At 37.8% G+C, this 144,179-nt stretch overlaps 1 protein-coding gene across 1 annotated transcript; it reads left to right on the top strand.

Annotated features, from left to right (window-relative positions):
• Positions 1 to 32,860: 32,860 nt before the first annotated feature.
• On the top strand, positions 32,861 to 108,046 carry LOC149263414 (uncharacterized protein At4g15970-like). The gene is made up of 4 exons (XM_089426253.1): positions 32,861 to 33,439; positions 36,914 to 37,279; positions 106,586 to 107,067; positions 107,392 to 108,046. Exons 1-4 carry the CDS (start codon positions 33,167 to 33,169, stop codon positions 107,420 to 107,422), a joined length of 1,152 nt encoding a protein of 383 aa, XP_089282379.1. The 5' UTR covers positions 32,861 to 33,166; the 3' UTR covers positions 107,423 to 108,046.
• The last annotated feature ends 36,133 nt before the right edge of the window (positions 108,047 to 144,179 follow it).

Below are 144,179 nucleotides of genomic sequence, written 5' to 3'. Positions count from 1 at the left end.
TACAATGTACTGGTGCAGTCCTTTACCAGTACGCAGGCTGCAACCTGCAGAGAGATACAACCCTCTCTCTTTCTCCAGCTTCTCCTGGAAAAGAGCTACAACCCCCTTAGCTCTTACACTAGCCAAAATACTAGTACGTAGGTGCTGGCCTACAGAAGGCTACAACCTTCTCTTTCTTCCAGGGACCACGTTTCATAAATTTTCAGACTGGATCCATGAACATCAATCAAGAATTTATGCTTCAATCAATCACCTTTTCACCAATCAAAACTGAATAAAAAATAAACACTTCTCTGACAGTTGTACCCAGAACACAGTAATTGTAACCATACACTAATTCTAAACCCAGAACACTGCAACAATAAACAAAAGCAGCTAGAATATAAATCAAGAGATGTACGCTAATTCGCTGTTCAGAAACCTGAGTGTATACGCTTCTGTGTCAAAGCCAACCTGCGTATACGCTTCTTTCCCTTACCAAAACAGCGTGTATACGCGCTTTCGCTTCACTAAACCTGCGTACAGACCTATAATGGATAATTCACTCTTTCAAATATTCAGACAGTAATTAACCCAGATTTATAGATCAAACCTGCGCCATATAAAACAGATCAAAATCATACAAAGATACTATCATTCAAGCCTTAAGATTATGACCCATCAATAGAACTTATCCTTCTCTTTGCGCTAAGGTTCCTCCTTTATTCAAATCCAGATCTGCACCATAACCCTAATCTCCAATATTTCAGATCTAGCACTTATTAGATATTCAATTAATTCAGATGATCCTTTGCCAAATGATCTCCTTCCTCTTTTATAGTCTTAGGCCTTTCACAATACCACGGTCCAAAACCATAATAAAACAATACCATGGACCCAATACTTGGGATCAACACTTCTGACGAGATACCATGGTCCAAAACCATAGGTTCAAATACCGAGGACTAACTACCACGGACCAAAAGTAAGTTCTCCAACATATACGCGCTTTTCCTTGCGTGAAAGTGCGTGTATACGCATACGCGTCTTTGTAACGTCTAACCCGCGTGTATACGCGTCTTAGTCTAGATGAACCTGCGTATATGTCTTTTCTTTCATTCTGAAAGCCTGAACTAAGATCTGTTACCAAAGAGAGTTGCCATCAAGGACAACACCTGTGCCATAGCTCCAAAACTGTGCCATAATGCTAACAATCGTCCAAAGATTGTTAGCAGTATGAAGAGACCAGCTCATCTTTGCTGCAAGTGCCTTGGAAAAATAAGGCAGATCTTTTAACCCCCACCCCCCCCCATTTCTTTTGGAGGGCAATGTTCTTCCAGCTAACCCAGGAAAATATTTTACCTTCCTTATGCCCATTCCAAAGGTATCAGCTGCATATCTGTTGAATACGACTGAGGATTCCCCGTGGGATCCAGGCGAAGGACATCCAGTATACCGGGGTGGCTTCCACAACATATTTGATTAGGACAAGTCTCCCTGCTCTAGAGAGTAATCTGTGATTCCAACTTTTCAACCTCTTCTCTAGCTTGACCACTAATCAGATCCAGTTAGCAATCCTATAGCTGTTGGGTTTAATTCGGAACCCCAAATATTTGAGTCCCTCCGAGAGATTGTGGGGAGTGTACTGAAGTATAAATATGCTACTCTAGCTTCTTGAGGGGTAGCATGAGATAGGGTGATCGAGAATTTGGTTTGATTCGCGGTCATACCAGTGGATTTTTCAAAGAGGCTGAGAATCTCATGGAAGGTGGCCGAGTCCCTAACACTACCATCTAAGAATATCAAGACATCATCTACAAAGAGCAGGTGTGTGAGGTGGAAGAGATCAGACATTCTAAGGCCTTTAAGTCTGCCCTCCCTCTTTGCCGAGGCAATGAGCCTGCTGAGGCCCTCCATCACCAGAAGGAATAGAAGAGGAGACAGGGGGTAGCCTTGCCTCAGTCCTTGATCGGCATGAAAGAAATGAGATGCCAAGCCATTGATCAAGATGCTATAGGAGACTGTATTGATACAGCAGATGATCTAATTTATAAAATCAATAGGAAAGCCTAAGTGGATGAGAATCATCTTGATGAAGAGCCAACTTACACGGTCAAAAGCCTTGGCGAGGTCAATCTTGAGTATAATGCTTTTCAGAGCCTTTGATTTTATAGAGTGAATGGCTTCCTGGGCTGTGCCAATGGCTTCATGAATCTGCCTATTATGGAGGAAAGCAAACTGCTCAGGGGAGATATGATTGGATAGAATGGGTCGAAGTCGATTTGCTATAATCTTGGCAATGATTTTGTAGAGGGTGTTGCAGAGAGAGATAGGCTGAAAATCATTGAAGGAGTTCGAGGAGTCCGTTTTCGGGATAAGAGCTATGAAGGTGGTATTGATGGCCTCATACATTCTCCCTGATGTCCAACGCTCTTCTACTACACTGCGAAGGTCATTTCCAATGATGTCAAAGAGTGCTAGATAAAATTCAATAGGCCATCCATCCGACCTAGGGCTTTTGTCCTTTTGGAACCACTTGAGGGTTCCTTCTAGTTCTTCTCTAGTGATAGGAGCAGTGATCTCGTCAATTGAGTCCTGATCGATAAATCGGGGAAATTTCCCTGCTACACGGATGATCTTAGCCAGATTACAGCCAGGAGGTTCTTTGAATAGTTGTTGAAAGTGTGATATGCCCAGCTGTGAGAACTGGTGGAAAATATGAGCAGATCCTCCTTCAGGAGTGGGCAGATGCTAGATGGTGTTAGCAGCTTTTCTTCCTTTGGCATAGTTTTGGAAGTACTTAGTATTGTCAGCTCCTGCTTTGAGCCAAACAGCCTGACCCTTTAGCCTCGAGGTTTCCTCCCGTTCCTTTAAAATATTTGCTCTTTTGTTTTCCAGATCAATCAAATGGGATTTGTCTTCAACACTCATAAATCCCCTATTATTGTCATCGGTAAGGTCAGCCAGGTCAGCTTCCACAGATGAGAGAGTCTGGTTATCCTTCCTTTGTTTGTCTTTGGCCCACTTGATAGTGAGCTTCTTGAGCTGTAGAAGATTTTGGCAAAAACCTTCAGCCTTAGAATGATGTTGAGAGGGTGGGTTTTGTGCCCAATGATTCTTGACCATCTCAATATATTCGGGGTCCTGTAGCCAAACAGAGTTGAACTTGAAGGGTGCCCGAGGTTTGATTGGAGGACCAATAACTTCCAGGTAGATAGGAGAGTGGTCAGATATGCCTCCTGACCCTACCCATTGCCTATAATGGGTTAAGAGCTGCAACAACTGGTTCTTGATGACAAACCTGTCAAGTCTTCTGGCTAGGGCTGCCTCCCCAACTCTTCTATTCCTCTAAGTAGGTAGAGGCTTTATCATAGGAACATCAATGAGCTAGGCCTGATCGAGTAAGTTTTCCATAGTTTCTGAGAGAGAATCAACCTGGGCCGCTGAGCCCCAAGACTCGCTGAATCCAATAGAGAAGTTTAGATCCCCTCCTAGTATGAGGTTGTCAACAGAGGACAGGGATAGGTTAAGGAGGTGATTCCAGAAAGCCTCTCTTCCATGGCATGGCCCATAAACATTCATGACCCTGAGATCCATGCCCAAATCAGCAGAGAAGAAATCAATGCCCATATAACCCTTGCCCCCCAGATTGCCAAAGGTTTAATGGAGCGGGGATTATATCCAATAGCCAGACCTCCAGAACGTCCCGTGGCATCAAGTGCAGTGAAAATCCACCCAGGACAAATTGACTGAAGAATCTTGGAAACATGTTGTGCTTCGCCAAGGGTTTCTTGAAGGAGGATTAAGTCGACTGGATCCGCAGTGAAGAGTCTACAGAGGGCTAGTTTTTTGGGAGAACTAGCCAATCCCCTACAGTTGAAGGAAAGGAATTTCATGGGGGAACCATGTCTAGGGTTTGCTTTGCTCTAAGAACCCGATCAATTGATGATTGTCTACCCGAGATTACCTCTGCCCCAGCGCGAAGGATTGCGTGGGTGAGGTATGATTTGCGTCCTCTAGGTGGTTTAGCCAAGGATGTAGGTAGATTCAGACCCAAGCCTGTGTAAGGAAGAGGGTCCCTAGATGGTGTTCTCGATCAAAGGTTATAGGAGTGAGGGGGAGGAGGGGGGATGAGGGGGGAGTGGGGGAAATCACGGGGTGGGTGGTGGGAGGGGTGGTAGAATCGACCAAATGATGGGAGAGAGGGGAGCAGGAGATGGATGTTGGGGCGATGTTGGCATGAGAATGTGATGCAGAATGTATATGCTGAGCATTAGATGCATTAACATAAGATAGAGAAGGGGATGAGGGAAGAGGAGTACCCACTGATTGAGCCGCTTCTGCCACTGCCCGAGCTTGAGTCAGTGGAGGGGATGGAGGACCTGTAGAAGTACCAGCTTCATGTTGCACTGGCTTGGACGAAGTCACCTTGCGAGGAGGTTCTGGACCAGTCTCTCTATGCTTTCTGCTGATGCCAAGAGTACCTTTGTCATTGCCCGTTTCTTGCGTTGCTGCTGTCTCCTGGGATTTTACTACCATAGGGCATTCTTTGAATAGATTCCCAACCTTGTGGCATCAGTTACATCTAAATGGCACTCCTTCGTAATCAAAGCTTTGTACCCGAGTGAAGTTCCTCCATTGCAGAGTAATCCTTTCTTCCAATCCCTCCCGAGTGTCTAGGTGCACCAATATACGGGCTAATGAACGATTTTTGGATTGGACAATGGTTTTGTCATAGTCTAGGAACGTACCTAGGGTGTTGCCGATTTTGATAAACACCTCTTCTGACCAATACTGCAAAGGTAATCCTGGCAGCCTCACCCAGAGAGGCCCTACTCCGATCTACTCTCTCTCAGGGTCGAAGAGAGGGCTCCATCGTTTGAGTAAAACCGGCGCCATCTCAATATGCCAAAATCAGGCCAGAGCCATATTAGTGTATTCTTCGTGAGCAAATCGAAGCGCAAACCATCTGCGAGGAAGGGTTTGAACCTCCGGCAACTGTAGGAAAATTTGCCCCCAAATCTCCTTCACCCATTGCCCTAATCATTCCGCTGAGTAGGTTCTACCTCGAACCCTGCCCACCAGTACTTTGCTTGCGCTGTCGGCAATATCCCCCATAGTGAGGCCTTCACCGAATTTGATAGTATAATCTTTCCCTGATGCTCTGATACACTTGGATTTCTTTTTCCCTGTCCAAGGCGCAATAAGGTGGGCTTGCAGAGGGTCAATAAGATTGCTTGTCGCCGAGGAGGATTCCATCGCTCTAACCCTAACAACAAGGGTGTCGAAGCATCCCGGAGGGATCATGGATTCCTGTGGAATACCCCCAGCTCCTTGTAAGTTAGCAGCCTGCTACAAAGGTGTGGCTGAATCCAGAGCAGGTCGAGAGCTAGGGTTAGGGTTCTAAGCGTAGCAGAGATCAGCGAGGGGTGTGGGGTCAAAGAGCGGGGACGTGCAAGAGGCGAGGAGGTTGAGGGTTGTGGGTGACAAGGGCAGACAATCAAGGCCAGGAGAGTTGATGGAGAGGGATCCGATGTGGGGGGAGTTGTCCTTATGCCAAGGGAGGGAGACAACCGGCACTGTTTGCGAGCAGGATGGGGCAAATGTAACGGTGGCCGGCTTCTGAAAAGGGTTTTGGAAGATAACCTGATCGGGGAATGGATCCAGCGAATAGTCCACTGCATCGAGATCCATTCCCTCCATGTTTAATCGCTGAAAACGACAGGTGCAAGCTAGGACCGATGCCGGAGGCTGACTAGGGTGACTGCTACGGGTGCCTACGAAGGTTAAACAGGGTCAGCGACGGATGCTGAGCTAAGGCTGCAAAGCTCTATTACCATTTCACTTATTATTAATTATTTAAATAATATTATTATTATTGAAATATAAAAAAATATTTAAATAATATTTTTCTAATAATCTTAATCTTAATGATGTGATTAATTTTAAAAAACATTCTTATTTGTAATATTTCTCTTTAATTATTTATCTAATAATATCATTTTCACAACATTCTCCTTATCACACAATTTTCTTAAAAAATTGATACATACACATATATATATATGGATGTTATTAAATATATTGAAGATTTCAAAGTTAACCCTATAAATCGAAATTAACGAAATCGATGAGTCAACGTCGTAAAAGCGAAAGGCATATAATTTGGAATTTAATGAAATCAATGGGTTAACGTCATAAAAGTGAAAGGTATAGAATTAAAAAGTGAATGGATAGAATTTAAAAGTGAAAGGTACAGAACTAAAGGGTGAATGAATAGAATTTGGAGGAGAGGAGAAGAGCAGAAAATTGTTTATCAGTTTCCGCTGAAGACGAGGATGAAAGGATTATATTGATTGTTTCTTCTGAAGGCCAAGAATATAGTGATTGTTTTATTGTCGATTTCGCATTGTTGTAATGTTGATTATATTATTAGAAGTGGATGTACTAATATATAATTTGTTTTTCGGTTTTCAGAGCGTGAGTTTTTTTTTTAAATAGTTGGTAAAATAGTAATAAAATTGTTATTAAATTAGTAATGGGATAGTTATTATTAATTGTTATTTACTAATTTAAGTTGATTTATTTTTTTATTTAAGAAAAATTATGTTAATTGGAATTATTTAAGAGTAGTTTGCAAAAAAACAAGTTTTTACTCGGAGCTAAAATGCCAATAAATTTTAGACCATTAATCGGTTTCTTTATAATTAAAAAAATTAATTCTTAACAAAAACAAAATCAATTTTAAAACATATTCCAGTTTTTCTATTTATATTTATTCACCTGTTTTTAAACATTTTTCAACTTAATTTTTCCTTTATTTTTATTATTGGGATTATTTGTTTACCCCGAATTGTTGGAACGATCTTCAGACTCAGCGTTCAGTTTTACGCGACGAGAACATGTGCTGTGGATTCCATCTATCTGATATGCTTGACGGCCGTTCTTGATAATGAGTTCAATCTTATGGAAAGCTTCTTTTCTTTTTCTTTTTTTTTGGCTCATCAAGATGTTGGGTCTTTTAATACATAGGTGTGGTATGATTTTATTTCAGCTTTAATATTGACATAGTTTTTTATACATATATTTTATATTTTTAAACAAACAAAAAATTTGCTTCAAAATAGTAATTTTTCATTAATATAGAAAAATTACATGTAGTAGTGGCAGAGGAGTTGCCCGGAAAGTTATGGAAATTCTGGTCATATTTAGAGAAAATCCGGCAAGTATTTTTGTAAATCCAAGTTACAGTTGTTAAACTTCAAAATTTTAGGTGTCTTAGACGTTTTTGATGGTGCTTAATCCATTTCTGCCATCAAAAACACGATTCAAACACTGCCTCTACAAGATTTCTTGAAAAAATTTTGCCCGGATTCCGGCCACTTTTGACCGTCCGGGCAATTCCTCGATCTCGGTAGACGACTCCGATGTTTTGTATGGCATATGCAGTGTGTTTGGCCGTGGCCATCAAAAATATAAGTTTGTACATAATTTACCATGCAGAGTATACTGAAAAGTTCATAAAAAGGATATATACAATGTATAAAGTTCATAAAAAAGGATATATACAATGTATAAAACTAGTACTTATATAAATCACTGTTATATACTACAAAAATTAGGGCCTAGCGGCCCGCTGATAGGCCCTATCTATATAGGGACGAGGATAGTAATGGTAATGTTCATCTCCTTACTGCTCCTTAATTATCCATAGTCCTTTGGGATGTGTCGTGGCCTCCTTGGAAAGTTGGTCAACAACCAAATTGCACTCCCTGTTAATATGTTGACAAGAGATATAATTAAATTTTGCTTTTAAGTTCATGATTTCATCCAATATGTTCCTGAGAGAGCGCATATGACATGCAAATGTGTTGTTGAACCAATTGATGATGATTTTAGAATATCCAAATATCTGAATGTGATTGCACGCATGTGCGAGAGCAAAATGCAGGAGATGTCTAAGAGAGATCAATTCTACAAAATCATTTGTCCCCATCCTTAAACCCATCTGAATTTTGTAGAGATGATTTTCAGTTTTATGCAATATTATACACCCCCCCGCCCACAACCTTGTGCTTGTTCTGCTCCATCAAAAAAAGCCCAGGGTATATTGTGATCGATGATTTTAGGTGTTACGACGCGACCAACAGGGGTGTGATTCTCTTTCGTCATTTCATGGTATGCAAATACAATTTTGGCAATGGAAGACGGTCATCAAGCAATTTTATCTCCGAATATGATCCAATTCCTAGTGAGCTAAATAGTCCAACAAATAAGTAGTGGAAGGCAATGGACTTTTTGGTTCAAGGTCTCAGCTTTCCAATTATCTCAGGCTTCTAATACAGTGAGTCCATGCCATCTGTAGGTAATGGATAGTGTAGCATAGACCTACTCCCAAATGTGAAGCACCTTCGGGCATAACAGAAAAAGGTGCTCATTTGTTTCCTCTGCTTGATGATAGAGCACGCACCAAGAGGAATCAGAGAAGGATCGATTCATTAAATTGCCCCTTGTTGGTGTCTTGTTCCGTAAAACATTCCACATGAATAGTTTAGTATGCATGGGCGCTTTTGATTTCCATAGCTTGCTCCACCAATCCAATAGCTCAGGCAGCCTGTGGGCAACATGAATAATGGGATAACCGGCCTTGGGGGAATAAGTTCCATGTTCAGCAGGTGCCCGATGAGTTCATCAATGCCTTCCTTGATACAAACAAGTGATTTTGTCAGCGCAATAATATAGCCCTCCCAATCTTGCTGCCATTGAATAGGGATACCTAGGTACTCCGTTGTAGCCCATGCCTGTGTAAAAATGGTGTTATTTCCAGGATTAACAATATGGGCAATCATATTAATATCTCTGTGTTTGATAAATTGAACGAGGTCAGGAGGAAGTCGAAACATGTTGCCACATCCCGTCCAGGGATCGATGCCAATTCGTACCGATAAACCATTTTTAATTCTCCAGGTGAGTCCATTCCTAACGATGGGTATGGTATGTAGAATCACTCGCCAAACCATGGATGTCCTATTTCGCTGCCAGGTAGGCAAGTGAATCCAATCCATAATCTGATGTGACCAAATGTATTTGTAGTAGATCACTTCTATCCAAAGGCCATGGGAGATGAGGATAAGCCATCCCATCTTTGGAGCTAGTGCATGAGAAAAGAAGGATAGGTCTTTTAGTCCCCAGCCACCCCATTTCTTTGGAATTGCAATGAGTTTCCAGCCTACCTAGGCAAAAGGTTTTCCCTCCTTATAATCATTCCAAAGGAATCTGCAGCATAGTTTTTGTATCCGGGATAAAATTCCTTTCGAAATCCATGCCAGAGACATCCAACACATAGGTGTAGCCTCCAAGACTGTTTTAATAAGCATTAATGGACCTGCCCTGGAGAGGAATCCATGCCAGAGACATCCAATACATAGGTATAGCCTCCAAGACTGTTTTAATAAGCAAGGACCCACCCTGGAGAGGAATATGTGATTCTAGTTGAGTAATCGTTTTTCGATCTTGACCACAAGCCATATCCAGTTAGCAATCTTGTAGCAATGTGGCTTGATCCAGAACCCAAGACATTTGAGTCCATCATCCAGTTGATGGCTTTGGAAAGGAAATTTATGTTGTGTAACCCCAGCTTCCTGTGGATTGCAGGCTGATAGGGTGATAGTGGATTTTAGTCGATTAGGTTCCATACTTGTGGCCGAAGAGAAGAGCAGTGCTATGCCATAGAATGCAGTGTTGTCCCGAATGCCTCCATTGAGAAAGATGAGCACATCATCGATGAAGAGGAGGTGAGTGAGAATACAATGGTCTGATATTTTAGTCCTTGTAATCGTCCCTCTCGTTTGGCCGAGGCTATTAGTATGCTAAGTCCCTCCATGACTAGCAGAAAGAGGAGCGGGGAGAGGGGGCAACCTTGTCTGAGTCCACATTTTGCATGAAAGAAGTTGGAAGCAAATCCATTTATCAGGACACTGAAAGAGACAGTAGTGATGCAACACATAACCCAATTAATGAAGGGAGGAGGAAAGCCCATATGGGTGAGAAGCATTTTGAGATAGAGCCAGCTCACTCAATCAAATGCTTTGGATAGGTCAATTTTGAGAATGACACCTTTAAGATTTTTTGTTTTAATGGAGTGGAGGGCTTCCTGTGCAGTGTTGATAGCCTCATGAATTTGTCTATTATGGAGGAAAGAAAATTGTTCCAGAGAAATATGACATGATAGAATAGGCTTAAGTCTATTGGCAATAATTTTGGCTATGATCTTGTAAAGATAGTTGCAGAGAGAAATAGGTCTGAAATCATTGAAAGATGTAGGGGAGTCAAATTTGGGTATGAGGGTGATAAAGGTGGAGTTGATGGCCTTGTACATTCTCCCTGAAATCCTGCAGTCCTCCACCACCTTTAGAAGATCATGTCCAATAGTATCATAAAAGGCTAGATAAAACTCAATAGTCCATCCATCTGGCCCTGGACTTTTATCTTTTTTAAACCATTTTAGCGTGCTTTCCAATTCTCCCATCGTGACAGGATTTGTAAGCTCCTTTGCCTCTTCTAGATCGACAAACCGAGGGAAGAGACTAGCAATCCAGACTATTTCAGCAAGGGTGGCACCAGGGGGAGCCTTGAAAAGCTTCTAGAAATGTGAGTTGCCTAGGTGTGCTAGTTGATTAAAGGATGCTACAAGATGACCATCCTCAGATGGCATGTGCTAGATGGTGTTGGTGGCATTCCTTGCCTTTGCATAATTATGGAAAAACTCTGTATTCTCATCACCAGCCTGAAGCCAAATAGCCCGACTTCGAAGGCACCATGTTTCTTCTCAATCTTTAAGGATTTTGGATATCTGAGTCTCCAGGTCAATAAGATTTGATTTAGCCTCCACAGATGTAAATCCTCGCCCCTGCTTATCCAGGAGATAATCTAGATTGGACTCAATGGTAACGAGAGTCTGTTCGTCTTGATCTATTTTTCCTTTTTCCCATTTAATAAATGATCTCTTAATTTCTAGTAGGTTATGACAAAAACCCTCAGCATTGGTTCTCCCAAATGAAGGTGGATTAGAGCGCCAGAAATCCATGACTAGATTGATGTAACTGGGGTCCTTTAGCCAGGTGGAATTGAATTTGAAAGGAGCCCTAGGCTTTTGGAAAGGACTTGATAGCTCCATGAAGATGGGAGAGTGATCGGATATGCCACCAGATCCAACCCACTATCTATAATTTGAAAGAGTTCTCACCAAAGGTTCCTTGATAAGAAACCTATCCAAGCGCCTAGCCAAAGCAGCATCCCCAATTCTTTTGTTGCGCCATGTAGGCTGTGATTTGATCATATGAATATCAATCAAGTGGTGATGTTCAAGAATCTGTTCCACAGTGTTAGATAAGGGACCGACTTGTGCATTGCTTCCCAAAGATTCCCCATATCCAATGGAGAAATTCATATCCCCTCCCAAAATGATATTGTTAAAATTAACAAATGATAGATTGAGGAGGTGATTCCAAAATTCAGCTCTGTTTTGACAAGGGGCATATACATTGATAATCTTGAGATCCATGCCCAGTTCCGAGGAAAATATGTCCATACCTATGAAACCAGATCCTCCCCAAGAGGCCTTGAGATGGATAGTGTGAGGGTTTATACCCAAGGAAAGACTTCTGGATTGTCCAATGACATCCAGTGCATGGAAGGTCTAGCCTGACTCCAAGGATTGCAAAACAGGGATTATTAGGTCACCCAAACCAAGGGTTTCTTGAAGAAATATAATATCAACAAGCTCAGAATCAAATAATCGTTTAAGGGATAGTCTTTTGGGAGGGCTAGCTTGTCCTTTGCAGTTAAATGAGAGCCACTTCATGAGGATGGTCAAGGGAGGGTAGTCGGTGCACTAAGTACCCAATCAAGTGTGGATTTTCTGCCATGTGCCACTTCCACCCTAGCCTGCAAGATAGCTTTAGAAATGTGTGTTTTTCGTCCCCTCGTGGACTTGGAAGATTGAGGAGGGGAGGTCAAGCCAATCCCAAAATGTTGAGATGCTTGGGAACGAAGATTGTAAGAATGAGAGTGACCTGAGATGTTCGAGGGATCCAAAGGAAGGGGTGAGTGAACCAAACCAGGGATAGTAGGGGGAGTAGTCGAGATAGCCAAATGGTGAAAGTCCAGGGGGCAGGTAATAGCAGCAGAAGTAATGTCTGGAATAGATGCAAATGCAGAATGAAAATGTTGAACAGAGCAATTAAAAGAACAATCATAAACAAAACAAGTGGATGGAGGAATACTCAATGAGCGAGCCGCTGCAGTTGCAGCCCTAGATCTCATCATAGGCGAGGAGGGAGGATGGGGGGAGGCCGAAGTTGGCAGCTGAGTCGATCCGCCCACCGTCGCCAGAGGTACATTGGACCGAGGAGTCTATCCAGTAGCTGAAGTGGGTGCAGTAGGAGCAGCATCCTTTGCTTCCTTGGTAGGAATGGCAACTGAGCAAACCAGAGGAAATTCCTTGTAAAGATGCCCAACCTTATGACACCTTCAGCATCTAAACGACACTCCTTCATAATCCAATATTTGTATGTGGGTGAAGTTCTTCCACTGTAGAGTAATTTTCTCTTCCAACCCTTCTTTGGTATCTAGATATACCAGAATACGTGTCATATACCGATTGCCAAAACTAATATATGTTTTGTCATAATCCAGATAGGATCCAAGTGCATTGCTGATGCGGATGAAAATGTCTTCAGACAAAAAATGGAGGGGTAATCCTGGCAACCTGACCCATAGTGGTCCAGCACCAATTTGTTCATGTTTTGGATCGAATAATGGGCTCCAGCACTTAAGCAGTATCGGGGCCATCTCGATATGAAATTTCTTGGAGAGTGCCCAAGTGGTGTACTCCTCCCTCTAGAAGTAGAGCGCAAATCATCCTCGTGCCAACGTATGAACATCTAGGATTTCCTTGAAAATGTTCCCCGTATTTCCTTGACCTAGAGGCGAAGGCGCTCGACAGAATATGCATGACCTCTGACTCGGCCCACTAAAACTCTGCTCGTCGTGTCAACTACTTCCCCCATTTGAACCCCTTCACCAAATTTTAAGGTTAGGTCCTTGCTAGTAGCCTTAAAACACTTCAACTTTTTCTTACCAGTACGCGGTGCGGTCAGGTGGTCCTATGAGGGGTCCTGTGTGCCCTGATGATCGTATTGAGGTTGTGAGGAGTTATTATGGTCTTTAATCCCTGGTGTATCAAAGCAACCCAAATGGGAGGTGGTGGAAACTAGCTCAGATGCAGGGGGGCATGCGGGGTGGATGACGGATGGGAAGGGCCTGCCGCAGCAGCAAACCCTACAAATGAGGGGAAATCAAATGGAATCTGGTGAGGCGAAACACCTGAAGGCAACAGGTCAAAAGGGGGAGAGGGCGACGTGCAAGAGGTAAGTAGGTGGAGGGTAGTCGGAGACAAGGGTGGGCAATCAAGTCCTCAGGAGTCGATATAGAGGGCAGCAAACAGAAGACAAGATGAGGAAGGACCAGAGTCTGAACGGGAGGGTGGGATAACAGAAAATTACGAGAAAGGCAGAAATTGAACCTCAGCAGTTGTAGCCTCTGGCGGAGCCTTAGGGCACTTCCAGATAGGGTCATAGGGGTTATGGTCAATAGAATAGTCCACCTTGTATGCTTCCATATCCGACTTCCTGCAGGCAATCCCAGTAACAACGAAGGGTGTTTCGTTGACTGCAAATCCGAAGAGCTAAAGTCGACTGTGACGGTGAGAATGACAGCGCGGCTGCGAGAATAACATTCGAGGAAAGTGATGCTGCAGGCGATGAGGAGGAAACCCTAACTGTGCTCCCAAAGCTGAAAAGGCTCGAGCTCTCGTCTGCCCATTTTTTCTAGAATCGACTTTAAGCAAAATTAAAAATATATTCTCAAGAAATTAATTGAAAAAAAATAAATTTATTTTTACAATTTTTTTTTTGCAATTGGTTCTTCTGACATAAATTAGTGAATGCACATGGTAAAATTCCCTTTAGTGAATGCTTCATGTTTCATTTGTATAATGTTTTAAAAAAATGTTGGCATTGAATGGCATCTAAACCTTAACAAAAATCGGATTTAAAGTATAGTACATTTTGTTATAAATATGGTTTACAACAAATATTGTTATTTCTAGAACATTAATGCATATGTTTCTCTACTACATAAAGTTCCTCTTTTACTAAGAGCATTTCTCAATAGTGCTTTACATTCCAAATTCTAGCGATTACTATTTGCAATTCATAATTATATAGATATGTAACAAGCATATTAATTATATAGATTTGTAACAAGTATATAATTGTGTTTGAGTTTTAAGTTTTATTAATATAATCATAATTACAATTATATATATATATATATATATATATATATATATATATATCTCTTAGAAAATTAAATAACAGAGTAATGGAAACGCATAAAACAAGACAAACACAGATATATGTGGTTCATTCAATTTGGACTACATTCACAAAGAAATAGTTAGTCTTTAATTTTATATTATCTAGCAAAATGAAGAGATACAACTTACAACAAATATATTGCAATTTCCTCTTCGCTCTCACACAATCTCCTCTCTCTTTCTCGCTCAGAATAATCATATACAACGGCAATACAATTCCCTCATATAAACAAAGGGTTGCCTTCTAGGACAAAAAACCCTAAATTAACATAACTTCTAAGGTCAGATCATATGCCTAATGAGCGACCTAGATTGACTACGAAATTACAATATTTTACAAGGAAATTTTTCATTTATTTTTAGTTTTGGGGGCACGATAGCCCCCGGAGCCCCAACCGGGTGGGATAGGCCTCTCGGATCCCCGCGGGGGAGACAAGCCCCCCTGACACCCCCCACGTGGAGGGGTGTACAGTTTTCCTGGGGTATACATCAAGCTAAAACAAGACCTTTAAATTAGGAAGATAATCAATCTCCACACCCAACATAAAAGTGGTAAAATTATTTGATTTTCTTAAAGTAAAGTAGTAAAAGATTTTTTATGTGGAAACCTAAATTCCTATATTTGCCTTCTCACTTGCCTGAGAAATTCAACAATAATTATGATACCAAAGATAAAAATTAGAATGTCACGCACCAAATCAAATGTAGTAGATTTTAAATTTAATATTTTTCCTTCTTTAGATAGTTGTAATTCAAATTCCTCCTCCCATGGTTTAAAGAGAAACTTTAACTTATTAGTAGTGACTTCAATTAAGGGAAAGATTATGCTACAAAAAGTACAAAGTTTTTGAACCATATCCTAATAGAGTGAGAACACAATTGATAATTTGTATAGGTTATTTTAATAAGATAATATTATTTTGTCTTCTTTTATGAAAACAATAAAGTGGGCATAACGAATTAGATAAAAAAAAAACTTGGGAAAAATAACATTTTGAATAATGAGGGCCTCTATACCCTTCACAAGGCACAAACAAGTAAGATGCTTTAATTTTAAAACAATCAAATTCATTATTTCAATGTCAACAATCAAAATTGATAAAGATAAGCAAGATGTACTATCATTTTGAAAAATTAATGAAATTACCTTATTGTTAGTAATCAAAGAACATAGTCTAAATTATACCTTATAGATATCATTAGATATTAGTCAGCTTAATGTATTTACGGTCAGACAGAAGTCCCTTTCAATACATTCAAATAGTTTTTGTTTGCCTGCTTTTTTTTTGTTTTTTGCATTGCAGACATCGCATTAATGCACAAAAATAGGTAAAGCAACCAATACAAGGCCTTCACTACAATGACGATGAAGGATTTATGTTATTATATGTCTACTTATGCTTATTGCTTTCCTCAAATTTTAATTTGACATTAGCCAAATTAAAACTTAAAAGTTTACACACTCTTGTTTGGGTATCTAGTTTATGCAAGCATTATCTATATCATATAGGTCCTCAACTTTGTTTTTCCTACTGTAATTGATTACAACTAGACAAAGGCATGGATTATGTTAATTTCAAATAGGTATTTAGCAGATTTTTTTCTAATGTTTTTGTGATTTCACGGCTCTAGCTTCATCAACAAGGATAACCACATAATTGGTACTAATAAGCATTGACATATATAATTCCAACAATGGGATCTCTAGAATACTCATTATATGTGCATTTAGTCATATTAAATTTGATGATTCATTATATTTCTCAAAATTCCTTGATAGGGACTAAAATTTCATGCAACACTTGTTACTTGTAATGTTTCATCATAATGGAATCACTTTTCATCAACTATTTCATCTCATATTTTCATTGTGTATGTTATTTTCACATAAAGGAAGAAGTAGATAAAACTTGAACTCGAACTTGAGGTCATTCTCTTGTAACTACACAAGAAAGATAAAGTCATGTACTATACACCAATGACTTGGTTCCACTATAGTTATTCCCCACTCAAAGATTTTAACCTCAAACTTAAATGATAATTGATGACTTCCCAATGAAAACCTGTAGAAATCCTTAGACTTGTGTAGGCCATTGTCACCATATTAATCTTCTCGATGCCATTCAAATAAAGTGGACAATATTAAAATAACTATTGTGTAAATTGTTATAAGTGAACGTTCATCTTGGACAATCTACTCTTCATTAGGTTTAATGCTTGTATCCTCTTGTAAATCACCTATATATAGAGATTCACCATTATGCACAATAAGAGATTCATCGAAGAGAGGAAGATATTCTTGAAATAGAAGATGGAAAATGTTTCTATCATGTTCTAAACTCTATTCACAAGGAGATTGATCATAGATAAGAGGACAATCCATATCTACAATGATATATTCCTCTTCCTCACATGTTAAATCTTACTCCCTTTGCACCAATGATAAATTTAAGTGTTGATGTCGTAGTTGTTGCACAATGTGGAAAATTTATTTCTACAAACACTCATATAATATGCATATGTTTTTGTTACTCATATATTTCTTGGAATATCCTTCTATGATAATCCATATTATCTAGGCTATTATCTTACTCTTATGCACATTTAAACTTTCATACAACATCTTCAAGTCTTTAGCAATACTTTTTCAAGTTTAAATAATCATAACTTCTTCATTACAAGTCCAAAAATAAACATATAATATACCATTTTAAAGCTAAGAAGATGTGCTCTTTGATGAGGAAATCAAACCTTAGAAGTTCTTTTGATAACTTGATCATTAAAAAAAAAAAACAAAAAACAAAACAAAACAAAGAAAGATTTGAGTCATCATTGTAACAAAAATATCCAAAGAAACTAGTTGATATTCAATCTTTAATATCTTAGTTGTTTGATGTTCTATTTGAGTGGATTTCTTTATTTTTATTTTTATGTTTTTGTTAGTAGAATTTAGATCTATAATGTGTTTCTAAACATTCTACATTTTTTTTTTAATCATTATAAGTGTCACTAGGGAAGAATTGACTAGCTTTGTTAGCAACTTTAAGTGTTCCAATGCTCATAATAGAAGCACTCCTATAAGTAGGAATAAATCGAATAAACAACAAAAAAAGATAAATCTAGGTTGGGGTCACCTACACACTAAAGGGTTGGATTGCACTAGCATGTCCTAAAATATGGAAGAAGAAAAAAAAAAAATACTTAAATGAGTAGTATGCTTTGATTTACAATGGATTGGATTATTACAAGTGAGAGGGCAAATACCTTAAATACAACTCTCATAATAACATATCTCCACTAACATAGAGGTCAACCACTAATGCATATAACTAATCCTAACCACTAGCTTAGTGGTGATTCATGAATATGAATAATTTCAGCTAACTTAGCGATGGAGAATGAATGTATAATTAAACAAAAGAGCTCATGTATAAAATATGTTGCATACAAGTACATTTCCCTCCCCCTTAATAAATCTTTATCCACAAATCTATCTCTAATTATATTACAAATCACTTATTCTTTGCTTTCATGATTAAAATAGGTTTCATTATGTGGCAATTATACAAAAATGACCTTTATTTAAAATATTGAGTCATTACTGGCCAATGCAACCCAATGACTAATAGATACAATAAGTATATGCATTACATCCACAAGTCTTATTGTCATTTATTGTGTTAGAGACACAACATACCACATTCAAAAAATCCATGATAAAGCGCAAGAAGCTTTGTGGAAAATTCAATAGAAGCATAAGGTTAGGCATGCTCAACATTGCATATGTCACTAATTTGTCATGTGAGAAAACGTTTGGATTTATTTTTAGAAACAATATTTCAAGTTGAAGGGTAGAAAGCTCACTTGACTTGGATATGGTCCCTACTATCATTGCATAGATTGGAGAGTACACATTAAAATTGGATCCACCAACTTGCACATGAACTCATCTAGTGTTTATGGTGGATCCTTTAAAGCTATAGGAGACACTAATGTTGGATGATGAAAAAGAAGAGTTTACCACACAAATTCCTAGAAAATTTGTTATAAAAGTTCATAGAAAGTTGAAATAAGAAATGGTTTTGAAGTTTAAAGAGAAAACAAGTAGGTATGTAACCTTGGAACTTTTTGATATTAAGTTTAAAGGAAAAATTCTATAGGCCAAAAAAGTAGTATAGCTTAGATTAGATAAGGAAGGGGTTTCCCAAAGAGAAAGTTGAAATAAGAAATGATTTTGAAGTGCAAAAAGTGAACAACTAGGTAGCTAACCGTGAAACTTATGATATTAAGGAAAATTTCCTTAGGCCCAAATAGTAGTATACATTATATTAGACTAAAAATAGGTTTCCCATATCGAGTGTATTAGTTGAGGACCAATAACTCTCTAACATGGGGATTTCAATCTTGGATGACCAAAAAGATTGACTAAGTCTGTGATTATTGGAGTTGCACTAAATAGAAGTTCAGTTACCAAGGTTTGTCTAAACATGGGCATGAATATTTGGTTGCCACATAGAAAAAGTGTGGAATAATGTAACAACATTACAATATAATACAAATTGCAATGATTTACATTCAAAATAGTGGTAGGTAATGTTTTGTTACAAATGAACTGAACCTGTCATAGTGACTTGTTTGTGTTACATTGAATTTGGTCATGCTAAACTTTGTTGCATAACCTTCGACATTGAATTTTGCATAGACACACAAATAAACAATATGGATATGTTTGCATGATTTTATATCTCAAATGACCAGTGCGTAAAAAATGTCGTAGTTACAACAAACCATCTTCCACCTTTGTGTTTTCTTCTTCCCAATTTATTTATTTCATTACTATTATTTATTTATTTATTTATATAATAGGGAATATGAACAAACCAAAATGCTTAACCTGAAGACTTAGCTAGATCATTGATACACCTCATAACATTGTATTATGTGTTGGTTAGATAATTAATTATTAATGCTTCATTTCATACTCCAAGTGTAGAATTGATTTTTTAATAAGATTTTAGAGTTGATTTCCCACCTACACAAAATGTCTATAAAATGAATGCTTGGTTGTTTTTTTTAACTTACTAAATTTATTTGTGTTATAAGTTTAAAGATTTTCATTTGACAAGATGTTTATCAATACATTTAACATGACATCCATCAAAAAGGGATTCTAAAATGCATCCAATATAAAGGGGTTCCTTTGCCCAAAGGATAGTGACAAAACTATAAGGAATAAAAATAATCACAACTAATTAAAACTAGAAATGACATATACAGTAGCCATGATAGAAATGATAAGGAGTCTCACCATGTAAGACATTACTTAGGGTTCTCGTAGGTTCAACTTCATAATATTACGGAGGAAACATTAATGAAGTTTATTGCTAGATAGAAATTCTAGAGTTCTTGCATCTCCAAATTCATCTTAGATCTAAGAGATCAATAAATGGATAAGTATGATGAAGTTTGTAACAACCGAGTCTTTAATTCCTCATTGATATTGTAAATTTAATATGTTAATGTTGCATGTGATGACAAGTAAAATATGAAATGGTTACATACACGAAATAATTGTAATTATATTTAATGTAAAATGCTAAACAACTTATGAACAAGGTGGAGCATTGATATAAAGTATGAGAAGCCATGCGAGGGCATTAGAAAAGGAGAATAATGGTAAATCTTTGCCTCTTGAAATGTCCCATGCCAACACTTATTTTTTATCTAAATATTAAAGATCCAATTTCCTAAAAAAAATAGTTAATATGGGTGGAGGGGGTGGGGATTAATAGATGAACTACCAAATCCCATAATTAAGGGAGGTAGTTGGGATTTGTACCCAATAATCACACCAAGGTCTAGACAAAGTACCCATCCATAAGTTTCTGATATTGACCCATGAATCTTTGGCAGGAAGAGAGAGAAGTGCTCTCACATCTATAGAGTAGGGGATGCTCACAGATGGGTCCAAGGACCAATTTGGATGAAAACGTGTGCCAAAAATGTTTTTGTTTGATAGCTAAACCATGAAGGAACATCTAACCCTTTTTTTGGTTGAGAAAATTGAGCACATGTGCCCAAATCCTAAGTTGCAAGGAAGAGTTGCATTTTTGGGTGCTTGGTGGGAAGAGTATAGAGGCATTGAGAGAGGAGGTCATCAAGGGATGATTGGAACGATGAACCACCTATAGTTTGAGTAAGCTCTTGGCTCAAAAGGGTTGATGGAAAATCAATTGATTTCTTTGAGTATGAAGGAGAGTGGCTTTCATGAACCCATTTTTATTAACTAAGAGAGAGATATTCCCCTCATGGCTTCATGGTCTAGCTCAAGGGTGGATAACTACAAAGGATAGAGTAGACAACTAAGCTTATGGTTGGATAGAAAGTGACTCACCGTTCATTAGTTGCAGGCAACCATTTATCTAAATTAATTAAGTACCTTTTATGGTTTGTAATTTGAGATGTAAATGATGTTAAGTGAAATGGAAATAATGTTCTAGTTGCATAATATCTATGTGTTTCCTATTGAGGTTTGAATGTTTTCTTGATGATGCATGTGCATGGTTTTATGCATAGATTTTGTGGATTTAATAAGCATAGGACTCAATAAATTTATAATATTTGGTTCTTTAATGACATAGTTGTAATGTGTTATGCTCTTAACCTACAAGACGATACTAGAATACCAAATATGCGAAGAAATATACCCCAAACATAGAACAATGAGCAATAACAACAAATATTTTATTATTCAGAAAACAATGTTCACTTGCCTCTTCGAGGGGGCAACCTCCAATAGAGCTGAGCTCGATTACAAAATAAGACACGATGCTCCTCGCAGGGAGTCTCTATCCTTTATATAGGATTCATACATGCAATACCATGGGGCAATACCATGGTTCTTATTAATACTATCTATCTAATACCATGGCCCATTTGCAACTAACTGTGGTCCCATCATTAAATGCGGGTTAACCACTTACAATTATTAATATGGGCTTTATTGACTCTTTACTTAACTATAACTATGACTCGATCCTATTACATAAATAAGGGGGTTAGGGTGGGACCCTAACATAATGGACGTCTTGAAAGAAATTTCATGTTTGGAGGAATAGGGGAAGACTATCCCTCGACCTCTTCAATAGCCATATTGGTTAGCTTGAAAGAGAAGATTCATAAGAGGTCTTAAATCTAGAGGGCTATGTTGCAACAACCATGACAAGATAGTCCTTAATATGTCACTCAAGGACAGATAACTTAGATAAGTTATAAATTTGAATATGAGAAGTAGGGCTAGTCTATAAGTGACAACTTGGTAAGAGTAGTCTTCATAGAACATTTGACATAAATGATTGAAAATTCCACTAATGAACTTGTGAATCGGTGGAATTTGTTACAAGGATATAATGTGATTTTTTAGAGACCTTTACATTAATGTTATTGATGACATATCTAGACTAACACTTCACTCCCTTAGTGACAATTCTTCGGAATTCAATTACTAGGTCTATGTTTCCTTGAATAGTCAATCAAGCGCTTAAACTACAACTCTAACTCTATTAAAGAATAACCAACAACCAAGCAATATGGCCAAGAAATTAAACCACAATGCGACCAACCATTAAATCAAATTAACAAACAACCAATCACTATGCCCTGGTGCTTACCAGAACCTCTGGCCACTAGAAGTTTTAACTAATTGTAACTTTATTTTGTCCTGGTGTGATAGAAATCAATAGACTATAATACTTTTGTTACTCCATACATTAAGTAATGACATCAGATACAGGGACACCAGAGAATTGGATAAATGTCTTGGTAGACAGATTGTTGATTGATGGCCAATTTCACATTATACCTCAGCTTGTTAGTTAATGGAAGAAAACATTGGACTTTAGAATTTTGGTGTTTTGCACATTTTGCCTTTGTTTCAATATATTAAAACTTTGTGTTTGGAACCTCTCGACACTAGAGGATTACCCTGATATAGGAACAATAATTTAAAACCTTTCTATCAAAAGGCTTAGGTCTGGTATAGGAACCACTCCTTGGAACCTCAAGTGGTTAACACCGTCAATCTGCAAGTTTCTCTATTTATGAAAGGAAACCAATCAAAATCGATCATTGGTGTGATTACAAATATTCAATGGAATAAAATGGAACTGAAACAATCACACATAAACACAATTTGATTAATCAACACAAAAATACACACTTTGAAACTTATTCATTATTTGGAATAGAAGAATGAGTGATTACAAATAGAGCATTTGAATTTGCACAATCACCCTCTCTTTGGTCTCACTCAGACCTCTTCACACACTTTGATCTCTCAGTGATCTCTTCCTCTCGGTTCTGATCTTGTTTCAATCTCTCTATAACATATATAAAAATATATTTTTGTACTAGGAAATCTTAACAAACTCCTACTCTCCCTAATTTATCTAATAATTCCCTTAACTTAGCTAATTTGTTCCATTACATGACAAATTGAATGACACTCATCCAACCTCCTAACTGTCTAGATACCTTATAGAAATATTACAACTTAGAAACTACTAAATGTTCCAATTTAAAAGAAATTTTGAGGAAACTAGCTTCCTCTAGTAAACCTTTTGACCTATGAAGGATCATGAATTTCACCTATAAGATGCTTCTGCATCAATTATTGGTTATTGATATTATCCTTGTTGGAATAGCTATGTGGTTTGAGCAACTTAAATCTATCCATGATTTGGAATAAGAAGACTTGGAAGCCTTCCATGTGATGTGTCCCTAGAAGGATATGGTGAATGCCCTGGTTGGGATAGCCATGGAGCATAAATCATAATCAAATTGGGAAATTTAAGAGTCTTTTAGGCACTTATGTATATGGAAAATATCATTTGTGCTTATTTTGAGGTAATTGGTTATGGTAACTTTCATGCAAGCACAAGTGTGTAACATGACGTTTAAATGTCTCTGAACATTTTGGATGGTTTATCTTGCATCCTCTTTCATTGACATATATTCTTAAGTTATATTGGGTTGTCTTAAGGCTTGATGAGAATGTTGAGAAAGGTTAATTATATTATGGGTTATGTTGATTACGTAACCTAAATGCCAAAATTATTATTTTTCGAGGGTTGAACATAGAAAGGTCTCTCAAATTTAAATCTAAAAGCATGTTAAGATATTCTCCCTCTTCCATTTAAAAGCATGTTAAGATATTCTCCCTTTTTTAATGGAAATCTTGCCCTTTTTCCCTTATAATTTTAGTAAGCTAAAATTATTTATTGCAAAAAAAAAGATAATACGTTCATACTTAAATTTCTTGTTTTTACCATATAAAAATTAGTGTGAAATCTACCCTCATGAGTTAAATTTTAATTTCTCTTTTTGGAAATAACAATTACTTACTTCAGGGAAGAAAATATATTCATTTATTATTTTGAGACACTGAGATAAGTCTTTATCCCTTGAAAATGATAGTAAGTTGTTCGAAGGAGTCCTTGTGGACTTATCCATGTGTGAGTTTTTCCACACACGCAACACAATAAGTATGGTCGGTGCAATTTGTACAAAGCAGAAATGGGGGTGCAATATAGTTAATGCGGGACTGCTCATGCTGGTTACATTAATCCTTTTGAAGTCTTCCCTCTCACCAGCACAAGTCCGCATCACTGGAAAATTGTGTCAGTGTAAGTCACTCGAGGGTAAGTAATGCAAGGGAATAAGCGTTGAAAAAACCCTCTGCACACCCGCATAAGGTGGATATTAAATATTTTAAATTTTGGAAGTAGATTCAAATAATAATTGGTATCGAAAAGTGGTTATGTTTTTTCATTTGGAAGTAGACAATAAATGATAACTATGGGGATGAAGAGCCAAGAAGTCAAATTAATATTTATCTTTCTTTAAATTTTGGTCTAATTATTTAGTTTAGAGTGGAGATTAAGTAATAAAATAATAAAATGTGGGGAAGAAATGTGAAAGGTTTTTTTAAGTAAATAAATAAAAGAAAATTATTTAGGAAGAAGGTAAGAAATGTTATGGTATGGTTAGGTAGTTCTAGTATTAATAAGACATATTTTTGAGGTGACATGTGGTATTGCTTTTCATTTCATTTTTTATTTGTCATATGTACAAATATATTGATGAGGCATTGGTGTAAAAAGTTTCTAAGAGCTATATCTTGGTGCCTTAGACTTAGAATGAGATAAAAGTTATATCGTAAAAAAACTCTCCCCACCTCCTTACAATGACCTAGGGTTTGGGTGTGTTACATAGTAGTACTAGAGTTGATTGACAAGCTAGAGGAGATGAAAATACGGTACCCACTATGCTTAATAAGACATTAAGGGACTAAGTATGTTACACAATTTTAGACTTTTCATAAGACACTTCAGAGGAAAGGTCAATTTTTGTAAAGGATATCCATCTAGCTCTTCAATTGAATAATAATTGAAGTTCTTAGGCATTTAAAGTATGGGAGGGAGACCCACTAATCCTTAGGAAGGATGATAGTTGAGGGGAAGAAAAAAACCAAAGGAACAAGTTGGAGATATGTATAGATGTAGAAAGGGATCATCTAGGGAATATGAAGGTTCCAACCTAATACGTGAGGAGTTGAGAATTTTGTTGACCCATCACAAAGTCAGCCTCTCTCCTCATACATAGATAAGCTAGTGGTAAGTAATCAAACAACATTTATTTAAGAAGACCTAGAATTTGTAAACTTCCTTAATTGTTTCAACCAACATCCTAGAAGCAATGAAACATTTTAGGTCTACAACTATGAAATCTTGTTAAATAAGGAGATTTCTTCACCTCCTCCCAGCCTAATCAAAGTAGTGCCTGCAAAAGGGAATGCAATTGGAACTCAAGTAAGGTGAAGAAAGAAGTGCATTAAAAGGAAAAAGCAAAGTTAACTTAGTGCTTGATGGAGACATTTGCATGAATAAGGTTATGGATATTGTTCTAAAAGCTTTCATAGGGAGATATTTTGAAAGACATATTTTAAAATATAGTTTGAGGGGATGAATGGAGGACACATGGGAGGAACAACTAAGATAACTTTTGTAGTTTCATTTACTAGTGAGAGGGTCAATGGATTTCCCCTTTAATGCCATTAAAGATGCATATGAAGTTCATTGTAAACACACACACACAAACATGTATGTATATGCTTATATACATGTGTGTGTACATATACATATGTATACACATACATACATACATATATGTATGTATCTTTATATGTATGTAAATTCAAAACATTATAGAGGAGTTGGTGATGAAGTCTATGATTGGATAAAAATTATAAGGTTCCTGCAATTCCAAAGTCATCTTAGACTTAAGTATTCAAGATATGAAGATGTATGATGAAGTATTAGAATTTTCATAACACTCTTTGGAAGAAAGTTTAATTCCATATAGGACATCCATCTAGCTCTTCAACTAAATAATAATTAAGGTTCTCAAGCATTCAAAGTACAAGAATACCTATTAATCCTTAGGAAGGATGATAGCTCAATGGAAAAGCAAGGTTAAAGGAATCAATTGGAGACAAGTATAGATTTGAAAAGGGATCATTTGGAAAAGATGAAGGTTTCAATCCAATAAGCAGGATTTGAGAATTCTATTGACTTATTGCAAACTCATTCTTTCTCTTGGATGATCTCTTTTGAAATCTATACTTGCTGCCAACTTGTAACTTCCTTTAACCTTGTTTTTATAGAAAACCTAACAAGTATGGGAAAAAGGATTAGAGATGGTTGTTATCTAAAGTGGATAAGAGAACTAACTTTGGTGCAACATATGGTTATCTAGGGGTGGAATGTCAGTTTTAGTATAATTTGTGTTTGATGCTATCCATACTCATTTGCATACATTAGAATACATCCCAAAAGGTATTTTAGGGTAGATTATGAGGGTAAGTTGATCAAACTTAAATAGGAACGCAACAAACTACAGATATAACCATAAATACAAAAATGCAGTAGAAATAACACTTCATTTCATTAATATCAGAATATTGAAATATGCTTACAAATAGAATGGAAATAGCTCGGGCGATGGTAGCTTATCTCTGAGAAGAGATGTGGAGGCTACATGCCTCTGAACTGTGTTACAATGAGGCTCCAAGGTCTATTTATTATTGAGAAACAATGGAAAACCCTAAACATCCAGAAACCTAACCCTAGGAGATGAAGCGCCAAAACTATGAGCCCTGTTTGGGTAAATTGATACATCAATTTCTTGGGGTTGTAACTTTGCATACGATCTTCGTTTGGCTATCATAATAACTCGTTTCAAAGACCTCGAAGGGCAGGTCGAAAAAAACTAGCAAACTCATTTGAGACTTTTTTGGTCTGTCTGTTTTCCCTAAAACAACGTTTAGGGCCTCAAAACGACTTTGGAAGTTTAGGACCCGAAAAACTACCAAAAATACTAAACTGTGCTATAATTAATGAAACTGAAAAATTGAAAGAGACAATGTTGGGGGTCCAAGTGGAATAAGAGGGTGGCCACCATATCCACATGGACCATAAGTTCTATATTTTTATGGTTTGGGAATAGAGATAAATATGGGATCCCCTTAGTCAAGTGGCAACCCTATTAAAGCTATAGTGCAAGGGGGATTGGGACCTTAAACATATTTTTCATTTCAGAAAAGCAATTGCCATTAAAATAATGTGGAGACTTATGTCAAAATAGGGGCTTTTGAACCAAAGTTTGGTCCAAAAATATATAGAGCATATTTCAATAGAGGATTGGATTTGAAGCCCTACTAAGTTCATTCACAATGCCTATCATTTGGAAAGCAATGGTTCAAGCCTTCTATTTATAGGAAATTAGCTCACATAAAAGATAGAAAAAGGTGACATGGTAAGGATTGGTATAGACCCATGGGTGGGCCATGGAAATGACTTCAAACTCTTATAATTAGTGGTCAATATATGACATGGGGAAGGTATTTTCAATTTGGGACAAGCTAACTCCTTTAAAACTTCTTCAATTTGACATAAAGATTAGAGTAAGGCAAATCATATAGGGTTGAATGGCCGAGATGAGATTAAGTGGAAAGCTTATCACAGTGAGTCATGCTAACATTAAGGAATTATAAGATTAGTTAGTCTAGTTAAAAAAAGCCAACATTAGGAATTTATACTTTGATACTAGTTACAAAGCAATGTATAATTCTCACAATTCTAAAGAAGTTCGATGGCAGTGGAAATTATACGATGTCCATTAAAAGAATGCATCTTTATGTGGTTGGAAGTAAAGAACAATGTATTAACATGCGACAATATTCAGAAAATGTGTATGGCTAGGACAAGTAAGTGCATTTCCTATAAAAGTTAGGAGGAAAATATAAACCAATTACTCGTCTTTTGCCCTTATGCTAGAAATGTGAGTGTAATGGAATCTATTATAGACAAATAAGGATATATAATAAGGAAGCATGATGGATGAATTTTAAGGAATTGGATACAAAAAAGCATAACTTAAAAATTTCTTAAAGGACTTCCACTAATTACTTCTAGGGATATAGGGCTAGCCTAAAACATAGGATTATTTGAAGACAATAACCTTTCACCCTTTTAATGTGATACTCAAGTAAAGTTAATATTTACCAGCTTTAAAAATGGTTCCAAATAGAGTAAAGATTGTTGATTTATTCCCAACCAAATTATCAAAACAAGGGTATGGGGCTATTTTGATGAAGCTAGTTAAGATACCTTTAAGAAGATTGCAACAAGTGAAATATTTTACTTAAAAAAGCCATGCAATATTATATTTAACACATGTTTGGAGCAATGATTAAATAATTATGCATAGATTCTTACACTCTATTTTTTATGAAATTGGAAACTCAAAAGGAAATGTTAGATTTGCAGGTTTTAGATACTTAATGATTGTGACTAATTAGATGATAGGGAAAAAACATAATGAAAAATTTGTTATTAAACCAAATTTACAATGAAATCAAAATATCCTTAATTGTTTTTGAATCAATATGCTTTGCTGTCTACATATAATTCAATAGGGATGTAGATAAACTATCCAAAAAAGGACTACAAATGGTTGATGGATCAGGTGCATGTATCAAAAAGTAAGATGGTGTTAATTCTTAAGAACACTCCAACATTTACAAGTAAAAACAACACAATTAACCAATCTTTAGAAGAATATCAAGCTTTGATAGAATGAAGGATATATTACTTCTTCATCTATTTATGCATACAAGATCTATTGATATACATCTTAACATACTTTTCACAATTAGTATAACTAGATAGGAAATAGGAACTTTGTATACATTGAACAATTTTTATTGTTTTTGTGTAGATATGTAATGAATAATGCCTCTTAATTTTTTTTTGGTTAAAAACAATATAAATTAAAAAAAAGAGAAATAAGTTTAAAGGCCCTTTCCATGCACACATAAGAACATAATGTTTTGGTTCTCTCACTGAATGCCTTATGCATGTGCTAAATGCATATATTTTTTTCATTTCAAAAGAATGCATATATTTTTTTGTATTCTTTTATATGGGAAATGAGTTTAAAGGTTGTGTAAAAATTATATTAATTATGATAATTTGTGTCACTATTTTACTAATTCCATCAACGTAGTCCAAATTTTGATGGATAGGCATTGAAGTTATCATGAGTATGTCTTTATCCCAATCAAGCATGCCTAAATATAGGGGAATGACAAAACTCTCCATCTAATGGAACCTTTTATCTTAAGTCGACACTACATTTAGTTTTATGTCATTTTGCACCAAGAAAATGGAGTTTGAAAGAAAGAAAGAAAGAAAGAAATACATTATTTTTAACATCCACGAGGCTAAAGATAGCCTATGGGACATATTGCTTCTTCATCTGCTTGATGTATTCAACCCTTTTTCTGTGAAGCTTCAAGATAAATGCTCCCAGCTTCTTGACAAACCCCTCGCTAAATAGATTATCCCAAGAGCTATCTGTCAGCATATCTGCATAACTTTCCCTGTTGTCTTTGAAGGCCTCACATTCTAAAATGAAATGTTTTTCTGTTTCCACTTTTCCGAAAGAACAAAAAATGCATACTCTTTCCTCCCACACTTCCTTTGGCCTTTTCCAGCGCCCTGTTTCACAACGGAGAGACATTCGTTTTGGACTAAGAAAAGAGAGGCATTTATATGGTTTGGAGTGGGAAAGATCTCTATTCATGCGACATGTGTAATTCTAATAAAATAAAATGACAATATTAGCGTTTGGTATTTAATTTGAAAAATAAAAATAAAAATAAAAATTAAACTAACATAAATCCATTTTAATATTGAATTTTCAAGTGACAACAAGTTTACACTTGGGTATTCTTTGGCTATAATAAATTATGCTCTAAATAGAAGAAAAATATTGTTGGCTATAATAAAAAAAATGAATATGCTTTAAAGTAATTAGAAGTAAAAAATGTAAGATATTTAAACTTCATACTTTTCAAAAATATTTCAACAAGAGATTTAAATAAGCTATTTGAAGATCTATGTTAATTAATTTATGTTGAAATCAACTTCATATATATCTATATATAGGAATTTTTTTATTAAAATAAAATATTTTAATGTTGTATATGAGAAAATATTCAATGTGAGTTATCAATAAAATATTTTACTATGAATTAATATTGACATATATATTAATAATAAGAAAACCATTTTAATTTGGGTTGATAAAAGATTATGTATGTATCGTGAAAAAAATAAATTTTTATGGTTAAAACATTTATTTGGTTTTATGATGATGATGATGATGGTTAACGTCCATTGAGACCAAATTGGTCTATCGGACCTATAATTTTCTTTCTTAGTTTTTAATTGTCTGGCTCCTCGTCTTTCTTGGCAAGATTGGTGCTGTAGCTTTCTTTTTGTTTTGTACGGTCTTCCAATTTTCTTTATCTTGCATCTCCTTCATCTCTTCTGATTCTTGGGACATTGGTGTCTTAGCTTCGCGATCTAATGTGTTCGTCCTTTTGAAGATAGTTGGAGAAGAAGTTTGGTCTATGAGATCTGCTTCGCTGTTAAATGAAGATTTATTTTGCGCAATATTCGAACCCTCATAACTGCTTGAGGGGTTGTCGAGTTTACTCTTTTGTTGTTGGGCGGTGCTTTCCCCCTGCTTGTCTTGAGAGTTGTTTCTTTCTTGCTCGATTTCTTGTGATTCAGAGTTTTCTCGAGAGTATTCTTCTTTGATGACAGTGTAGTGTTCCTTTTGTGCTCCTTCCCACCATGTAGATCTGTGGTGATTTTTTCTAGTAGAATTTTTCTGGGAGGCTTTTGGGCAATTTTTCGCTAGGTGGCCTGTCTCAAAGCAGGATCGACATCTGAAGAGGACACTTTCATAATCGAGTTTCTGGTTCCACACATAGTCTTTACTTGTTAGGTGTATTTCAGCTGGGAATCCGACGCTGAAGTCCATTTCCACACAGATGCGTGCATAGGTGGTTCTGGCATATTCCTCTGTTTCTGGGCACCTACAGTAAAATTTCCCAATTGCATTTCCAATGGCTTCTAGCGAAGAGAAATTCCAGAGATGCAAAGGTAGGTTTGGCAATCTTACCCAAACTGGTGCTGAAGTTATGACTGTTGTTGAGGGATCGAATGATGGGTTCCATGGCCTCATGAATAGGCCTGATTTTTCCCAAAACCAAGGGCCGGAATCTATAATACATTGTCTGCTTTCAGGGTTTTCAAAATCTACTATAAAGAAACCCCTAGCACAGGGGTAGATATTAATTGCATCAGGAATTAGAGGCTTCCATACCTCAGATATCCAACTGTGGAGAGCTGTCAACCGCGGCCAAAAACCATTGAATCGACAGATTAAGGCACTTTCAGAGAACTTCAAAGCCTCATCGAGTGAGGCCTGCACCACCTGGACAGTGGGAGCTGGGGCTTCGCTGACGATATGTGTAGGAGCTTGCCCCCCAGAGGTAGATGGAACTGAGCCAACAACTATTTTGGCAAAGCTGGGAGCCATTTGGAAAATGTTCTCCTGCTGAGTATAAAAGATTGCTGAAGAGAAGCCACAAAAGATTGCCTAAAAGAAGTGAAGCGCTGCAGATCTATAAACCACAGTAAAAAAAAAGAAAGTCCAATTTCTAGATTCCCGCCCAGAGCCGTATTCTAGTTCTCCGTAGATCTTTGCAGTAAAGAGCTGCAGATCTCACCATGCGCAGGCAGTATCTGAAGAGACGACCTCTCAGTACTATAAACGAAAAAAAGAGCAGCAGATCTCACCATGCGCAGGCGGTATCTGAAGAGACGGCCTCTCCGCAGCGGTCTGAATTGAATCTACACAGTGAGCCGCAGATCTCACCATTCTGCGAGAAGCCGCAGTAAGAGCCGTATATACAAAATGGCCGTAAGAAGCCGCAGTAAGAGCCGCAAAAATGCCAAACACTTCTGCGCAGTAAGAGCCACAGTGATGGCCGTAAGAAGCCGCAGTAAGAGCCGTAGATAAGTTTCCACAGATAAGTGCCACAGAAGAACACCTCGTGATCACTACCGCAGAAATGCCAAACACTTATGCGCAGTAAGAGCCGCAGTGATGGCCGTAAGAAGCCATCACTGCGTAGTAAGAGCCGTATATATAGCATTCAAAAATACAATTTATATAATGAAAAATTACATGTATTTTGCATTTGAAGAAGTATGCACATGAAGAAATTTGATCCCTCTCTGCTCATGTTAGATCCGTAATTAACATGGATCTATACTGATGGTTAAGAACATATGTTTCATCTTAAAAGATCATATGTTCAAATTCAAAATAAATAAAACATAAATGTATGGAGGGAAGTCTCATACACCAATTACTTAATTTATTTACCAACTTCTACAAGGGTTAATTTTCTACGCTTTCTCACAAAACAATATTAGCCCAATTTCCATTTTTCTAAAAATGTTTTGTCCAAATTTTATAAAATAATATTATTTTACCTTAAAAATATTTCAAAAATTACATTAAAATTTTTTAGATAGGCGTTTTGAACCAACAAGTGTGGTTCATGGTCAGGACAAGTTGAAGAACTAGTCCATGACTGTAGGATAAATAATTTTACAAAAATATGAAGGCCAATTTTTTTATACTTTAACATAAATTTCCATACTTTTACCCATCTTAATTATAAATAATAATACCCTATATAATATTTTATAACTATAAATCTCCTTAACCTGTAAATTTTTTACATTGCCATTAGGGTTAAAATAAATGTTCCCATTGGCCCTGGGGTAAATTAAATGCTTTAAAGAGATTTAATGAATTTAATCGAGTGCTTTAGTATAACAAATTGGAATATTTTCTTGATTACGTTCCGCAAGTTGGAAAACCTATATCCCACTCAGATTAATTTAATGTTCTCAAAGATTCATTCATTACAATGTGTATATGATACGTGTACTCTTTATAAACCAAATCAAATTTGAACTACAAGCACGGGATTACACAGCCCCGTGCTCTAAGCTTTAAGACCCTAATGCTGCTATATCTCTCAGCCAGTCTGTGTTTACATCATAGCATCCTTGACTTAGTCACACCAGCTTTTTGTTGTCTATTCTTAGTTGTCACACGTTTCGAAAGAGAAAACAACGTACTATGACTGTAATTCCAAAGAAAATGTTTCCAAGGCTTTGAATGGGCTAAAATCAGGTATAGAATAAGACAGATGAAACATAAAAGCAATAAAAGGTTGAGTATTAAAAGAGCTTTATGGCTCAAATGATGCAGCATGATTCAAGCTTGATGAAGAAATCCGGGAGAATGTCTAGACGTGGCAGTGGCAAGGGCGAAGGAGGTGACACAATACCTGTTGTTCTCAGAACAAGAGAGGCTATTGTGATCTTGCTCTGTGTGGTAATCATAGCAGTGCCATGTGTGATTCTTTCTAGGAGTGCTAGGCCTATAGATCTGCTAGGACGCTCTGCTGTCAATTGGAGGAGGTTCAGCTACAACTTCCGAACCGGAGCTGGGGACTATAATCTGGTAAGTTTCTGACTCCAGCCTCTCTGCATTTGTTGGAACTGAAAATGGTTGCATTTGAAAATAAAATGCAATGCAAGTCATGGTATGTTAAAGCCTCATTTGACTGAAACAGCGGTATATTCATAACCAATTGCTGGCAAATGAATCCCAGTAGTGGTCTGACCTTGTCAAATAGCCCAACTGTGTATTGGGAATCCGTGAAACTCAAAATCACAGGTTGGGGGTAGCAAACCCACTCTATGAGATTTCTGAAATGTGTACCAAGATGGAAATCTGAACATATGGTAGCCGAATAGAAATCTGAGACTGCTCATGCCACACCCTCTTTGATCTTCTGCAGATATAATTGGGAAATCGTGCGCATGTCATGTGTATGTGGATTGAATTTCTGAGTATCTTTTTCGCAAAATGTCTTTTGCAAACTATAAGACCAAAAGTTCTTTGTCAAGCTGCGACAACGTGAATGCCTCCAATTTAACAGTTGGCTGAACAGTCTCTCTCATTATGCGTTCCTAGTTATAAATATATGTCTGGTACACGTGTTATGTAATCGCAGAATCCATGCCAATTTGACTAGTGAGAACTTATTGGCAAATGTCTCTCGCAAACAGTTACACCAAAGCCTCTTTGTTGTTTTTTGAGCATCATTTGAAATGTATGCACCGTTGAACACACAATGTGCAATTTTGCACTGGTTTTTTTGCAAATGCTTCCTGCAAACTATTATATCAGAGCTATTTTATGAATTACTGTGTACTGGGGACTGCTTTCCTGGGAGTGCATGGTCAGTGGTTGGTAAATACTAAAACACCTCAGACAAACTTCCTGGCCACTCTTCAACCCCACTTTGGAGTTTTTGGGAACGGTTTTTAATCTGTCTGCCATAGACTCATCGAAGTATCGCAGTATGAATCACCAGCTAGGACTTGAAAGTGTACAACTCGGACTTACAAGCCCTACCCAGATTGGTGCCTTGGCTCTCAACTGGGTGAAATTGACGCAGCCCAGTAAAACCTCAATCCCAGTCAGACAAACTCAGGTATGTCAAGTTTGATTCAAGTGCTTCTGAGTCAGAACAAGCCCTACCCAGATTGGAGCCTAAATTGGGTGAAATTGACACAGCCCAGACCTTACCCCCAGTGAATCATACTCAGGTAAGTCAAGTTTGACTCAAGTACTTGTGAGTCAGTTCTGGCTCACAAGTAACTCGCAAGTTTTTTATGCCCAGAAAGCTTGACTTGTGCAACCCTGAACCAAAAAACCCACTGGGCATATGTTACTGTTATTTGATGCCTGTTTCTGGACTAATTGTTTGGTTTAAAGATGGGGGAGTTGGTACAAGAAAAGGGTGGGACTGAGGGAGTAGTTTGCATATCTGGGATTGAAGGAGGTGTTTGCATGCTTGAAGAAGAGCATCACTATTAATGAGTCTTACTCTGTACTATTCTGTGGATGTTATCCACGTTGCAAATTCGGTCATTTGTAAGTTTCTTGCTTCAGAAAGTTTATTGATTTATGGAACATATATTGTTCTCCGTCATCTTGTTTATTGCAAATAAAGAATGAACAATGGATGGGAATAATCATCTTTCTTGAGATACCTACGCCTTCATCCTAGAAAGCCAAGTTCACTGCATGAAGAATGGAGGACCTGGACTGATTTCCTTATGGAATGTATATTGGTCTCCATCATCTCTTTTGTTACAATGTATTTGAAATAGGAATAAGTGTCTTTCTCGATATACCTGCCTCGTCAAACTAGAAAACCAAGTTCACTCCATGAAGAATTGAGGATCTGGACTGATTGACTTATGGAATTTATATTGGTCTCCATCATCTCTTTCCTTACAATGTAATTGAAATGGGATCAAGCTTCTTTCTTGAGAGGTCTGCATCTTCATTCTAGAAAGCCAAGTTCACTGAATGAAGAATGGAGGACCCGAACTGATTGATTACACATAAATCCAACCGGATGGAATCAGATCACTGCCATGACCATTTTTCAGATGAATTCCATACAAGGACAATTTAATGGTTACACTGAGGAAAGGCCTTGTGTATCTTGATTGATCTGATTTCTCACAACCATTGTCATCACAGCATAAGGAAGGCCTCAGTATGTGACATGCATGGAGAAGCCTATGTCCAGTCACCGAACTGTATTCTGCACATAATATTTTGTTTCTTCACATTCAAGCATCAAAACAATTTCATGAAAATGAACAATGCTTGCAGTATGTAGCCAGTTTTTGTTTAACTTTTGAAGAATCTCAGTTTAAATTAGAAATGTAATAACTTTGAAGGTCTATCGTGTCCTTGTCTTCTCAAGAGTTTCGGTTTTCACAGCTTCTTATTTTCTTTACATGCCACCATATCAGGGAACTCATTACTAATTCTTCCCAGACAAATTGTTAGTAATAACTCCTTTTAAAAGGAAGAAGGCATGGGATTTTTTTGACTGAAAATGTGTATTTTTTAATTATTTGTCTAGCTTTTGCTGAGTCTGGGTCGTACTCTCACTCTCTGACCTCGATGAGTTTGGCTACTATGATTGAACTGAATTTTGGTGGTCCTTCTGTTAAATTGTTATTGTTGAATCAGACTTGGTGTTTTCACTTATTGAAATAGTTAAATTGTCTATTGAAGGAGTGCCAACTTTTCACTCTTTCTAGTTTCTTCATTTCAAATTAAAAATGCTAATAAACCTATTAACCATTAGAACAACAATTTAGTCCCAGGACCAAACAAGTGAGCTTGCATTGCTCGGTGAATTGAATATGGAATCTGGACGTGTATCATGACAGAATATTGGCAAATGTCATTGCCTTATAGGAACTCTACTGTTTAGATTTATTGAAAATTAAAGTACCTAGGAGTTTTTGCCTCAGGAAGTGTATTCACTGTTTAAATTTCTTGAAAATTGAAGTACTTGGGAGTTTGTGCTTCGGGAAATGCAAATATTGAAATGGTCTTCGTTGAAATGTTTGCAGGTGATTCTTTTAGTCATAGAGAACTGTGTTTTTTGGCTAATAAAACAAAAAATGCATTTTTTTCCCTGTTGGTTAGACCCTTGGAGTTTTGAACTGATGGCCTTCACATAGAAGTACCTTAACAGTATGCTCCATCACCAACTATTCTACGACCTGTGGGCAACAAGAAATGCAATTTCTCTTTAGGCATTGAAGCAGTTCTTTGATGACTGAATTATAGCAGATATCTTTAGCAAAATGATTTTGGTGCCAACAATTCATCAGAACTATCTATATTTATCTGCTGCAATAGTTAGTTATGCGAATGACTCTACAGGAGTATTGAAACATGTGAATATTCAATAGAGCAATGTTATGTGCAGTAAAGTGTGTTAATATTTGTTCAATCTGAAATTTTAATCATGGCATGTAATTTTCGAAATGAGAAGAAGCATGTAATAGAAATAAAGAAATAGAATTATTAATGCTTGGTATCATACTGCAGAGCAATGAAGATGCAGAGCTGGCAAGGATTTTAAGAAAAGCTTCTATGCCAGATAATACAGTCATAATAACCACCTTGAATCGTGCATGGGCAACTCCAAACTCAATGATCGATCTTTTCCTTGAGAGCTTTCGCAGTGGTGAGAGAATAAGTAGTTTTGTGAAGCATTTGGTAATTGTGGCATTAGATCAAAAGGCATATGATCAATGCCTGTCCATTCATGTTCACTGCCTTATGCTGAAAACTGAAGGAGTTGATTTTTCTGGAGAAAAGTTTTTCATGACTGATGACTATTTGAAGATGATGTGGAGGAGAATCAATTTTCTGCAGACTGTTCTTGAGATGGGTTATAATTTTGTTTTTACGGTACATCTCTTACTTTGTCAGTTTTACTCTACGCCTTTCCATTATAATATACTGTCTGCATTTCTAATTCCCTGGTTTGGTAAATCTCTCTCTCTCTCTCTCACACACACATACACACACTTATATGGTGAAAGAAATTTTTATTATATATATAAACTCACAGATGTTGAGACATTTTTGGCTAATCTTCACTTGTGGGCACGTGCCACACTGCCGGCCCACATTGTTGGTAGTTGAGGCTCTTAATTAGCCGACCTATAAGTACTAGCGGGTAGTTACATCATTATTACTCTTTATTATACTTTTTTGTAATTTAGGGTAAGGCCAGCCTAATCTTCTCCTTGGGGCTAGTGCCTTAACCCTAGTAGGATGTGGCATAAATACACCAGATCCCTCATTTGTACAATCTTCACATTCAAGTGTGTTTATTCATTCTTTTGCCAAAGGACACCTACACTAGTTTGCTCTACTTATGTTGCACTCTCTTGAAGTCTTTTGTGGTGTTGCTATTTCTTGTTTATTGGATTAGGGTTTGTTGGAGAGCTTGCTGTAGATCCTCTATCTTATGATTCTAACACCAAAGACTGAGAATTATCTTATGATTCTAACACCAAAGACTGAGAATTACCAGTACAGCATATATAGGACCATTATTACATACACGCTTGTCCATGTTGAAAATTAGCGAGAAAAGTGATTCCTTGATTTGTGCCTTAATTCAAAGAGTCAAAGTCGAGTTCCTTTTTGTGCATGGCCGAGTTCCTAAAATTTAGGAGTTTCCCTAAAAATTAGGAATGCATGACGCAGTTAACTGATGCATTGAAATTGAAAGTCAAGTTCCTGATTTTCTAGTGTGAGTTAAATTGGTAACTGAAAGCTTAAGTGGAGTTAGCCTCCTAAATTTTAGGAGGATCTAGTTGATTAGTTATGTTGACTTTTATTAACTAGAAATGCTCCAGTTCAATTCCTTAATTAGAAATTCACTAATTTTAACCATTCGAATTGCCTTTAAAAGAAGGAACGAAGGCACAAGTTTAATCATTGTTTTGGTGAGCACAAGTTGGTGAGACCAAGCAATAGTAAGCACAAGTTTGTGCGTGGAGCTTGTGAGAAAAGAGTGTGCATATATTGGTAGAGGGCAGCAGAGATCAACAGCCTTGCAAGGGTTTCAAGCTTAGAACAAGCAGGAAAGACAAGTGTGTCTTTCAGATTGAAACAATTATTTTGTACGAGATCTATTTGTCACTTTCTCTATCAAAAAAATTCTCATCAAGCAGAGGGCTTTCCCAATTGGGTTCCCTAGTAAAAAATAATTGTCTTGAATTGTGTGATTGTGTTTTATTTCTGTTCCTATTCCGCTGCATCTAGTAGAGACATTTGGTGTTTATGTGAGAAGAAATTTTATTTCAGATTGCTCATATTAGCAGATCTGAATTTCGTGGAAATTCTACATGGTATCAGAGCAGTTGGAATAGATTTAATGGTCATCATAAGTGCATCTCTCATAAGGAGGAGGTTTGATCTCAGGTTGGTGATTCTGCTTCCAAGTTTTATGTTGATTGAATGCTAGGTGATGAGGGCTGTTCAGAGTATTGAACAACAATTCTGTAGCAGCCTATGTACAGTGTGTTGGAGGCCTGTTAGTGGCTGTCTAGTTGCCCTAAGTGTTGTGGACAAGTGGCAGACTTGTCACAACAAGTGGGTTGTATTTTGATACCCTAAGGATTGACTTTTGGAGCAGCCAAGAGCAGTCAAGTGGGTTGGTTTTGCTGCCCTAGTTCACTGGTTTGGTGTTTGACAAATCAAAGATAAGAGGGCTCATTGCAGAAGTTGTAGATCAGTCAAGGAGTGACTGTATGTGGGAAGATCTGAAAGCCCTAAGAAGAGTGACAGTAGCAGCTAATATGTCACAAAGATAGGGCAGATCTGGAAGGTTGAGCACTGTTCACAAACGTAGTTTTGAACAGTGACTTTCTTATGCAGTATGCAACAACTTGAAGGCCTCAACTAGAGTATGCATGAAGGGGCCCATGGACTATTATGAGGCAGATTGATGGAGCCCTAGTTCACGGCAGATCCAGAAGACCCGATGTGCAGACTTCTTAATGGAGCTAGAAGGCTGCTAGTGGGCAGATCAGTGAGCCAAAGTTCAGTGACACAAAAGGAGCTGTGATCATTGATAGTGGCAGATTATGGATTCACAGAACATGGTGGGAAAGAATATGTCTTCAGAATAGGTTCTGCAGAAAAAAGCGGGGAAGCCTTCTAGTTCAGAGGGAGCAGCTGCAACATCGGAGAACTTGGTAGAGTTGAAGACAGATCTAGGTGGACGAGGTTCTTCCAGGAACACCTTCCTCACTAAGAGGGAGTGTTGAAAATTAGCGAGAAAAGTGATTCATTGATTTGTGCCTTAATTCAAGGAGTCAAAGGCGAGTTCCTTTTTGTGCATGGTCGAGTTCCTAAAATTTAGGAGTTTCCCTAAAAATCAGGAGTGCACGAGGCAGTTAACTGATGTGTTGAAATTGAAAGTCAAGTTCTTCATTTTCTAGTGTGAGTTAAATTGGGAACTGAAAGCTTAAGTCGAGTTAGCCTTTTAAATTTTAGGAGGATTCAATTAACTAGTTCTGTTGACTTTTGTTAACTAGAAAATCTCCAGTTCAATTCCTTAATTAGAAATTCACTAATTTTAACCATTCAAATTGCCTTTAAAAGAAGGAACGAAGACACAAGTTTAATCATTGTTTTGGTGAGACCAAGCAATAGGAAACATAAGTTTGTGTGTGGAGCTTATGAGAAGAAGAGTGTGAAAGAGAAGCTTGTGCACAGATTGGTAGAGGGCAGCAGCGATCAGCAGTCTTTCAAGGGTTTCAAGCTTAGAACAAGCAGGAAAGACAAGTGTGTCTTTCAGATTGAAACAATTATTTTGTAAGAGATCTATCGGTCAGTTTTTCTATCAATAAAATTCTTATCAAGCAGAGGGCTTTCGCAATTGGGTTCCCTAGTAAAAAGTTACTGTCTTGAATTGTGTGACTGTGTTTTATTTCTGTTCCTATTCTGCTGCATCTAGTAGAATTTTTTTGTGTTTATGTGAGAAGAAATTTTATTTCAGATTGCTCATATTAGCAGATCAGAATTTTGTGGGAATTCTACATTCTGCCCTTCTGACTCAAATCATAAACCATATTATCAACATAACTGTAACTACCAACATATCTTATCATAATTGTCCAAAATAGGGTTTAAACTTTAACTTACCCTTTTGAATTGAACACTTAGAACCAGCAGACCATGACATATAGACATTTATTTATTAAAAAACTAGACATATTTATTTATATCCAAAACTACAGAAAACCAAGTTCTCAAATGGGACTGGACCAGACACAGACCACATAATGAAATTATAAACTACCGGGACAGTTTGTTATGCTGATGTTCACGTGCCTGAAGGGTGCTTCTTCTTTGCTGGACCTTAGGGAATTTCTTCTGCAATATATACGGGAGGTTCCTGCCTGCCACATTGTTAAATAAGCATTCCTGACATTTCCTAATGGTCTGCTTAAGAGGATTGTCCTTCTGATGGTCTTTATTAGTAATCTTTACCGAAAGACCATTTTCTTTAGCAGAGAGATCATTTTCTCTTTAACTTTCTCATGTTTGCAAGTGTTCCTTTGATTTGAGTCCGTCAGTCTCCTTCTGAATTTATAGATTACATTGTAGACCTTATCCATGGCAGGTCACATTTTCTCGGGCATTTGAGAACCAGTGGCGGAGGAGCTAGCATAATATACCTGCTGCAGGTCACATTTTCTCGGGCGTTTGAGAACCAGGGCCAGAGGAGCTAGCATAATATACCTGCTGTTCAATGAAGGGTCAAAACCACTCCTTTGACTCAAAAGAGTCAGCAAATTTGACTTCAGATGCCACTGTTGCTCTCCTGTGAGGTCCTACCCTTCTACCAGATTTGGCCATACTTGTGCAGGACTGAGAGGAAGATAGTGAGAAGAAGAAACATAAACTGTGCAGTGTGGTGGTATTCCCCTTTCAACCAGTGTAAGAATCTACAACAATTAATGAGAAATGAGTGCTATGAAAGGTGGCAGGCTTATCTGCCTGTCTGTGCTTGTACATCCATGTGATTCTGGTGCCAACCCAATCTCTCAAAATTGGCACTCTATAACGTCTACGCCAGTAACCAAGAGTAAGAGATGAGGGAGAGGGGTGAGTGGGAACACATGCCCCTAGGTGCTCAGGGAGTTCACTCTTCTGCTCTTCATTCCCTATCAAGGTGGGGAAGGGGAGCTACTAGAGACATAAAGTTTAAACACACTGCCTTTTGATGATATTTCTAGGCTTTCCATCTAGACTGCCATTTGATTGGATGATCTCCGAACCTGAACAAATCTGTATCTCTCAACGAATTTTATTGCATCTTTACACCATAGCAAATTGCTTTCTAGCTCAGTTTATTTTTCATTTAAGAGATTGATTATAAGCTTTGAATCACCATCAAAAAACGACTTTTTGACATCATATGCCCAGAATCCCTGCCTCACATTTTGCCTTGTTATTAGCATCACTACCTAGGAATTGGTGGTATAGTCTCGTTACATGGTCACAATGATCTCTTATTACTCTTCCTGATCCTACTATTCCACGGTTTCTTTTTGAGGCACTATCAAAGTCACCCCTAAACCATCCCTTAATGGGTATATATATACTTGTTTGTCTTCCGTGACTGTCTTTCTCTGTCCTTTATGGAAATTACCTATTGCCTCTAGCTTACAAAGTTTCACTAACTCATGTTCAGACTCAGGAAGGATACCTTCTTTTAACTTTCTTGATTTTGCTTGCTTTGTTTGTATTACAGCTCATATAATTTTGTTCAAAATTTTCTTCAAAACACTTGCTGTTCCTGTCTTTCCATGGAAAGTACATAATGAAAAGTTGAAAACCAGGATTAGATTCCACCTTTCTTTTAAGGATCTCGGATTTTCAGGGAGCTTCTCCATTCTGTAAAATGTCACTGTACCATCTCCCCCTTTGGCAAGCACTGTCTACCAATTTTGCTTCACAAGTTCCAGAATTGATATTCCGATTCACACTTAGGGAAGATATAAATATAATTGCAGCGTTCCAGCTCTTTCAAGCACCCACTGCATCTTGAGGGACCCTTTACTTCTCTCTGTCTCAGGGCTTCTTCTGATGGGACTTTTTCCTTAAAGGATCAGGCATGGAAATATGACCATTTGGGCCCAAATTTCATTTATCTTTCTCTGGATTCTCTGGAATTTTCTGGACTAATTTTCTGCTTTGTTGCTTCTTTAAATATCTGTGGTATTCTCATTAGGTTCCTTCTTCTCGAGTACTTGCCTCCCCTGCAAAAAGGGTATGGTCCATGAATTGGTTGTGTAATAGGGTTTGGACTGGAAGATGGTTTTTTATCAGACCCTAATCTCTACCTTTATTTGAGATTCTGAACAAGCATGGAGATAAAGGTCATTTCTGTTTTAGACCTCTGGTTATTGTAAGAATTTAGATGGGCCTCCATTGACTAGGACAGAAAGAGGCTGTAGAGAAGCATTCTTCCATAAAAAGTGAAAATTCAGGACTGTCTTCTTTGGAGATAGGAGCCATTAAGTATGAGGATATTCCCAAACATGTCTTCTAGTCTCAAATTATTCAAATGGCCAAGTTCTGTTAAAACTTAAAAGGTCTTTAAAAATATATTTGCTTCTTTGCAGTATTCTATTTGTGTCTGCCCTTAAATTACTCTGTTTTTAGTTGTTGGGATTTTGGAAGTCTGTTCTGGGCTATCTAGCTCGGAGAGACTATGAAACAAACTGGTATTTGTTTCCCCTTCCTTAAGCCATTCCTTAAGCCATTGTATTCTTGCTTTTTGCCTCCAAAAATATCTAATAATCTCCTTTATATAAACCTCATCTAGTTTAACTGATAATTCATTTTTCTTTATCCACAATGTCTCAATTACATTCTTCTTCCTCAAGTTCTTGGAGACTATACATTTCTTTTCACACCTTATCGTTTTTACTGAAAATGTTCTAAAAGACATTTTTGCTCTGATCATTTTATTTCCCTTCAGATTTTGCAGTCTTTTGTGCAGGATGAATATTTTGATCCAGATCGGGGAAGTTCCACATTCCAGCATTCTTGAATATCTATTTTCTTGGTGAGGGTGGTCACGCTATATGTCCTCAAATCTGAAAGAGGTGTTACCTCTGGAAATACTGGGGCTCACTGACCTATGATTGGAATGGGCTCCCTTCATTATGAAGGATTATAATTCAAACAGTTTATCAGTCCAATCTTCGCTAATTAGAAATCTGTTCAATAGTTCCTTTACAAAAGCCTTTCCTTTCCTTCTGATGCTCAATGTGAAGTTGCCATTCTTTGGCTACACATCAACCAGTTCTTTTTGATAAACTCAGCAAGTATAGAATCGTTTTTCCCTACAAAACCCCCTTTCTTCTCATGGGCTCCTGTAATAAGGTTCAACTTCAAACACCTGCCAAGATCCTAGGGAGATTTCAGAGGCCTTCCCTCTCTCTTGCAAGACAGTTCCAGCATAAAGGCTTAAGGATTGCTAGCTTTGGACCATAGATATTTGCTATGTACATTGTAGACAGAGAGATTCCTACTCTTGAGAAAACCAAAGTTCGGAATGAAACCTGCCTTAAGTAATATTTTAATTTCAACAACGTTAGGGTTAACCCATAAAATGTCAATTAACAATAAAATGTGCTCAAGTGAGATGCATGTAAGTTATTTGCTCTTGAAATCTTGATAGCAATGCTTCCATAAATGAGGAAATACCCAAAATAAAATTTGCACCAGTGACTTCAAAGTAAAAAAATGGCAGCTTAATGTGAGCAAGTGAATTAAAGTGATGCAAGTAAGTTGCTTGCAAAATAAATTGTTTCAAGTAGACAATAAAAATATAATGCTCCAAGGAAATATCAACAATATTTAAAATAACAATGTAGCAAAAGTTGACAAAAATGAAGCATGTACTCAAGTAGTCATGAAACAATTTACCAAGCATAATGGAAATGAATTAATGAACTAAATCAAAGCTTGCCAAGAATGTAAAGTGCTTGCATGTAAAGAAAGATTTGCTCAAGTAAAGCGTTAACTTGTAGCTCAAAGCAACAATGAAATGAAGGATGCAAAGCTCAAGTAAAAATGTAGCAAACTTAATTTAGTAAAAAATGGAGTTTTGAGGTTGTGTTAATTTCCAAAATTTACCATGTGTGAACAAGTATTAGCAAATGGAAAGTGCATGCAAAATAAACTAAATTGTGAAAGTTGAATGCAAATCAATCCACCCACAAGAATCCTCTTTCTAAATGAGGAGGTGGGATACCAAGGGATGAATCCCAAGCTCCCTCAAGCCCAAGAAGATTATTTTATTAGAGGTATTACAATGAGGAGAAGGCCTTAAAAGGCTGCCCACACGATGAAAGAGAAACTTTACAAAATTGGAACTATATGAGCTAGATTCTCCTTGTACAATGTGAAAATTTGGCAACCAAAGTAGCTAAAGAGACCTCCTCAAAATTTGAAAATTTCAAGGGGAAAATCAGCCTTAAGAGGCCCACGACCTAGCTTTATGTGCAACTCTCAAATGAACTTGACCTTTTTAAAATGCAGCCCCAAATGTGTGCTAAGGTCCTACAAGCAATTTGTTATATGTTTCAAGTGAAAATTCCTTCAAGCTGCTACAACATGAGTTAGCAAACACTTGAAACCAAAGGCTGCAAAAACAAGTCAAATATTAGTGGAGAATTAGTTGAGAAAATGTGATATATATACAAGATCATATTTACAAGAGCCAAGTTAAAGAGTATTAGTAAACTCTCCTCTTTGCATAGCCATTATCAAGCTCTTGAAATAGGAAATGAAAGCATTTGGAGCACAACGTTTAATAAAAGTAATTTAATTTTAAAAGTACTTGGATTGTGTACAAGCTATGTCCCGAAACCTCTGCAAAACCACTATGTAAGATAAGACTATGAAGGCTCAAAGAACAAATGAGAGCTTCCTCTCACGCTTGATTTTTTGATGCCAACAAGATGTTCCCTCTACAAAACTTCAATCAAGAATTAGTTCCATATAGATTTAAAAATAAACAATGATAAGAAACTCTAGAGATTTATTTGAAACCAACTAGAGCATTCTATACCTAGAGAATATTTCTAAATCAAATGTTAATGCAAGATAGCTCTACATTAAGAAATCTACAAGAGCATATGGAAACAAATTAGATTAAAGCATGAGTAAAAGGAATTATACTAATGATCAATAATTCATCACACTCCAAAAGGAAGAACACCTCATGAATGAAACCCCAAAGTCTATTGATATTTCTGAAATTGTACAAGGCAACAACGTTTCCACAAGCATAATAGCTAATAACAGTGATACATGTGTGAGAGACCATAACTCTATTACATAGAAGATTGGGAGCCAATCCCAAGGCAAATGGTGACAATCCCAAGACAAATAACTCTACTTTCTCCATTGAAGGAGCTCGAATTAGATGAGGGGACATGTGGGAGAGTGAAGTGGAGTGGTAGAAGACCACTATCCACCTCACTCAAGTAAACGCTAATCCAATCTCAAGTCAACTCGTGATATCTCCTTGAAGCTCGAGTTAACTTCCTCAAATTGTGGATCTTGTCATTGGAACTCGTTGTCTTCTCCACAGAAAAACCGATTTGTTTGATTTGTGGTTTATGTGGAGTCCACATTACTTGGTACACAACCTTGACCTTTAGATGAATTTCCACGTCATTTCCACATCATTTGAGCATGTGTGGATATTTATTTTTCTCCATTTATTTAATTGTTGGGTTAATTTATTGCCACATTTTCCACAAAACTTATGAAAAGTGGGTTTTGAGGGTTTAGAACTTCAAAGTGTGTCAAAGTAGAAAGTTGAGGGTGAGAGGTGTAATTTTGAGCACACATACCCCATACAACTTCTCTAGACATCACTTATTACATTTTACATTCAGATTTTATTCAAATTTCCGCCCTGTGGGAATTTAAAAAAATTTAAAGTTTGACCTATACACCTAATCAAATTCCACGAAATATTACGAGTGATCTAGTATGGTAATATCAATGACTCTGGACACTAGGACTCACCCACGGCCTCACCATCAAGCCACACTCCGACTTTGGGGTTATGGTTGGAGGAAAAAACTCAATTAATTATTAAGTCCCCGTAAGCACGTAATAATTAACCAAGCGAAAAAAACTTCCTAGAGTAAACTCACTTGATGACAAGGTCCCAAGTTACCTAGGCCTATGACATGACTCAACTCATCATACTAGCATCACTTTACATCATCCCCGTAAGGCGTGGAATTTGAGTACAACATGAGAAGAAAAAATAGAGTTAAAAAACTTTGATGATATAGTGAACTCTGATGGTACATGAAGCCTCTGACACATCCTTGGGCATGGAGTTTTCAAAAAAATTTCAGGTACACTTTAGTGGTCAATATGGCCTAGCAACTTGGATGGGATTAAGAGGTAAGCATGATTATCAAGCACACTTTGATTAGATTCCTTAAGAATTTAAGTTAGAGACCGGTGCCTTAGGATATTTATTACTTGCACAATTATGATTAAATTTCCAAGTTACCAAATGAACAATTGTTGCAATATGCAATCTCTATCCTATATGAAGTATAGGACCTAAAGCTATGTGAGATGCAAGCTCTTGGTTACTTTCAATTTTATGCCTAATCTAAGTGATTCCGTCTCCTCAATTCTTTGGAACTAGTCTCGAACGCTAAGTTGCATGAAACGTCGAAACGTTTGGAAGTTTCTGAAACGGGTATGGTTGGAAACGCGACCCCCCAAAAATGGAAACGTCATATATCTATATATATATATGTATGTATGTAATTTTTAATTTTAGATATCATTTTTGGGATTCAACTGCGTTAAGTAAGTCATTCAAACGTATGACCATTTCCATGAGAGGTAGTCGTAACTGACTAATTTCTCATGATTTTTGAATAGTTCACTTAGCACTCATTGCATCGGGTGATGCTCACAGGGGTGAAGAAGTGGGATTGAAACTAGCGAAATGTGGAGAACGAATCACATAGCATCAATCATCACTTCCGGGGCTTGCACCCGGTAACCAGGACTTCCCAGGAGGTCACCCATCCCAGAACTCCTCTGGCTCAAGCGCGCTTAACTGTGGAGTTTTTCCCACAATCAAGCCCACTTAGCTTGCTACCCCATTTGCAAAACCTTAGCAAGTATTGTGCCTCATGAACCATTCAAGTAGAGATCCCTTGACTCTTTTTTGAATTTAAGTATGGGGGATTACGCAGTGCATTATATTAGATATCATTTTTGGGATTCAACTGCGTTAAGTAAGTCATTCAAACGTATGACCATTTCCATGAGAGGTAGTCGTAACTGACTAATTTCTCATGATTTTTGAATAGTTCACTTAGCACTCATTGCATCGGGTGATGCTCACAGGGGTGAAGAAGTGGGATTGAAACTAGCGAAATGTGGAGAACGAATCACATAGCATCAATCATCACTTCCGGGGCTTGCACCCGGTAACCAGGACTTCCCAGGAGGTCACCCATCCCAGAACTCCTCTGGCTCAAGCGCGCTTAACTGTGGAGTTTTTCCCACAATCAAGCCCACTTAGCTTGCTACCCCATTTGCAAAACCTTAGCAAGTATTGTGCCTCATGAACCATTCAAGTAGAGATCCCTTGACTCTTTTTTGAATTTAAGTATGGGGGATTACGCAGTGCATTATATTAGATATCATTTTTGGGATTCAACTGCGTTAAGTAAGTCATTCAAACGTATGACCATTTCCATGAGAGGTAGTCGTAACTGACTAATTTCTCATGATTTTTGAATAGTTCACTTAGCACTCATTGCATCGGGTGATGCTCACAGGGGTGAAGAAGTGGGATTGAAACTAGCGAAATGTGGAGAACGAATCACATAGCATCAATCATCACTTCCGGGGCTTGCACCCGGTAACCAGGACTTCCCAGGAGGTCACCCATCCCAGAACTCCTCTGGCTCAAGCGCGCTTAACTGTGGAGTTTTTCCACAATCAAGCCCACTTAGCTTGCTACCCCATTTGCAAAACCTTAGCAAGTATTGTGCCTCATGAACCATTCAAGTAGAGATCCCTTGACTCTTTTTTGAATTTAAGTATGGGGGATCTCTACTTGAATGGTTCATGAGGCACAATACTTGCTAAGGTTTTGCAAATGGGGTAGCAAGCTAAGTGGGCTTGATTGTGGGAAAAACTCCACAGTTAAGCGCGCTTGAGCCAGAGGAGTTCTGGGATGGGTGACCTCCTGGGAAGTCCTGGTTACCGGGTGCAAGCCCCGGAAGTGATGATTGATGCTATGTGATTCGTTCTCCACATTTCGCTAGTTTCAATCCCACTTCTTCACCCCTGTGAGCATCACCCGATGCAATGAGTGCTAAGTGAACTATTCAAAAATCATGAGAAATTAGTCAGTTACGACTACCTCTCATGGAAATGGTCATACGTTTGAATGACTTACTTAACGCAGTTGAATCCCAAAAATGATATCTAATATAATGCACTGCGTAATCCCCCATACTTAAATTTTTAATTTTATTTTATTATTATTTAAATAAGTTAATAACGCATCTTGTGAGAAAAAAAAGAATGAGACACATAAATGGCATTTTAGTAGGAAAACCCAATCTATGTTGACTCTCATAGATGATTAAATGATTCAAAATCCAATATTATCATTTATAGATGAGGCTGTACATCCAAGATTTGAAAATCGCCTTTATATATGAGCCTTTACATCCAAAATCAACCTTCATACGTGGCTATATGTGCTAAAAATGAAACATAACATACTCTAATGACAAGTACAGTTACATATCTTATAATCCTAACCTTCATCTTCATTAACAAAAATATAACAAGTTGCTTTTTTAACAGAACTAGAGCATGGATTGATTAGAGATAAATTAGTTTGTGGAGTGATTAAACATAAAATATAGTGTTATATTAAATCTATCTTGGCCATAGAAGAGCCCCACAACCTTCTTGGGTGCTTGAGTGAGCCTGCAAAAGCAAAAGGTCACGGAAATGGGTCAAAATTTGCCGGAAACGGGGTAGTAATGGGCCGAAATGCCATAGAACCCGCGTTTTAGTTGCATTTCAGCGATGTTTCGGCGTTTCAGGGAGTTTCGGGTATGGGGACGCCACCTCGGGGGCCGTTTCCTGCAACATAGCTCGAACACAAGTTATAGAGAGAAGCCCAAAAGAAGGAGGCTATCAGAGCAGGAGGTAACTCCTCAAAACAAATCATGAAATTCATTCAGGCTGTTCATTATTATATACAGGTGGGAGAGACTGTTCATTTCATCTCCTGGTGACTCTTCATCTTTTCTTTTATTTATTTATATTAATGACAGTTGTTCACCCAATACTTATGATTAGGTGTCAACATTCCCCTCCCCCTTTAATCTGAAGGGATGTTGGTGAGTCCAAGCATCGTTCTGAATCTTTCAAGCTTTTCTCTTCCAAGCGCTTTGGTGACGATGTCTGCAATTTGCTCATTAGTGGAACAATGGCGGAGATGGATTGTTTTGGCCTCAACATGATGTCGAATCAGATGATATTTAGTATTGATGTGCTTCGTTCGATCATGGAACTTTGGGTTTTTGGCCAACTTTATTGCCGAGGTATTGTCAATCATGAGTGGTGTTGATTGTACTTGTTTTACCTGCAAATCTTCAAGAATTTTGCTGAGCCACACAATTTCTTTTGTTGCCTCAGTTGCTGCCACATATTCTGCCTCTGTTGTGGAATTTGCTGGAACTGATTGTTTGCGTGATCTCCAGGAGACAACTCCTGATCCAAGACTCATAGCATAACCTGAAGTAGATACCTCAGTTTCTTTGTCTCCATCGAAGTCTGAATCAGAGTATCCAATCAAGCTGAAGTCACCCACTTGTGTATACTTGATTCCAAAGTCTTGAGTTCCCTTCAAGTACTTTAGAACTCTTTTTGTACCAGACCAATGTCCCTCACGAGGCTTTTGCATAAACCTGGAGAGGATTCCAACAACAAACAAAATGTTTGGTCTGGTAGTAGTTAGGTAGTTGAGACTTCCTATAAGCTGTCTATACTTTGTTGCATCCTCAAATTCTTTTCCTTCAATGGATGTGAGCTTTAAGTTTTGTTCCATTGGAGTAGTTAGAGGATTGCATTCAGTCATGCCAAACCTGTTCAATAGATCTCCAATGTACTTCTTTTGAGAAAGGAATATGGACTTCGGATGTTGAGTTACTTCAATACCAAGATAGTAATGAACTTAGCCCAAATCACTCATTTCAAAGCCTTTCTTCAATTCTTTCTTTATGGATGCAATGTAGCTTTCATTGTTCCTTGTCATCAAAAGATCATCTACATATACAACAAGATATACAACTGTTTTTCCAACTTTCTTGGCAAACAAAGTTGCATCATCAAGATCATAATGTTTGAAATTGAGTTTCAGAAGATGCTCAGTTAGTTTTTCATACCAGGCTCGCGGTGCTTGTTTGAGGCCATACAAGGATTTCACAAGTTTGCATACTTTATGTTCATGTCCTTTCACAGCAAATCCTTCAGGTTGGGACATAAAAACATTCTATTTTAGATCTCCATTCAAGAAAGCAGTTTTTACGTCCATTTGATGGACTTTCCAACCGTTCTGAGCTACTAGGGCAAAGAGTGTTCGAATGGTGGCCCATTTTCCTATGGGGGCAAAAGTCTCCTCATAATCGACCCCTTCCTTCTGTGCAAAACCTTTTGCCACAAGCCTGGCTTTGTGCTTGTTAAGTGAGCCATCAGCTTTATACTTGTTCTTGTAGACCCACTTGCAGCCAATTGGTTTGGTTCCTAATGGAGGATCAACTAGCTTCCAAGTGCCATTCTTTATCAGGGCATCATACTCCTTTTGCATCGCTTCTTTCCATTCATCACGAGAAGCAACTTTTTTGAAGGAAGTTGGTTCAAAATCTGTAGACAAATTCAATTCACAATCATAAGAAACATCCATATCAACAGGGGAATCAGAGTCATCTACATCATCTCCATTTTGCCTGTTTGAATTTCTAGTTCATGTCTTTCCAACCTCATCAGGATGAACGCTTTCAAGTGTCTTTGTCAGCCACTTTGGGGGACCTTTCTCAGATGGTCCAGGCTGCTCTGTTGATTGAGTTGGGACTAAATCAAGATTGAGTTTTCCAATTCTATCAGTCACATCACTTAAAGTATCATTCGTTGTTGGAGTTTCATGCGGGGGAGAGAGTGCTTCAAAAGAAGATTCCACAGGTTGATCTAGTATAGGAGTCCCCCTTTCAAGATGTGGAATCTGATTATCAAATTCTTGAAATGATTTTGCATTTGCGAATCTATCCAAGTGATCAAGTTGTCACTCAACAACGTTGTCAGTTTTGGATGATTCAAGAAAGATTACATCTCTAGATACAACAAACTTTTTATTGACTTCATTATAGAGACGGTATGTTTTGGAGGTGTTTGAATACCCCAGGAAGATACACTTACGACTTCTTGCACCAAGTTTGTTTCGATGTACCTTTGGTATCAAGGCATAACAGGTGGAACCAAAGACCCTGAGATGCTTTACCGAAGGAATGTGCCCAAACCACATTTCATAGGGAGTCTTGTTTCTGATAGCATTAGATGGACATCTATTCTTTATATATACAACACATAGAACTGCATCAGCCCAAAACATCAATTTTACATTTTTGAAAAACATCATGGAGCGCACCATATTTAAGATTGCCCTATTCATTCTTTCAGCTACACCGTTTTGTTGGGGATTATAAGGCACAGTTGTTTGATGTTTGATCCCATGTTGGCGAAGATAGTTTTCAAATTCATTTGAAGTGTATTCTTTTCCATTATTAGCGCGAATAGAGCCAATATGAGATTGTGCATCATTTTCAATCCATGTATGAAAGTTCTTGAATGTTTGAAAAGCATCAGATTTGTTCTTCAATAAATAAACCCAACACATTTTGGTGTAGTCATCAATAAATGTCATCATATATTTATTTCCATTTGCAGAAGGAACAGGCATTGGACCACATAAATTTGAATGAATGAGTTCAAGTTTTCTATGTGCTATTGAATGTGAATCATGAAAACACTGTTTGCTATGCTTTCCTAGAATGCAAGCATCACATTGCTTAAGTTTCCTAGGAATTGTAGGCAAACCAGCAACACCATTTTTCTTCAACAAGCGAAGGCTGTCATAGTTCAAATGTCCAAATTTAGCATGCCATAATAAACTTGATGGAAATGTACCTTCTTCATAATGAGAATTATATGAGAAATGTTGTGCACGAGCAGAGGTACCCTGCAACTTGAGAAGCCTTTCTTCTTCTATCCCCCTCATGACAAGTGAGTGGTCAGATGCTTTTCTCACCTCAATCTTGCCATCAAACATATGAATGGAGTGACCTTGCCGGCGGATGTGGACCAAGGACAACAAGTTTCTCTTCAGCTGTGGGAGATATAGAACATGATGCAGAAGGAAGTCTGGAAGACCAGGCAATTTAAGCCTGATTGTGCCAAGTCCTGATGGCTTGAGTTTTGATTGGTCTGCAAAGTATACTGCTCCATCAACATTGTCAGTAAATTCTTCAAAAAAATATTTTCTATGAATCATGTGGCAAGTTGCTCTTGAATCAAGCAACCAATCATTTTTCCAAGAAGAAAGTGAAGCATTAAATAAGTTTTCGTTTACTCCAATATTACATTGTGCCACAACATAATGAGTGGATTCAGGGGCTTTACCTTTGTCTGTGTCATTAGTTTTACCTTTGGGTTGGTTTCTTTGCTGCTCAATTTTGTCCCAAGGTAACTTGCATGTGGAGGCATCATGTGATCCATTTCTTTTGCAACGTATGCAGTGCAAATCTAACTTTTCTCCTTGAGAGTGTCTGCCCCCTGCCTCTGAAATATCTTCCTCTTCCTCTTCGACCACTTCTTCCTCTGGAAGAATTTTGGGCAAGATTCTTTTCTTTATGAGCAAGGCACACAGCCTCTTCAGAAGATTCAGGGGCTGTCTTCTTTCCAAAAGCTTTCTCTCTTTCAGCAAATTTTTTCACAAGAGAGTCAAAGGTAATATCTTTGAGATTTCCATTTGCTTGCAATGACTCAAGATAATTGAAGTAAGTAGGATAAAGTGCCTTGAGAAAGCGATCAGAGGAATATCCAATTTAACCTTAGTGGATTTGATATCATGCATTATAGATTTTACTTCGGATGCAAGAGCAAGAGGATCATTATTTTGTAATTCAAGAGTGAAGAGTTTAATCATGAGTTGAACAACTTCAAGTGCAGAGTGTGAGTCATAGAGTTCCTTCAGTTTTTGTAAGGATTCGAAAGCATTTGAAAATGGCGAAATATGACAACTCACCTCTTCAATTATAGATGCTGCAATTAATGCATAGGCTTTGCTGTTCTTATTTTCCCAAATGGCGAACTCCTTGTCTGAGGTAGGCTGTTCCGGCTCTTTGTCTCCATCTCCAACACACACTCCTTTGCACAACTCATTGAAAATGAGGGTGTGTTTTATCTTCTGGGACCACTCAGGATAGTTCTCCTTGCCAGTGAGAACTACTCCCACAATAGATATGATTGAATGCATTGTAAAATCTGAGTGTTGTAAAAATACTTCTGCTAGCAAAAAAATGTGCTTTTGATGTAGAAAAAATTGCACTGTAGTAGCAATATTCTGAATTCTTATGACAACCAAGAAACAAGCTGCAATATCTTACAAAACAGGGGCACAAAATCATGAAAGAAATTGCAGGGGGCCAAAAAAAATCATAGGTCAGGTTCTTGTGCACACGATCATCAAAATATAAATAATCTTTTATATCCCAACCAACACATTAATCGATTTTTACAAGAGCTCAACGCATATGGTTATTGCAGCAGCATTCGACATTCACCATTAAAAACACACACACTGCACTAACTAAATTGTTCAACGCACCATTCACACTCTCCATACAATGCACTTTCAACTTTGACCAACGCACAAAACTTATGCATGATCTGCTCAAGAACTGTCATACCAACGCACGATCTACTCAAGAATTGCTTCAATGGTTACCGCAGTTCGGATTCAACACAACATTCAACATGTTCAATGTAGCTCTTCGAATATTTTAACACAACATACCAGAAGGGTGGTGTGTGATTCCATTGTGCATTCAACAACATTCAACGCATCATTCAAGGGATGGGAGTATGGAGGCACGAAAGTGCAGTGGGGAGTGTACGAAAGTGCAGTGGGGAGTGTGATGCCACAACCAGTGAGGCGGTGTGGCAACGCGGTATGGCGACCGGTGGAGAGAGCTTAGAGAAAAAGCATTGTATTATCTGATCCAACGAAAACATACCACTAACCAGGAATTTCTAAACAGGAAGTTGGAGTGCAGTTCTTATTCGATGAAGAAAGTAGAAGATACCCAACACAAATATGCAGTGGAGGCCCGAGGTATTACAATGCACACCTGCCAATTGCGAGTTGAACACATCTCCAGCCTCAATGTACAACGTTCAATTCTCATACCGCAACAGTTTGTAACGCCTCGACCCAATCTCCACACCGGTTTTCAAACGCGCCAACACAAAAACGCAAAACGGGCGTTCATACCAATGTGGAAAAAGTCGAAGTCGGGATTAATTCGGCAAGGATCCAAAAGTTGAAAAACTCGTTAAAGCCCGGAGCTTTTTGAAAAAGTCGGCAAAATTAAAAAAACACAAAATTGTTCATTTTTATTTTTTATTTTTTTTAACATCTAGAGTCGAAGTCATAGTTTAGAGGTGTTTTCGGTGTTTTACTACAATGTCATTCTTTACATGTGAATTCGATCACTAAATGGATGTTACACTCTTGCAGTCTGCATTCTAAGTGCATTTTATCACCAACGTTTTTCAACATTATCCACGAAAAATATTATCATAACAGTGTTGATTCTTGGGAATGTTCATCAGCTATTTACACTTCCTTGCTTGCTAGTCTGGATACTCCTTGTCCTCTTTCTCTTATGTCTCACAATCATGCTCGTCGAGGTAGGTATGCACTTCTTTTTCGTAGTCTTCTCAGTTTCTTATAGCAGCCTTCTGACAGCTTAGCCTTTGGCTAATGTCTCTTCTCTGTATTTTTTTGCACATCTCATATAGATCCCTATTGTTTCGCAGACATAACATCCAACAAGAGCAAACCAATAATAGCCGTATATGTTTCAACATTCAACAGAATATAGCAACCAAGCAATTAATTTTCTTAGTAACACCAACCAATTGTAATGCTCGAAATTAAGATTCAACAACAAAACAAATTGCACAGCACAACGTTATCACCAAATTTCTAGGGCTATGTTTGAAAGATTCCACTCTATGCCTTAAGATTAAACAGGAGAAAATTATATCATTTTCGCCTTTGTGGCCTCTTTATCTGCGGCCTGGGAGGGAGGCAGACTTTTTGGGTCGACTCCCGATTAAATCGGGAGTATAACGATTAAATCATGATTTTTTCCTTTTTGAAAAAGTCGCCAAAAAGTCGGGGGATTAAATCGTTTAGTTTAAAAAATCGCATTTTTAGGATTAAATTGGGATTTTTTGCAGACTTTTTCCACACTGGTTCATACGCGCTAGGGAGCGAGAATCACTCGAAGATTGAGGAAGACAAGAATATGGAAGACTGTAGAAATGGCATAAAAGAGTTACAAGTTAAAGAGGGAAGCCAAAAATGGCGCTGGCTCTGACACCATGTCAGATCAGGAGGTAACTCCTCAAAACAAATTATGAAATTCATTCAGGCTGTTCATTATTATATACAGGAGGGAGAGACTGTTCATTTCATCTCCCGGTGACTCTTCATCTTTTCTATTATTTATTTACATTAATTACAGTTGTTCACCTAATCCCTATGATTAGGTGTCAAGGCTATGGCCTCATTAATGATACCTCCTGTGGGGTTCTAACCACCTAGGTGCCTCCATTCCTGCAAGGGATTGCTCGCAAGAGAACTGCAAGGTCACCTATGTCAATTGCAAATGGGGGTCTAAAATCCTCAAATTGTTTGGAGAAGGTGGTCCTATCTTCTTACAAGCAAACTTATGCTTGGAGGTATATTTTATAAATGCACTTGTAACTTAGAATGGAAATGCAAGATGTGAGTGATTGCTTCAATGATACAATTAAATCAAGACAAATTAATTGAGATTCAAATGCTTGTAATAAGAGCGATTGGATGAAACACTTTAGAGAGCAATTGAAGGACCATCTCAAATGTGTTGAAAAGTGTAACTAGGTTTGGTTTTCATAATGACATGTGTAATTATGATTTTATATAAATTGATGTAAAGAAGAAAATAAAATTATTTTTGTAATACTTGATTCATGGGTTTCATGATCAAGGAATTTTATTTTATAGTTAAGACTCCCATTGTGAGTCCTTAGGTTTGGTCATCAAGTCATAAAGTCTAGTGAAGTCAATGTCAAGGATTGAAGACCCATTTGGGCATGTAATTCATGTAAAAGTAAATTTGTTAACCCTCCAAGACCATGTCACAAGCTCCCCTTCAAGTCGGCCTAAAGATGTTTCTAGTAGGACATGTCGGCCTAGGCACCTATTCAAGTCGGCTTATTTTGGATGGGCAAACCACTATAAATAGGGCAGCTCGGCCTCACTTAAGGACACAATTCGATGAAGGATCTGAAGTACAAGAAAAGGTGCGAGAAAGGTAGAAGGAGTAGCCACACATCAAGCGAAGAGAAGGAAGTCTAGAAGTTGAAGTATATCAACCTGTTTTGGGCTAGAAATCCTCCACACGTGCGAAGAATCTATGCTGTATGAACTGTAGAGAGAGTCGAAGTATCACAGTCATACTTGAAGGTCAAATCAAGGAGGAAGTCAAGGTGAATCTCAAGCCGAGTTTGAAAGGAAGAAGTCTCCACCTAGAGTGCAGAAAAATTCAAGGTTGAAAGTTAGTCAAGCACGTGTTAGGGTTTCTAAAGCAGGCTGAAAGTTGCAGATCTGTTCCAAGGGACCGAAATTCTGAAGGAGAGCCGAGAAGGAGGAAGAAGCAAGGAGTTTGACTATCGTTGACTCAAGGAAGAAGAAACTCATCAAGGAAACCTTGTGACTTGGTCTTGGAGAGGTGAAATAGGTCAAGGGTCTTGGTCTTGGTATTCGTCAATTGAAGTCTCTATAAGAAGAAGAATTCGTTTGGGTTTTCCTCTCAAGTTGGAGAGGTTTTGGCCTTGGCTGATTGCCTACATTTTGTGTCTCCCATCTCTTTATTGTTTATGCATTGGTCGCTGTTTGATGAAGAAGAACATAATAATAAACTAAGTAGAGAGAAGATCCTAATCTAAAGATGTAAAGGGATTTCACAAGCAATTATCAGAAGAAGAGAAATCTCATAATAGCATTGCCCTAGGTTTCTCAACAAATTGAAGTAAGATGAACAATTAATAAAACACAATTAGCAATCATGACTGCTTGAAGAGCTTATTAGATTCTTCTCGCAAGATGAACTTTAGAGCACAATAATGAGAGGCTAGAGCAATATATCCTTATGTCATTCAACAATTAGAGACAATATCTTCTCATTCACTTATGCTATGAGACAATTAGATACACAATGCAATTTCTATTAAGCACAATCACGACACGCATAAGAAAGTATAGAGATTGCTAACCATGAAAAAGAAAGGATGCAAATGCAAGTCAACAAAAAATAGCTATGATATGCTATACAATATATTTAATGCAATTACAACTCTAACACAATAAGAGAGAGAGAGAGAGCTATTTAAATGCCAATGAAATGTTGTGCAATGATGCAAGAATGATGCAATGGAAGGCTATTGTCAAGACACCATTGTAACTTCAGATAGTTAGAGAGCTCCTTTGCAATAGATCACTGCTATAGATCAGTCAACCAATTACACAATAGCAGTCCCGAAATCCACTTGAAAAGCAATGACTATTCCAATGATAAGACCTCAAGAAATTATGAAATGATTCTTAGACTTGTTTGGCTTATTAGAATTTAGTCTTGAGCTCTTAATGCAAAACTGATCAAACCTCTTTGATAATAATGACAGTCCAATATTTCTATTGCAAATGAGACCAATCAATGACAAATTGCCTCTTGAGCTTATTAAAGAATTTCCTTAGGATCTTGTGACTAATTTAAATTAGTTTTAAGGCTTCTTCTTAATGATTATGTGTTACTTATGCCACTGTTATGAATGCTTCAGATCTGATATAAATGTGAACAGTGAGATGAGAAGGAAGAGGGAAGGAGAAGCAAACCCTTAGGCCTATTGGCCTATGCCAAGTTTGAAGATGGGAGAGAAATAGCTCTTCCAACACGTGCACTCACAAAAGTTAGCTTGGAAAACAAGGATCAGACCTTTGAGACCACTGCAACCACAGATTGTTAGCCCAAAAATTTATGCAAATAATAGATCAGACATGTGCAACACTAGCTAGAAAGATTGAGGCTTGAAAATTTGAAGTTTTGACCTTGTAACCTCCTCAAGAAGACCTGCAACACAAATAGATCAGCCTTAAAACAAAATTTGGGAATGGGTTTAGCCCTCCAAGGGCTGCAGGCCTAGGAAGCCTAATAAGGCTTGCAGCCTAGTGGAAAGAGGCTCTAGGCCTCATGGCTAGGGCTTCTAGCCCTCTTTATGCTAGCGACTAGGCCTCCAAGGGCTAGAATGGATAAACAAATGAAAGATTGGCCCTTGGAACCCTTCCTCAGTGGATGATTCGCCTGCAAAACAAAGAATTAGCCCGCAAATTGACAAAATATACTGAAAATTCATTGCAAACCCTTGCTAGAAATTATATCAAGCCTGCAAAACTAAGAATTAGCCCTATAAATCACTTGCTAAGAGGAGAATAGGCCCCTCTAGGGCTGTGGCTAGGCCTTAGAGGCCTAATTAGGGCTACGACCTGCCAAGAAAGGCCTCTAAGAGGTTGCGGCTAGGGATTTTAACCCTCAAATCACCACCGCTAGGCGAAAAATGGCCTCTAACCCTTGTGGCTAGGCCAATCAAGGCCAAAAATGCTAAGAGAGTGCCAAGAACTTGATTTTAACCTTAAGAAACCACTTCAGAAAATAATTACTCAAGAAAACCCCAGTTGCAGTAACAGAAAAGCCCTCTAGGGTTAGTGTTTTCTCTTCCAGGCTTAGAGTCTAGTTTTGGGTACTTGTGTCTCGTAGATCAGGCCTTAGAAGGTCTCGATCCACCCTCAAATTCCCAATGCACTCCCCTGATAGGTTGGATGATTCCTTCTAAGGTTGACGCTGGCCTGGAAACCCAAGCAATTTGGACTGAATTATGGCTAGTCACCTTTGCTTCAGATTTGCCTTTGAAATTTTGAAATCAAGTGCCTACAAGATGAATAAATAGAGCACAAGACACAATATCTAGAAATTTCTAAAATAAAACCACAAAACTATTATTTACAAATGAGAAAAATAATTTACAAGGGCTAGAAATAATTTACAAAATTATTTACAATAATCTACAAGGGAAAATTTACTCTAATTAGCAAATAATTCATTAATTGACCAAGTAGATTTAAAAAAAATATTTTGATGGAAATAATTTTAAATAAATGCACAAACCCAAACTCTGCAGAATAAATTCATTAGATAAGCTCAAGGTCGAAACAAAATGTGATCACCTCAAAGTCCATGAACTTGGTCTTTCACCAAGGGCTAAATCACCTGAAAATATCTCTATACACTTGAAAGATAGATCATTAACTTCATAGGGGTTCGATTCACACAAATAGCCTAGTGATCTATGTTGAAGAATCTAGGGCATCTGGATTATAGTGAGATTCTTTTGACAATGATAACAATTTGTGAAGTACTTTTTACTTTTCTTATTAGCACAATCTTTTCTTATTATTATTAGAGTGTGTTCTCTTACTTCATTAAACAGTTACCAAAAACAAAAGAGACAAGAACACAAGATGTTGGTGCTCAGCCAGGGCAAAACCTCTCTCACCTAGAGAGGAAAACCCTCCTGCAAGTTTCTCTTATTGAAGCTTCAATTGACAAATGCCAAACCCTAGACCCTTGACAAGTAGATCCTCCAAGCACAAGGCACAATCTCTCTTTCTTTGTCCTTCAATTGATGCCTTCTTTTGGTTTGCACCTTGATCTATTCCTTCACACTTCTTCCGGCAACTGGCAATTGTTTTTTCGACAATTGGAAAAACCCTAGGTATCCTTAGAGACCTTTTCTTTGGTGTCCTTCTTTCCTTCTCTACTTTGCTTGGCAATTTTCCTTCTCCTTGATACTTAGGCTAGAGAATGAGGCCTTTCTTGAGGTATTTCCTTGAGGTTAGAGGCTGATCCTCTTAACCCTTACTGTTGCTCTGATTTCCTCGCACGTGTGGCTGATCTAGGGCTTGAAATAAACCCTTTCACTTGCTCCTTTCCTTCGCTAGGTGTGGGACCTCCTTCACTTGAGATGGAGGCCTATTTGGAGCCTCTTTTCCACCCAATCGAAACTTCTTTTAGAGTTGCAATCCCTGACTTGTTGCAGCAGAATGTCCTCTCTTACCTTAGCACGTGTGACAAAAAAGAGCCCTAAGACAGTCCCAAAAGCTCCGATTTCTTTCTCCTCCTTTTCGCTGCCCTAGAAGCACTTCAATGCTCCTTTTTGTCCTATCTTCTTCGCTGATTTCAGAGATGAGTAGATGATCCTTTTGTGAGGTCAAACTGCACTATATATAGGAGTCTGTCCCTCCTTTTAGGCCAACTTGATCAACTGGTGAGGCTGATTTGACATTTGTGCATAAAAATTCATTTCTTGAGCCGACTTGAAGAGGAGACTTGTCTTTGCTTTGTAGGATCTTCTTTGACATATTCCTTTGATTCTAATACATAGATTTACATAGTGTAACATGCCCACACGGGTCTTCAATAATTACATTGACTCTTTGACTTTCCTAGAAGCACTTAAACATGTGCTTGATCTATCAAATGGGCAAGAAACCCATTCTTGATAATGACAAAAATAATAATTCTTTTTCTTTTACAAGTACAAAGATCAAAATTACATTTATGAAGACCGAACCTAGTTACACTTTCCTCAACAATCTAGAGATACCTGCTATATCGACCAACTTCAATGTGTTTACTCTAGCCCAAAACCTAAAGCGAGATACCTGTGCTAATAAATAGCCCAACCACTGGCTATGAAATAATGATCTTCAGTTAAAGCATAAAATTAGAGCATTAAACCCATTCAACACATACCAGGAATCATTGAGCAAGAGACACCTTGAATTAAAACCCCAAAGTCTTTTTATTGATGCAAAAATTTCAGCAAAGCTTAGCTTAGTGCAAAAGATTTTCAACAACAAATCATTCTTCAAATGAGGAGCTTGATGGCTTACTTATATAGAAAAAATGACAGGGAATAACCCCTCAAAGTGGAAATAGTGACTAGTTGCTTCTTGATACATGCCAAAATCAAATCCTGTCCGTTGATCTTGAAAACAATGGAATTTGTTGATGAAGGCCTTGATCCTAGTCCAAAAAATATATTTTCCAACCTTTTTTCCTTGAAAAATTATCATTGACTCAACCACCATGGTCCAAAGTATTATTTTTTCTCAAAAAATTGACTTTTCCTTTGATGGAGGACCTCAAAAAATTAACCTTTTCTGGACCCACGAATTTTTGAGGGATTTTTGATAATTTTCCACTTGGAGGGTAATTAATTTTCCCTTCATTTTGTTTTTTGGAATTAAAATTAAAAAGACTTGAGGGGATTAACTAAGTGTATCTAAAACATATTTTGGTAATGATGTTCTAATTATGAGAAACCATTTACCAAAAATATTTCTAAACACACTTTTACATCAAATATTACAATATCAACCCTTAGAAGGGGAAATACACATAGACATAGACCACTTGAGACTCAACCAAATTATGCGATAAGACACATGATTTAGTATGAAAAATACATAGACTCAATTAACACTATGACTTACCTAAGACCTCGTCAATGGGCTCCACCCTAGCTTTGGGGTATATCTGGGAGAAAAACTCTGCCAATTCTTCGTGTTTACAAACACACATAATTTGGAGAGGTTAAAAACTCCCTAGGATGAAACCCTTTGAGAAGAATAATAGGCTTACCTAGATGTTGTTACATGGCTCAATAGTCATACTAGAATCATTTACAATAATTTTGCAGAGTTTGGGATTACAATGATGAAATTGACTTGAAAATTTTGATCCACTGCTTTATACTATGCTTCTCGGATTGTTGACATTTACATGGTCAACACAACTCCTTGACCAAATTGCATTTTTCAAAAAGATCTGGGCTAATATAGCTGTAAATAGAACTTGGATCAATCATAATAGAAATAGTTTGGTTATGCAGCTTACCTTCCATATCAATGATAGATGCCTGGTGGTTGTCTACGACTGCATAGATTCTGGGAAAACTCTAAGCTACATCACCCATTGTGTGTGTGTCTCTTAGGCACTGCAACTCTTTGGTCCAATGTTTTGCTGATGCAGACAATCTCTTTCCTTGTGGTTTTCACGACATGTCCAAAACCTTAGTGGCTCTTGGCCTTCAAGCTTAAACTGCCCTGTTGCTGGCTGCTGCACATTTCTTTTAACAATAATATCAACCTTTTGATGAAATTGCTTTGTAGGGGCTGGGTGCTTAGCTTCCCTCTTTTCTAACCTTTTCTTAGGCCAATTCTTCTTATGTCTAGCGCCGTTCTTTGCTTGCCAGTTACTTTTAATTTCTGGCTTTGCTTGCTCATAGCAGTTCTTCAACTTCTTAATAACATCTTTTAGAGTTGGTGGTTCCAACAACTCAATTTTATCTTTGAATGTCATAGGCAGCCCACTAATAAATCTCTGGATCTTAGCTTTCTCGTCCTTGAGATATGGCACATACCTCAACAATTCTAGGAACTTGGTGACATATTCATCATCTGATAATTGCCCCATCTTGAGTTCATAGAACTCTTTTTCCTTGCCATCATAATAACGCTCATACAAATATTTCTCTTTAAAGAACTTTTCAAATTTTGTCCAAGTCAATTCCTTCTCAACAATGCCTCTAACATTCGTCAAATCTTCCCACCATATACTTGCTTTTCCTTTCACACTGAAGGTGACCATTCTAGCTTTCATGTTTTCAGAATAATCATGGATTTTGAAAAACTTCTTCATGCCAAACAACCATGCTTCTGCATCCTCTAATTTCTTCATTTCCCATCAAATGTGGGTGGCTTGGCTTTTTGAATTCCTCAGGCATGTAATCCTTTTCCTTGCTTCTTGAATGATGGTGATGGGAGTGATGGTGGTGCTTCTTAAAGGTAAAACTAGATGGTTTGCTAGAATGATGCACATATGTGTTGGTTCTTCCTCTTGGGGTGCTCAATGGTACATTCCTTGGCATAATGTCTTCACTTCCATGCCTCTTTCTGAATCTGCTACTATCTGCCCCATAATGTGTTCTCCTTTAACTCCCTAGGGCTCGTCATGTCTCTATGACTGGCCTTCATCTCAGGTTTCCTTTGTCTCTGCGGATCTGAGAGACTTTGCAGTATGACTGCATTTATCTCAGCTTGTTTTTCTTGAGCTCTTACCAGCCTCTCATTATTTGCCTTGAAGCTTCTAACTTCAGCCCTTAGGCTTCTCAAAGTATCCATCCAATCTGGAGAGTGATTCCCTCCCCCTTGGTCAACTGATCTTTCTTCTTCATTGGCCCTGACCTCATCACTTCCATGTTGTGATTGGTCAGAACTGTATTGCACCATTCCAGTCCTCATTGCTTAGTTATCTCTGTTTTAGGCTGCTTCTGATGTGCTATCAATCGCACACACTGTTAGATGTTTCATGTGATAAACAAATAAATACAATCATGACCATGAACCTTACAATCATGGAGCTGCCATTACTATCCATGCTATGAAAAAACAACCTTGTCAGCATGCCCATGGTATTTAATAATTTATATGCATCAATCATATATCAAGAAACTCCAACTATTAGTGCATAATAAATAAATGAATAGCAAAATTATGCCATGTTCTTGCTATTTTACAAAGTCATTGTAATGGACCATCTGCAACAAACAATCCAAATTAGTACATGATTATAACAAAACTTCAAGTCATTAACTATAGTATACAAACTTGCAAAATTCACAATTTATTACAACTGTTAATTGGTTCAACCATGCCAAATGTTTAGTTTACTGCTATTTTAAATAGATCATAGAGTGGCTATGCCAATTAGGCCTGCAACAAATAGGTCAAACCGTCTTTTAGCACCTAAATAGTTATTTCGTTAATTTTCTTAAACTCGTCACTTGCTCAATGATAGAGCCCATCCAATCCAAGCGTTGAACCTAGATGCTCTGGTACCACCTGTAACAACCTCAACCAACTTACCCCATAGGGGTGGTTGCTACTGCTAATACAACCCTTCTCGTACTATAAGGAGAGTGGGATTATTGTTATATACATTTTTTTTACTCTTTTCCCTTACGATATATGTATATACATGTATAATGTTGTTATATATATATACCTATGATACAAACTTGACTTGCTCTCTTTCAAATCCAACAACCGTGATATGAGGAGGGTTAGCGGCTTGTGTCGAGCTAACTTGCGCGGGCATTAAATTTGTAGGAGGGTGTTGCAATCAAAGTTCCACCCCGTGGTTCCAAGCCTGCATCGGACGGTCCATAACAACTGCGACACATCTAACAACATCTAAGGTAAAAATGACATTCTCCTTTATCATTCATTTTCATCCTTTTACTTAAATTTTTAACATTACCATGAAATGAATCTGGATGTTTGAGAGTGGTTCCAATCTCATTGGATTTCATATGGAGAAAGTAGAATTTTAGGTTTCACTCAAAATGCAGCAAACTTAACAATTTTTCAGGATTTCAGGATTGGGGGATTGCAACGTTTCCATTGGATTTTGTCATGTACATGGGTATGGAACTAGTATTTAATAAAGAGCACCAAACCCTCTATGTACTTTGATGTTAGTGGCATTGGTTGTCGAACCCCTCTATCACGACTCTACTAAAAATGTACCCATCACTCAAACAAAATCCTGACATGACATGCTACATTTTTCTATCTTATTTTATTGCCTAAATGGTTATATTGATGAAGAAGAACCCAATATAGTCAATGATTTTGATGATATGTAGGCATTTGTTGTAGCATGATTTTTTTTTGGATGCTAGAGGCTAACTAGAGCCTATTTGTTGATGTATTTTCAGTTCAGAAATGGATTGCACTTGATGCTATTTTGGTTATGTGCACCCTTACATGCTATGTAAATGAGAACTTTTGCATATTTGTGTATAAATGGTTTGGATTCGTATGGATGCACATGAATATATCTGTTTTTCCTTAAAATACAAATATTTTATGTGTTTTTGTTAAACTTTTTTGTTTTTTTACAGGTTCCTAGACATTTCGTGCAACGTAGGTTCAAACAATAAATTTGACACCTCTTGCTTTGGCTTGAAGAATAATCTTGACACCACATTTATCCAGGCTGTCCACATTAACTTTTTCCTTTTCATAGGGCTAGAAAAAAACATGAGTTTAGTTTTCCGAGTATTTCGTTCAAAGAACTCATTGCTAAAGTCGATCCTTTGCGTTGAACATATGCCTATACTTTTTGACTATTTTTATGTCTAAAATCAACACTGTGTCTCTATTTTTGAAACCTCCAAGATGAATTGAAGCATAGGTAGTAGTCCAACCCATAGGGTGGAACCTATATTCTATTTTCTATATGGTGAGCACCTCTATAACAACATTTGACAAAATTCGTTAGATTTGACAAAATTAATCGATCCCAAATTAAATTTAATTGAAATTTGAAAATTTTAATTATTAAAAGAAATTTTTAAAGGAAAAAGTTCGATTAGGAATATCAGGGTCAAATTTTTGGTGAATTTTGACAAGTTTTTAATAAATTTGAAGTTTTGCTGATGATTCTTTCCTGAATTTTATTTTTGTCAAATTTGAACTCCACAAATAGTTTAAAACTATTTCATCTTTCATAATTGCCTTTGGTGCAAGGAAATTTGAACACATATAATTTAAATTGTTCATTTTACACAACAAGTGTTTTAGAGGGTTTTTATGGAGTTGCGTTCATATTTTTAATAATATGTTTCAAACCATAATCAAGGATCATCTTCAAGAGGTTTTTAAGCAATTGGCCGAGGTTTGCCTTTAGACCTAAGTTGCACGAAGCGTTGGAGCGTTTTGGAGTTTTTGAAACAGGTACATTTAGAAACGTCACCTCCCGAAAACGGAAACATCAATATATATATATATATATATATATATATATATATAGATATATAAAGTGAAGAACACATTATCTTGCAAGAAAAAAAGGGATTAAGACCCATAGATGACAATTATATATATATATATATATACATATATAAAGTGAAGAACACATTATCTTGCAAGAAAAAAAGGGATTAAGACCCATAGATGACAATTTAGAAGGAAAACGAAGTCTATTAACTCCCATAGATGATTACATGATGGTTGAGTTTTGATCGAGTTTTAGTCGAGTTTCAGAGTTTTGGGTACAGGTACAACCCGAAATGCTGGGTTCCTAGAAGTTTCGTGCAACATAGCTTTAGACTCTAGAGTAACCTCTCCACTTGTTAGATTCAAGTGCTTAATTGGCCAAGTCTCCAAAGACTCCAAAATCAAACTACCACATGTTTAATGTAAAAGTCGTTATATAGTTTGTTGAACTCCTGATTGTGCTCTTTTGTAATTTGGCTTAACTAAGATTGAACTAAAGTGCATTGATGTGCAAGTCTTGCACACAAGTTGATAGGTAAAAGGTTGCTCTCAAGGACTTCACAAAATAATCCCTTTCTGAACTTGATCTTGACTCTCTTTGTCATTGATCCATAATCAAAAGAACCTAGTGCGCATAAATTTCTTATAAAAGATGTGGGGAAGATAAATAAGTGATAAATACTTTATAAATAGGATGAGATATTCATAATGATTGGACTTCCAGTTTGTGGACATCGAAAATTTTTGAGGGTACTACCATTTTCCTATGTTGTTTTCCTGACATTTTAATGAAAATCCCAAGACATTGTGCTTCTAGCTTGAAAAATAATAGTATCTAGAGCAAGTACAAACAAATAATTGCTTAATTCTTCTTGGATACGTAAGAATGTAATTGAAGTCATTATTGCTCTTTTGAAAATAAAAGGGCCCCAAAGCTTTTAACCCTCAATTGTTTTATTAGTGTGTAAAAGCATGAAGGCTTTTCACCATTTTTGATAGTTGTGTCCATGAAAGATTTTGAGGATTGTTACCCACCAAAAAGTAGGTAACCCATAGGAGTACTTTTCTCTTCCTAGGACAACCAACCAACCATTAACACTTTATGATAAACACATAACATGTAATTGAAGTCCTCATTGCACTTTTGAAAATAAAAGGGCCCCAAAGCTTTTAATCCTCAATTTTTTTATTAGTGTGTAAAATCATGAAGGCTTTTCACCATTTTTGATAGTTTGTGTCCATGACCATAGGAGAACTTTTCTCTTCCTAGGACAGCCAACTAGCCATTAACCCTTTATTACAAACACATAACATGTTGCTAAGGTCCTCGACTTCTTGCTCCGATTAGATTTCTCTCTCCCATCCAACATTCCTTCTTGAAGGAAGGTGGATCATCCATCGCCATGTACTTTAATTATTTTGAAATCATTTGCTTTCACGTAATGTTATGGGCATGCTAATATGGATCAAGGGGAAAATTGGATAATTGGCCGATCTTGAGTGTATTATTGTTCCCTCAATTCCCTTGGGAGGATAGTCTTTCATTCTAGTCCAATGGGATCTCTGTTAAGGTCTCAGGGTTCGAGGAAGGGCACTGATTGATGGAGCGTGTCCAAGATATTCCATATTTACCACTTCCCATCTTTCCCCATTATTCATATCCATTCTTTCAAGATGGAGGTCATTGTTCATTGGGATTGGCACCTTTCATCCTCATCCTTGAGTCTAGGTCCATAAAATTTAGTCTCAGAGGTTGACGCAGCTGAAAGAAAGATAAAAACATAATAAAGACACAATGAAAGAAAAAGATAAAATGCAAAAGATGGCTGTGACGTTTGTTTAGCGTGTGGGCAAAAGTCTAGCATGAGCTTTACCTTGTTATTAGCCATCACCTAGTTCCTCAAAGCACATGATGCTTCATCATAAAAGGGAACTCTTCTATCCCAACCATGATGAGTGACAAGTTGACTCATCCAAATAGGGGTACTGGACAATATAAAAAACAAGCTTGGGCTCTTGAGTTATGCACCCAAATAAAGGCAAATCATAAAGAAGTAAAAGGTGCACCAAAGGGGTGGAAAAAGCAGGTCGAGGAAAGGGGTAACACATGCCTCCACAATTGCTCCCTCCTTGCATCTATATACTCAAGATGTTGGACCTCCATTAGCTGGTCACTTGGCTATTGTGCCTTGCCTTGAAGTCATTTCCACTTCACAACCATCATTTTTCACAGACATCTACAAATTGATGGGCTAACTTGTGACATGTTAACCCCCCTTGGGGACTGGAAGCACCTAATAGGGTTATGGACCTAGCCATCTTTAACATAAGGAGGTAACTTGTTTATGGGACTTGATCTAGTGAGACATTTGAAGGTGAGCTTTGTGTGAAGTATTCTTGTGCCCCTAACATCAGGTATGGTTCACTATGATGCACTTATGGTTATTGTACATAATGATTGATGATTTCGCTTTATTTGAGTGATTTTTTGTCAAGTCATGTTATCACAATAGCAAAGGTCTCTTGAGAGATGATTTTCATCCCTTGCAACAACATTCCAAAGGTCATTCTACCCATTCTAGAGAGAAAATATGACCTTGTTGATGTAACGTTGCCCCTCCAGAGCAGAGCGTTGGGCTATGAGATGGTTCCACATGGTTGACATTGTAGAGTACCACCAAATGTTGAAACTCGAAAACGTAACGCTTGTTGTTGGATTTATTAGTGATGTGCCTAGATGGACCCATGACACCTGCACGCTAGCCTCGGCATTGTTTGATAGGTGTTGTTTGTTTCGGAGCTCAGATGATGAGGGTTATCCTTGAGATGACAGGGGAGGGCTTGCACATCATTGATTGACCCCAACGCATGAGCATAGTGGTGCCATGTCACCCTTTTTTCCCTTAGAATGGTGATGTGTAACATTCTCACTACAACTTAAATGATTTTTTATGCCTTAACCACAACTTAAATTTGCCAACTCTAATTTTTAAACAGGAACTCATTAATTTGATACACAAAGACATGCCTGGCTTCCGAGTTTGAAGTCGATCCCGCGCTGTTGTAGCTCCAATCTGCTCCCATTACCAAATGGCCAAAACCTCCCAGCCAAACTGGGCACAATCTTTGTACCCAGCTCCAAAATACTTCCAATTTGAAGTAATTTGTCCCCCGTGCCCAAAAATCCCAAGAACAACTACTCAATTTTCCTTACTGTCTATCACGTTCTTCCCATTCCTTTCTCTCTGTCTCCCGGTTCCCTTCTCTTTGTCTTCTGGTTAGCATCCCCTTTTGTCCTCCTCCCTTCTCTTATAATATCTCCCTTTCACTGCCTTTCACAAAAGGGCTTTGAGTCAGTCACAGGTGGAGCGTACTCCTGCGTCCAGGGTGCTCCACCTTTTATGTTAGAGGCGGTCATATGTTAGGTAGATAGGATTATTTATTTAATACTTCCTTCACGTTTGAGTGATTTTCCTTTTTAATATCAAAATTTATTCAATTAATTTCTTTGTAGTTCTTTTATAGTTAGTTCCTTTATATTAATAATCTAATTTTTAGAACATTAAAGATTTATATAATTATTTCATTTTATTCTTATTGCTTTATCTTTATACTTTTCTTATTTATTCTTTATTCTCTTCTAACCTATTTTACTTATTCTATATATATATTTTATTATACAATACATTTTCTACTTTCTATTCTCCTTATAATTCATCTTCCTCGTTATCATTTATCTTATTTCCTTAACATTTTATTTGATGTATAATAAACAATATATATACTTTTCTTTTAGTTACTAAAATCCCTTGTAATTATATATATTTTGAATAATATACTAGCAATATTAAGATGGTGGTGTAATCAAGTGTTTCATAAATACGTTGGTATCTACTTACCACTTAGATAATTAATTCATTATCTTATACATGGGTATTTCCCATAATTAGTTAGTATGTCTACATATGCATGTATCGCATGCATGCTAATATTTCCATGTTCTTGATAATTTGAAGTGGGTCATTACATGATGTAGTGCACCTTGGTGATAACGTCATGGATTTGGAGGCATACCCATGGACTTTGAGCTATTTCTTGAAGTATGGAGCACTCATGACCTATTTGTCACTTGCGTGTGGCATTTTGAGCTCCTTAGGAGGCTGGCATCATAGTGGAGGAGGCGTTTCTCTGGCATGTGTGGGTTATGTTGGCATTACTTGTTATGCTTTTGAGCTACTTTGAGGTTGGCTTGTAACCTCTCACTTGTTGAACACACAAACAAACTTGTATTAGGGATTTTACTTGTAAAATTGAATAAGGGTTGTTAGCATCATATAAAGAGGCTCCCCTTATTTCATTTTCATTATAACACATTTTATCACTTTTCTCTAGCAAACAATGTGAATGAGTCTTTTTCGCTACTTGGGCCAAAATGTGATCTTTTTAGTGGTGCGGATTCTCTTGGAGGTGGTATTTTGCACAAAGATGTTTTTATGCGATTGAAAGAAGTGCTTCTTTGGAGAATTTTGTAAGTTTCATCTTTATCTTCTATATTTTTCATATTGTATGTGTGAAGTAAGGTTTCTATTTTATACCATGACTAAATGCTAATTCTATGTTGAAATCTTGCTCCATTATAGCATGCAAAATTCTTTTTTTTGAAGCCTATAAGGAAACTCTGATTGTGCATTCCTTATATTTAACTTCTCTCGTCACGAGGAAAACAGTTAGGGTTTTAAAAGTGGATTCTTTAGTCATACCCCCTTACTCCATTTAATCCAATATCATTGAATTTAACCCTAGAAGGCTCCATTAATTCTATTTAGTATAAGGCACTAATCATTATTGTGTTGATCATCCATAAAATTAAGTTTCTTCTTCTTTACCTTGTTCCTAGACATCTAGGAGTAGCGGTTAGGGTTTTAGGGTATAGAAAGTTGCATAAAAGTGAATTTGTGTTGAATGTTTGTGGTTCATAAATTAGGAATTGCATCAAAAAAGTTATACAAAAGCAAAATCTAGCATTGTTACATGGTTAAACCTCCTCCTTTAGGGCTGACGTCATCCCTATTTGCTGTTCATGTAGACTTCTCAGCCATAAAATTCCATTAATAAACCCTAGCCCTTGGTGTCTATTGGAAGTCCTTGTTCCCTTCTGAGGATTATTCATTAAGAGGTCTTTTTTGGCTGTTATATGACATTGTATACCCTATCATTGCAAATCAGCAAGATCCTAACTTATAACAAGCATGTAACAACCCATCTAATTGACCCATTAATTAAAATGTTAAACTTTATAATATATGAATATATCTATATATATATATACATTAAATTTATGGTATATATAGTTAGACTTTACAAATAGCATTTAATAAAAATATATATATCATTAAAAGATTATAACATATTTTGAAATGTTATAAGTATATATATACATCATTAAATATTTATAGCAGATACTTGATAAAATGTTATAAGTGAAAACATTAATGTTTGCAAATTATATTAAATAAAGGTTATGAGAAATATCATTTAACTTTTTAAGATATACCATGTATTAAAGGAATGTTATGTATATATATAAATTTAAAAGTTATGAACTATGGAAACAACGTGCCAACATTGATATCACGTATGTTCAATCGTATAAAAATATCTGAACTCATAAAGACCCTACCTACTGAAATTTATCACGGGAAATATCGCAGAGAAAACTTCAATGCTGAGAGGCGGTGGCTGCAAGTGGGAGGGCGGCCACCGCCAGGCAAGGGGGATTTATATAGCAGGAGCCTGACCCGGTGGAGGGGGGGAGAAAACAGAGAAGGAAGGACTCATTAGCAGGAAACCCTGAGAAGAGATTTTACAGTAGAGGAGCTTGACTGATCTGAGATCTGGGCACGGAGGGACAGAGAGCCTCTGTGGAGAGCTTCTCTGGATTGAGCAACTAGGTTGCTCTGTCAGGTTGGGTGGAATTGGTCGTCTCAGAATTGAATCAAATCAGCAGAATCGGAAGTCGGCAAGCAGCTCAGGTAGGTGCAGATTTCAATTTTATGTATCACTGTTTTCAAATTTATATGCGTGTCTATCTGGTTACTGCAAATTCATAAACAGGGCACTACACATGGTATCAGAGCCCTGTTCAAACCTTCGGACCTCCCAACCCTACGCTCCTGTGCGTTGTGATTTAATTCTGCCCTGGACCTGCTGATTCCGCCTTCTAGTCGCTCAAGAATCCCCTTCTAATTCGTCCTGTCACCTCTCGTCCAAGAAATGTTCAGGCCTTACCGCTGGCCACCTTACCCAAGGGCCACCGCGTTCTGGATTTCATTTTCTTCAGAACCTCTGGTCTGAGCATGTGCGTTTGCGGAGTTACGGCTTATGATTGAATGGCATCGTGTAATTTTCTGTTGAGCTGCTGCCTAAAAATCTCCTGCTCGCCAGCCTTTTCCATGTAAGCATGCATGGTCAGTCTCATCCCAACGTGAATATTCACCCAACGTGAATATTGTTGTTGTTAGAAAAACGAATTCTATGCTTTTCATAAGAGTGTATTATTATTTTAAAAAAAATTAGCATAGAGCTTTTATGATGTATCCTAGGGTCCCAATAGCAAAAGGCTTTGTCAGCGAGGTTTTATATCAATACCGGGCGTATAAAACAAAATAAAACATGCTGACATGGTAATGTTTTAAGGAATTTGTTCTTAAACAGTTTCATGGCTTCATAGTAGAAAAGCAAAGTTTTCACCCGCTCTTCCTGGTACCTGTCCCTACATCCACGTGTTACATTATATCCACAGCAAACCCGTAAGATACAAGGGGCGTGCCAAGCCCGTGTACCATGTGGCCACCATACCTCCAAACCGGCACGTAATTCAAATCCCACAGGAGCCGTAGCCTTCACGTCTCCACCAGACTGCGCCTTTTCGACACAGGTCCAGTGCTTTGACCAAGACCAAGCGTCGGTCACAGGGAAGGAGCCTATGGGGTATATGCAAGACGTGTCCATTAACCTTCACAGTTTTAACTTTTATCGTGGTGCTCCAATATGAAGTTGAAACATAATTTGGATAACGGCTGACGGTGTATTTGTTTTCCAACAGCCCGAACAATAAGAAATCCTTGCGGTTCTCTGTCTCTCATAATTTATATATCATAAAATTGCGGTTCAAAAGTCGGTGGGATGAAAGAATCCTCAACATAACGCGTGCAATCCGCCCACTCTAATTTTAAACATTACCATATGTAGATTATAGGCAGTAAGTAAAAAAAAAAAAAAAAAAATATATATATATATATATATATATATATATATATATATATCTAAATATAAATATAAATAAATATATATATATATATATAATAATAATAATAAATATTAAATTAAATATATACCTTGTACGTAGGGTAAAAGTAAGAGTAATTTTCAAGGTTGAACTTTAAATCCAGCAGTCAAATTTGATATATGAAATGTCAGTCTACATAGTATGAGATTTTCCAAAAATCTGTCTGTGGAAATGTGCATTATTCATAATTATATAACAAAATTTTATTAAATATTTCTACACAATAGACTATGCAGAGATATCAGTAAATTCTAGATCAGAATAAGAAGGCGAAAATTCTGCGTCTGTCATAAATGAGACATGGGCCTTATGGAACACATCATTTTTTTTCCTAGGTTTTAGGCTAGTAAGGAAAGGAACCAACCCTTCTTTTATGGATTAAATCCTCATCCCAGTAATATATTAGGGACATAAATATTCATGACCCCCTTAAAAGTAATAGTCAGGTTAGGTATGACGGGTATGTTACCGATGTACCTTGTGATTGAGACATCTAACATTTTCATTTTGTGGGTGTTGTTAGGTTAATAAGCCTTGGGATGTCGTACCTTAGGGGCTAATAACCATACACTCTGCATTATTCATTTTTAGAAAATCCTGCATTAGGACAAGGAGGTCGCGTGACCACCCTCCTTGACCTCGGTACCAGTAAGATCCGCCTAGCGGGTAAAAATAGCAAAACTATACCCGTTTTAAATGTGAAGTTGCAAAGAAATTGGTGTGTTAAAATTCGGTTATCCGCCTCATTTTTTTTATATAGATACATTTTATTTGTGTTCAGGAACCATTACGATGGTAAAAACGTATGAGCGACGACGACGTGATCAGGCAGCATCATCACCATTAATGCCGCCACCGTCGCCATCGCCACCGCCACCGTCGCCATCCCCCTCACCATCGTCACCACCAAGGCAGCCGTCAACATCAAACGCTCAAGCGCCCGAGTTGGCTGTGATAATGAACTCTTTGCAGGCCTTGTTGGAAACATTAAAGGAATCAACTAAGGCTAAAAACAAAGAGGAATCTCAGCATGCAGCCACCAGTTCAGCGGAACCACATAATTTGGAGCCCAGAGGATCGAGAGAAGACATCTCTAGAGAGCTTCAGAAAATTAGACTCCCCGAATTTTCGGGAGGTCGAGCTGGTGAACGCGCTGAGGCATGGTTGGAAGGGATGAACCGGTGCTTTAGGTTAAGAGAATATTCACCTTCAGCAAAGACAAAAATTGCCGTGTTTCAACTAAAGGAAAGTGCCCTGATTTGGTGGGGAAACCTGGAAAAGCAGCTACACCTTACATCAGACAACGTTCCTTGGGATCTGTTTGAGGAAAGGTTCCGCGCAAAGTATTTACCTCCATATTTTCAACAGCAGCAAGCCAGAGCCTTTCATACACTAATTCAGGGAAGTAAAACGGTGGAAGAGTACGAAATAAGGTTTATGGAGCTGGTAAAATACATTCCCTACTTAGACTCTGATGAACGTCAAGCTGAACGTTTCATATTTGGGTTAAACCCTCGCATCAGAGCCTTGGTAAGTATGTGGAAACCATCATCGGTAGCCGAGGCAGTCGAATGTAGCCGATATGCAGAAGAACACCTTGGAATCAAAAAGGATATAGGGCCAGCAGGGCCTTTACAATCAGGACTTCCAGGGAAGGCCCCACGGAACTTTTTCAGAGGAGGTAGCTCGAGGCCACCTTACAGTAGCAGGTATACCCCAGGGATGGGGACAAGAGTTCCCATGGCTGTAAACACTATAGCTGCGGAATCATCCAGCACCAGACCTTGGGCATCGCGAGGGACTACCAGTAGAGGAAGGGGTGCGAGAGGAACCAACATGGGAGGACGTGGCTCGTTCTCTAGAAATTCACACCCCGATTCAAGAGGATCAGCACAGCTCAATTGTTGGGGATGTGGGGGGCCGCATTTCCAGCGTAACTGCCCAGAAGCGTCCTCGGACATACTGCAAAGCAATGGGAGGGAGCCGATATCAGCCAAGCGGAGTAATCATAGAATTCATGCAGTAGTCAACCACGACCAAGCAGCCCATCAATCCACTGTAGTGGAATCCTCAGGTATTATCAATGGTGTAAAACTCAAAATCTTATTTGATACTGGTGCCACAGATAGTTTCATTTCGTCATATGCATTAAACAAATGTGGGCTGGCAGCTCGTAGACAAAATGATTTCCACCAAGTGGAAATGGCCTCAGGAGAACTCCAAACCGTGGGCTTGAGTGTGGATCAATGCGAAATTGACCTAGGGGTCTGTTCGACCAAACTAAAAGTCTATGTCACCGCCCTAGGGACGTATGATCTTATCATAGGTATGGATTGGCTGGAAGCCCACCAGGCGTGGGTAGATTGTTATGGAAAAAGGATTTTGGGCTTAAATGATGAGGGAGAAGTAATCCAAATTCAAGGAATCAAGAGAGAAATTTCCTTACGCTTCATTTCGGCAATGCAGGTGAAGCGTTGTTTAAGAAAGGGTTGTCAGGCTTATGCAGTTCACGAAGTAAGCCAGGAAAAGGGACCGTCCTTAGAACAATATCCGGTGTTAGCCGAGTTCCCGGATGTATTTCCAAAGGAACTACCAGGATTACCCCCGGTAAGAGAAGTGGATCTCACTATTGAATTAAAGCCAGGTACCCAGCCGATTTCTAAAACGCCTTATAGAATGACAGCTCCAGAACTTCAGGAATTGCAAATCCAGTTGAAGGAACTACTCGATATAGGGCTTATTCGGCCCAGTACCTCACCTTGGGGCGCTCCTGTAATTTTTGTGAAGAAGAAAGATGGATCCTTAAGATTATGCATAGACTATCGGGACTTGAATCGCGCTACAGTAAAGAATCAATACCCTATGCCGCGAATCGATGACCTTTTCGACCAAATGAAAGGAGCCTCTGTCTTTTCAAAAATTGATCTTCGATCAGGGTATCATCAGCTAAGGATTTCTGAAAATGATATCTCTAAAACGGCATTCCGGACTCGTTTTGGGCACTATGAATTTACTGTGGTACCATTTGGGTTAACAAATGCGCCAGCCGTATTCATGAATCTTATGAACAGTGTTTTCCGTCAGTATCTTGATAAATTTGTACAAGTCTTTTTAGATGATATTCTAATCTATTCCAAGAATGAAGAAGAGCATAAGGAGCATTTGCGGTTAGTATTGTCCTGCCTTAGAGAACGTCAGTTATATGGAAAACTGTCCAAGTGTTCCTTCTTTCAGGAAAAGATTCATTATTTGGGTCACATCATATCAGGTGAAGGAATCTCAGTAGATCCTGAGAAGGTAAAAGCGATCATGGATTGGCCAATACCGAGAAATGCACATGAGATACGAAGCTTTATGGGCTTAGCTGGTTATTACCGGAGATTTGTGGAAGGGTTCTCCAAAATCGCGAAGCCAATCACAACCCTCCAGCGTAAAGGTGTTAAGTATGAGTGGACCGAGGAATGTAATAATGCATTCTCTGAACTCAAAAGACTACTCACCAGCGCACCAATCCTAAGAGTCCCTGATATGGGCAAAGACTTTACAGTATGTACTGATGCATCCAAGCAAGGGCTGGGTGCAGTATTGATGCAGGATAGGGGAGTGATAGCTTATGCTTCCAGAAAGCTAAAACCTCATGAAGAACTCTATGCTACTCACGATCTAGAATTGGCCGCTGTAATGCTAGCTTTAAAGATCTGGAGACACTATTTGGTTGGACGAAAGTTTACACTTAAAAGTGACCATCAAAGTCTACAATATTTGTTCACCCAAAGAGACTTAAATGCCAGGCAAAGGCGATGGAGTGAATTCCTAAGTGAGTATGACTTCGGAATATCATATATTAAGGGAAAGGAAAATGTGGTAGCCGATGCCTTAAGCAGGAGACCCCGGATATTTTCTCTCATACCCATTAAGGTGGACTTAAGACAGCGAGTGCTGGATCGCCTTATAAAAGACAGCTGGTATTTAAAAGTGAGGGCAAGTCTTGGGGGGATTAAGGCGAAAGAATCTAAGTTCGAGGGTTATGAATTAGAAAGCGATGGGATCTTGCGATTCCATGGAAGGATGTACATTCCTGATGACAAAGATCTCCGAGATACCATCCTCAGGGAAGCTCACAAAGCCGTATATTGTGCTCATCCTGGAGTAGGGAAAATGTATGCGGATACCAAGAAACTCTTCTTTTGGGCAGGCATGAAGCGTGATATCGCTCAATTTGTCGCAAAATGTATGGAATGTCAGCAAGTAAAGGCAGATCATTGTCACCCAGCGGGTCTCTTACAACCCCACGACATACCTATGTCTAAATGGGAGACCATCTCTATGGATTTTATCACTGGACTACCTCTTACTTCTCAAAGACACAATGCCATTCTGGTAGTGGTGGATAAATTAACAAAAAGCGCCCATTTTATTCCAGTAAGAGATACTTATGATGTTGCTGACGTAGCTCGAGTATTCATAAACGAAATTATCAGATATCATGGAGTACCTAAGAAGATTATATCCGATAGAGATTCGCGATTCACTTCCAGATTCTGGACGTGCATGCAGACAGCCTTAGGTACTCAACTAAATTTAAGCACGGCTTACCATCCTGAAACTGATGGGCAGACTGAAAGAGTAAATCAAGTACTTGAAGACATGTTGCGGATGTATGTAATGGATCAGCAATCCCACTGGGAAAAGTATTTACCCTTGGTTGAATTCGCTTACAACAACAGTTACCACAGTTCGATTGGGATGCCCCCATTTGAAGCTCTATATGGCAGACCGTGCAGAACACCGTTAAGTTGGGACAGGTTAGAAGATCGAGTGATAATAGGACCAGAATTAATCCATGAAATGGAAGCACAGGTCAGACAGATTAGACAGCGATTAAAGGAAGCACAGGATAGACAAAAGAGTTATGCTGATGCTCACCGATCTGATAGGAGGTATGAAGTAGGGGACCAGGTCTTCGTCCGCATCAAACCAAACAAAAGTACTATTCGATTCGGAAAAGGGACAAAGTTGTCACCCCGATTTATAGGGCCATTTAAAATCATGGAAAGAGTTGGACCTGTTGCCTATCGTCTTGCCCTGCCATCCCACCTGCATAGAATCCATAATGTATTTCATGTTTCTGTATTAAGGCATTATGTAGCTGATCTATCTCATAACATCCAGTGGAAAGAATTGCAGGTTTCGGACGAGGGAGTCATAACGGTCGAACCGTTACGTATACTGGAACGTAGAGTTCGACAGCTGAGGAACCGCCTGGTGGACCAAGTTAAGGTCCAGTGGGACAAGTATAGTCCTGGGTCAGCGACTTGGGAGGATACAGAGGACATATGTCAGAGATACCCTAGTCTATGCCCATTTTGAAGAACTTTACACTATGTTTAGTATATATATTTACTTCACCTCTGTCAGAGAACCAAAAACATTTGAATGATTAGTGATAAACATGAAACTTTGCGGCATAATATATGTTTAAAATTCCTGCTGGTACGTGGATACCAAAATAATATATGTTTAAATTCCTGCTGGTACGTGGATACCAAAATAATATGTGTTTAATTCCTACTGGTACATGGATACCAAAACAATATATGTGATTATATTGCTCAATTATAAATGTTGAAGTAAAGATTAAGACTACCAAATGAATTTACCTCTGGTAGAAATTGAACAATATAAATCTATTTCATTTTATGCATGACAAAACAAGCAACTGGAATAAAAGACAGGAAGTGAATACACCCTATAGAAAAGTCAGAATACATGCATGAGAAAATAAACAAAATTCTGTTATATATAGATAATGCATAAGTTAATTCGAATATGCTGATGCACATCTTACAAATGCTGGGTAAGTATAAGATTGCAGGTAAAACTGCAGATAAACTACGGTTGCAGATATTTGATCCAATTTTCGAGATGACCACGTGATGACAGAACTCAGATCAGTAAAGCTCAAAGTGATTCTATGATAGGGTAATAGCCCTGATACTACTGGAGGGGTGGAGGTGTTACCCACCGTTTATCCTCTGAACCCTGGAGTCATGGGAGGACTGTGCGAGTCACGCTCCCCTAGACGTGTGATGATGACTGCCGGATGCCTACTGGGAATCAGGTCGGTATAGCCGACGCTGTTACCTTTGTGTTATGAATGGTTAGGTCAATAAATTGACGCCATGGCATACTTTAGTAGAGGACGGATAGGATGGGAGCAGAAGAGATTAGGGAGGATAGGATGAGTTTTGAATAGCTCGGGATCCGGGATAGAAAAGGGTATGACCGTTAAAACCTTGAACCTAAAGCTCTAACTTCGGGACGAAGTTTTCAGAAGGGGGAATGTATGTAACAACCCATCTAATTGACCCATTAATTAAAATGTTAAACTTTATAATATATGAATATATCTATATATATATATACATTAAATTTATGGTATATATAGTTAGACTTTACAAATAGCATTTAATAAAAATATATATATCATTAAAAGATTATAACATATTTTGAAATGTTATAAGTATATATATACATCATTAAATATTTATAGCAGATACTTGATAAAATGTTATAAGTGAAAACATTAATGTTTGCAAATTATATTAAATAAAGGTTATGAGAAATATCATTTAACTTTTTAAGATATACCATGTATTAAAGGAATGTTATGTATATATATAAATTTAAAAGTTATGAACTATGGAAACAACGTGCCAACATTGATATCACGTATGTTCAATCGTATAAAAATATCTGAACTCATAAAGACCCTACCTACTGAAATTTATCACGGGAAATATCGCCGAGAAAACTTCAATGCTGAGAGGCGGTGGCTGCAAGTGGGAGGGCGGCCACCGCCAGGCAGGGGGATTTATATAGCAGGAGCCTGACCCGGTGGAGGGGGGGAGAAAACAGAGAAGGAAGGACTCATTAGCAGGAAACCCTGAGAAGAGATTTTACAGTAGAGGAGCTTGACTGATCTGAGATCTGGGCACGGAGGGACAGAGAGCCTCTGTGGAGAGCTTCTCTGGATTGAGCAACCAGGTTGCTCTGTCAGGTTGGGTGGAATTGGTCGTCTCAGAATTGAATCAAATCAGCGGAATCGGAAGTCGGCAAGCAGCTCAGGTAGGTGCAGATTTCAATTTTATGTATCACTGTTTTCAAATTTATATGCGTGTCTATCTGGTTACTGCAAATTCATAAACAGGGCACTACAAAGCATCTATTCGGTCTAGGAATAGAGCACTTGTATTTTGGCATAGAACATCTAGGCCTTCTAGGCTTGGCCAGTGCTTTATCCCACTTTATTGACCTCTCATCACCTTGAGCCATAATAATTGAATATCCCTTTAAGGAAGCCTCCCTTGTGGTTACATATCTCTAGAGAGTAGGACAAAGATTGTTGAGGTGATAGTGGCAACCCTTTCTCTTGTTTCCCTAAGGTCCGGTTCTGCCTAGTCCCTTTTCCACTTCGAAAATAAAATGGGCCTCAAAATTGTATAATTTAGCTTTAAAATGACAAATGTAGTGAAAAATGTCCTTTGAGCCTCAATCCCTGTTTGGCACCCTATATGTCATATGTAGCATTTTTATGAGTAGGGTCTTAAAGCAAGGGGCCTAGATTGTTAGAACATTGTTAAAGCGAGGGGCCTATGCTATAGTTTTGAATGACTTAGGGTGAACTCCAGGGGGATTAACCTTTTAGCACCATTTTCAGGGGTGAAGACAATAGTTTCATCTGGTGGAGGGTTGATGTTGGACACATGGAATTCAAAGTGTTATCCAAGTTCATTTAGTTTTCATTTAACCTTCTATTTTGAAGATTACTTAATTTTTAACTTGAAAATAAATTGATGAGAATCAAATGCCTTGAAAATCTGAAGATTCCTCTACAAGGTTTGTCCATGCAGGGTGAGCCATGGTCTAAGATCAGGCCAAAAAGCATAGACGATGGACAAAGGTGAATATTCATGTACTACCCTTTGATCCCGAGGGGCAAAGGAGGCTAGGTTAGCTGAAAGATGGTTATCAATTAATGGCTAAATTTAAACAAGGATTTTTCAATTGATACATATTGATTTCTATGTATTTGTCATGGCCGCTCTTCTCTACAAACCACAGGTTTTAACAGAAAATTTATATTCCACTTAAAACTAGAATACAAAGTGATAATGGTAATAGTAAAATGAACATAGAAAATATCATCTGCCACTTTAAAACTTGGAATAATAACAATAAAGATAAATTATAACACAAAAACTGAATTTTCAAAATGCCTCATTTTCCATTTTCAAAACTGGAATGGTTAATGATAAAACTAATGATGAAAAACTATAATTATTTCAACCCAAATTGCTAATAATGTTGTTCCTATGAAAAACTTAAATACAACTTGAAACCAACTGCAATTCTATTCAATTGTGTTTTTAGAAGTAGAAGATGAAATAATTAAATTCAAGATGACAAGATTTTGGAATTAGAAGAAAACAAGGGCCTTGTTTCACGACTGTTTGAGGATCAGGGATTTGGAACATGGGGAGCTTTTTTGGGCATAGTCAGAGGGACCTTCGAAGTTTCAGAGTACTTCAAATTTTCCTGCTGCAGGCGGCTCCTGTCCTTATACTCATAATCAAATAAATAAATTGCAGAATTTAATTATGATAGAATTACAAGTTCTGAAAACAGCAACAATCACACAATAGCTGGAAAACAGTAAATCATGGAAGCATAAATTAATACACACATGCACGGATGGTTTCCCTTTCTAAATCAACTTTTCATTCCTTAATCAAAGCTTACAAGGAAACCTTCCCAGACTGCTTAAACCTAGCAGCCAAATCACCCAAGAACTGAGCTGTTCGGCTTTCACAGAGGGTACAGCCTGCATAGAAAACAAGGCACACCTGTACAGCCTGTACAGACTCTTGCATGACACTGTATTGATATGTACGGAGCTGCTGTACAGGTGCTTGTAGGGCACTGCTTCAATCTTCTTGGCTGCTGATAGTTCCTCTTATTCCTGTCACTGCTTTATCTCCTCTGGTCACTTATCTGCTCAACTGTTCAACTGTGAACTGTGTCTAGACTCTTGATCTCTCTGTCTTGTCTGTCGTTATACTTTTGCTGAAACCCCAATCCCCCAAGGGCCAAAACCCTAATCTCATGTTGAGATTAAACCTAGTCTAAGTCATTAATGTATTAAATACACTTTATTAGACTCAACTGCAAAACATAGGACTTTTCACTTTTTCCTAAAGTGAATTATGAAATTGATTTAAATACCCACTTTTTTGAAGTGGTTACTTCTGAAATATCTTGAACCACTTTGGGCATGTTCGCAATGAACTTGTGCATGAATTCCTTGGTTGAGCTATATTTCTTAACAGGTACAACATAGGGGATAGCATGACATAGGAATCCGCCAAAAGATAGAAAAATATTAAAATAGTATTTTTATTTTTCTTATTAATGGATTAGGATTAATCAAAAGCAACATTCACACAATCACACAATAGCTAGAAAACGGTAGATTGTGGAAGCATAAATTAATACTCACATGCACAGATGATTTCTCCTTCTAAATCAAATTTTATTCCTTAATCAAAACTCACAAGGAAACCTTATCAGTCTGGTTAAACCCAGCATCCTCGTGGCCTGGCCCAATCACCCAGGAACTAAGCTGTATGGCTTTCAAAGAGGGTATAGCTGGCACAGAAAACAATGAACAGCAGCTGTATGACCTGTACAGACTTTTGCTTGACACTGTACTGATATGTATGGACCTATTGTACATCTGCTTGTACGGCACTTCAACTGACTTGGCTGCTAATCGATCCTCTTATTCCTGTCACTGCTTTCGCCCCTCTAGTCACTTATCTGTTCAACTGTTCAGCTATGAACTGTGCCTTGACCTCTCTATTTTTTCTATATTTATACTTTTGCTGAAACCCTAATTTGCCAAAATCCTAATCTCATGTTGAGATGTATGGTTGAGATTAAACCCAGTCTAAGTCATTAATGTATTAAATACACTTTATTAGATTTGTTGCCCCTTCAGGGTACTACCTTAGGCTTAAAGACACTCTTTCAGGTGTATGTTGTTGATTTGCAGGAGCTATTTGCTCAAATTTGTTCATCCAGACAACCATGTGATAAATTCATAGTCTCACTGAAGTGGGTGAATTTTTTGAATTTGTTAAAATGCATATTATTGTTGTGAAGATTGCCTTGTTCATGAAATTTCTACATGCCAATGGAACTTGTTTAGTTGAGAGTACTCTCTTGTTGAGAGGGAGTTGAATATCTTAGCAGGTCTAGGACCCTACTTTCATTAGTTGAAGTTGATATATGATTGGGATAAACACTTGTGTCCTAGAAGGGTTTATTGTATTGATTCCCCAGTTACTCTAGGGGTTGGAGTGGTGGGTTCACTGAGGGTTGATGGTTGATCCACCTGATTTGTTGGCTGGTTTATTACTTGAGAAGTGCTTTGGAATTTGCAGGGATGACTGCACTTAGTCTTATGAAATTACAATTAAGAGGTGCTTCCAACTTTACACCTTGGAAGTATAGAATGTAGAAAGAAAGGGTAAGTAAGACTCTTTCAGATGTCCTGAGAAGGAATATTTTGCCAGGTAATGTCCAGAGAAGAAGAAAGAGAAGGCCAAGAATACAAAACAGATTGTAGGGAGGAAAAGACCATCAGCAAAATGGATGAGATAGGGTCCAAGCTTGAGAATGACTTCTCCTTGGTCTCTTGTTTATCTACCAGGTTTGTGTGCAATGTTGGATCGTATGTGGATAGTGGTGCATTGAGACATATGACTTACATTAGGAAGATCCTAGGTAGTTTTGAAGATCAAGAGGGAGGAATGGGAGTGGAGTTGGGTGATGATGCTACCTATCTTGTGAATGGATTGGGCTCTACCTCTTGCTAGATACTCTCAAGCGATGTTCTTGAGTTGAATATTAATGTGTCTGTTCCTAGTTTGACAAAGAAGCTTCTTTCAATTTCTTGCATGACAAATCGACATTGGCCAAGTTTGATTCTCAGAAGGTCATTGTTAGAGATTGAATCCACGTTGTGGCCAAAGGGGTTTGAGCTAGTGGTCATAATAAATAATAAGCATATCTAGATTTGGGCAAAGAGAGTCAAGGGAATGATGCTTCCTTATCCTCTACTTCAACCTATTAAGACGTGAGGTGGCTTACTTAGACATTATGGGATGTGTAGGGCCATCTATAAGCTCCTAAAAATTTAGTCAAGGCAATTATTCCTCCTAAGAGATTTTCCATCCATGTTCCACTGACTCCTCCCAATAGGGAGCCTTCTAGTTTTGCAAAATAGGTATGGGTTGATGCCATGATGGAGGAGAGTGATGTTTGAATGATAACCTTGACGACCCTAATATTGGTGCGCTCATGCTTGGAATCTCTTGTAAGGGTCTGTGGAAGGCCCTTTTGTTGTGGCTTGTAGGTGTACCTTGTTGCTTGTTGTTTCATTGCCATCAAAATTCATCTCTTCTCTCCAAAATATTGAAACATTAGTTGCACTGTAGATGGTCTCCAATAAGAAGAATCATTCAACACCATAGATGACAATAGTTTGTTGTTGTCCATGATTTCTAACTTCCCCTCATAGATTTTTTCATTTGCATTATAGTTTCCAAGGTTCTCCTCTTCCTTGATGACTTCTTCTTCATTGTCTTATTGGGACAACTGTTTTGATTTGTCCATCTCTTCAATAGGAGCCACGTCCTAATAAGTTGTGTGTACATTGTTGCTGTCATACTAAGTTTCACCTTGATCACCTACGACCAGTGCTATCAGAATTGAACTAGTTTTGTCAAAATTGGTCGGTTCAATTGGTTTATAGGAGTTACCAGTTCATATCAAAGGTCTATGTCAACATGTAGGATGACAAAAACAATCCCCGAAATTAAAAAAATTGAAAAAACAAAACCCTAGTAATTAATGGTAATTAAAAGTTAACAATTGCTTTCATATTCTATCATTTTACCTAAATTTTTAACATTACCATTAATTGGTTTAGGATGTTTGAGGGTACTAATTTGTAATCTATTGTGGATAATAGATATTGGATTGGACAATTTGTTACATTAGATGTGCTAAAAGGTTAAATTCCTTTCAATTCCATATTTGTTAATTACTATTTTTTAATGCATGAAACAGATAAAATGTAGAAAACAGAGCAAAACAAATACAATCAAACATCCACCAAATGACATTAAGGATCAGATAAGGTTCTAACCTCATCGAACTTCACATAGAGAGAGTAGAATTTTACATTCCATTTAGAATTCAACGAACTTAATAGTTTTCAAGATTTTAGGATTGGTAGTATTCCATTGTTTTCGCTAGACACTATCATGTATGAGGGTATGGAATTGGTATTTAATCGAGAGCACCAAGCCCTCTATGAACCTCTGTGTTGGTGGTCCTAATTATTGTTAAGCTCCCTTGTCGTGACCCTTGTAAAAATGTACCCTTTACTCAAGGAAAATCATTGATCAGAGAAGCTAAGCTTATTCTACCTCAATTTAATGCCTCGATTAGGGAGTTTCATCAGAATTGGAGTGATATGAGATCGTTAAATGACTAGGTTTGTTAAAAATGTTCAAGTGTGAATGAATTTAAACCAGTATTAAAATGTGAGGAACAAATTAAATCAAGCTCGAAGGACTTAAGGAAGCTGCAACTTAAAGAAGAAATGTAGAAAGATTGAGAAGAAGAGAAAATAAGGGCACAACCCCATGATGACGAAGTTCGTCCAATGTGGACTACATCTTTGGGTCCTGCCTCCAAGAGAGTGGCCGCCTTTGGTAAATGCTCCTAATATCAATTGCAAAGAGTGATCTTCCTCCAAAACATTGCACAAAAAGAGCTCTTTGCTACGAGGAAAATGGCCTCCAGAATGCCATCAAAATCTCCATGGGTTGCTGTGAAATTTGAGCTCCAAAACACTTGGTTACAAAAATATGTTGAATTAAATTGCCTTCAAAGATTCTCGGCTCTATAAATAATACAAATTACTAAACTGTGGCACAATGGTTAAAGTTGTAATATTTGAAACATTGTGGTCTGACAAATCGCCTTCAAAGATTCTCGACTCTGTAAATAATTCAAATTACTAAACTGTGGCACACTGGTTAAAGTTGTAATATTTGAAACATTGTGGTTTGACAAACCCGGGGTATAACCCGCAGGCTCTCGACCATATCCCACAATCGGGCATGACCTTATTCTATAAACAACCCAATAGTATTATATAAATCTAAAATGTCGAACTTGCGGGCTGTTGGCCATATCCCGCTGTTGGGTGCAAACTTATTTTATAAAAAATCCAATAGTATTATATAAATCTAAGATGTCAAGGGACATATTCAAATTGGGATGGGAGCGCAGTGGACAAGAAGAGTACTTGAGGGTGCTGTTTTACTTTGTGATTAACAATGATTTCATGGTTCAATATGAACTAGGCTTCCATGGCACTTAGTTCAACAGAGGTAGAGTATATGGTAGCGAGTTTGACGAGTTGTGAAGCTATTTGGCTTCGCAAGATGCACAGGGTTATTTGGTCTTGAGTTGGATGCTATTTCAATACACACTATGATAATTATAGTTCCATCAAACTCTTGGAGAATATAGTGTTTCGTGATGGGTTCAAGCATATAGAGATAACATATCCTTCATCGGAGGCAGGGTCTAGAGAGGAGCCATTAAGCTTCACTATATCTCCATAGATGAGGAGGTTGCAAACATTCTCACTAAGCCTTTGGTGAAGTGGAAGTTTGTTTTCTACAGAGATAAGCTGGGAGTGGCACAAAATACCTTCCTTGCTCGGAGGGGACGTTAATGTTTGTAGCAACAAACAATTACTTCTACATAGGCTAAGTGTCAAGCATGCAAGAGTCATCCAATACCTTCTTACTTAGGAATTTGCTCGTGTTGAGCCAGTATCTATCATGATCTTTCTTCCAAGTTTAACTTAGGAAGAACACATTGATTAATGTTGGCTATTGGGATAAGGTTGTCTAAGGAAAAGTGAATTATTCATTTTCTTGACTTAGATTTAATCTCAATCATTAATCTCAAGTGGGTTAGGATTTAATCCTAGCCATCCATTGCTTTGGAGATTAGGGTTCAAGATCTAGCTCAAACAAGAATTATAAAAGGTAGCCTAAAGGAAGGAGGAAGGCACAACACAAGTGGCACATGATTTGTAGGTTTGAGAGAGATTTTCTTGAGTTAGTGAGATACTAAAGGGCTGAAGAGAAAAGAAAAAATATTTTAGTAGTTGTTACCGCTCAAACTAGCAGGGGTCCTGGGAGGGGGTCCTATAGAACAACTACTAGGTCAAGGGGCAACAATGGAGCGATAGCCCACTGTCACCTCAGCTAAGGCTCCTTGCTCTTTATAGACTTTCATCGATGGGAGGAGACTTGGTATAAAGAGAATCACTAGGAAGGATGGATCAATCAATGGATAGAGAGTGATTCCTGAGGCCTATTCACAAGAAAATCTCAATTAGATAGCTTGCTCGCTTCAAAAGCAAGGCGATGGGTTCTCTGGGAAGGGCTAAGAAGATACTTGAGACTAGGTTTAGGGGATATGCCTTGACAAGAGGTTTCCTAGACTTAAGGATCTTAGTGAAGAAATGGCTTCTAGGTAATCCTTGTGGAATTTGAGTTGTAGATTTGTGGGACCACAGAGAACCCAAGTGGACCCAAACTAGGTCAAGGGTATGGAGTTGATCAATCAAGGAGGGGCTTGACGTAATTAGGGAAGAGAATAGGATCAAAGGACTAATTATCTTTTGGATTTTAAATGCAATGATCCAAATGAAGACACTAACTAAAGAGAACCTAGGGGGAAGAATGATCCTTGATCTAGGGCTTGCAATATCTCGGGATTCCACGTCGGATTGAGCTGAAATTTGGAGGACCCCTTGAGAAGACCACAATGCAATTGTGGACCAATTTTCAAGGGTTTTGGATGGATACAAATGATTTCGTGTGATGCCCTAGGATACCTTCTGAGGTTAGCCCTAGAATTGGGAAAAGTGAAGAAAATAGGGAAATTTGACCACCAAAGGGATATGAGGATTAGTGCCTTATTGCTTGGGCTTAATCGATTCAAGATACACATATCGAGAATTTTTGTGTGCCAAGGAGCCCTAATTGATCTTTGCTAGCCTCCCGAAGGGCAACAATTAGGTCAATAGGGATTTATACTTCAAATTTGCGAAGGAGACAAAGTTTCGAGGTCTTCAACCTAAGAGGTGCCTCCAGGAACATTCACCTAATCCCTCAAAGATCAATGCATGTATTTAATCATTTATTCAAGGTCATAACAAAATTTTGCATTATAGTAACCCATACATGAACAATGATAACAATATACATGCATTTGACAAGATAACAAGAATAACATAAAAAATCCGACTTACATGAGAAAGAGAGTATATCCATTTATTAACTTTGCATTAGAAAGAAGCTCCAAAGACAATAGAGAAAATCCAAACACCATAGTGCATCAAGAAAGCTCCAAAATTTCAGCCCAACAAAAAGTGCGAAAATCTCTCAAAAGATACTAATCCAATCCAAGTGATGATGAGTGAAATGAATCATCCTCTCATCTATTTATAAAATCCAATAGGTGATTCGAATAGCCTAATTTTCTATCATCTATTTATATAATCCAATAGGGGATTCAAATAGCCTAATTTGTCTTACTTGGCCCCAAATAATAAAATAATGCTCAATAACGACACGACTTGGTGACAAGCCCACCAAGATAGCTCAATAACATAAAAGCAAACCTCTCAAGAGGGCAGAATAATCAATATAATGATTTGTTGGGCCATTGAGAAGGCCTAATGAAGTCCAAAGTGTGCCATGATGAGAAAATGGGCTCCAAACATAGTGGACAAGGGGTTGGCCCCTTACTTCCCAAGTAAGTCACATGTGGTGCTCCTAAGTGGGTGTGGGGGCACAAGGACATCCTCATGGGTCTCCAAGTGGATCCATAATGCCTGTAAACCATCTTAAGGGCTAGAATGACGACATAAGCCCTCCTTTTGTCTCCTACAGTGAGACACATTCTCATATGGACCTTGGAACCTCTGCCAAGTGTGTCGTGCAAGTGTGGAGCCCAATGGGCATGGGAATCCAGGTGCATCATCCTCATCCAAAGGGTGGAACACGAGCAATCTCTGAAGGGTACTAGGGATCCATGAAGCACTTCTGCTATGGTGGAGGCCCATGGCTCTCAACGCTCACCCTACAAGTGCCAATGTGGCATTCTAGAGGGCTCAGACCTCATATAGGGAGACCAAACCCCAAATGGAGACCCACCTACAATCCCGCATAAGATCCAATGCGTCTCGTTGCCCTCCAATACAACAAATCATTAGAATAATCAAACAAAAGAGTTTACAAATAATGGATTTAAATGAGCACTTCATGGTGGCATGCCCCATAGTGGACTTTGGCATGTACAAGTGTCTCCAGGCTTGATAAGAGGGCAAGGACCCTCAACCTTTAAAGGGGGTGACATGTCCATGGTAGTCCATCAAATGGCGGGTGGGATGTGATATAATGATGAGATGGAGTGGGGTCAAGGGAAAAACTCCAAGCCACATGTTAGGGAACAAGGGTAGCTAAAATAGGGGAAGACCACACTTGGGTATATGAGTGTATGAGGGAGCAATCGTGGTACATAAGTCACCCCGACCTTTGTTTCTCGACCCTTCTTCATATGCCTTTTGCCTTTTTTTCTTTTTCTTTGTAACTGCTTGGGGCTCTAGGGAATGAGAGCATGATGTGTGGTATATAGCAGTAGGTATCCCCTTTTAAGGTGGGGCATTTCATTTCCCACCAGGATTGGGACAATCACGGGTTCCTTAATGTGGAGGGGGCTCATCTAGGACCCATAGGAACCATGGTGATGACCATAGATAAGGGGTAGAGCTTATGTTTTGATTTTTCCCATGTGCTAAATTTGTATGTCCCAACCATCCTTTGCATTTTATGGTACATTTCCTGTTGTGAGTGGCCAAATTATGCCTTTCTTTTCTTTTTAGTTGCATCAACCTCCGGGGCATCGTTCCAAGCCCAACCCGAAGTGTGGACAAGGGGAGGAGGAGGCTAACCCTTTGTGGAACTAATGGACACATGTGGACCCAGATGGGAAATATGATGAATGGGGAACTTATAATAAGCGGAGGGGAGTGATGTATATGGTATTGGGAAGCGGGACCACCCAACCAAAATCAGGATTTCCCATGTAGTGCCAGCCCTAAAGCCAATAGCTAGTAAATGTGATCCCACGAGACTAGGATACAAGGCTAACCATGAAAATGGGCAGAGGAGACAAGAGTATAGAACCAGCCCACTCTTTGCATTGAATCCCCTCACCAATCCATGCCCAAAAGTGTCCATGAAAAGTAAACCAAATTACTCAACTATACCAATGAGAAGTCATACCTTTGTGGTCGGGAGGCCCATCTTCAAACATATGATCATAACAGATGGGTGAGGGACCACATTGCTGGCTCAGGTGCAGAGAAATGACACATCGAGCTATCTGGTCGTTGCTAGGGGCCACTGGTTGCCGACTGAGGACCATCTAGGAGAAAATTTTCTCCTATGGGTGTCACCCACAAAGTGGTGGGTAATAGTAGTGAGATAAAATTCTAAAGAGGGAGATTGAGTGGAAGTCTTCTATGGTCTAGCAAAAAAGGTTGTACCAATTTCTCAGCACAAGACAACAAGGCCACTTGGGAGGGAAAAGGGCTTAAAAAGAGAATAGAGGACTTGCACATGTGACGTGTTTGTGTTGTAGAACCCGCATGTTCCACGTAGAGTGAGCAACAACTTGTGCTTACTGCACAAGGAGACACCAAAACTCGCATGTGCCACATGATTTGGTGTTGGGTTGCATGTGACTCGTGGAGGAAAGCTTTAGCAGGTTCAAGCTGTGTGGTAGCACTACACTAGAGTGGTTGTATAGTAGTCTTGGGGTGCAAATTAGAATTTCCAGGGAGCGAAATTCTTAGGTTCAATTGTTGTAAATTTCCGTATATCTCTATGGGCCATTTTCCTTGTAAGGGATACCTTATTTGTTTTGAGAAATAAAAGTGAAGGATAAATTGGAGGCTTTATATTTTTTGTTCCATGATTGATTTCCTACTTGTGCTTATGTTGTCAAATTTTATTGTTAAAAATACTAGTGTATTTTATTCAGTAATTTTAGAAAATAATTTACTGGGTTATAAAATTACTTGTTATATAAATCAGATTTTGTATTTAGGAAATTGACACACCATATGCTTGGAACCATCACGGAGGATTAGGATGTCATCTAAAAATAGTATATGAGAAATAGAGCAGGAGTTACCAATTAAGATACCTTCAAAAGAGTTATATGCTGAAGCTTTCTTGAGTGCCCTACTTAAGCCTTTTGTTACTAGGAGAAAGAGCAAGGGGGGGAGAGAACATCCTTAATGAATGCCTCTTTTAGAATTGAAGAATGGTGAAGCTGTCTTCTTAATTAAAATTGCACAAGTTATAGAGCAAGTACATGCCATTACCCAAGCCACATAGTGTAAGTTAAATCCCAAATGAATGAGAGTTAGTATAAGGAAGATACATTTGACTCTATTGAAGGTCTTGGAAAGGTCTACTTTGGCTATCATGGCCTTCTTGAGCAACATCAACTACCTCGTCAATCTGGTGTCCTTCTTGAGCAACTCAACTACCTCATGAATTTGGTGTCCTTTAGGGAAGCCATATTGCTCTGGATAGACTTGTTTAAAGAATATTTCTTTTAGCCAATGGGAGATAATTTTTGAGATGATCCCATAAACACTACTGCAGAGTGAGATTGGATGAAAGTTCCCAAATCTAGTTGGGTTGTGCATCTTTGAAATAAGCGCAATGAAAATGGTGTTGAAAGCAACAAGACTTTTCTAGAGAGTTGTGTGGCTTCCACTACCCTGTGGAGATCCTTCTCTTTATGAAGCGATAGTAATTGAGCACAAATTCTACGTGTAATCCATTTGGACCAAGATCTTGTCTTTTTTATTGATATGAAATGTTCTAAGAAATTCCTCTTTCCCCACCTCTTCCATGAGGTGTTGATTGTCTTTCAGGTCTAAAAGTCTGGGGAAGAAGCTAGATAACCTAAGAGTGGCATCAATGGTTGCTTGGTTATCCACTTTGACTAGAGTTTGGAAATGGACAACCCCTTCAATAACAATGTTAGTTAGCCCAAGACTTGTCACTTCTATGATTCCGTTTTCTAGATTTAGTTGATATTTTTGAATTTTTCCTACAATTTGCAAAATGATGGAAGAATCTCGTATTATCATCTCCATCCTCAAGCTAAATCACCCCACTTTTTAGGTGCCATTCTTGTTCTTTATCTAGAAGAAGCTTTCTTCTTTTGTTTTCCTATTGGAAAAACTACTACTTTTGTGAATCCAAAGCCTTCAATTGAGAGTGTGGAGGTAATGACCCATGTTATTCCTTTGACCATTGGATTGCCAATTGTTAAGCCTTTCTCAAATTCGAGCAAAACTAGATGGCTATAGATTCATTAAGTGAATTATTGAAGGGATCCAAAGATTCTTCAAAATTTGGATAAAGTCTTCATCCTTGAGCCATTTAAGGTTTAGATTGGATGGGATAGGGGTCTTTCTAAAGAAAGGGCCATTTTTAGCAGAACGAAGTTGTGGTCATCATCCCCTTTTGCTGATACCCATTGTTGTATTCTTAGTGATTCCTACAATATATCATTTGAAACTAGGAAATGATCGAGCCACTTTGCTATTTGAGCCTCCTCAGTCCCGTTTGTCCAAGTGAGGTTGAGATTTGTGAGCTCGATATCAAGTAGACCAACTTACTTCGAACCTCTAATAAGAAAATTTGAGAGAGAATCCACTTGGGTCATTGGCCCCCAAACCTTATAGGTGCCAAGAGTAAAATTTAAAGCCATCCTTAGGATCACTAACCCTCGTAGAATCCACAATTTGGAAAAAAGACACTCCCACTAATCCTAGCTATCTAAGTAGAGCCCATAGATGTTCAAACAATTGAGGTTTGGTCATCCCTAAGACATTCTAGCCATATTTTAGGGATGCTTTTTTGGAAATACTAAAGGGGGGGGGGGGGGGGGGGGGGGGGGGTGAATCAATATTTTTTTTATATTAAACTATTTTTATCTTTTAAAACATTTGATGCACATAAATCATGAAACACAAATCTTTACATAAGAAACACTTATACAATTTTTATTTGTAAATATTTTGTAAACTTCCTTGTACAAAGTAAGCACCAACTTACAACTTTCGTAGGCACCAACCTACAAGAGATTTCATTCCCTAGCTGAGCACCAATTCAGCAAATGTAGGTATCAATCTACAAGAGACACCAATCCTCCCAGTTGAGCACCGACACAACAAATTGTAGGCACCAACCTACGTCTTCAAGTTGTTACTTGTATGTGTCACACTAACTTCTAGTCCTCAACAAATTCTTTAGCAAGTTATCATCTAACCGTGTAACCCTCAGTTTTGTGCCTTCAAGCTTGATCACACCAACTTGATCTGAACACCATAACTTTTTGCTCTTCAACTAAGCTTCTTGACTTGGCTCTTTAGAATTGATCTACTACATGTTGGTTCTCTGTATTTGATCAAAAAGAGTTTTGCCCATCTGGCACTTCAACTTGCTCAACTCTTGTTGTTCACTATTCAACCATCACTGTTGAGGCTTATCATATGTTCAAAGAGAAGGTTTGCCCACCTGGTAGCTTGTACTCAGCTCTACAGATTTCTTTCTCCTACATAGGGCTTTTTTAGTTTTTGTACACGGGGCTTTTCAATACACTGGGAACTAAACAGGGCTTTACAACCTTGAAGGTTTGCTTCCTGCAGCCTATCAACCATTGCACTAAACACTCTCCTTATGTTAATATATCCCATAGGCCTACCACAAAAATTGCCCATGATAACCCTGTTCTTACTGCTCCTTTGTATACAATAGGGCTCGACACTATCATCACCTTAACATCACAACTACTTCAGCGAACAACTCCCTCAACATTGCGTTAGCCAACCAGACTCAACCTCCAAAGATCTTTGCAACAATTCTCTAACAGAGCTTAGCCACCTCAAAGGTCAGACCAGAACTTGGTCTATAACAGGATTGCAACTTCGACCACAAACCAAACTTGAACTCCGCCTCAAAACACCAAAAACCAGCCTTCAAACCAGACTTGAATTCGACCTTCAAAACTCTTGGACCCAACCTTCAAACAAGGCCTAAACTTGACACTCAAACATCGAAATTTGGCCCCTAGAACATACTTGAAACAAGACCTCAACAGGATTGAAGTTTCTTCAACAGTGGTAAAACTTCGCATCTAGAATAGCTTTGCAACTCGCCTTCTAACCATGACCAAAAACTGTCCCAAAGAGTGCCAAAAACCCCTCCAAAAATGTGCCAACAACCTTTCCCGTGGAAAACTTCTCCAACTTGGCTTCACTTCACTTGGTTCATGAGGTACGAACCTCAAAGCTACTCCTTCGCTTTCTTAGACAAACCCGAATTGGCTTGAGTGAGTGAGTCCTAGGTTCCTCCACATAACACCTATATATAGTGCATTTGACCCCCAAATGTAGGGCCAACTTGCCAACTGGCTAGGCCGACGTGTGCATTAGCTAGGTTGACTTGGCATAAATGAATATTCAAAAAATCATTTCTCCTCAATTGTGAGGAGTTAGAGGGAGTGCCATATAACATTGGAAATTTCTTGGAATAAGCTTTCCAGCCATATATATTATGCTCCCATTTGAGCTAGGTAATTGGAGTAAAAATACATTAAAAGATAGGGTATCTAAATGGGGCATCAAAAATCCAAAACCTATATTTCTAGAAGGCATGCCATATATCATTGGAAAGGTCTCGAAATATGCTATCTGACTATATAACTCTCTTTGACAACCTATGCCATTAATAACAACCATTCTCAACGTGCTTTAGACATATTTTAGGGATGTTTTGGGCAGATTTAAGGGATTTTCTAGGCATATTTTAGGGATATCTGGAGCATATATCTTTAGTTTTGACAATCATGGACATTGTTGAGTAGACAATGCGATTTGTTTTCCCATCCATTATTTTTGTGTTGCAATGAATCTAAATCTATTGTTCAAGTTGTAGTTCAAAACATGGGATTTGTATGATGGGCATTAATTTGGATTTTTGGCGATTTAAATATTGTATTTTTGACAACATTACAACATGCAAAGCCTCCATGTAAAGAAAATAGGAAATGCAATATTTTAAAGGGCTAATTCGTATGGTTATTGCTCTTGTTCGTCTCATATTTCTGGTCATTTCAATGTTTACATATTATACATGGTCCAATGCTTCTACCAACCAACTCGAGCATTGTGAAAACAATCAAATAATAGTGACTTGGATTTGGTACTAAATGTTTGAATAAATTCCTATTCAACAACCTGCTTAATCTGAAATATGAATCTAATCTCTTTACAAAACCAAAGTATTTTATAGTGGTTTTCAACACAGCTATAAAAATCTGCGAAACCTATTGAGCAGGGAATGCCTTTTATGTTTTAGTACAATCATCATTAACAAAAAAAAATGAGGAAGAAAAACTACTATAGAGACTATTCTCTGTCTCTTAGATCCTTCATGGATCTTGTTGCAAATTGCAAATAAACAAAATTTTGCTCATGTCTAGTGGCCAATAATGAAATGTCAATCAATTCTTTCTTAAATTGCTTGAGCTTTTTAAGAATTGGAAAGTGTAAGGGCTATGCATAATACTATATGGTATATGTTGTTATGCCTACAAGCTTGAAGCAACTACAAATGTTTGTGGAGAATTCTGAATTTTTAATATATATATATATTCCATAAAAAATGACTTTATAGTCCATATGAGCATTATACATGTTTCAGCCCTTGAGGGACTAAGATTACAAGGCTCAAAGCCATTACAAGAAACACTGATTATGAGGTCAACTTGTCAGGTGCAGGAATTGAACCTCAATGGAGAGGATAACAACATTCTTCCCAACCACCCAAACTAAAACCAATTGATATATCTATATATATATATATATATATATATAAAACTAACTGATACATGTTTAGGCCCTTGAGGGATTACTTAGACTACAAGGCTTGAAGCCATCACAAGAAACACTGATTATGAGCTCAACATGTTGCTGAATGGTGTTGTCATTGATGCCAATGTTGGTCCTTGAACGCTCTTAATATTCGTCTAGTTTGCAACTTTGCATTGATTGGAAGCTCCAAATGGCAGGAAGCCCTAGAAGCCCCATACTTATTGAGGAAAATAGATGTAGTGGATAGTGATATTGATTGCGCAACCATCATCATTCGTTTCTCTTCATTGTGCTAATTCCAACGATATATGGCATGCCTCGTGGTTCATCTCGGTTGCAGAGATATAATCGATTAAAGATTAAAGAATTGTTGAGATACAGTCTTTCTTGTAGTATCTCTACTTGTCTTGAGGATGGTTCCTTGTTGTTTCGGCTAGAAAGAGTGATGGTGTGAAGACCCTTTTCTCGTCCTTTATCACAACAGATGTACCCATTGTAGAAACCCTAGTTTCTGCCACACGTGTGAAGGTGTTTGCTTAAGAAACAATCCCAAAAGAGCTTGATCTTCCTCTTCCTTTCCTCGTTGGTTAGTAGGTTGCCTTCCTTGAGAAATTTGCACTCTTTTCTATCCTCTTCTCCTTCACCGAAATTGTGTCTTTGAAATAAGGCCGAGTTGCCCTATTTACACTGATTTCCCATGCATATAAGCCAACATGAGTTGAGTGTGAGCCGACATGACTTTTGAGAGGTTTCATTATTCTTCTTGAAGCAGACTTGTAGGAGGTGTCTTTGCTTGGTCTTGGAGGGCCATCTTACACATTTAATGACTCATACAAAAATGTAACATGCCCAAGAAGGGTCCTTCATACATGATATTCACTCAATTTGACTTTTATGACTAGATGACAAAACCTAAGGGTTCACAATGGGAACCTTGACTAAAATAAAATTCCTTGATCATGAAACCCATGATTCAAGTACTTACAAGAATAATTTTATTTTCTTCTTTTCATCAATTACATAAAATCACAATTACATATGTCATTATTACGACTGAACCTAGTTACATTTTTCAACAAAAGATAGGTTTTAACTTGCAATGAATGCTAGATTTTGCTTTTAGGTAATTATTTAATGCATTTCCTACTTTAAGAGAAATAACGGATCAAACATAAAATACATTTTAGCAATATTTTGCATAAAGCCATATCCCTAACCTTAGATACCTAGGAATTAAGAGAGGATGATAATTCTATTAAAGAATAAGGTTTGATCAACACCACTGTAGCTAGTGCTTTGTTTTAAATGGGAAAATGGAGTCTCCTAGGGCCAATTCACTGAGAATGGTTTTGTTGAAGTGGTTGGGATGATTAGGGTATCCACTTTTAAACCTAAATGATTTCCTTGTGAGGGGAGATTTTAAATTTAAGAGATGCACACTTGGATTCCTCTTGGAAGATTATTGGAAAACAATTTTACATACCATAGAGGAGCAAGATTTCAAGATAAATACAACAATTTATTATCATGGCACATATAGAAACCTTACTATATAAATACAACATGCAAAAATATGGGAAATATGCGGTAAACTAACAAAATTTAAAACAAGAATCACTTCAATCAATCCAAGGAAACTCTAAGAGAAATTCACACCATAAGAGATCACATTTCGACCAAATAGAGACAAGAAGACTAATGCACACTCCCAAAGAGAAGATAGTGTGATGAGTAAATGATGATGGACAAACGAAATAAGGCCTCCTCTATTTATATCAATGTTGCAAACATCTCGATAACATCTTGATTTTATCTCGAAATCACGATTTTTGGACCTAGCTGATGTTTGCCGATTTTTAAAAATATTTTTATGGTATCTTAGTTTTGCCAATGTTTGCCGATTTTTACTGATATTTTCCCGATTTTTTGGTTTTTTGGACTTGTTACCCACCATTTTGTGGGTAATATCCCTAGGAGATTTTTTTCTCTAGGATGGTCCTCAGCGGGTAGCCAACATCCCCTTACAGCCACCAGCTAGCTCATTGTGCCATTTCTCCGCCACCTGAGCCAGCCATGTGGTCCCTCGCCCATCTGCCATGATTGTATGTCTGAAGTTTGGCCTCCCGAACCTAAAGGTATGCCTTGTCATTTGGAAATTGAGTAGTGTAGTTTGCTTATCATGGACACTTTTGGGCATGGATTAATGGGGGGATTCGGTAGAAAGAATGGGCTAGGTCTGTGCTTTTGTCCCCTAGCCCCCTTTTAGATATTAACCTTGGATTCTAGTCTCGTGGAATCTCTTTTACTAACCATTTGGCTTTAAGGATGGTATTTCATGGGAAACCCCGATTTTGGTTGTATAGTCCCGCTCCCTTATCCACTTATATCACCCTCTTTCCATTCATTATTACCCTTTTCATCATTTCTCCCACCTGGGTCCACATTCCTCCACTGGGTCCACATAGGGTTAGCATGCCCCTTGCCCTTGCCCACACCTTGGGTCATGGCCTGGAATGAAGCCTGAAGGTTGATGCAGCTAAAAAGAAAGATAAAAGCATATATGGCCACATTCAACAAGAAAATGTACTACAAAATGCAAAAGATGGCCGGGACAAACACATTTAGCACGTGGACAAAAGCCAATACACGAGCTCTACCCCATTATCATGGCCATCACCTTGGTTCTATTAGTCTCCCTCATCATATAGGAACCCATGATTGTCCCAATCCCTGGTGGGCAATGAACTGCCCCACCTTAAAATGGGGATATTCACTGCTATATCTTATACATCATGCTCTTACCCCTTTGAGCCTCGAGCAGTTAATCAAAGAAAATCATAAAAAGGAAAAAGGTATATAAAGAAGGGTGGAAAAATCAAGGTCGGGGCACCTCATGTACCATGATTGCTCCCTCCTACATATTATAAACCCAAGTGCGGGCTTCCCTCTTATTAGCTACCCTTGTACCTTAGCATGTGTCCGAGGGCTGCTCCTTCTTATCCCCTATTTCATTCACCTATTTGTCACATGCCACCACCTTTTGAAGGATGTACCTTGACTATATTATCCCCTTTAGAAGTAGAAACCACCTAATAGGATTATTGGTTAACCCCATTTGGAGTTTAGGAGACATTGGCACATCTCGAAGCCCATTATGGAAGGGAAAACCATTATGAAGTCCCCACCTGTGGTCCATGATTGGTAAGCTCATTTACTTGATTTCTCTAATGACTTATTGTACTGGAAGGCTAGGGGACGCATTGGATCTTATGCAGGATTGCAGATGGTCTCCATCTTGGGTTTGGTCTCCCTATACGGGGTCCTAATCCTTCAGAGGGCTACATTGGCACATGTAGGGTGTGCGTTGAGAGCCATGGGCCTCCACAGCAGCAGACAACACTCCATGGATCCCCACAGCCATTCAGAGATTGCTCGTGGTTCACTTATTGGACGAGGAAGATGCACTTGATCCATTGTGCCCAACTAGCCCCAGTTTTACATCATACACTTGGTAGTTGATCCAGGCCTTGCACGATGATGTGGCACCACCTAGACCATCATCCTAGCCCTTGCAGGCGATCTACAAGCATCTTCGATTTGTTTGGAGACCCATGAGGACACTTGTGTGCTTCCACATGTCATTTGGAGCACCACATATTATTACAAGGGGCCAACCCCTTGTCCACTGTTTTTGAGGGTCCTATTCTTCATTGTGGCACCCATGGACTTCATTAGGCCTCTTAGAACATGCATAGATTATTATTTGACCACTTGAGAGACTTACCTTTTCATTTATGAGCTAGTTTGGTGGGCTTGTCACCAAAAATTGAATTATTAGAACGTTATTTTATTTTTGGGGCTTATGTAGGCCAAGGAGTCTTTTTCATTTATGAGCTAGTGTGGTGGGCTTCTCACCAAAAGTTGAATTATTATAACATTATTTTATTTTTGGGGCTTATGTAGGCCAAAGAGTATAATTCGAACTCCTTAAATACAAGTGAGATGAGTTCATTTCTCATGATCACTTTGGATTGGATCTTTTCTCTTGAGTTTTGCACGCTTTTGCTGGAGGATGAATTGGAGCTTAATGGATGAATTTTGATGTGTGGATATTGGTCTATCTTCTCTTGGTGCTTCTCTCTTGTCAATTGTGAATGGTTGGATATATTCTATTACATGTAAGTACATGCTTTTAATGTTATTCTTGTTTTACTTTGTCATATACATTGGACTGAGATTTTCGCTGTTCTAGGGCTAATTGCTGCATGCATTTACTGCTTAAAATTGTGGAATTTTGTCTCTATTATAGCATCTCTCAATGTATGGGCCATGTAATATGAATGAAATCTCCTAGGGGTAATTCTATCAAAGAATTTGACCTTGATAAGCCATTCCCTTTGTGCATCGAAGTATAAAAGCTGCAAGATTGCTTCTCCTTGACCTAGAAGGCTAGCGAAGTGGTCTTGAGGCCTCCTTGACTGGGAACCAAGAAATCCTACTCATATTCATCATAGACTCCATTCTCCCAAAGATTAAGGCACTGATCTACCAAAAGGTGGTCACCAAAAACCACATTCTTTCACCTCCTTCTAGGTCTAGCCAAGTTGGGGTACCTAGGGCATCAATTTCCTGACAAGCTAGCCCTCCAAAAAGTTTGATCTCCTAGGGTCTCCTGCGCTGGCCTTTCCTCAAGCTCTCCTCCAATTTTGAAGCCATTCCGACAGTGGAGTTGGGAGAAAAGCCAAGCCCTAGCTCCGGGATCAAAATTTGTCTTAGCATCCCCAAGGTTAGTACCTCAGGGTCAAATTAACACCTTCAAGTGAAAATTCTTTCTTTGGTCCTTTCCTTGTCTAGGGTAAGAACATCATTGGTTGCTATACTCATTCCCCCTATCCAAAACCGGGTCCACTTGGTCCCGTGTGGTCCCATTCCTTTGAAAAGATAACTCTTTAAGAAACATCCAGGATACCAATTATAATAGAGATTTTAGGGATTGGGAAGTTCCTTCATAAGTCATATCCCATAAACCTAGGCCTTGAATCCTCACGTCCTTTCCCTAGAAGACATTGTACTTTTCTTAGAAAGCAAGCAAGCATTATCTTTCTAACTCTTCTAGGAAAGGGATTGTTAGGGTCACATCATTTCATTGACTCATCCTTCATCGGTGACTCCACAATATACCGGATCTCCTCCCATCGGTGAAAGTCCGTAAATAGAAGGGAACCTTAACTGAGGTGACAATGGGCTAAGTCTCCATTTGTTTCCCTTGGCCTAGCATTTGCCCTCTAGGTCCCCTGCTAGTTTGAGTGGTAATAGGACCCTTGCCGATTTTATCCCGATGCTGATGTTCACAACATTGATTTATATGAAGTCTAACTTGCTTTATTTCCATAATTTTTACAAGCAAATTGTCAAAAGCCCTAAAACAAGTTTGCTTAAGCATTCAACAAGAGTGACGTCAGAAGTTGACCTCAATATAGCTCAAAAACATAACAAAAATGCCAAAAATAGCCCACACATGTGGGAAATAATGGCCTCCACCATGACGTCATCCTCCATAAATGCTCAAGGTGCCTCAAGCAAGTGACAAAATGGATCATGAGTGCTCATTACAATAAAAACTCAAAGTGCATGGGTATGTCTCCATAAAGTGCCTCCTCAATCATGACATCATCATGATTATGCCCTAGGTCACCCTTCTAGGGGAAAAATGAGTGACATGGCATCATTATATTCAACCATTGGGCTCCGACGGTGATGTGCAAGCCCTCACATGTCATCTCAATGATCACCAACCCTCATCTAGGCTCCGGAACAAGCAATTCCACCAAACAGTGTCAAGGCCAGCCTAGAGGTCACTTGGGTCCATTTGGGTCCATGTGGAATCATTTCATAGCCCAACGCTCATCTCTAGAGGGGAAACATTGCATCATCGATGTCAGAACTGCTCTTTGAATGGGGTACAATGACCTTTGGTGTGCTGTTGAAAGGGGTAAAGCCCATGTCTCAAGGGGTCTCTGCTACTATGATAACACCACCTGACAAAACCCTCTCAAGATCAAGTGAGATCAATAATCATTGGATATAGTAACCAATAAAGCATCATGGTGGGACCATATCCAATGTTAAGGGCACAAGAATACTTCACAGGAAACTCACCTTCAAATGTCTAACTAGAATAGGACCCGTAAACAAGTTACCTCACTTATATTAGGGATGATTAGGTCAATAATCCTATTAAGTGTTTTCAGCCCCACAAGTGGAGTGACATGTCCTAGGATTAACCCATCGATCCATAGATGTGTGCGTTATGATGCTTATGGAGTGGGAAAGACTTCAGGGTAGGTGCCACAACCATGTGATCAGTTAATGGGGATCCAACATCCTAAGTGTATAGATGTAATGAGGGAGCAAGTGTAGTGGCATGAGTTATCTCTTTCCTTGGGACGCTTTTTCCACCCCTCTGGTGCGCCTTTTACTTTATTGATTTTTCTTTCTTTGGTGCATAACTTAGGAGTCCAAGATTGCTTTTATATTTTTCCAATACCCCTTTAAGATGTAGCAGTTTCTTGTTCATCAGGGTTGGGACTTTCAAGAGTTCCTTTCTTTAGATGAAGCATTAAATGCTTGAGGAATTGGTGGATGGATTTTTCCCACTCGCTAAATAATGTCTCAACCATCTTTTGCATTTTACATTTTTCTTTCATTGTGGCTTTATATGCTTTTAACTTGCTTTTAGTTGCATCAACCTTCGGGGCCATGTTTCTGGGCACTGACTCAAGGATGTAGATGAAGGGTGCCAATCCCCACGACCGATGACTAACAACCCGAAGAATGGAGATGGATAATAGGGAGAGATGGAGACTGGCAATTATGGACTATTTTGGACACGCTACATCAATCAATGCTGCCATAGTAGTACCCTTCCTAAACCCCAAGGCCTCAAAGGAGGTCCCATTGGACTAGAGTCGAAGACTAACTTCCTAGGTGAAGTGTGGGAACAAGAATGCCATCGAGATTGGTCAATCATCTAGTTTTCCCCATGATTTATATTAGTATGCCCATAACATTCAATGAAAGCACTTCATTGCAACAATGGTTAAATTACCCAGCGATAGATGACCCGCCTTCCTTCAAGAAGAAATGCTAGATTTCAAAGAGATCTGACTGGGGCAATAGGAGGAGAATCTTGGCACAATGTTATGTCCGGATAACCATGGGGTTGCTAGTTGGTTGGCTGTCTACAATGGAGAAAAAATATTCTCCTAGGGGCTACCCACTTTTTGGTGGGTAACAATGCACAATAGAGAACATCATTTGGCTAAGTGACCACAAGTGGGAGGTATCAAATTTTCCAACCTATGACTTGCACCTAGCTCCAACTACATCAGTCTGCTCTCTTGCATGGGCAAGATTGCCTATGAGGGGAGAACATTTCACTCGGGGGAATCAAACCTTAGTATGGGAAAAATTGATATTTCCACACGACACTTTCACCAACTAGGAAGTCTCTTGATAATTTTTTAAATTCGTGGTTGGTAAATGACCCTTTGTTAATGAAGTGGGTTTACCTTTCGTTTAGTTGCCATGGTTGATGAGTATCCATTCTATCAAACTCATCGAAGAGTTGCACCTGGCCTAATCTGTTGAGATATGCTACATCCATGGGCTATCAAGGTCACTTGCATTGTAGCAACAACAACCTGAGCATTTCTTAAGGTCATCTGAGATAATTATTTTCAATATGAAAACTCAAATTTGAAATATCGCAAGGGCTTCAACATTATTACAACACATCAAATAACTTAACACAAAGTAAAATGTGCTTAACACCACTAAATTAAATAGCTAGCACCTAATCATATGGAAAAATGATTAAATGAATAAAAAAATATTTAATCATAATTATGAGCATTGCAATTTACTCATAAATCAACATCACAAACTTAAATCAACTAACATTAATAAATGAGCAAAATGTTACAAGTCAACTAGCCCAATGCAGATGCGTATTTGAGCATCTTGGCCACTCTCAAGACAGAGCGCTTGATCTTACTCCAGAAACTTGGGCCAATTTATACTCTATCAGCGCCTAAGCTCACAATCAGACATGCTATCCAACCACAATAATTGAGCACTATCTAGCGATTCCCAGGAATTCACTAACAAGGTTACTCTATGGACTTACTAACTTGCTAAGTGACTAGTTTGCTAACCTTTTTCTAACCTCCCCAACCTACTAATGAACTTGTATTTATAGATTAAGGGGATAACTGTTGACCTTCCAATGGTCCACCCATTGGATCTTTCCAATTTATTGGATAACTCTTCATTTTTCCCTCACATGACACTTCATGTAATTTTGTGCACAACAATCAATCATTCATTTGTTTAGTTCATGCAAACCCTTAATCATGGTTCTAGACTCTAAGACAGACAAACACCTAGGTGCCTAGGGGATGAGACTAGACTTGAGGATTCCAATAAAAATTATAATTAATATCTCAAATTTATATAACACGTATCTGACATTCTTTTGACAGGGCAAAAACAAACAGTGAAGATAAAAAATAATCAATACTAAAACATCACTGCATCCACTACCGGGACTTCCATCTTGTCTATAGATGCAGTAGTTAGCTCTGTTGGCCACATGAACACATCTACCCTGTGAAGGGTTGGACCATGGGTCTTAGCACTGAAGGTACTTTGATTTCATCACTTTATTACAGCTTGCTTGACAAAATTTCCTATAGTTTCTCCGTCATGCTTTGACCTTTAAAAATGTGATCTTGGTAGAGACTGATTGGATAGTTATGATCTTCTTTTGCTATTCCATTAGCTGCTTTCAGCTTGTAGAGGACATTAATATAATCTTAATTTATTTGTTTCTCTTCCTTTCTATGCGGTTTGTAATGGCATATTCTATGAATGTATTCAATAGTGCTAAACTCATGATGCATATGGAGGATTTTTGTTTCCTTTCTGGTCATTCAAAATTCATGAGGAACTAATGTTTTTCTTGGTAAGCTTCTTTTAATCACTAGGTACTTCTGTTTTCGTTATCTATTCAAAGTTTTGTCAACAAGTGACTCGTTATTTGGGTTTATGTTACTATGTATATCTAAAATTTTCACTAACATTATAGGCAAATCATTTAATATGACACAGGTTTTTTGTGTTTTAATTTGAATGATTCTTTGGACTGGTGATTGTAATGGTGCACTACTTCAAAGCCCTGACACTTTTAGTTCAATGTTTGTACAGGATGCAGATATAATGTGGTTTCGAAATCCATTTCCCCATTTTGCACAAGATGCAGATTTTCAAATTGCCTGTGACCATTTTACTGGCAGCCCTACAGACATAGAGAATAGGCCAAATGGAGGGTTCAATTATGTTAAGTCTAATAACCGGACAATTGAATTCTACAAGTACTGGTACATGTCTCGTGATTTGTATCCTGGTCACCATGACCAAGATGTACTAAATATTATCAAATATGACGATGCAATTACTGAAATGGGACTAAAAATGAGGTTTCTAGACACTGCTTACTTTGGTGGGCTTTGTGAACCGAGTGAGGATTTTGGTAAGGTATGCACGATGCATGCGAATTGCTGTTATGGACTGAGTAACAAGCTTCACGATGTAAGGCTTATGCTTGCTGACTGGAAGCACTTCCAGTCTATGACTGTAAAGGAGAGAAGAGTACAAACAATAAGCTGGCGAGCTCCTCTACTCTGCAGGTTTGTGGGTAGCATTGGGGTTTGCCTGCCATTTCAGGCAGTAACAGTAATAATTGGCATATTTCTCCTGTTTTCTACATATTTTATTTTTAATGCTTGATAACTCGTATGTTGCATTATCTTTAAGCCCTTTTGTGGAAGTCGTCTGCATTTTAGTTGTTTACTTGGTCTACCTGCTGTCGTTGAACTTACGGATTTGTTATTTTTCTTTTAATTTGTTTTTTCCCCTCTAAATGAAGAGATGTCTTTTTGTTTGAGCAAAAGAGGGTATTCTTACAGCTATGTTATGTGGTGAATACTAATACAAAACTGGCTATTGTGCAGGAATAAGCCAGATTTCTTAAATCATGAATAGTCAAATGTCTGTAACGTGATTATCATTGGGTTGAGGCCCCATTTTCTGAAGTACCAAGTGGTCTTCAAGTATATTTTTGCCAGTTTGTATCAGATGTATTTTCTCATCGTTTTGGAAGCTATTTTGGTTATAATATCCACACTATTTTGGAGGTTTGATGAAGAATGAGACAGGGCTGGTATATTCCTGGATAATAGCGAAGGAAAAGTTCTATCATTCATATATTTATGAATATATACAAGGGAGAAATTGGTTATATCTGTGTATAAATAGATAGAACTGCAATGTGTAGAGAAATATGGGAATGAAGGCCATGGTGTTTGCGAACAAGTTTGGAATACTTGGTTTAAAGTGGGAATTTGTTTGCAAGAAAGTTAGAAATTCAAATCCCCAAAAGAAGGCTTATCTTGTATTTGTTTAAAAGCCAGCGGAAGGGATGATTTACACACAGTGCCTTTTTGAGCAAAGCTAGGCATCATCTTTGTAGTCCAATTTATGTTTCCAATGCTCATAAATCATTCAGCTTTGGTTCATGACTGGATGGCATTGGATCCATGAATATTATTTTAACTGGCTAAAGCACTCAAGATCTGTGGAATAAAAAGCTTCTATTATTTGGTAAAATTCATAATCAATTGCTGAAGAGTTAGTTAGGGTTATTTGAATTTTTGTTGTTTACTCATCTTCAGCTTACATGGTCAGTTGTTGGAACTTGCTACTAGCACTGTGCTGTTATACTAGGAAAAAGAATAATTTGAAATTGTCCTTCAGTTCTTTGTTATGCCTACTAATACTGTGATGGTAACTTGTTTTCCTAGTAGAATATAGAAATCCTTACTTTTTGGAGCCTCCGGACAAGTTCAAGATAAATCTGTGAACTCATTGAATTAATTACTTTAGAAAAATAAAAGGTAATGCTGTAATTGGTAACGGAAATCTAAATTACCAATAAACAACATAGTAAAGCAGAAAATAAACATAAAGGGTATTAGAGATTAAAGCTCCGTTCTATTCTGTGACGCCAAACTAAGTGAATCTGCTGTTGAGAGGTCACAATATAAACTGACCACGAGCAGCTTCTAAAGTTATGTCTGAAGATTGCTGAATTTGGATTGGTGTTGCAAAAGTAGGCACTGGTAAAATATCGGCATGGGTTATCAACTCAGGATATTGGTTAAATCAGGAAAAAATTGGCAAAACTCTGATAAACTTGGACCCCAAATTGGAAAACACAGCAAACTAAAAAAGAGGGAAAATTTGGGAGAAATTAAAGGGTTTTGCCACACCGGTTTGGATTGTGGAAAAACTTTACAATTGCAAACACGTTTTCCTAGTAAGAATTGACAATTCAACGAATTTAACAATTACACAAGGCACCTTAGAACATCACCTTTTTTGCTTTATAAAGAGTAAGTGCAGAATAATTTTCAATCTAACTATAGTTGAAGAAATATTTTTATGTTTACATGGAAGTTTACAGTCCAAGACCTTATTTTTATACCTTAACTTGAATTTCAAAACACGGTTTCTGGATTCAGCGACAATGATCTTATAATCCTAATTCAGCCACAAAATCTTTGTTGAACAGTATGTGCTCGTACGATTTTTACCATGTGATTCAAGTTAGCACACTTTTAAATTTTTGAGACACGGACATTATTGTCCTTGTGTATTTTTCATCCTTTATCATGATGTTGCATTTGATTCACTCTTTCCAATGTGTGTAACTCACTCGGTGATTGATGATGATTTCTGTGGTGAGCTAGTTTGAAAATGAAGGATGATATTGGTTTCTTCCTAGCAATTACATCATTTGCAAGCTTGTTATGTAATCCACAATCATGTAGGAACGCATGAAGAAATGGAGAAGATTTATTCACCTTCACATATAAAAAATGCCATTGTTCCTTGCTAAGTTATAAGATTAAGCTGGAGGAGAGGTCATGGTTTGAATTCCTAGAGTGTACACAGTAAACCGAATTAGTATTTATTTGAATTCCGGCAACAGGGAAGAAGGCTTCCATTGCATTTCTTGAAAGCCTCTTGTGGTCCTTTTTGTACCTTTGATTTTGTGAACTTTGCCTAATCTTATAAGCTGCAAATTTTCCGTATGAGAGGGTAACATTTCCCTGTCAATGACAATAGGAAAACACAAAATATGAAACTGAGATGCTGCCACTAATGATTATTATTACAATCTCACATTTCTGTGGCTTCTTATGTATAGTTGCAGCTTGTTTGTGGATGCAATCAAGGAATTCGGTAAAGCTAGATGATATCAATAATCTGTATAACTGAAGCACAGCTATCATTATTGATATTTATTGAAATAAAACTTGAAGAGGAAACTGATGGGGGCATTGGTTTGTCCATGAATCATTAAGTGTTACGCCATCTACTAGGGTTCCATATGGCATGAGTTTCAAAGGGATGAGGTTGAGCCATGAAATAGATACCCAAGTTGTAGATAATTTTGATGGAATAGATACCCAGTTGTACATAATATTGATGGAATAGATACCCTTAGACTTGTATATAAGTTGAAAGGAAATCCACTATTTGCAGCACAGCCTCTCAGGGCATGTTTCTTGGAGTACTATCCTTCGTGCCCCAAGAAAATTATAAACAAAAATGCAAAAGGTGATTTATGGTCAAAATGCCAAAGTTTTTGTTGGACAATGGTGGGATGCCTTATCAGTATCATTTCAGGATCAAATCATCAAACAAATATTTTTTTGAAAATGCGGATTTTATTTATCTCATCATGAAACAATTACAAATATGGATGGACTCATATACAGAACTGTGTTTTCTTCCTTAGATTGACTGCAGCAACATTTAACAGATATGTCTTAGCCGGAGCATAAGAGATCTGTAGGCTACCTGGCATGCATGCAGGCTGAGTCTCAAAAACCAACTTACAGTCTAAGATTCAGCCACTTTAGGTTCACACCAGCGTCAAGCACTGATGCGCAGGCTTCTCAAATCACCTAAGGACTCGAGTTTTCTCGTGGTGCAAGCAGATCAGACTGGATGTCCGCAGATGCAGAGCAGGGGAGACTCTTGACACAAACTTTAGACTCTAAGAACCTTGGACCCCGAATGCGCCTTACCTTGTTGTTCAATTTCATTTATAGAACTCAAGGGGGACAAGCATCTGTGAAATGTCAAATACAAACTCGTGACTCAAAAGTAAGACGCTGTAAGGACCAGACATCTGACTGAAAGCAAATGTACAAACAAGATTCGGGCATGGGAGGACTGTCCCATGTTATCTCGTCCCTTCTCCTTTCGGATAGCCATTTGGCATATGGGGATCGAATCTAGAGTACGAAAATATAATTGACAGACACAAAGTCGAGATATGCAAATCTCATTATTGTACATAAAATTTTACACAATGGAGATTCAAGGACAAGTGAATCCACGAAAGCTTGTCCAACACCAAAGTCGGTTGGAAAGACGAAATATTAAATTGTATAGTAGTCAACCTGGGGGTATGTGTAATGTTGATAGTTCCATTTCTCAATCAAATAATTAGAAAAGTATTGGACCCTGATCTCGTTTTTAGATTCCCATGCCTGTGAGCTATGTCTGTCTGATGGTTCCAAAAAGTTGATGTTGAGAAAAGGATTCGTGGCAGGATCAACTTGATTATGAAAATCTTCGTAATTGGTACTGGTGGGGACTGGCCTGACCTTGTAATGGTTTGTGACGAACCACCGAATATGGCCACACCTTCGCATTCCTTGAAGAAAGGAAAGATCACCAATTTCTGCCAGACTTCTTACTGATTTATAGAGTATCCCGGTCACAAGAGTACTTGGTTCACTAAAACCAGGAATCTTAAGCATAGTAAGAGAGTATGGTTTAGTGAGAAGAGTTGATAAACCATATATTCTCCACCATTCAATAAACCACTCTGGGATAGGATCATCTTCTTCTACGTCTTCAACTGTCATTCCCTCAAAAAGGAAGGAAAACTGCATAGCATAGAAAAAGTTAGAAGAATAATTTTGGAGATTCATACCTGAGTAGAAAGCATCTTTCTGGCGATCTTCATCAAAATCTGCCTGGTTGAGATGGTTATCAAAACGTCTGAAGGTTATGTGGCAGCTTGTGATACGGTCATCATATTCATCATCTCTTTCAAGTACATATGCAATGCTTCCAATATGTCTCAGATATTCTAAGGCTTCAAGGGCTTCTTCATTCATTTCATTCTGTAGGCTTTCTGTCCAGTAGTAAGGAATTCCCATTCTGTGTCGAATTTCTTTGAGAGGGAACCATTCTTCATCCCAATCTAGAAGTGAAGTCTCTAGTTCATATGTCACCCAACCGCTAGGGGTTTCAATTTCCACTGCATCTTCATTTTTTCTTATGAAGTTGCAAGACAAAACAAGAATAGAATGTTCTGACAAGAATTCTCTGCTTAGCATATTAGCAAAGCTATTTTTGTGTACAGAGACGAATTCTATATCAAAAGAGTATTGACTCAACTGCATGATCCATCTTACCATTGCTGCATCTTCAAATTCACATTTGTGGATAGCATATTTTAATGCTTGGCAGTGAGTTCTGACTGTGAATTTTGTATAAATAAAGAAGTCTTTAAACTTTGCAATCCCTAGGCAGACTACTCTTAGTTCCTTCTTTAAACTAGACCAATTCAATTGATTTTTGGCCCAAAGACCTGATGCATATTGACAAATTTCAATTTCTTTCTTATCGCTGGATCCTTTAGGATTTTCTTGACACAGTATTGCTCCCCAACCAGCTTGACTGGCATCGGTCATTATTATTTTCTTCCAATTTTCTCTTATTGGAGATAGAGGCTGAATGTTTCTCACTCTATCTTTGATTCTTTTAACTGCTTGTGTGCAGCTTTCATCCCAGGGTATTGGGATATTTTGGAGTCTTTTATTTAACAATTTTTTTTCTTGAGCACAATGACTTAAGAATTTAGAAATGTAATTTAGGCTTCCAAGAAATCTCTGTAACTTATTTTTATTAGTTATTTCATCTGGGAAATGGTCTACAAAATTCAAGCTTCTTTGAATTACAGTGTATGAACCATACTGGATGTTATATCTCAGGAAATCTATCATTTTCTTGAAGAGCTTCATCTTTGATGCAGACAGAACAATACCCATTTCCTTGATTCTCTTCAAGAAAATCTTTATATGTTTAATATGATCTGGAATATTATCAGAGTGTATTAATAGATCATCAATGTATTTTTTCAAAAACTCATCCATACCTTCAAATGTCTCATCCATGATTCTTTGAAATGCTGAAGGTGCGTTGATCAGACCAAAAGGCATAATATTCCACTCATAGTGCCCTTGTGGAACCGAAAAAGCTGTTTTCCATTTATCAGCTTCTTTTATGCCAACTTGCCAAAAACCTGACTTTAAATCAAACTTTGAAAAGATTTTGGATTTTGATATTTGGGCCAGAATTGTGGATGGCTTTGGCAAATGATAAACATCATAGTCAAGAATGTTGTTTAGAGGTTTATAATTAACCACCAGCCTGGGCTTACCTCTAGCAATCTCTGCATGCTTATTTACATAAAATGCAAAGCAAGCAATAGGGCTCTTGCTTTTTCTTATTAATCCTTTCTTCAGAAGATCTTTGATTTCTTCTTTGCACATTTTCATTTGTTCTTCATTCATTGGAACTGCTTTGGATCTTCTGAGTTTACCACTGAAGTCTGCTTTTAATGGGAGTTCAACTTCATGTTTGTGAATGTGCCAGAATGCATTAGGATCATCTGAACAACATTCCTTAAACTTAGCAGTGAGATCTGCTATCTCTTTAGCATACTTCCCATTATCTAAAAGTTCATTTGTCTTTAGAGATTCTTTCTTTATTTCCATTTTAGCCAATAGACCTTCCAATCTTTCTATCCTCCTTAGTCTATTTGGTGCATTTGAATTGATGAAAGGAAAGAATATCTCTCTATTATTCAAGCTGACAAAATATCCATACCTTTGAGTAGCAGTGTCAAGCTTGGCTCCATGCTTGTTGAAGTTTTGGAAGAATGGGGTTCCCAAATACATGGCACAATCCTTACCAGGAACTATTGGGCATACTACCCTTACTCCAACGTCCTTAGTTAGAAATACTTCAACTTCTGCTTCTGTCTTTGTTTCTATATCACCACTCGCTGTGGTGACTCTGGGACATGCAGTAGGCCATCACAAATGTGCACTGACCACTGTACTTACAATGTTTAATATTGAACCAACATCCATTAAAACGTTCCAATCTTCGTACTGGTTCCCAATCTTTACTCTCATCTTGATGCAATACATGACATCCCGATTCACAATATTGTATCTGTTTAGAAATAGGATTACCAATATAGGTCCAATTTTCTGTTTTTCCTGAAAGAGGAGGATTCTTTGATGTAGAAGCTTCTTGAGATCCCATCATTTTGACTGATAAATCTCTGTGATTTTCAAAGCATAATCTTTTATTTTCTTTCATAGTCTTCCTTAGTTCTTTTATAGCTTGATGGATAGCAGGAAGGGTCTGTGGAAGATCTTATCCAAAATCTTCATTTTTGAATTGTCTTGTTAATGCTTCTACTGAAAATAGAGTTGCAGGAGGAACGTACCCCTTATGCGGCTAGTTCTTTGAACTTGAGGGTACTTGCTTTAGGTGATCCATTAACAATGTTTTATACATTTCTTTCAATTGTGGATCTGTTGCGGCCATCATCTGTGTGAAGAGATTCCTGCTAGTCTCTTCATAATCTGTCCTCATCATCCTTACTGTATCACAGTTGCAGACATCTGGATCACTGCATTCACAATCTCTTCATTTTGTGCAGTGAGGATCTTTACATAATTCTTCTTCTGATGATGAAGAATAATCTGCGTAATTTAAGTCATTCTCTGACTCTGATTCAGAGCTGATTAGCTCATCACAACTGCTGGGAAGATCAAAGAAGTTGACCTTTCCTTTCTTATTTCTGTAGGTAATCTTCTTCTTAGAAGATTCCTTTTTCTTTTCACGACACTTATTTGCTGTGCCCCCTTTCTTATTGCAGTTGTAGCAGATTATTTCTTTAGAGAACATTTCAGTATGTTTGTATGGTTTCTTTTTGAAATGTCTCTTGGGTTTGCTCTTGGGATGCTGGGAATTCTTCTTAGAATGGTACTTGTGCCTTCTCTTTTGCCCCTCAGAATTTCCAGCTTTCCCAAGGTGCCATTGCTTGCAGAGTTGCTGATAACCATGAGGTTTCCTTGGATTTGTAGCAGCACGAGCAATTTTCATTTGTGAACAAAGCTCAACAATTACAGCTTTGACTGCTTGCCGGATTACCCCAAATTTGTAATCTCCAACTTTGCCTGGAAGCTTGCTGACAATTGCCGAAGATACCCATTGTGGAAGAGAGGCAACAAAAATCTCCTTTCATTTTGGCTCAAGAATCAAATTAGGAGACAAAGTATGGAGTCTGTGAAGAAACTCATTAAAATATTCATCAAAATGTTGCATATTATGCAACTTCATAGCAAGCATAGTGATAGTAGTAATTTCATTAGTAATCTGAGGAAAACCAATGAAATTTACAGTAATTCCATAAAGCAGACGTCCTATCATATTATTTACAGGGAAATGTGTGACAGGATCCATATATGTAGTTCCATCTTCATTCAACATTACTGACTGTTCCCAAGAAGGAAGAAGGTTAGGTTCTTTTAATGTTTCAGCTTTTAACCAAGCGTCTAGAGTACCTTCAAAGCCACCAATTATCCTTCTACAGGCATTAACAGGGCCAATGTCATCTGCAAGATATGTTCTGTAACATACCAACATTGAATGTAGGACTGACATTACTTCTGCTTCAGTACAATTATCAATATTCCACGAATATGTGGAATTGACAGACCAATCTTTATGATATTCAGACTTCATGAGGTCTCGGCGGTCTGGAGCTGGATTCCAAGTAGTGTTCCACTTGGATCTGGAAGAAGTGGCATTGATCTGATTTTCTAGATCTTCTTCAGGTTCTATTATGCCAAATTGTTCTTTATCCTGTGCAGAAAAATTACTAATACAAGCTTCAAGATCCTCAAGTTCTGGAGTTGTTTCAATCTTGTGAAGACTTGTATCTACATCATCCTTTTCTTGTGATGATTCACCATATAAAAATTCAGAAACACTTCCTTTAAATTCAACAGTCTTTTCTTCAGGAGGTTTTTCTGTCGAATAAGGAACTTTGCTAAAAACACTGGGATTAGCAAACAAAGAGTAAGGATGTGTAGAGGTAGGCGGTGGAAAGTTTATGGAGCTGGGAGCTTTGATCAGACTTTCCACTGTAGGATTTATAGAGTATGGGACTGATGTTTTAGGCTTAGAAAATAAAGTGGCTGATTTGTAAACCTCTGCACTAGGCTTCTTTTTTAATGATTCTACTCCAGTAGAAACAACCCATACTTGATGTTTTACTATGTCAAGACTTTTGGTTACATTGACAAGTTCTTTTCCATGAGCCACTGCTTCTTCATGGATCTTTTTCTCTGTTTGAATAGAGAGTCTATCTAAATTCTGTGCAATAGTTTGATCATTCTCAGCGAGAGTTTTTATACTATCATTTAGACAGACTGTATTATAATCTTGTTTATGTAGAACTCTATTCAACATGATTTTCATTTCAGAGCAAGCAGTTTCTACAGAATCAAATCTATTTCTTATAAACTTTTCCAAATTGGATATGGCTAAGTTTGTCCAGTTGGTTGCTGCAATTGCCTCTTTTGCAGACAAAGAAGGATCATCAGGATGAGAAGGAAGAAGTTTGTATAATTTTCCATCCTGTTGTCGGATCACAAAATTTTTCCATGGTGGGAATTCAGTATCTGTCTCTTGGATAGATCCATCAAGAAGTTCCCACTTATGCTTCCTTGGAGTTCCTGATCTAATCATATTAACATGAAACTGGGAGCATACAGACTTTATTAATTCTTCTCCTTTTGCTCTGACAACAATCAAATGTTTTGGCAAATTTGACTTTGAAAGCATATTTTGGATTTTAGGAGAAAACTTAGGAGTACGAAGAGGAGGTGGAATGATGACACGATTCTCTTCTAACTTCTTTTCTACATATTGTTCAGGTTCTTTAATTCTTTTATGCTTGGCTTCATTCTTGAACTGTTTTATCAAAGATTCCTCTACCTGGCTTGCAGAGGGGTAATACCATTCATAGAATGATATCCATAGATCTTGGGTTTTCATATATTCTTTCCATTTCTCATTATTTTGTTGATTGAAAGCCTTTCTGTCCTTTTTCTCTAGAAGAAGCATTTCTTGCATATAAAGATGTTCCTTCTCATGAGTGAAAATATCCCAATTAAACATTTTCTTTTTCCAGACATCATCTGGATTATAAGGTCTAATTCCCTTGAAAATCTTCAAAAAGGCAATTATCTCTTCATCTGAGGGAATTTCTATTGAATCGGGAATTTTATCAATAGGACTTTTCCGGTAAGCTGGGATAGCAGACTCATGTACAAAACCCAGGGCCCTAGATGAAGTGGGATTGACATAATTTACAAGGAGATCTTCTTGAACATTAAAGAAAGACACTTTTTTGTAACTTTGTTCAGATTGTTCAGAAGAGTCTTCAGAAGGCGGAACAAACTTGATCATATTTACATGGTGGTCACTGGATGATTCTCCATGGGGAGTAGGAGGATCAGACGAGAACTGACAAAATGTTTTTGAGCAGTGTGGATGGTCACAGATTGAGCTAAAAGGCTGAGATGGCCCTGGCTATGAGAAAAGTCTTTTGATTGAATCATACACTACTTGATCATTTACAAACTGTTGTGGAGCTGGCGCTTGAGCAGGATGTAATTGATTGACAGAGACTGTTGTGGGGACTGTAGTGATAGAGGGTCCACCACGCTGGGTTGTGTTTACTTTGGGAAAACGTGTGATAACTTTCCCATCTGTCTCTGTGATAATAGACTGGGCAGCAGCAACGGATTTACGTGTCTGTTTTCCCCAATTAGTAACCCAATCATCTGGAGGACAAAGATCTCTGCGGGAAACATATACAGGAGCTACTGGATTACATGCAGAGTCATACTGTACAAGGGTTACTCTGCCAGAGTCTTTGCCAGGAGAATGTAGAACAACTGGAATAGTAGTATTATAGAAGCGGACACAAGTAATATAGAATATTGTCAAATTTTTTGATTTTGACCTAAAATTTTCATAACCTTGGGTTTGGACACCTAAGGTTAGACATTGCAGAACATGCGGGTCGTCAAGGGCAACATAAAAATCAGGAAAGACATCATATTGAATCGGACCATCAGAAAGACTGGTCTCGATCCCACCTATCAAGGCTTGTGTAAAAGTTGTCCATCGATTGTCTAATAAGACCGAGAAAACAAAGGCTTGCTGACCTTTTCTATGAAGAGCATTCAGGCCTACTCTCACCATCCCGAGATGGACGTACTGGTATCCAGACTTTAGGGCTGCTTGGATATGACGCTGTTCAAGGAGTGGGATTGTCATCATGACATTCAGGTTTAATTCAGTCTTGACAGATTTTTCTTTTATTTTTATCTGACTAAGTGCTCTGAAATTAAAAGGAGTAAGACCCTTATATACATCAGAAGGAGAAACTGGGGGAAGTTTCCAATGGACAGAAGGATTGTCTTCTTCTTCATTTAAACATGCTTCATTTCCAGAAGTTTCTTCAGAATGACATAAATCATGTAATCCAGACCTTAATTCTTGTTTATTTTGCAATGCATCAAAATATTTGGAACCAAATCGTCCCATTGAACCAGAGGAACTTGCAGAATCCATTACTATAGATTAAAGAAAGATAAATACCCGATGAGATTTTGCAGAACAATAACAGGAAGAGATTGCGGCTTCCTTTTGTAGGCTAAATTGCAGCTTCCTCAACTTGAATTCTCAGTCGAATGTCTTCAACACCCTCCAAACGCCACCACGACAACACGGGCTACAAACGCTATTCACGACCTCAACAAATTCACGATCCACTTAGACAATATAACACTAGAAAAATCCACTCAGACAATAACTTGGCTCTGATACCATTTCAGGATCAAATCATCAAACATATATTTTTTTGAAAATGCAGATTTTTTTTATCTCATCATGAAACAATTACAGATATGGATGGACTCATATACAGAACTATGTTTTCTTCCTCAGATTGACTGCAGCAGCATTTAACAGATATGTCTTAGCTGGAGCATAAGAGGTCTGTAGGCTACCTGGCATGCATGCAGGCTGAGTCTCGAAAACCAACTTACAATCTAAGATTCGGCCACTTTAGGTTCACACCAGCGTCAAGCACTGATGCGCAATACATTTCAGGATCAAATCATCAAACATATATTTTTTTGAAAATGCGGATTTTATTTATCTCATCATGAAACAATTACAGATATGGATGGACGCATATACAGAACTGTGTTTTCTTCCTCAGATTGACTGCAACAACATTTAACAGATATGTCTTAGCCGGAGCATAAGAGATCTGTAGGCTACCTGGCAAGCATGCAGGGTGAGTCTCGAAAACCAACTTACAGTGTAAGATTCGGCCACTTTAGGTTCACACCAGCGTCAAGCACTGATGCGCAGGCTTCTCAAATCACCTAAGGACTCGAGTTTTCTCGTGGTGCAAGAAGATCAGACTGGATGTCCGCAGATGCAGAGCAGGAGAGACTCTTGATACAAACTTTAGACTCTAAGAACCTTGGACCCCGAATGAGCCTTACCTTGTTGTTCAATTTCATTTATAGAACTCAAGGGGGACAAGCATCCGTGAAATGTCAAATACAAACTCGTGACTCAAAAGTAAGATGCTGTAAGGACTAGACATCTGACTGAAAGCAAATGTACAAACAAGATTCGGGCATGGGAGGACTGTCCCATGTTATCTCGTCCCTTCTCCTTTCGGATAGCCATTTGGCATATGGGGACCGAATCTAGAGTACGAAAATATAATTGAAAGACACAAAGTAGAGATATGCAAATCTCATTATTGTACATAAAATTTTACACAGTGGAGATTCAAGGACAAGTGAATCCACGAAAGCTTGTCCAACACCAAAGTCGGTTGGAAAGACGAAATATTAAATTGTGTAGTAGTCAACCTGGGGGTATGTGTAATGCTAATAGTTCCATCTCTCAATCAAATAATTAGAAAAGTATTGGACCCTGATCTCCTTTTCAGATTCCCATGCCTGTGAGCTATGTCTGTCTGGTTGTTCCAAAAAGTTGATGTTGAGAAAAGGATTCATGGCAGGATCAACTTGATTATGAAAATCTTCATAATTGGTACTGGCCTGACCTTGTAATGGTTTGTGATGAACCACCGAATATGGCCACACCTCCGCATTCCTTGAAGAAAGGAAAGATCACCAATTTCTGCCAGACTTCTTACTAATTTATAGAGTATCCCGGTCACAAGAGTACTTGGTTCACTAAAACCAGGGATCTTAAGCATAGTAAAAGAGTATGGTTTAGTGAGAAGAGCTGATAAACCATATATTCTCCACCATTCAATAAACCACTCTAGGATAGGATCATCTTCTTCTACGTCTTCAACTGTCATTCCCTCAAAAAGGAAGGAAAACTGCATAGCATAGAAAAAGTTAGAAGAATAATTTTGGAGATTCATACCTGAGTAGAAAGCATCTTTCTGGCGATCTTCATCAAAATCTGCCCGGTTGAGATGGTTATCAAAGCGTCTGAAGGTTATGTGGCAGCTTGTGATACGGTCATCATATTCATCATCTCTTTCAAGTACATATGCAATGCTTCCAATATGTCTCAGATATTCTAAGGCTTCAAGGGCTTCTTCATTCATTTCATTCTGTAGGCTTTTTGTCCAGTAGTAGGGAATTCCCATTCTGTGTCGAATTTCTTTGAGAGGGAACCATTCTTCATCCAAATCTAGAAGTGAAGTCTCTAGTTCATATGTCACCCAACCGCTAGGGGTTTCAATTTCTACTGTATCTTCATTTCTCCTTATGAAGTTGCAAGACAAAGCAAGAATAGAATGTTCTGACAAGAATTCTCTGCTTAGCATATCAACAAAGCTATTTTTGTGTCAAGAGACGAATTCTATATCAAAAGAGTACTGACTCAACTGCATGATCCATCTTACCATTGCTGCATCTTCAAATTCACATTTGTGGATAGCATATTTTAATACTTGGCAGTCAGTTCTGACTGTGAATTTTGTATAAATAACGAAGTCTTTAAACTTCGCAATCCCTAGGCAGACTGCTCTTAGTTCCTTCTTTAAACTAGACCAATTCAATTGATTTTTGGCCCAAAGACCTGATGCATATTGAAAAATTTCAATTTCTTTCTTATTGCTGGATCCTTCAGGATTTTCTTGACACAGTATTGCTCCCCAACCAGCTTGACTGGCATCGGTCATTATTATTTTCTTCCAATTTTCTCTTATTGGAGATAGAGGCTGAATGTTTCTCACTCTATCTTTGATTCTTTTAACTGCTTGTGTGCAGTTTTCATCCCAGGGTATTGGGATCTTTTGGAGCCTTTTATTTAACAATTTTCTTTCTTGAGCACAATGACTTAAGAATTTAGAAATGTAATTCAGACTCCCAAGAAATCTCTGTAACTGATTTTTATCAGTTATTTCATCTGGGAAATGGTCCACAAAATTCAAGCTTCTTTGAATTACAGTGTATGAACCATACTGGATGTTATATCCCAGAAAATCTATCATTGTCTTGAAGAGCTTCATCTTTGATGCAGACAGAACAATACCCATTTCCTTGATTCTCTTCAAGAAAATCTTCAGATGTTTAATATGATCTGGAATATTATCAGAGTGTATTAACATATCATCAATGTATTTTTTCAAAAACTCATCCATACCTTCAAATGTCTCATCCATGATTCTTTGAAATGCTGAAGGTGCGTTGATCAGACCAAAAGGCATAATATTCCACTCATAGTGCCCTTGTGGAATCGAAAAAGCTGTTTTCCATTTATCAGCTTCTTTTATGCCAACCTGCCAAAAACCTGACTTTAAATCAAACTTAGAAAAGATCTTGGATTTTGATATTTGGGCCAGAATTGTGGATGGTTTTGGCAAAGGATAAGCATCATAGTCAAGAATACTGTTTAGAGGTTTATAATTAACCACCAGCCTGTGCTTACCTCTAGCAATCTCTGCATTCTTATTTACATAAAATGAAAAGCAAGCAATAGGGCTCTTGCTTTTTCTTATTAATCCTCTCTTCAGAAGATCTTTGATTTCTTCTTTGCACATTTTCATCTGTTCTTCATTCATTGGAATTGCTTTGGATCTTCTGAGTTTACCACTGAAGTATGCTTTTAATGCGAGTTCAACTTCATGTTTGTGAATGTGCCAGAATGCATTAGGATCATCTGAACAACATTCCTTAAACTTAGCAGTGAGATCTGCTATCTCTTTAGCATACTTCCCATTATCTAAAAGTTCATTTGTCTTTAGAGATTATTTCTTTATTTCCGTTTTAGCCAATAGAGCTTCCAATCTTTCTATCCTCCTTAGTCTATTTGGTGCATTTGAATTGATGAAAGGAAAGAATATCTCTCTATTATTCAAGCTGAAAAAATATCCATACCTTTGAGTAGCAGTGTCAAGCTTGGCTCCATGCTTGTTGAAGTTTTGGAAGAACGGGGTTCCCAAATACATGGCACAATCCATACCAGGAACTATTGGGCATACTACCCTTACTCCAACGTCTTTAGTCAGAAATACTTCAATTTCTGCTTCTGTCTTTGTTTCTATATCACCACTGGCTGTGGTGACTCTGGGACATGCAGTAGGTCGTCGCAAATGTGCACTGACCACTGTATCACTTACAATGTTTAATCTCGAACTAGTATCCATTAAAACCTTCCAATCTTCGTACTGGTTCCCAATCTTTACTCTCATCTTGATGCAATACATGACATCCCGATTCACAATATTGCATCCAAGTGACAACCTGTCATCCTCTTTTTCTTCTTCTGGTGGCTCTTGTCTATGCATCTGTTCAGAAATAGGATTAACAATATAGGTCCAATTTTCTGTTTTTCCTGAAAGAGGAGGATTCTTTGATGTAGAAGCTTCTTGAGATCCCATCATTTTGACTGATAAATCTCTGTGATTTTCAATGCATAATCTTTTATTTTCTTTCACAGTCTTCCTTAGTTCTTTTATAGCTTGATGGATAGCAGGAAGGGTCTGTGGAAGATCTTCTCCAAAATCTTCATTTTTGAATTGTCTTGTTAATGCTTCTACTGAAAATAGAGTTGCAGGAGGAACGTACCCCTTATGCGGCTGGTTCTTTGAACTTGAGGGTACTTGCTTTAGGTGATCCATTAACAATGTTTTATACATTTCTTTCAATTGTGGATCTGTTGCGGCCATCATCTGTGTGAAGAGATTCCTGCTAGTCTCTTCATAATCTGTCTTCATCATCCTTACTGTATTACAGTTGCAGACATCTGGATCACTGCATTCACAATCTCTACATTCAGTGCAGTGAGGATCTCTACATAATTCTTCTTCTGATGATGAAGAATAATCTGCATAATTTAAGTCATTCTCTGACTCTGATTCAGAGCTGATTAGCTCATCACAACTGCTGGGAAGATCAAAGAAGTTGACCTTTCCTTTCTTATTTCTGTAGGTAATCTTCTTCTTAGAAGATTCCTTTTTCTTTTCAGGACACTTATTTGCTGTGTGCCCTTTCTTATTGCAGTTGTAGCAGATTATTTCTTTAGAGAACATTTCAGTATGTTTGTATGGTTTCTTTTTGAAATGTCTCTTGGGTTTGCTCTTGGGATGCTGGGAATTCTTCTTAGAATGGTACTTGTGCCTTCTCTTTTGCCCCTCAGAATTGCCAGCTTTCCCAAGGTGCCATTGCTTGCAGAGCTGCTGATAACCATGAGGTTTCCTTGGATTTGTAGCAGCACAAGCGATTTTCATTTGTGAACAAAGCTCAACAATTACAGCTTTGACTGCTTACCAGATTACCCCAAATTTGTAATCTCCAACTTTTCCTGGAAGCTTGCTAACAATTGCCGAAGATACCCATTGTGGAAGAGAGACAACAAAAATCTCCTTCCATTTTGGCTCAAGAATCAAATCAGGAGACAAAGTATGGAGTCTGTGAAGAAACTCATTAAAATATTCATCAAAATGTTGCATATTATGCAACTTCATAGCAAGCAGAGTGATAGTAGTAATTTCATTAGTAATCTGAGGAAAACCAATGAATTTTACAGTAATTCCATAAAGCAGGCGTCCTATCATATTCTTTACAGGAAAATGTGTGACAAGATCCATATATGTAGTTCCATCTTCATTCAACATTACTGATTGTTCCCAAGAAGGAAGAATGTTAGGTTCTTTTAATATTTCAGCGTTTAACCAAGCGTCTAGATTACTTTCAAAGCCACCAATTATCCTTCTATAGGCATTAACAGGACCGATGTCATCTGCAAGATATGTTCTATAACATTCCAACATTGAATGTAGGACTGACATTACTTATGCTTCAGTACAATTATCAATATTCCACGAATATGTGGAATTGGCAGACCAATCTTTATGATATTCAGACTTCATGAGGTCTCGGCGGTCTGGAGCTGGATTCCAAGTAGTGTTCCACTTGGATCTGGAAGAAGTGGCATTGATATGATTTTCTAGATCTTCTTCAGGGTCTATTATGCCAAATTGTTCGTTATCCTGTGCAGAAAAATTATTAATACAGGCTTCAAGATCCTCAAGTTCTGGAGTCGTTTCAATCTTGTGAAGACTTGTATCTACATCATCCTTTTCTTGTGATGATTCACCATATAAAAATTTAGAAATACTTCCTTTAAATTCAGCAGTCTTTTCTTCAAGAGGTTTTTCTGTCGAATAAGGAACTTTGCTAAAAACACTGGGATTAGCAAACAATGAGTAAGGATGTGTAGAGGTAGGTGGTGGAAAGTTTATGGCGCTGGGAGCTTTGATCAGACTTTCCACTGTAGGAGTTATAGAGTATGGGACTGATGTTTTAGGCTCAGAAAATAGAGTGGCTGATTTGTAAGCCTCTGCACTAGGCTTCTTTTTTAATGATTCTACTCCAGTAGAAACAACCCATACTTGATGTTTTACTATGTCAAGACTTTTGGTTACCTTGATAAGTTCTTTTCCATGAGCCACTGCTGCTTCATGGATCTTTTTGTCTGTTTGAATAGAGAGTCTATCTAAACTCTGTGCAATAGTTTGATCATTCTCAGCCAAAGTTTTTACACTATCATTTAAACAGACTGTATTATAATCTTGTTTCTGTAGAACTCTATTCAACATGATTTTCATTTCAGAGCAAGCAGTTTCTACAGAATCAAATCTATTTCTTATAAACTTTTCCAAACTGGATATGGCTAAGTTTGTCCAGTTGGTTGCTGCAATTGCCTCTTTTGCAAACAAAGAAGGATCATCAGGATGAGAAGGAAGAAGTTTGTATAGTTTTCCATCCCGTTGTCGGATCACAAAAATTTTCTATGGTGGGAATTCAGTATCTGTCTCTTGGATGGATCCGTCAAGAAGTTCCCACTTATGCTTCCTTGGAGTTCCTGATCTAATCATATTAACATGAAACTAGGAGCATACAGACTTTATTAATCCTTCTCCTTTTGCTCTGACAACAATCAAATGTTTTGGCAAATTTGGCTTTGAAAGCATATTTTGGATTTTAGGAGAAAACTCAGGAGTACGAAGAGGAGGTGGAATGATGACACAATTCTCTTCTAACTTCTTTTCTACATATTGTTGAGGTTCTTTAATTCTTTTATGCCTGGCTTCATTCTTGAATTGTTTTATCAAAGATTCCTCTACCTGGCTTGCAGAGGGGTAATACCATTCATAGAATGATATCCATAGATCTTGGGCTTTCATATATTCTTTCCATTTCTCATTATTTTGCTGATTGAAAGCGTCCTTTTTCTCTAGAAGAAGCATTTCTTGCATATAAAGATGTTTCTTCTCATGAGTGAAAATATCCCAATTAAACATTTTCTTTTTCCAGACATCATCTGAATTATAAGGTCCAATTCCCTTGAAAATCTTCAAAAAGGCAATTATCTCTTCATCTGAGGGAATTTCCATTGAATCAGAATTTTATCAATAGGAATTTTCCGGTAAACTGGGATAGCAGACTTATGTACAAAACCCAGGGCCCTAGATGAAGTGGGATTGACAGAATTTACAAGGAGATCTTCTTGAACATTAAAGAAAGACACTTTTTTGTAACTTTGTTCAGAAGAGTCTTCAGAAGGCGGAACAAACTTGATCATATTTACACGGTGGTTACTGGATGATTCTCCATGGGGAGTAGGAGGATCAGACGAGAACTGACAAAATGTTTTTGAGCAGTGTGGATGGTCACAGACTGAACTAAAAGGCTGAGATGGGCCTGACTGTGAGAAAAGTCTTTTGATTGACTCATACACTGCTTGATCAATTACAAACTGTTGTGGAGCTGGGGCTTGAGTAGGATGTAGTTAATTGACAGACACTGTTGTGGGGACTGTAGTGATAAAGGGTCCACCACGTTGGGTTGTGTTTACTCTGGGAAAACGTGTGATAACTTTCCCATCTGTCTCTGTGATAATAGATTGGGCGGCAGCGACGGATTTACGTGTCTGTTTTCCCCAATTAGTAACCCAATCATCTGGAGGACAAAGATCTCTGCGGGAAACATATACTGGAGCCACTGGATTACATGCAAAGTCATACTGTACAAGGGTTACCCTGCGAGAGTCTTTGCTAGGAGAATGTAGAACCGCTAGAATAGTAGTATTATAGAAGCAGACATAAGTAATATAGAATATTGTCAAATTTTTTGATTTTGACCTAAAATTTTCATAACCTTAGGTGTATTAAACCGAACAGTTTACTTATTGTGAATAGAGAATCCTTGAAAGTTATTTTTCTCAAACCAATGAATTATATTTAAACAATTGAGCGATCATTATAGTGAAACTGATTTTAATTGATTTGCCATGGATTCGTGAAATACTCAAGCATTAACAAGACCTAATTATTATTTTTTTAGATCCAAGGAAAGCCTCGTAAGATCTTTCCCTTTACCTGGAATATTTGGATGGAGAGTGTTTTAATAGCCAACCACAATAGTGGCTGGTAACTTTGAAGGATTTAATTGGATTTGAGGTTATGTTTATGATCACTCCGTTGGGGGCATGTCTATGTCTTGGGCAAATGGTTCAACCATTTGAACTAATGTTAACGATCTCAATGTAAACCCTTTATACACTTAACACAAGTAATTTCGAATATATTTGACGTGGGACTTCTTTTGTTATTTGTTCTTAAAAGTGATACTTCATGATTACATACGAAGAGTTAAGTATTCACTCAACGGTGTGAGACATAGAGGAGAATATTTTTCACTTTCCTTGAGCCTGTTGAACCCTACATGGTAATAAATATCATCGTCCCAACCTTGCTGACGTGAATATTTTTGGTTTTTTAATTGATGTAAATTTATTGCAGAATATCAAAACATTGTTGATTAAAAGGTTCTTAAGGAAAAATCCAGTAAAATATCGTATGGAGAATCAACTCTGGAAGCATGCTTAAAATTTATTGCAGAATATCAAAACATTGTTGAATAAAATGTTCTTTAAGGAAAATTCCGGTGATATTGAAATATCATATGGAGAATCAACTCTCTTGAAGCATGCTTTAAATGTATTGAGAGCATTTTTAAAATTTTTAAAATTTGGATTAAATGGATACAGTGAAACATCATATGGAAAATCAACTCTTGAAGCATGTTTTAAATTTATTTAGAGCATTTTTAAAATTTTAAAATTTTGGATTAATGGATATGTGTATATTTGATACATTGTTTTAGCAATATTTAAAAAAAACTGACTTGCATGAGGTGTCTCAATATTGTGGGGCCATATTTTCAAGTAACCGAAACCGAAATTCTTGTAAGTAAAAAAGTCTGAAAATACTGCAATGTTCAATTAAATATAGGTAATAAATATATATTATTGAATATGGTTTCTTCTAAAGTTAGTTACGATTAACACTGAGGGGTAGGTTGGTATTGGTAGTTGGGCATCTACTGCCCGCTAGGCCATGGAGGCTGAAATCTAACTTCACATGTGTTTATGTTCATGGTTTTTTTGCAATAAATTTATTGTCTTTGTCTTGTTCCAATTAGTTGATGGTGGCTGAAATCTAATCTCATGTGTTTATGTTCAGGGTTATTTGTCAATAAATTTAGTGTCTTCCTCTTGTTCCCATGGAGGCTGAAATCTAACTTCACGTGTTTATGTTTATGGTATTTTTGCAATAAATTTATTGTCTTTGTCTTGTTCCAATTAGTTGATGGTGGCTGAAATCTAATCTCACGTGTTTATTTGTCAATAAATTTAGTGTCTCCCTCTTGTTCCAATTAGTTGGACGCCTTAACACATTAATTTGATATCATTACAGATGTCATTTATATCTTTTATTTATAATTTCAATCAGAGTGCAATAAAGTCTTTTTTCTAATTCTTTGAATGTTTTTATTATCACTTTACAAGTATTAATATTTTAGCTTTTTGATTATCACTAAAAATTGTAGTAACAATGTGTATTTTATTATAATCTCCTTTAACACTATATATATATATATATATATATATGATTTTATACACACCCACACACTATATATATATAGGAGGTTTTCATTAATATTTACAAGAGGACATCAAATTGGCTATACTGGAAGTTTACTATATTATATTAACTTTTATTGCCATGGGAATAATATTTCTAATGGATTACACAAAATTTTAGCAATTATATTTTTCTACACTATCGTATCACCAAAAACTAAACATTGATACCCAAACAACAAAATGCCTTCCAAACCAAAATGCAACAATGTCCACAATGATTATATAAATACTTTGTTAGGGTATTGTGACAACCATGGTGACCATAGGTTTGCTATGAAGATTGAAGTGGTGACCATAGGTTTGCTATGAAGATTGAAGTATTCAAATCTTTGACTTTGTGCACTACGTAGCATATCATAAATTATAACAAATATGCATATAAATAATTCATAATTAATAATTAAAGGGACACATTTTATGAAAATATTTTTCTCTATTAATTGACATGACTCTTAATAATTAGGTATGGTCCTCGTTGTAATTGGATCATATTATTTCTCACACATTTATTCAATATATATTATTTTATCCCAAAATGGATTTCTTTATATTCTAAATATTTTGGATATTTATTTTGTATCTCTGATTGGTTCATATTTGGAATCACAACTTCATGCTTGATCTTGGCTCTTAGTCAGAAGACCCTTAGTCAAGCCTTTGACCACAATTACAATGTTTTGAAAGTTTCTTGGATTATTTTTGTGCTTTTCACCACAGTTGGCACTTGGTCATTTAAATTTTCATTCAAAAAATAATTGTTTGACTGCAAGCTAGAAGAAACCAAGGATCAAGAGAAAATCTAAAGAAGAAAGTGATGGATATCATTCTAATATATATATATATATATATATATATATATATTAAAAATAGTACACAAGTATATATATATTAAAAATAGTACACAAGAGTGAGTTGCATAGTCTACTACCATAGCCACTGTATTGCCCAACCATTACTCTACATCTTCCACTGATATATTGCTTGTTGCTACCATATATGTGTTGTATGCCCGTACATAACATCCTCCTATATTAGTTCATACATGATTAACAATCTTACATATGCTATCATCCACACAATACATCATTGTCCGCTGAACACCTACTACTATACCATCCAACAACCTTGACTCAACATCCATTCCTAAATGATCCCACCATAACTACTTTCCATTGCATACTGTAGTTGTATAACCATCACATCTCCCTCATTGATTTGTTTGTACATTCATGATTAACAACTATGGTACTATACCACCTAACCATACATTGATAGTTTAAAGCTTGTACACTTTGAACTCGAAATTAATTCCACACATGACCATTATGTATAGTCACAACAACAATTATCCAATCTTCTATGCGACAGTTAATGCACATTGACTGTATATGTGCATTGTTGGATCTAAGTGAGTACATTTTGTGAAGGATCCAACGATGCACATATATTGCCACTGTGCATTAACTACCATGCAACTGGCTAGATAAGTGTTGCCGTATGGTCACACCCTCTTATAATAATTTACTTAAATTTTTCTAAAAGGCCACTTAATCAAGAATTTTTTTGACCACAAAAGTTATAAGATAAAAAAAACGTTAAGTATTCGAAGTCCAAAAAATTATTATTAATTCCTAAAGTTCTTATAAAAAGGGTTTTTGAAGGAAGATAATTATAAAGGTGAAGTTGTGATATTTTTAAGTTCATTAAAATTTGAAGGTTGTAAGGCTACTTGGAAAAAGTTTTAAGTGAAAAAAAAGATTGGGAGAAAAAATTATAAAAATAATATTAATAAAAAGTTATTAAAGGTATTCAAATTCAGAAAAATATTATAAAAGTTATGAAGGGGATTTTTTTTAAAGTTTAAAATAATTACACATATTTCTAAGTTCAACTCAAAATAAAAATGAGGACAATTAAACAATAAACTATTTTTCTCTTCTAAAGGTTGTTTAATTGTATTTGGTGGAAGATATTAACATCACTATCAAAGATTAATTGTATATGTTTAAAGAGATTAAAATCATTATCAACATGAACAATAAGGAAAATGACATTAACAATGATTAACAAACTAATTATTAATTCTAAAACTAAATATAATTGAAATCAAAGATATTGTTTGCGAGAGTCAATATGAAATTAAAGACTTGCTAGTGACAATTGATAATTATGAAAATATATCTCAATTAAATTTTACAAGTATGTTTAAAGAAGATATTGACTTAATTTTCAAGTTACCTTGGTTTGGAAAGCTGAGTACCTTCATAAATATAGAGAAAAGATTTTTGACATTTTAAGAAGAAGAATATGACATTTAAGGACATTACAATGAATTTAAATTGGATGGTACCTTTATCAAAATGTTATAAAGATATCTCAAATGTGATCCTCCAGGAAAAACAAAAGTCAATATCAAGGGCGCAATAAGATTTTGACAAAGTTATAGCAAATAAAGATGAATAATTTTTTCGCTTTAAAAATCATAGTCCAAAACTTAGTTACATAGATTAAGAAATTAAAAAGCATAATAAATCACAACAAGAACCACTAAAGAAACTTACCAAGAAGGCATTATTGATTGACAAACAATGGCTAATCTTCTTGAAATAAAGATGCCATCAATGATAAAATTCCCAATTATGGAAAAAGAAACAAATATAAATCTAGTTAATATCACGCCTCAAGAAGATGCAACTCAGTTAAAGATAAGACATACTTAGATGTTGGCGTACAAGCAATGGAAATACCAAGTGAAGATCCAATGATCAACAAAGCAACATTAGTGTCTGAAGAAGATCATATACCAAAGGTAAGTAAAGAAAGCACTACAAGTATAACAAGGGGAAGTCATGTTACAAAGCTACCTTATCGACATCCCAATCACAAGAGTAGGTATCTTAACTAGTCGATGTATCGACATCACTTAGGAAGAAAACAATTCTAATATCCCATATCTGAAATATGCTAGCACAACTTGCAAAAATATTAAATTTTCTCTTTTAGCAATTTTGACAAACACTTTGTGTGCAAGCTTTTCTTTGAACACTTTGTATGCAAAACAAATAAACACTTATTTTAAGGCACAATGAAATTTTTATTAATTTGATCAAGATATTTACATGGAGAATATTAATTTGAGAACACGTAATATAACTCTAACAAATAAATCAATCAATGTGATGATCCTATAGTCATCAACTCCACCCTCCTATAATGATGAATTCAACCTCAACAAATAAGATCAATTTCGACAAATTATCTCGGTCCCAATAAATAAAGATCTCTGAAAAATAACCTCAGTCCCAAAAAATACAGATCTTCTGCATAATCTCAGCCCCAACAATTAAAGATCTATAGCAAATAATCCTGCCCACAACAAATAAAGGCCTCTGGAAAATAATCTCGGCCCCAACAAATAAATTCGGCCCCAACAAATAAACTTAGCCCCAGTAGATAAATTCAGCCCCAACAAATAAATTGGGCTTCGACAAATAAACTCTGCCCCAACAAATAAATTCCTCCCTAGCAAATAAATTGGGCTCCGATCAATAAAATCGGCACCAACAGATAAATTCAACCTCTATAGAATATGAATTTGGCCCTCCAATCAACTCAACCTCAACCAATAACCTTCAACTCTGGAAAATGTCTTTAACAACGATCCAATCTCCAACTTTGACAATAATAACCAATTCTTCCAACTAAAGAAATGTCTCCCAAATAACCTGCAATTTAAGCACAAATGGAAAACCTATGTGATTTTCCCGCAATTCTAACTAGGGTGGTAATGATGTCCACCAAAATTGGTGAGTACTAGCTAGGGTGGCAATGATGTCCACCAAAATTGGAAAGTACTAGCTAGGGTGGAAATGATGTACACCAAAACTAGTGTGAGAGTCTCACCTGAACACTCGAGAAAAAATCGCCTGTGCCCCTGATCAATCAGCGAGAAATAATCATAAATCAGAATGAATGAGAAATGGTCTTCTCTCCCCTTTTATAATATTTTGTTAGATCTCAAATCTTCTAGAAATATCCTTTTATTATTTTATTAATAAGCCACTTAGTGTAGTTTCCTCCTATTTTGTTGGATCTTCTCTAATCACCTTCTGCTAATAATTTATGTCGCGCCATGGAGGAAGGATGATGGTTTCACCCCATGTGGGTGTGTTGGCGCTATTTATGGAGGGTGAGATAGATTTCCCTTCTCGTTGTTAAATGGAAAAATGTTGATTTGCATGGAGATTAGGGACTCGCTTGGACCCATGACCTAAAGCTGAGGTGGAAGATGCCATGTGGGACACGAATGATGTGTACCTATGACCTGGTAAGGTTTTTGATGTGGCACTCTATTAATGTGACATGTGGTAGGTAGATATGACCTTTTAGATGGTTAAGTGGCTAGTTTTTGGACGACACATGGCATCTTGAGTGGATGCTACATGACAAAGTGATATCACCTTGATGTCAGCATGACTTCATCAAAATGTTGTAGGCATGAGTTACGCAGAGGACTATGCTAACGTGGCCTAAGGGACATGTGGCGGTGGGTTGTGGTGCCACTTTGTGTAGGGGTACTACACAAGGTTGATGTGGTAGAACATATGACAAGTAGCCATGTCACCGCGAAGCACAAGACCACAAAGGTATCTTATAGTGCCTTTATACTATGGGGAATAGAATAAATAGAAGCCACGAATGAGATGGAAGTCGCAGGGTGGATATTATCTCTATAACCTGATTAGAAAATGAATTATGATGTGCCACAAACATTAGAGAAGAATACCCTTAAGGGTGAGGTGCGAGGTACGATAGGCTATGACATGGTGGGTGCCACATGGATTCTCATATGAGGTGGTAGTGCCACATGGGTACCATGTGGAAGATCCTTTTTGAGGTGGGAAGGGGTTAAGGGGCCCAAACTTCAAATGGGAATAACTTTCAATCTAGGGGTTAGATTGAGGAAAAGTTTATATTTCCATAAATATCTCTATGCCTTGATTGTGATGGTGTCATCCAAAGTGAGTTCCACACACTTTGGGTGAGAAGGAATTTTATAAATCCATCTTCATAATGATACCATGGAGGTCGGGTTAATTGAAAGTAACACCTCCCATTTAGCGAAGATTTATCCAAGAGGGTGGGGGGGGGGTTATAGGATTCTTGTTGCTCATTCTCACCCAATGAAAAGAAAATTTATTTATGTACAGATGGTGTTAATGAGGCTTAATGGGTCCTCTATACTAAGGGGTTGCAAGGAATGATATGACTGAATGAAATACAATGACCCAAACTCTACTAGTTGTGCATTGTTTCCTATGGTTGTTTTCTCTCAAAAAATTGATACCTAGTCCATAGTTGTGGTACCAAATGATGAGGATTTACTTCTGTCACTATGAAATTGTATCGATGCACACCAATGGCTATTGCAGGAGCCAATTTCTCCCCCTTATTCAATACGACATGCTACTGATGCCAATGAATGCTGAAACTAATTGTTCCAACCACTTATCACAATTGAAATGAGACAAAGCATGTAAGCATGAAAATTTTCCATTTCATATTTTTTCTAGTTCAAATTAATCCCCCTAAAAACATGCTAGATCTGTTGAGCTTGAAACTCCCCATAAGCTTATTCTATTTTCTTCTTTCTAAGTTCTTGGAATGAAACTATTCTTGACCAAATTGAATAAAAACCTTCTTTCCTATGAAAGAGTCTATGGAAGAGATGAGGGAGACATCACTCCCAACTTCTACCTTAAATATTCAAAGGGTTCTCTAGCAAGAGGTTTGGTGAATATATCAATAATTTGTTCCTTTGTTGATATATATTCCAACCTCACAATCTGATCAACCACATGTTCTCTAAGAAAATGATACTTTATAGGTATATGCTTTGTTTTTGAGTGAAGAAACTAGTTCTTGGACATACTTATGGCACTTGTACTATCACAAAAAATGGGAATTGGTTCATTATACATTAACTTCATATCTTGTAGGGTTTGATTCATCCATAAAATTTGAGTGCCACACACAACAATTGCTATATACTCAGTTTCAATTGTGGATAATGAGATAGAAGTATGCTTTTTACTCAAATAATCTACCAAGCAATTTCTTAGAAATAAAACATCACCACTTGTGATCTTACTATCATCTACACTTCCAACCTAATCAACATCTGTGTATGTAGTTAAGGAAATATTCTGACCTTTGGGATGATATATACCAAAGTCCACTGTGGCTTTCAAGTATTTGATTTTTTTTTTCTCCAGCTAATAAAGGGCTCTCTTTAGGGATTGATCAATATGTTTATACTAAACCAAAATCTTGCATTATGTATGAAATTAATGTTGTTAGGTACAATAGGATTCCAATCATTGATCTAAACATGGTTTGATTTACCTCAAGTGATTCATTGTAACACCCTCCTCCCACATTTACCCAAGTTAATCGTTCCATTGGGGTAAACATGTGACGAGAGGCTACTATGATGTGATTGATCTCCCCATGTATAGTTAAGGAAGTGGAACTGACAAAACCAAACCAATCTGACTTTCCTAAGGAACTACAAACCCTTTAGGAGGAAACCAACACTTCCAGGTGCTTAACCCCTAATAAAACTTGACATTTGAATGATATGGACCCTTAGATGCTCCCATGACAAGCCATGAATGTGACTGAGGCCTTCCGTTCACTCCCATAACAAGACATGCCAATGACTGTGGAATTTTCCAGGCATTTTCTGTGCTAGCGACCCTAGATTTTGAGCCACTTTTTTCAGGACTAGATCTCAGGCCACTGCTTAGAACTTCATGAAACTTTCAGAAATGATAAATAACAATGGAATAAGGCTACTAATGTAATCATTGGTACAAGTAATTGATCTGACCCCTACTAGCCATGACAAACATTTCATCAAACATGTCACAAATATGTAATCTATAGGTCATAACAACAGATCTGAGCATAGGGGTCTCATACTTATATGAGAATTGTAAGGAAGCATTGTTGCCTTATCAAAATAGATGCATTATCATCTATTAGGTCATATATTAATTGTACATTCATTTGCAAATCAAAACATGATGAGAGCCATACATCAAGTCTGTCATAAAACATACTCATAACCAACATATAACCAACAAAAATAACAAGGATACAACAACCATAAGAATCACATATGAACTAGTACATTTACACATGAAATACCAAGGAGAAGGAGATATTATTAATGAATGCATAAGCCAACCAGGTCTAGGACTTCCACAAACCACCTGACCATAGATTAGGTTGAACCAAATATTTCTTTCAGCTAATCACCCTAGTGCCATATTCCAAGCATGAATGTGGGACTCACAACAAAACCAACCAGAGATTCCTCAAGCTTTACTGTATATCCCACCAAGCGATTCTTAGGCTTGAAACCTCATCAATACAACTAGGATTTACCACAATCCCCACTGGATCACTAGGCCCTAAATAAGCATGGATGCTTTCCGATCTCTCTGCCTAAACCATGAGGAATTTTTCTGTCTCATCCTCTTGTTACCGTGTATCCCACCATTACCAATCAAGGGATTCCGATGCCTACAAGGTCACCACCCTCTGGGTTTTACCGTGTATCCCACCATTACCAGTCAAGGGATTCTAGGCACAATCAAGGGTATCCATCTCTGAGCTTTACCGTGTATTCCACCATTACCAGTCAAGGGATTCCTAGGCTCAATCGAGGTGTTCACAACCAATATTTACCGTGTATCCCATCCCGGGATTCCTAGGTCTTGTGAATAATCATAAGGTCACCCCACTCAACTTCAAATCCATTGAACAATCTAACTCAAACAAATACAAGAGAACTTGCCACACCATGGCTATCTGGAAATGGAAAGGAAAGGTTGAAAAACACTGTCACACCTGGAAAACCCATGCCAATGAAAAAAAGAGAACCAACAATGCACATGCATGTAACATGCATGCGGAATCTAGCAAGGCTACCACACATGCAATTTGATACCTGCAAGTAATCCCGATGTAGTCGCTTGATCCTACTCTTCCTTTCTTGATCTTTGCTTCCCTTTGCCTTCTTTGTCCTTCCTTCGATTTCCTTGATCCAATGCTAGAGTGTTCCAAGGATGCTCTAAGTATCCGAGAGTGAGAGAGCGAGAATAGAGAGAGATCTCCAAAACTGAATTGGCAAAAGGTTGTGAACTGATTCTCAGAAGATTTTTTTATTATCAATGAGGCCTCTATTTTCTTCAATTTCCATTATTTTCCTTCAATTTCCTCCTCATATGCAACTTGTGACCTTCCACCTTCTTTTTCTCCCAATTTCCATTATTTTCATAAATAAAATGCGAATTAATACCACTTTGTATTTCTAAAGCCTTTTCCATTGCCTTTGCCAATTTCCTTAGCCATAATAAACCAAATGAACACTTGTTAGGATGTTTTTCCCAACATTCATCTTGGAATATGTGTCCCATGACCTTGGTTATTATTTTTCCTTGATTAACTTTATTACATGGAATTTTGACCAGGGATGTTACAGAACCCTCCCCCTTGGGGGAACACCGTCCTTGGTGTTTAATGAAACCTACAACCAATAAGATTGCTGAAAGAAAAACATATTGCCCATGGATATTTATAACTTAGCTCGATGCAATATCTATAATGATCAACCCACTGAGAAGAAAACCAACGTGACACATAACAACATGACATCCATAATGATATGACACCCATACCACTTATTGGAGCTTTATAACATAACTCATGGTGGTATTCACATCCATATACATATGTACATATACCAAAATATGACACCAAAACATATATAGAAAACGTTCGCTCACTGTATATACATATTTGGGCACTGCAACCCCAATCATATATGTCCATAAACCAAGGGCTTCTAAGTCCCTAAAAGTGTTGTTTCATACCCTAAAGGAGCAAGGTCAGCTGATTACATCATCTCCCAGAAGTTCTCCATGAAAAACTACTCAAAACTGGTCAAAGCAGGACCATACAGACTGCCCAGTGTTAAGGGTGCGATGCATCTCACCTGCCACATGCAAAAAGTGCGATGCATACTGGAAAGCCCTTCTGTAGGGTACAATGAGCGAGAGTAGACAAATGGCAGAAGCAGTTTGCTAGGCGGAGACCCTAAGAATCTTATAGAAGCTGCTCATTTGACACTTGCCTCTCTGAATTGGCCCAAGGATGAGTAAGAGATCATGAAATCTCCAAGTGGAACCAAGAACTATCAGAGAGATGACACTAATCAAAATCCCAGAAGCTGACTCACCTCCCTACAAACATCTATATATGGATCCCTCATCCCAGAGATCCAAAGGCTAGAATTTTGTAATTTGCAAGGAAGTGCTGTTGGTTTCTCTTTGAAGACATTGTTGGGTGATCTTGCTTTGTATGAGGTGAAGAGGGCTTTCATGCTTGGAGGATGTCGTTGGGTCAGACCAAGTGGTTGTAATCCTCTCTTCTACTACTTCTATCAATAAAGCTATTTGAGTTTTCCTCCATATTCTTGTATATCTCTGAATTTTGTGTTGATATATGCATTTGTATGGTCAATATATATCTGATCCTATATTTTTTATGGTGATAGATCTCTATGCTTTGATGGTATTATGCCGCTTTGACTCTACAGGTGCTCTTTGAAAATGGGACAAGTAAGGAAGGAGTGGCGAGATTCTGTCAAAGGGGAAAGGAAACAAGCAAGGAGCCAAGCGAAAGATTGAGGTTGGTACTCTCTGCTTCTTTCTCATCTATCTCTCGTAAAGGAAAACACAAGTGACTTTAGTTCGTTTATTTCTAAGATAGCTACCCGTCTTAGTGGGACTAGCAGCTCTGAATAGACACTAGTTTTCCCGATAACAAAATGGCGACTCCATTGGGGACCGAATAGTTTGATTGCTTGTATCTATTTGTTTGCTTCATAAACTACAGATGGAGCCTAAAGTTAAGCCAACTTAAGATCAACGCTGCTTCAATCAATCTTCGGGTTTGCTTATGAACTGAACAGTTGACTTGCAAACATCCTAAGTGCCCTGGAGGTAGCTCAAGTAACCTCATTAGATCAGCCCCTATACTTTGTTTTTACTGACTATCATTAGCTCGGCCTAAATCCTTGAACTAAGCTGCAAAATGTGACCAAAAGCCAAGTTAAAGTCTCGTCCCTGGACCATCACACTATCTCCTTTTGGCAGACTGGATGCATCGCACCTCTTGTGTGCAGTAGGTGGGATGCATCCCTGTTTCCCTATGTTACAGGTGCGATGATCAGGTAAGACTGTTTCTGCCACCAGATTTTGGTTTTTTCTTCACTGTCTTTAGCTTTATTCAGGAGTTTTGCTGTCTGTGACCAGTAGATCACTGTTGAAACCCCCTTCCTTTGCATTATTCAGTCTCCATTGTACAAATAATTGTGAATGTTTTTATGTATTTTTTGCCATTTACAGTTCTCCTTTACAAAATAGTAGCTTAATCGAACTGTCGTCTTTTGATTTGAAAGTGTCGCAAGTGTCGTTTTCAGTCAAAGAAAAGAATCCTCCTCTTTTTGATAGTCGATTACACTGTTACTCCTGTATTTGAGCTAAATTGACAATATTTCAACTGTCGAAAGTAGTTTTCAATTCAAAATCGCAAAGTGTCGTCTTGTCTTCCTTTCGTTTTTTGAAAAGAAAATCGTTAGTACTGTCGCTTTGAAAGAAGAGATAATTCAGATTTTTATTTAGCATTCTTCTTGTCATTCACACATTAAGAAAGCGAAAAACAAATACATCCATGTGCATTTGCATTTAGGCTGCTTGTTGATTTTGATTTAGGACAATGCATCTAGTGTGTGCTCTCTGCTCTATGTTGAAAGGATTTCGCTTCTCTTTCCTTAGTAGCTATGATTTTCATTGCAAAAAGAAGAGTAAACGACTGTTTATCATCTGAGATTGCATATTTAGGAGTTGTATGTCTACATCACACAGTGAACCTTAAAGGAAAACTTCTTAAGAAAGATCAACTGTAAAATAAATTCAATGAACATAAAAACACTTTGGAACCTAACGCACAACATCTAGAAGTCTAGGCTAGAGACATATTCCGGTGTCATAAAGCCTGGTAACTGTCGCTTTCATCGTAGGTTGGGTGATTCCTCCTCTTTGAGACAACAAGTGCCAGTACGGACTTGTGCTCCCACGTACCGTCGAGTATATATTGGGAGACCACAATAGGGTATATCCTTTATCCTTAGGAAGCCGTGTCTGCCACCCTATCGATCGCAATGCACTGAACACAACATTAAGGAAGTTTGACTGCTGTACCGTAAAAAGTATTCTGCAGTTTTGCGATTGGTTTGGTAATCCCTCTGTCTAGATTTCCAGAGTAGTCTCTTTTGTTCCTTTTCAGACTCCTTAAACGAAAAGGTCCATCTGAGCACTTGTCACTTCAGACTCATTAGAAATTGAAGGCGACTAGAGTCATCTTTAGCTTTTTCTCGACTCTTAAAAATTGAAAAAGCAAGTTGTGTCAAAGTGTCTAAAATTTATTTTCATCAGAATAACGTCATTGTTCCCTCGTTGATCTTAGGTTGAGAAAATGGAGTCCACCAATCAAGGATTTCCCCTTGGGGGAAATCCTAGTCCTTTCTCCTCTTGGGGGGATGTTGGTGTGCCTCATATGGCCACATTGTCCCTTCCAGGATTGACAATTGGCCTGCCAGTATGGCTTTTCTCAACCTCTGTTGTTCAAAGCACCGTGATTCCTGAGCAATCAAATTAGCAACTAGATGATACTAGAGTTACCCCCCAGCCTTGTACTTCATTTGTTTCTCCCTCTCCTTCTTCCTCTTCTCTTGGTGAAGATAGTAAAACTAAAAACCAAGTAACTGAGAAGAAGAAGAAAGGGAAGGAGAAGAAGAAGAAGGAGCCAACGATAAAAAGGGGCAACCGTACATCGTCTAGCTAAAATCCACACACTGCACCATCCAAACCTAAATCTCCATGTGTCATCTGCAAAGGGGACCACTATCATTGATATTGTCCTTGCATCCCATGGATCTTAAGGAACTGGTCTCCCTGCTTGCACAATCCGGTGTCGTCAACCTCTGACGATCATGTTGAGAGTACACCGTCAACTAGTGAAAACAAAGTCACCAGACAAAAAGGAAGATCTAAATTTCCTTGCAGACTATGTGAAGGCGATCCTGTCCTCCACCATTGTCCCTTCCTAGATGAAGCTAAAAGAGTCTTGGATAACCGTCCTGCTTCACCGCTACAGCTTCCTCCTGGACACAAGAAATTCTTGCCAAGTCCATTGCTAGTTGAAAATCTGACTGACACACCTTTGTTGTCGGTCGAAGCACCTATCATTGAAGATAAATCCTCTGAGTCCACATCGGAGCAAAGTCAATGGGTTGAGACAACAATTGACCCCATCTTGTCTTCAGAGGATTTACCTTCAGATGATACAGTCACCAAAAAGAATGAGAACGACACCGTTCAAATTCTTTTCATAAACACAGACTCTGATGAACATGTGGGAAATCTACCCGTTCCTTTACTGTAGGAAGGAAGTTTGTCAGAGATGTATCCGGCCGTTTATTCGGTCCCACCTCCAAGCAACCTAGTCGTCTCCTTCGATTGGAATCTATTAGGCAGACCCCGTCTACCATCTAATGTACCATTCCGAATCATAGTGCAAACTTACAGAATGGTCATGGTTGGTACCATCATGGATGAAGGGGATTCTGTGAGTATCCTTTCCTCAACTGCTTGGAAAGTGCTTGGTTCGCCATCGCTTTTGCATGAAATGCGAAATCTGACAGGCTTCAACAAGGGAACCAATCGACCGTCAGGGATCCTTCCAAATTTGCCTATAACTTTGAGAAGGAAAATCGTTTATCTGAATGTAATGGTTGTCCAAGGACCTTTAGATTAAAATCTACTCCTTGGGCGTGAATACATTTATAGCATGGGAGCAATTGTTTCCTCACTCTATCGAGTGATGTGTTTTCCGCATGAAGGCAGAGTGGTCTAGCTCGTAGACCAGCTTTCATTCCCCGGTTCACACATAGCTAATAGTCAAATGCCATACCTAACAGGTCTTTTTGCGCAAGGAATGTCTCATCAATCTCCAGTTCGTCCACCTGATGAGCGCGAGTGATTCGGTGGTTGTGACTGAAACCCAGGGGGCATGCACCCTGGCCTGCTTCGACAGGAAAACTTCAGGTATAGGGTAGGTTTCCGCGGAGGATATATGACTAGTTTGACACACCCGTCCATTTAGGAAAATGGGATTAGACTGGAATAAGATACCTCTATCAGAAGGTATGCCTTTCTTGACAGAGCAAATGTTTTGTCTGCAAATTGAAGGGTAATCTGGAAACTCTACTTCGCTATACCTGGGGGCATGCAAACTTTTTTGCATGAAAGTGAAAAGCGACCATTTATTTTCTTAGTTTGTAGGTTCTTAACCCTTTAAACTCATAGGATTGGTCATTCCTAGCTTACATAATGAAAGGATCCGGAGCAAAATTTCGAATGGGGCAAGCTCCCTAAAAAATGAACCTATCGATGAGACATCCTTATTATACGACTGGCACAAGTAGTTTTACATGAAGTTCAAGCTCATTAAAAAATAAACCTAGCAATGAGCATATGTTCCACCAGAGTTTAAGCTAGTTAAAAAATGAACCCACCTTTGGTAAATAACCATTGCGATCGCATTATTATCCGCTTTTGAGCCTTGGTCGTGTTCTTACCATCACCTCCACTCTTTTTTAGCCGATCATACGCCTCCATTTGATTGTTTACCCCTTTTGAGGAACAAATACGACGAGTGATCCTATTAGCCACCTTCTTTACACTGCCGTGATTGAAAAAGTTACAAACATTACCTGGAACCAGTTGTTATCTGAAAACATCACTCGTTCCTCAAAAAACGAGTCTACTTCAAGCTCTTTTCATATGACTCGTAAAATATGAAAAGATCGCCGAGCAATTGGCCTCTCTAGCTCGTTAAAGTGATTGGAAGTGCCATCCCTCCTTTAGATTTTAATCTTTTTGGACTCGAGGGATTATTACACAAAAAGATCGAGCATTTGTCTTGTTCGGCTCGTTAAAACTATTGAAAAGTCATCCCTTCTGCATTGTTTTATACTTTTTCAGACTTAAGGGATTATAATACAAAAAAGGAATATTGGAGTTTCCTTTCCGTTTCTTTTCAGACTCTCTAAAATTCAAAAGAACCGAGTTATCCTTGTCATTAAACTCGTTAAAACAATAGCGACAAACTTGTCCATTCAGACAAGAGCGAGTCTCACTGTCGCTAGGCTCGCTAAAACATAGCGACGGGTTTGCCCAAAGGGAAAATTATAGAACAAGCATATGTTATCCTCCTCAAGCTTGACAAAAATAAAGAGGTACTAGTCACAAATGACTGGGGAAAATTGGGAAGAAAACTTGAAGAAACTTTATTGATAGCAGGTCGCCCTTGAACATGAAACTTTCACTCCATCACCATGATTGAGTCGGGTTGGGTTGTTCCATTCACCAGTCATATCACCATTGGTCCACTGCACCATCCAATTTTGGGGTTAACGCTACCAATCCATTTCAGTGTCGCTGATATGTTCAAGAGAAGTCGCTCAGAGAATTCACCTACCCAGCTTGTGTCTCATCCGCTGCAATACCTTCATGCTTCATTCTTTCATGACTGCCACCCTGAACCTTGTATCATCAGATCGTTTTCACCTCCACAAAATAATTTTCTCCATTTCGTGTAGTAGATGTGGGATTCATTAATGGCCTCCTACGATGGGTCACTTCTTGTCGACATCAGCTCATTATCCAAGAAGTCGACCTAGGAAAAACCCTTTCATTACTTTGAAGCTTGCATGCCTCAATGGCAAGTTTCTCACTTTCGACGACAGGTTTACATTAATAGCCTTCGACCGAAAGAGTGTGATGTTTGACATCGACTCATGTATTCACACCACATGGATTGTACTGCAGTACCTTGAGGGTCATCATCATCATTGATGATTCCTCTCACAACTGTTAACAACTTACATCATTGGTTGGTCATCAGGCGATGTCTTTCCATGTTCGACATCGGAACATCTTTTCACATGGAACGACTTGTACTTTGGGGCGAAGATTGATCGAGTTTTGAAGACCCTGGATCTAGTTTCATCCATCCAGGCTGTGATATATTCAGAAAAATAAAGACATCAAATGTACATCATTGCTGCACAGATAATCATCCAAACCAAAGGATGATGGCTCTACCAGAATCATCGGTCTGCTACACAGACGATTGTCTATCCTATGTACATGAAAATGGATTTACAAAGCTGAGCATGGGAATGCCGACCTCAGCTAGATCATGAAAATATTATGAAGATAATGTATTGTATTGTATCTTATTACAGGTCACCTTCTAGTTCGAAAAACCTCGGATCCTCATAATAAAGCATTTCACCCGACATCAAAAAGATTTACGACCTCATGCTTTAGGGGGCAACTGTTATAGACATATTTGGGCATTGCAACCCCAATCATATATGTCCATAAACCAAGGGCTTCTAAGTCCCTAAAATTTTTGTTTCATACCCTAAAGGAGCAAGGTCAGCTGATTACATAATCTCCCAGAAGTTCTCCATGAAAAACTACTCAGAACTGGTCAAAGCAGGACCATACAGAATGCCCAGTGCTAAGGGTGCGATGCATCTCACTTGCCACACGCAAAAAGTGCGATGCATGCTGGAAAGCCCTTTTGTAGGGTGCGATGAGTGAGAGCAGACAAATGGCACAAGTAGTTTGCTAGGTGGAGACCCTAAGAATCTTCTAGAAGCTGCTCATTTGACACTTGCCTCTCTGAATTGGCCCAAGGATGAGTAAGAGATCATGAAATCTCCAAGTGGAACCAAGAATTATCAGAGAGATGACACTAATCAAAATCCTAGAAGTTGACTCACCCCCCT

The sequence above is a fragment of the Pinus tabuliformis genome, chromosome 6, assembly GCF_031772625.1.
Source record: "Pinus tabuliformis cultivar Carrire ecotype Pingquan chromosome 6, CPIR1, whole genome shotgun sequence".
NCBI classification, from domain to species: domain Eukaryota; kingdom Viridiplantae; phylum Streptophyta; class Pinopsida; order Pinales; family Pinaceae; genus Pinus; species Pinus tabuliformis.
The sequence above is the reverse complement of the archived record's forward strand: the minus strand, read 5'-3'. Positions and strand labels throughout refer to the sequence as shown.

Bases quoted from the DNA above. Each gene is read 5' to 3' on its own strand.
- LOC149263414 (XM_089426253.1), top strand. From the start codon at position 33,167: ATGGCTCAAATGATGCAGCATGATTCAAGCTTGATGAAGAAATCCGGG. The intron at 33,440-36,913 runs GTAAGTTTCTGA...ATCATACTGCAG, and splicing joins GAGCTGGGGACTATAATCTG to AGCAATGAAGATGCAGAGCT. The intron at 37,280-106,585 runs GTACATCTCTTA...ATGTTTGTACAG, and splicing joins GTTATAATTTTGTTTTTACG to GATGCAGATATAATGTGGTT.